Here is a 144,179-nt window from a genome sequence, read left to right as displayed (position 1 = left end):
ATCCAGCAGGCGTTTCCGGATGGACGGGAGTGTTGTGCTGGCGAACGATGCCTGTGTGCAGGAGAACTTCTGCGGTGGGAGTGGCTACGTCTTGAACATGACCTGGAACGACTTCTCCTGCGACTCCCTTTGTGGCCTGAGCGACTCCCTCCATGGCCTGAGTGGCTTCGTCTGCGACCAGAATGGCTCCTTCTGCGGGAGGACTCTCTGTACCTTGATCTAGAAGATCTTGAGGTCCTGCTGGGGGTAACCGTTTAGGTAGCTTTAGTGGTATCTTGCTCTCTTTTTCAATCTTCTTACTTACCTGTAAATCCTCCCCTCTTACCTATCAAGCTGACGGTGACCTGCTGGGGCAGTGATCTCCATGAATAGGGAATAGAGGAAGCCTAAGAGAGATAGGTAATATGAGAGTAAGCAGGAGAAGGAAAGAAGGGAATCACTTACCAAATGCAGGATGTAGCAGCTGAGACTGGGAATGGAGCGAAAAACGATTGGTCTGCTACAGTAGAAGGCAGTGGCAGGGAAAGAAGCAGCTCTCCCCTTTAAATTTGGCGCTGGGATCAAGTCCTGCTCGCGAATGCGCAGTAGCGCCCTGCGGCAGCCGGCCCCTTCTTGGAAGCTGAAAAAAAGAGAAAGCAATGCCCAAACTGCGTACTGCGCATGCGCGGAAGCGCAAGGACACTCGGAAAGCGGCAGCTAGAGCTATGGGACTACAGGGCCCAGATAAACTTCAAGCAAAAGAGAAAAGACACACAGGAAAACAGAAAAAAAGGCTAGAGAACACTGCAGGTAACCAAGCCTATTTAAGACTTATATGTTAGGGTACTGACATGCCTTTCAGCCTGTTTAAGGCTTACATATGCGGCTGCAGTAATAATGCTCAAGCCTGTTTAAGGCTTAAAGGCGCTGTAGAGAAAAAGTAATAATACCCCTGAGATCACCAGAGTGGGGTTCCTTCCATTTAGCTTCCTTTAGAGGCTGTACCGGCAAAGACTTCCACCCAGGAGAGGCTAGAACCTGGCTGGGGCGAAGCGGTAAGAGGATGATGATCCGTGCAGTCCAACAGGTGAGGAAAAGTTAGAGAATACTGGGGCGGAGGCCATATCGTCATCTTATAGCTATGTGGTCCTATCAGGTTGTGGGGGCGGAGTCACAACCCAGAGTGTATGCTGCCATGATGGGACAGGAAATAGGAGTAGATAGAGAGAAGAGGGTAGAAAAAAGGGGGGAAGGGAATGGGGAGGGGAGGTTTACAAGTGGTGATGTGATCCCAAATAAATAGAAGTTATAGTCAAGGCAAATATGGTAAAATTACCAAGGCAATAATAGTGTCTCATCAAAGTCTGGAGGTAAACAGTGCTTAACCCAAGGAAGCCAGAGTTCCTTAAATTGACCAATTCGATCTCTTTTGATTGCTTCCATTTTAGCATGAATAAGAACTTTATTAGGTCTGTGTATGGTTTCAGGTAGAATTAAATATTGAGTTTTCCATGTCTTAGCAATGGTTTATTTTGCGGCTGTTATGAGCTGTAAAAGAAGGCAAAATTGATTCTGTGTGATCCCATCAGGTTTCAAGTTTAATAGGGCTGTAGCAGGATTGGGCTGTATAGGTGTATCAAAGACTTTGGAGGCTAAGTCAAAAACTGCCTTCCAGAATTTTTGGGCAATCCCACCAAATATGAAGTTGAGTGCCAGACTCTGAACAGCCAAGAAAACAAGCTCCAGGGTAATTGGAAACATATTTCAATATTCTAGCAGGAACCAAGTACCAATGAGTTAGCACCTTAAAGTTAGTTTCCACAGCAACAACATTGGAAGAAGCAGAATTAGTGGCGGACCATATGCTAGACAATTCAGTATCATTAAATGAGCGCTTAAGGTATAGTTCCCATTTGGAGACCTAGTGAGATGTTAGTACTAGCTAAAATGTGCTTATAGAGAAAGGAAACAAGTCCTTTAGCATGAGGGTCAGAAATACATATGCGTTCAAAACGCAACATCTGGGATAGTTGGTAGTGGGAATTGAGATAAGGTTGGAAAAAATATTTGATTTGAAAATATCGGAACAGTTCCGATTGAGGAAGTCCAAATTTATCACACAAAGTAGGAAAAGAATGTATGGAGGAGGCAGATACCAAATTATATAAATGGGATAAATAAGCTGTATTCCAAGCTTTGAAAGAATTAGGAGCGATCCAGGCAGGGTAAAAAGAGAGAAAGAAAGGAGCAGTAAATGAGAAGATTGAAGGCCAAGGGAAGTTTGAATCTGTCCCAGATGGATAAAGAATGTTTTGTGATAGGACTGCGAATAAAAGTACGATCAGTTGGTCTTAACCATAACATGTTAGATACTGAAATAGGGTCACAGTCAATAGACTCAATTGTTACCCATAAAGGAATTTCTTTGATTGCATGGTATATTGGTAAATGTGCAAGGTGTGCAGCATAATAGTAAGCAGACATATTTGGGAGACCTCTGCAGCATTCTGGAAGACAGAGAGTGGATTTAAAGGTCACATAGTAGGTGAGGTTGAAAAAAGTCCAACCTAGGTGTTTGATTATATGTCAGTATTACCTTGTATATTCCTGTATGTTGTGGTCGTTCAGGTGCTTATCTAATAGTTTCTTTAAACTATCGATGCCCCCCCCCCCCCACTGAGACCACCGCCTGTGGAAGGGAATTCCACATCCTTGCCACTCTTACAGTAAAGAACCCTCTACGTAGTTTAAGGTTAAACCTCTTTCCTTCTAATTTTAATGAGTGGCCACGAGTCTTTTAAACTCCCTTCTGCGAAAAAGTTTTATTCCTATTGTGGGATCACCAGTACGGTATTTGTACATTGAAATCATATCCCCTCTCAAGCGTCTCTTCTCCAGAGAGAATAAGTTCAGTGCTCGCAACCTTTCCTCATATCTAGTATCCTCCAGACCCTTTATTAGCTTTGCTGCCCTTCTTTGTACTCGCTCCATTTCCAGTACATTCATCCTGAGGACTGGTCCCCAGAACTGGACAGCATACTCTAGGTGCGGCCGGACCAGAGTCTTGTAGAGCAGGAGAATTATCATTTTATCTCTGGAATTAATTCCCTTTTTAATGCATGCCAATATTCTGTTTGCTATGTTAGCAGCAGCTTGGATGCCATTGCTGAGCCTATCATCTACTAGGACCCCCAGGTCCTTTTCCATCCTAGATTCCCCCAGAGGTTCTCCCCCAGTGTATAGATTGCATTCATATTTTTGCCACCCAAGTGCATTAGTTTACATTTTTCTACACTGAACCTCATTTGTCATGTAGTTGCCCACCCCATTAATTTGTTCAGATATTTTTGCAAGGTTTTCACATCCTGCGGAGAAGTTATTGTCCTGCTTAGCTTAGTAGCGTCCGCAAATACAGAAATTGAACTGTTTACCCCATCCTTCAAGGTAATTTATGAACAAATTAAACAGGATTGGTCCCAGCACAGAACCCTGGGGGACCCCACTACCCACCCCTGACCATTCCGAGTACTCCCCATTTATCACCATCCTCTGAACGTGCCCTTGTAGCCAGTTTTCAATCCATGTACTCACCCTATGGTCCATACCAACAGACCTTATTTTGTACAATAAACGTTTATGAGGAACTGTGTCAAATGTTTTTGCCAAAATCCAGATACACCACGTCTATGGGCCTTCCATTATCTAGATGGCAATTCCCCTCCACATAAAAGGTTAATAGATTGGTTTGGCAAGAACGATTTTTCATGAAACCATGCTGATTACTGCTAATGATACCGTCTTCATTACTAAAATCTTGTATGTAGTCCATTATCATCCCCTCCAAGAGTTTACATACTATTGATGTTAGGCTAACTGATCTGTAATTCCCAGGGATGTATTTTGGGCCCTCTTTAAACATCAGTGCTACATTGGCTTTTCTCCAATCAGCTGGTACCATTCCAGTCAGTAGAAAAAATTAGGAACAATGGTCTGGCAATTACTTGACTGAGTTCCCTAAGTACTTTCGGGTGCTATTCATGCCATGCATGAATCTATCCATTATTCATATAGGGCGTGGCATGGAGAGAGGGGGTTGGCACCCGGGCCCCCTTAATGGTTGGGCTGCCACTGAGATTAGGTGCTGTGATATGGGGTGATTACATGAAGAGCAGGGGCAGATGTACAGGGGTCACAGGAGTCAGCGTTGTGCTGGCCCCCTGTATGCCTAGATAGGAGAACCAGCAAGGGTGGTTGAGACCAACACACTGATTACACCTAAAGTGAAAGCACAGAGTGTGCTGTGCTCTCTGCCTCCCCCTACAGTGCAGTACCCGGCAGGAAGAGATAAGGTAAAGGACTGCTGTTTTTTAAAAGGCTATCTATGTATGTATATGTGTTTTATTTGTACGTGTGTGTGCATAGATGTATGTGTGTGTGCATGTATGTATGGGTGCATGCATGTGTGTGCATGTGTTTATATGTGTGTGTATATGTGCATTTATATATGTGTGTATGTGTGTGTTTATATATGAGTGTGTGTGTGTGTGTGTGCATTTATATTATATGTGTGTGTGCATGTATATGTGTGTTTACATGTTATATATACAGTAAATGTGTGTGAGTATTATGTGTGTGTGTGTGTATATCCACTTCCCGACCAGCGCACGACGATGTACGTCGACAGAATGGCACGGGCAGGCATATTGGCGTACATGTACGTCCAATATTCGTTGCCGCCGTGCCATCGGGAGCGCGCCGCCGGCGGCGCGCTCCCGCGCTGGTCGGGACCCCCGTGAGTCCGGTCGCGGGACCCGCGGACTCAATCGCCGCGGGCATCCCCGCGATCGTCTCACGGAGCGGCCGAATGGAGGAAATGCTGTATAAACAACATTTTTCCATTCTGCCTAGCAACTAGTGACGCTGATCTCTGCTCCATGTGATTGGAGCAGAGATCAGTGTACACTAAATGAAAGCCCAACCCCCCCACAGTTAGTAACACACCCCTAGGAACACTTAACCCCTACACTGCCACCCACTGGTTAACCCTTTCACTGCCAGTGTCATTTACACAGGAATCACTGCATTTATATAGCAGTGATTACTGTATAAATGACAATGGTCCCAAAAATGTGTCAAAAATGTCCGATGGGTCCCCCACAATGTCGCAGTCACAATAAAAATCGCAGATCGCCGCCATTACTAGTAAAAAAAAAAATAATAAAAAATTATTAATAAAAATGCTATAAAACTATCCCTATTTTGTAAACGCTATAACTTTTGCGCAAACCAATCAATAATCGCTTATTGCGATTTTTTTTACCAAAAATATGTAGAAGAATACGTATCGGCCTAAACTGAGGGAAAAATTTTTTTTTTATATATTTTTGGGGGATATTTATTATTACAAAAAGTAAAAAATAATGCGTTTTTTTCAAAATTATCGCTCTATTTTTGTTTATAGCGCAAAAAATAAAAACCGCAGGGGTGATCAAATACCACCAAAAGAAAGCTCTATTTGTGGGAAAAAAAGGACGTTAATTTTGTTTGGGAGCCACGTCGCATGACCGCGCAATTGTCAGTTAAAGCGACGCAGTGCCGAATCGCAAAAAGTGGTCTGGTCTTTGACCAGCAAATTGGTCCGGTCTGAAAGTGGATATATATATATATATATATATATATATTAGTGTGTATTATGTGTGTTTACATGTATGTATGCACATTTTATGTATGAGCTTTTAATCCTGCCCACCTAATGTGTACAATTAGAACTGATTTTTGTTCCCCGCTTGTTCATACTACCAGCAAAAAAATGCTGTTCCTCTGAAAAGCGATTCATGCTCAGACTGCTTTTCATGGGCATTTGACGGTTGGTAAAAAGGCAATGGGGTAGATTTACTAAAACTGGTGCACTCAGAATCTGGTGCAGCTGTGCATGGTAGCCAATCTGCTTCTAACCTGAGCTTGTTCAATTAGGCTTTGAGTTGTTTGTGTATTATTCTCACGTTAACAGATGAAAATACAAAAGTGAAATGGGAACATTTTCGTTTTACATTTAGTTGCATAATAGGGAGGGAGAGAGAAAAAGAGAGATGCTGGGACCAGGGGCAGACTGACCATTTGGGCAGCACAGTGGTGTAGTGGTTAGCACTGTCACCTAGCAGCAATAGGGTTGCTGGTTCAAATCCCAACCACGACACTATCTGCCTGGAGTTTGCATGTTCTCCCTGTGCCTGCGTGGGTTTCCTCTGGGTACTCCAGTTTCTTCCCACACTCCAAAGACATGCTGGTAGGTTAATTAGACCCTGTCCAAAAAAATTGGCCATAATATGTGTATGTGTATGTCAATGTTGCAAGTGTGTTGGGACCCTACAGGTTAAAGGACCACATACAAAAAATAAAAAAGCTGCAGATGGACACCGGTGGCAAGAAAGCACCCTGAGGTGATTCAGTTTGCATAGGTAGCGCTATACAAGTCACTTGGGCACTGCCTGAGGGCCCCATGCCACCAAGGGGCCCTATCAGGTTTGCCTGCCTCAATAAAAGCAGGGACATTATGTAAAAATCTGTGTGTGTTTTTTTTTTAAATCCCAAGCCTCTCCAGTACCTTTTCAGTGTGTGTATATGTATTTTGTGTGTGTATAGTGTGTGTATACTTTATATATGTGTGTGTGTGTGTGTGTGTATACTGTGTGGCCCCATAATCTATTGCCTGGGGGCCCCATAATCTCCTATTACCCAGGGGTCCCATAATCTTCTCCTATTTCCCGGGGACCCCATAATCTCCTATTGCCCGGGGGCCCCATGAGTTGTCAGTCTGCCCCTGGCTGGGACATGCTCTAGATGGGGAGAGGGAGGGTTGGGTTGAAATTTGGGTAATGCCTGGATATTTTAAATGCATTTATAATAATTATAAATTAGGTCTTTGTTTGGTAACACATTTTTATAGGATTATTTTTAACTCCCCATTTATTACTCTGATCATTAAATGAGTTTACATTTTTCTTTTTAATTTAGGTTTTTTTAGGACAGTTGGAAGTTTTTAATATCTTAAACACAGAATAGTAATTTTTTTTTTTATCCTGGAAATGAGGTCCCTTGTTCATCTGGATTCATGAGATACGAAAGAGATGGTAATAAGAACTACTTTTACCTTACTGTTAGATAAAATTAAAGGAAGAAAATTACTGGAAAGAATGCTTTTTATGTGATTTCATTATTGGTTGCTTTCTCCTAATATTAGGTAGAAAAGAATTAGGTCTGAGTGATATGTGCTAAATATGCAGGGTGTTGAAGCATGTTCTATACAAGGAATATAAATGCTTATAAGTTACAAATACTAAAAATATTTTGTGTGCTATGGTCTGATTTTACAGAGTGCGGATCTGTTTCTACATTATTTGGAATATAAGTTACAAAAGTTGATACTATTTAAAAAAATACATACATATGATGACAGTGTACACAATAAATGTCAGTATCATCCAAACAGACATCCTGTTATACATCATCATTAAAAAGACTTACAAACATTTACATTTTTTCAGAAGAAAACGCTGACTAAAAATGCCCAGTGGTGATCCTGCATGGAATATTAAACTTCTCCAAAAATAACAAATTGTTGTCTAAACTGCTTTGTTTGCTGTGCTGCTGAAATTGGCTATTTAGTTTTTACAGTTGTTAGTTTTTGCCACTGGAATAAATGCCGATGCCCACCAATGTTATGCCCATCAAGAGAACCTCAGTTTTGTTAGTTGCTTATGAGGTTGAGAAAATATAAACCACCCACTGTACCATTTTCAGAAAGACCGAACAAACCCAAGAATATAACAAGCCAGCCAAAGGTTGAAGCCCAGCTACCTCAGTCCCTACAAATTTAGCAAAGGTGCTAAAAACACAAAAAATATAATTCTGTTTGGCCATTAATCCGATAAAACTTATATTGTCTTCCACAACACTTCCACATCAAAGTAGGTATGTACTGTGTATGTTATGGAACAAGTCAAATTGCAGGGATATCAAAGGGCAACACAATAATACCCCACCTTCTTCCTATAAAGGAATGGCCCACTGGCACCTTCTTTCTCACTATGATGGCCTGGCCGATATCATAAGTCCATACGATATATGATATGATATAACTATGATATAACGACTTAGTACTGTTGTGGGAAAATTAATGCTACCACTGTTTCTCATGCTCCTCTTTCTTGTTTTTTTTTTTACTTTCCCTTTATTATTATTATCATTATACAGGTTTTATAAAGCTCCAACAGTTTGCTCAGCGCTTTACAAAATGAGGGCAGACATTACAGTTACATTACAATTTGGTACAAGAGGAATCAGAGGGCCCTGCTTGTTAGAGCTTACAGTCTAAAATCATGTCAATCATCTAGAGCAGGGATCTCCAAACTACGGCACTCCATTTGTTCCAGATCTACACGTCCCATGAGGCATTGTAAAACTCTGACATTCACAGACATGACTAGGCATGGTGGGAATTGTAGTTCTTGAACAACTGGAGGCCCATAGTTTAGAGACCCCTGGTCTAGAGTGAAAGGATATAGAAAATGTATTAACTGGGACAAGAAGTCTAACCTGCCAATCTGCTTGTTCTGCCGGAGAGTGGGAAGCCATTGGTGTCTCAGAGACATAAGACTATCATCTGCTGTCTGTGGGTAGTTTTGGTGTCTGTGTACATGGGCTTTTGTTCACATCAGAAATGCTTTTCTCTCTATATAAGACAAAAGCTGCTAAAGCTGTTAAAGTGGTAGCAAAGTATTTTTTTTGTAACTTGTACCTACAGGTAAGCCTATAATATTGCTTACCTGTAGGTACAGTGAATATCTCCTAAACGTGCACTGTTTAGGAGATATTCACACTGCATGCAGCCAGTGATGTCACCGGAGTCTGCGCTCTGAATGGATGGCATACCCTTCAGTGCTTTGTGCCGCAGGCGTAAATGATGCCATCGCAGCTTAGCCAATCAGACGGGCAGAGCAGCCGAACCCGGAAAGAAGACTGGGTGAAGATGGAAGTGGTGACAGCGTACCACTGGGGAGCTTCGTTCTAAGGTAAGCATTTCATAAAGTGCTAGTATGCAACGCATACTAGCACAATATGCCATGGTCTTGCAGGTTTTTTTTTGTTTTTTTTTAAAGAAAAGGCTGCAGTAAACTACCACTTTAAATGTAGAAGGAGGTCAGATGTAGTCTAGAACAATATCAGAAGCACCTGTAAGGCATCTCAGGATGGTCTTAAAACTTTTCAAACTAATCTCAAATGAAAGCTAAATGCACCTGAAAGCATGCTACGTTTGACCGTTTACACAAGTAGTGTTTTTTCAGTGCTAAGGATCACACCTGCTCAAACATCTAGTTAGAGCAATTGGCTGGCAAGCATCTTAAGTGAACTGCATGAAGACATTTCTCTTGTTCCAAAAAAAAGCAAAACCCCCTATAGTTTATAATGTACCATAAATACCATTACTGTCGATACATGTTAGACCAGTTTTCAAAGGAAGCATAATCCAAAATTCGTATGGGTTTTCTCCTGCATACAGTCAATTCTTAGTATAAAGATTGGGAGCCTGATCCCCAACCAGGCTACCAAAAGAAAAGGGGACAGTTGGACTATTGCGGTACAATAAAAACAGTACAATGAATAATGTAACAAAAAATATAATTATAAAAGTTACAGATGATATTATTGATGCCAAAAAACAAATCATCATTTACATATTAAAAACATAATAGCGATACACATGTATGTCACCAGTGGGTAGTCACAATAAAGCAATTGATCACAGATGTCAGTTTCCTCGACTAGTTTTCGCGGACATTAACCGCTTCATCAGGAGGTTATCTGTGATTAGATCAAAAAAGCAAAATGATGATCTAAAGATAGAAAGATACAGAATGATTACCATACAGCATCAAGATTGGAGGAGTCTTTTAAAAATAAAAAACGGGGGAAGAGCGACACAGCTTGCCCATGCTCCAGCAGGCCTCAAGCCCATAGTGCTACCACTACCGCTACTGATAAATAGTCCCCCGTGGCAACTCGGGGGAGCTATATGGCGTGATGATTGGAGTCTAGATGGATAGGGTAAAGGAAATAAGTATAATATCAGCTTATCTGGGCAAAACTAGTGAAGTGAATGGAAATAATGGTCTCTAATCGTGTGCCCCTTTGTACCATGGACCTCATTCGAATTTATGGTTTGCATTGGCTTCATGGGATGTTTATCCAAATTACTAATATTAATCACATTGTACTTTTTGTTATATTTAATTGTGTTAAATACATCTCTATTAATCTTTATTGATAATTATCCCCCCTTTTTTACAGTCATTAATGAGCTTCCTGCTTTCCCTTTCTCCCCCCTCCATGATGGGCACTAGCTCGTTTTGCTCCATCTGTGTCCCCTCGCGGCAGCCCGGTGAGCTTCCCGGAGGTGTAGCCGATCCCGCCCATGGGGCGATCTCCTCCCCTTGCACTGGCACTGGAAGGGACCGTGTCCCTTTGGCCTTATTGCCAGTGTGCAGGCGTGTGCGCGATCACTTCGCGCATGCGCTATGTGGGAGCGCTGACGTTGTGGTGTCATGTGCGTGACGTCACGGGGCCGGTGCGCATACGTGTGTGCTATTATCTTGCGCGTGCGCTGTGCGGTTTCCTGGCCCTCTGGCGTCACGCACCGACGCCCGCCGGCAGTGTCTGAGCGTTGCTTGGTTGGGAGCTATATATAATAGACATTTGCCTGTGGTGTGTTGATTTGGACTGGAGTTCCTGGGTTTGTGTGCTCCAGCTAGTCCTTAGTAAGTGTCTCTCTCAAATTAATATATACTCTTACTATCTCCAGATAGTACCCTGTATTCTTAGGTACTAGTACTGGTTTGATAATTTAATTATGTTACCGTTCATTTTCTCTACATGAGACTCAGGCATGGGTGGATAAGCTATACTATGCTTCCACTCTGGGCATGTGGTCTCTATGGCCATATACTGGGGTTACACACTGGCATTATCTCCCCTAGTGGGTTTGCCCCTCCCAGGATCCTTTTATCTTTTAATAACAACATTTTCAGGTATATCCTGCTTCTCCTTATTCACTTTTTTTCCACACTTCATTCACTCATTCCCCTTTGTGCACCTTCATATTTATTTTTACTTCAGTTTCAACAGTTCCCATTCCTGCTTTCCCCCGTTCCTACCTCCCCCCTTCCCCCCTTTCACTCACGTTCCTTTCCCACCTTCCTCTTCCCTCTCCTCTTTCCCATCCCTCATTCTTCCCTTCTCTCTCCCAATTTCCTGTTCTCTCCTCCCTTCTATTCCTCCCTTCTCTTTGTCCCGCCCCATTTTTTCCTTCTATTCCTTCCCCATTCGTATTTTCCTCCCCCCTTGAACCCCACATTTGCTTCACATAGTGATTTCTTATTGTCACTTTTATTTTATTTTATTTATTTTATTTATTTTATTTGCTTCACCACCCATTCGTTTCCTCGTTTCAAATTTCTATAAATCTTCACCATGTCACCTTCACTTTACCCATTGTCCTCCCCTTTCCATAATTCCAGTGCAATATGCAATTTTTCCCCCCCTCCCCTCCTCCTCTCTATTAGCTTCACTTATGCGCTTCCCACCATTATTTCCGTTCACTTCACTAGTTTTGCCCAGATAAGCTGATATTATACTTTTACCCTATCCATCTAGACTCCAATCATCACGCCATATAGCTCCCCCGAGTTGCTGCGGGGGACTATTTATCAGTAGCGGTAGTGGTAGCGCTATGGGCTTGAGGCCTGCTGGAGAATGGGTAAGCTGTGTCGTTCTTCCCCCATTTTTTATTTTTAAAATACTCCTTCAATCTTGATGCTGTATGGTAGTCATTCTGTATCTTTCTATCTTTCGATCATCATTTTGCTTTTTGATCTAATCACAGATAACCTCCCGGTTAATGTCCGCAAAACTAGTCGAGGAAACTGACATCTGTGATCAATTGCTTTATTGTGACTACCCACTGGTGACATACATGTGTATCGCTATTATGTTTTTAATATGTAAATGATGATTTGTTTTTTGGCATCAATAATATCATCTGTAACTTTTATAATTATATTTTTTTGTTACATTATTCATTGTACTGTTTTTATTGTACCGCAATAGTCCAACTGCCCCCTTTTCTTTTGGTAGCCTGGTTGGGGATCAGGCTCCCAATCTTTATACTACTTGATTTCTGGATGATGGTACAAACTCCTATATCTTTATTACTGCTTTTCATTACAAGAGGTCACATTTAATCTCTCTATACAGTCAATTCTGCTCAAGTCGATACACTGTATGACGCCAAGGCATTCAATATTAACAATTTTTCTTGTGTGTCCCTTGAGAGGAAAATAATAAGGCATGTCATTGACAAACATCAGATATAATAACAAATCAAAGGTTCTTGCCTTAAGATCTGCTGCATTTTAAACATCCATGTAACAATTTCTGTACCTGTATACATATTCTTACTCAGTTTTAAAATGTTAAAAGTAAATATTCTGCCAAAAAGTAGACACCACGCTATGCCAGTTATTACCCAGAAAAGCTTCACCTGTGCCCCTCTGATTTATTTTTACTTTGTTACTGGGGCCTGTCTTTCTTTGACTTTATGGTTAAAGGGGGTGTAAATTAAGTGAAACTCCACACCACACTATAAAAGGCTGATAAACAATTAAAAATAAATATAACTGCTGCTCCCCTGAAAGAGTGGTGTGCTCCTATGGACATGTGAAAAAGTGAGTATAGGGGGCGCTGTGATTAATGATATTAATAATTGAATTCATAATCCCATACCAAACAATAAATTGAGAAATCATATAAAAATTCACATAAAAAAGTGTTGATTCAGATTGACAAAAAATATGTGAGTAAATGAAGTCCCAACAAAGTGACAAATCGAACATAAAACCACATCAGTGGTAAAAAATCATCATACAGGTCCACAAAAGAAACATAAAAAAAATAATCAATCTTTCAAATATAATGATGTCTTTCAACAAAGATTATGTGATCCTTCACCAAACTTAGGAAAATTGGACACCCAGAAGTGAATGGATAGGTATCTGCTTACCAGACCAATTTGACTTCTTTCGAAAGATAGTCAAACAGCACTTTTGCAAGATAGTGCTTGCTCATGTGTGATGGAATTGAGATTGCAGGAACCTTCCTCCTCATGGGTAAAGGCAGGATATACAAAAAAAGCAAAAAACATCCATAGCGTAATACCATTTTAATGATAAAATCAAGTGATAAAAATTTAGCCAAATGGCTCCTTAGATTTAAAAGTGCCTATCCTGGCACTGGGGCTGCTGGCTTGTCAGAAAGAGTGATGTGTGGCGTCATCTCTGTGGCGGTACCTGGTCACGTTTTTGACCGGTCCGGTTGGTTGTCAGTGTGAGCCCGTGAAACCCATGCCATCCACGGAGGTGGGCGCAGAGGTGACTCCACACATCACTCCTTCTGACAAACCAGCAGTGATTTGTGCAGGGGTTGTGTAAAATTCAAGACTCGATGGACAGAAATGCAAATCCTCATTTTCTTATTTTAATAATTATGCCATTGAAACCATTTTTGAAGTGGGTCAAAGTGAATTCTGATATACATAGCTTACATATTAATCGTTAGAAATACCAACTAGCAGCTTATGCTGATGCCATTTTTATTTATATTCAACAGGCATCCATTTATATTCCAAATCTTCTAAAAGAGTTAGAATCCTATTGCAAACACATTTTTTTTTAAATGTATGTACTCCCAATTATTTTTCTATATCAGTTGCTAACTATACAAATTCCTCTTTCCTGTTACTTGTTTTTTTCAAACAATAAATAACATCCCTCGGCAATTTATTTGGAATACAAAATGTCCTCGAATCTCCCACACAATATTAATCTGACTAGATAATATCATATTGCTTCCCTGTTGATAAGACCTATAGATTGGCTGATAAAACAAAACAAAAAAACAAAAAAAAAACAAACGGCTCACAATGGAGAAATATCTAAGTGGAATAGACCTCTCAGAATACTTTTAGTTTTTTTTTTAATAGAAAACTATCCCCCAATCCCTTTCCAGTTACACTTCAGGGGAATCCCCTCCGTAAGTGATTCTTTATTTTCTTTTCAAGAATATTAGTAGGTTTTTGTAATGAAATACAAAGAGGTAAAGCAATATCGTCATGTATAGAATGGCACAACATTTCCAAAATTATCTTATTTCTAGGAATAATAAACAAAACTGTTAACTCTGTGTGACATTAAACTTGTTTCAGTATCACCCATAGCTGGGCGGGTAGACTAACTATTAGTCCATTCGTATAGAACAAAAGAGTCTAATGAGTGTTACATATGTTGTCTGACATCTGTTTCTACAGATGAATTGATAGAGCTCTTGTGCAATTGCATCTTAGGGTATTGGTGTCAAAGTATCAAATTAAGCAGCTGTAATTAGGTCAAGGTTATCTATAGGGAAATATGTAACCTTACAGCTGTATGATGAGTGAATAGAAAGAGTCGAAGGGAAGGTATGGGAATGGGGAAACTGCAAAGAAGAGATTCAAATGAAATTACATATAGAGTGCCCCCTCATGTTGGGACTTTTAAGGCACTGGGTCAAAAGTAGGCGAAGGTTTTAAAAATGTACAAGTTCTTTATGGTTACACAAAAATACAAAAAATTAACAATAGTTTGTAAAAAAAATTAATTGGGTACTGGGACTAGATACAATATGTTATAGCAAAATGTCACCAGACAAGAAATGATGATAAAAGACACCCAACGCATGTTCGAAAATGGGGTGTGCATAAACAAACATAAGCAAAAGAGCGCAGTTTGATTCCTTTTGGGGTGGTGAATGAATCTAGAGAAAATAACCAAAGTCTTAAAATAGATTGCAAATTGTTCTCTGAGTGTCACTAGGGGGCGCCAGGAGTCGGTGATCCAAGGGGTTGGGTGGTTTCAATAAAAAGTAAATATTGTATGTGCAAAATCTGGAGTGTCAATGCGGAGCCCGCAGTACTTGGGGAAGGCTTCAATTACAGGGTCACCAAAAGATCATGAAAAAAATTTTGTATTGTATAACATTTGGATTTCTTGCATTATCTGTCTGCAGTTTCCATATAGTTAGAAGTCATGCAGTAATCTTGATATATTTGTCCATAAAGATATAAGTCCACATTTATAGGTAGACAGGTCAATGGAGCGGGATCTGTCCCAGGGTCATTTCTCCAAGGACTGGAATCTTGAATTGCATCCATGTATGTGGCTGTATGTGCAGGGGGCAGCTGGTAAATAAAAAGAAATTAGAGTTCACCACTAATGCATATTACTGGGCAAAGTATGTTTTTCTCCATAACTAAAGGATTGTCCTTTTTGAAAGATGGATTTGGGACCCCACACTACATTTACATCCCTTTTTAATAGTGGTTCTAAATCCTGTAGAGGTTCTCTTAGTAGTTCCTGAACATCCTGATCAAGCTCAAGAGACACCAAGGTTTCCCTTTTCCTGGTTATTTGGAAAATGGGGAAGGGATTTAGGCACTACTTTAACTAATTAAACAAAATCAAGATCTTAGTGTTATGTCATACTTTTTCTATAAGTGAAAAATTCGAGAGGTTAAATTGTAAAGTGTCTGCACGTTTGAACCTATTGAGCATGGCATCCATTTCCACAGCTTATTCAACCAAGTGTTGGAGAGGATACAATATAGAAGGGGCCATTGTACACACAGTATGAGGTGGTTCTGTCCATTTATTCAAACATATTGGTCCATAGGTCCATTTATATGAGAGGTTATTATAGGCTCTAACCTCTCATATAAAGATTACTGGAAAAGCTTAATCCCGTACTTATTCATTTCTTAACCACTTGCCGTCCTGCTCACGCAGATATACTGCAGCAGGTCGGCTCTCCTGCGCGAACTGACGTATCTGTATGTCAGTCGTTACAAGGAGGATAGCGATTGCCTTGTACATAGGCAGAATGGGGAACTGGCATTTCACCATTCTGCCCAGTGACATGACAGAGCTCTTCTGTTGCCAATGATCGGGAACAGTGATCTCTGTCACGTCCCTGGCAGCCCATCCCCCCTACAGTAAGAACACGCTAGGGGAACACACTTAGCCCCTTGATCACCCCTAGTGTTAACCCCTTACCTGCCAGTGTAATTTTTACATTGATCAGTGCATTTTTATAGCACTGATCAATGTAATAATGTCACTGGTCCCCAAAAAGTGTCATTTGGGGTCCGATTTTCCACCGCAATTTCGCAGTCCCAATAAAAACCACAGATCGCTGCCATTACCAGTAAAAACAATAAAACATTTTTAAAAAAAGTCTATCCCATAGCTTGTAGACGTGATAACTTTTGTGCAAATCAATCAATATACACCTATTGCGATTTTTTTTTTTTACCAAAAATATGTAGAAGAATATATATCGGCCTAAACTGATGAATACATTAGTTTTTTTATATTTTTGTTTATGAATATGTATTATATCAAAAAGTAAAAAAACTTTTTTTTTTTCAAAATTGCTGGTCTTCTATTGTTTATAGCTCAAAAAATAAAAATCGCAGAGGTGATCAAATACCACCAAAGAAAGCTCTATTAGTGGGCAAAAAGGACATAAATGTTGTTTGGGTACAGCGTTGCAGGACTGCGCAATTGTCAGTTAACGCGGTACAGTGCCGTATCGCAAAATGGGGCCTGGTCATTAAGGGGGCAAATCCTTCTGAGGCTGAAGTGGCTAAAGAACAATGTGTCTTTACATTGGATGTCATTGTTAGTCCCGATTATGTCATATTTCCTTTATAAACAAACCAGATCTATAACCTCACTGTATTCCATAATGCTATAAAACCACACCATCAAAAATATATCGATAATATTGGTGAACAAAATGCAATTCATTCCCATATCCCAACCAGTGTGTGCATACCTTATAAACAACATATTCCATCAAACGTATAATAAGTCCATAAACCACTGGGAAAAACCTTCAAAGTCCATCATCCATGTGACAAATCGGCTATCTTTCTTACAGGACATGAACATTCAAAAGGCTCTCCAGTTATATATGACCTGTTATTTTTAAGTGGGTCATAAATTGCAAGATAAGTAAACCAAGGCACATCCAGATCCTCTCTTCTATCCCGCTTCTCCTTCAATTAAGTGTCAGTGCTGTAGCTTCCCTCTCCACTCATCACCATATGCCATGCAGTTAAAAACAGACAATCTCCATAGTGCAGTAATGCTTAAAAGTGATTTAATTTATTTCAAAATGCGCACGCACGTAAAAACTCCTAATAAATGCTCCTGTACCCGACAAGTGTTCTCCTATATACAAATCTCTGGGGTCCCGTAGCATTTGATGTCACGTCACGTCACCCTCAACATGTTTTGTCACTTCCTCAGGATATACTTATATGATCAATGTTATAGAATTATGGAATAGCAGGGAGGGTATATGTAGCACTGATTTATTTGTAAAGATTTTTTTGTAATATCCAGGGTGATAAATATTCTTCTAGCTGCTTGGATAGAGGGGAGGGAAAAATGTAGAAAAAATGTAATGACCTCCGTCTCTTTTTTATTTTTTTATTTATTTTTTATATTGTCTTAATATATCAATATGTTCTCTGCTTAAAGTTTCTGTGTAATTTTAAAATGGCAGAACTACAGTATAATGTTAGGATTTCTGATGGAAACAGATAATGATTTTCTTTTTTTTTTTTGGTGATTATTTTGTTGATCTGGGAAATGTTCTCTTCTATTAAAAATTTAATTAAAAATAAGGAGAAATACAAATCTGTTAGCAGGATAAACAGCTTTTCATTTATGTATATTTAGCTTCAGTAAAGCCCCATACACACTATCGGTTTTTCTGCCGATTTTTTCCTTCAGGTTTACCAAAACCATTTAGTGCAAGAGCCTGCCTGATTGCATGCAAATTAACACTCCTAAGGTTTGACCTCATATTATATGGTTTTGGTAAATCTGAAGGAAAAACATGTTTTTTTCTCTCCACTTCCACGGACGAAAGAAGCAATGTGATAGTTCAGTGAACATGTTGCTTTGTCCAGCATGAGCAAAGCACAAAGCTCTTTAATATAGACAACAGCATATGCATCCTTTTCACTCTCCCACTCTTTCTTTAGCTGTAAGGAGAAAATGGAACTTTCTATGTAAGCTTGCAATCCAAGTATTTCCTTTTTTTTTTTTTTGGGGGGGGGGGTTGTTTTGTTTTTTAGTGTTTTTTTTTCTGATAACTTTGTATTCTGACTATAGATCTATGTTTATCCCAAGCATGTTTGAAGTCATTTTCTATTGAGCCATCTTTGTTCCTGACTTTGCTGCCCCCTAAAGGGCCAGGCAAAACCATAATAAATACTGCATAAACAAGGAACAGAGAGTGCACCAATCTACCTTTGTGATCGCTTTATTAACTGCTTGCCGCCCAGCCATCGCAGTTATACTGCGGCAGAATGCCACGGGCAGGCGAATCGCCATCATGTTACATCGATCCTTAAGGCGGCCGCTAGGTGCGCACACCGCCGAAGGTGTGAGTGCACCCGCAGTTTGCCTCTGGAGTCGATGAGCATCAGTCTCCCGTGAATGCTCGTAACACGGCGAGAACCGGGATCTCTGTGTTTAAACACAGACATCCTGCTTCTCTGAGGGGAGACGTGGCAAATCGTCTGTCCATACAGAGTATGAACAGCAATCTGTCATCTCCCCTAGTCAGTCCTCTCCCCCCTTAAGTTAGAACACACACTAGGGAACACAATTAACCCCTTGATCGCCCCCTAGTGTTAACCCCTTCCCTTCCAGTGACATTTTTACAGTAATCACATCATTTTTATAGCATTGATCGCTGTATTAATGCCAATGGTCCCAAAAATGTGTCAAAATTGTCGCAGTCCCCATAAAAATTGCAGATCGTTGCCATTACTAGTAAGAAAATAATAATAAAAATGCTATAAATCTATCCCCTATTTTGTAGATGCTATAACCTTTATGCAAACCAATCAATATACGCCTATTGAAATTTTTATTACTAAAAATATAGAATACATATCGGCCTAAACTGAGAAAAAATTTGCCTTTTTAAAAAAAAAGGGGGGATATTTAATATAGCAAAAAGTACAAAATATTTAGTTTTTTTCCAAATTGTCACTCTTTTTTTTTTGTTTGTTTATAACGCAAAAAATAAAAACTGCAAAGATGATCAAATACCACCAAAAGAAAGCTCTATCTGTGGGAAAAAAGGGACGTCAATTTTGTTTGGGTACAACGTCGCATGACCGCGTAATTGTCAGTTAAATCAACGCAGTGCCGAATCACAAAAAGTGCTCTGGTCAGGAAGGGGTAAAATCTTCCAGGGGGTTAGGTGGTTAATGTAAAAAGAGGAGATGTATACTCACAAACAACATCAGCAATAAGGCACATCAAAGTCCACAATGTACTTAAAATGGCCTGGTCACCTAGACAAGTCCCAAATGCGAGAAGCCTTTCCAAAAGGCTGACGTGTTTCGAGTGGAGATCAACTCTTCCTCAGAGCCGATTTTGGATGTGTCCCATGATTCCCCAAATTGGCTCCTTCCATCCGTGGGTGGGTATAAAAAACATGAATCTGACCACAAAATGTAATAATACTTTTAAAACAAGTAGAAACATAAATGTTATATCTTTCAACCTATATAATTTGCAACAGGTGTAAGTATAAATATTATCTTAATAGCACCAGCTATCACTGAGTATGATAAAAACTAGGACATGTAAAATACCTATAATACCTATACCTATTTACACATAGAGTACCCATCCTGGATTTGTTGTTTTTTTTGTCTGTCCAGTACCCAGTGTTGACCAGCGCGGTTTTATCTTTATAATTATGTAAAATACCTAGAATGTAAAAAATATATATGTGTGTGACCATAACATATCAATAAAGTTCAAAGTGTTGGGGCATGGCAAAGCAGGGCTGTCACATACACATATGTAAAAAGCAGAAAATCACTGATAGATGCAAATCTGCCCCATTTTCTGGCCATGAAGAGAGTCCAAAATGGATAACATTGCTTTGGAACATACGCCAGCTGAGAACCAGCAGTGTGGCTCAGCTGTGCATTCCAGCCGCTGCTTCCGGTAATTCATAAACATCACTTCCAGTATCTCAGGCTGCACATCATTTATGGTATTGCTGGGTGATCGAAGACACCCAGAAGCAGCCACTACACTGGGACGCTAGAATATCGCAGATGATATTCAGCTCAATTTTTACTGACGGTGCAATAGCAGGCACCTGGTATCCACCCAGATGCCTGGACCAGTAGCTGGATCAGCCTCTCAGCGAGCTTCTGAGAACCGGAGCCAGCAGCTCCCGCCCCTCCACAGCCCGGCGCTCCAGTGAGCCCTGGAGGGGCAGAGCAGAGAGCCAGTGACTGATAGTCACTGACTTTCTGATCACCGAAGACTAATGCTGCGTACACACGAGCGGATTGTATGGCGTACTTAGTCCGTCATACAATCCGACGGACAGTCCGTCGTACTTTCCACTGAACGGACTTGACCACACACGGATACACAAACAGTCCGTCGAAAGCTTGCGCAAAGACGTGTACAGCACATACGAAGGGACTAGAAATAGGAAGTCCAAGACACAGCAAAGCACCCTTCCGCCGTGTAAATCCTTTCTGGGCATGCGCCATTCTTAGTTCGTCGAACTAGCATACTGACGACCGTATTGTCCGCTGAAACCAAAGTACGATGGACAGAATTTCGGAAAAACCGAAATACTTAGTACTCCAGACTGCACACTGAAAAAGTCAGCTGAAGCCCACACACGAGCGGATTGTCCGCTGAAATGTTTTTCGACGGATTAAGTACGCCATACAATCCGCTCGTGTGTACGCGGCATAAGAGTTCAGCAGTCTTTGAATGCTCAGTTCTTGGTCTTAGAAGCTGCGGGGGACAGATGCAGACTTGGATCAATGCTGCAGCCACCTAGGTGAATATAAAGGATTTTTTTTTCTGAAACCCACTTCTCTTTTAATAGGAGTAAGCTAGAAATAATTCATATTCAACGTCAAAGTGATTAAAAGATTCAACATGTTGTCCATAGATACACTTTAAGTTTAAGAAGACAAGAGTTTAAGATAGGGTTAAATGGATATTGGAAAAAAAACATCACCAGCTATTTTGTTGTCAAATTCTCAGGGCTGCTCTTTTTTATTCAGTGCATGAGCCCTTTGCTCTATTTTCCATAATTGGTGGTTACTTTTTTATACCTTGTATAAAAATATGATAATAATTACCATGCAAAGTGTACAAAATACAAATACAAAAAAAAGTAGAATATAAGGATAACAACACTGATTGGATTCCAAGTAGGTAACATGTACCAATTGTCTGTGCACTGATACGTATCCATGTAATTCAAGTAGTGAAAAGGATAGATAATGAGTTATTGACTTAAAATGTGATTTTGTATAAGACTCACAATAAAGTAATGTTTCTTTTTTATCAGGAGCTTTCACCATTATCCTTTCTCTATACAGAGGACAAAAGTACAAAAGAAATACAGCTAATTCTAAGGTAAAAGAATATTAAAATGCACAGAACACACAGAAGACCCCAAGCATGATGCAGAAAATAGGGGGTATTGAACTTTTGTTTAAATTCACATTATTATTTTAACTCATTTGACTAATGAATTGCTCATAGCTTAATTACCTAGAAAGCCGGTGTCTTCACTTATAGGTTTTAACAGATTAATTAGTATTAACTGCATGCATTAGGTATATTGTAATTGAAGTCTTCATTTACATAATACTACACAAATGTTACACGCAACGTCTGTATGTGAAATTTAACCTCACACTGCCCAGTATTTTAACATGAATTTGTTTTGAGAACAGCCCATGGAGTGTGAATATTCAGCGTCACATTATAATAATTGTACAGTCTTACTAATAAAGATTGTATATTTGGCCACTTTCTAGCTTTATATAATTTAGCTCTGAATTTGAAAGTGGAATTTCCGACAGAAAAAGTCTAAGTTTTTCATCGTATATTCTGATCGTGTGTATGCCCCATTGGATTTTTTACATCGAAAATTCTGACGGACCTAGAAATAGAACATGTTCTAAATTTTTTGATGGAACCAATTCCTGTCGGGAAAACCACTCGTCTGTATGCTGTTCCGACGTACCAAAAACGGCACATGCTCTGAAGCAAGTACGAGACAGAAGCTATTGGCTACTGGCTATTGAACTTCCTTTTTCTAGTCCCCATCGTACGTGTCACTGCGTTCTTGACGGTCGGACTTTGGTGTGATCGTGTATACGCAAGACAGATTCAGCGGAATTACCTTGGAAAAATCTTCAGACTTTATTCCGATGGGAAAACCGGTCGTGTTTACACGGCAGAAGACATGAAATATGCACTAAGCATATCCCTCTATAAGGTGTACTTGTCTCAGTTAAGAGCACCAAGTGTCATTATCTCTGCTGCCCCTTTCCTCTGCTATCAGTATGAATGTCTTCTGACAAGTTTTCCTGACTCCTAGAAAAAAAGGTGACAGGGGAGGGAGTTCCAGCTGATTGACAGCCTCAGGTCTGTTCCTGTGTCCGGTGTGAAGGGTTGTGTGTCCATTCCCTCCAAACATTTTTCGGAGCTCTCCTCACTGAGCTTTGCAGAGTGTAACTTCAGCTCTACACCCCTGACAGCTAAGACACACTTTATAAATTCTGCAATTAGAACTGATGTAGAGGAGAGAATACTGCAGATAAACAGGTATAGGTCAATTGCTTCACTGTGTATTTGTAATAGTTTACAATCAGCTCACGTCCCTGGCCCTGTCACCTGCCTGAACTCCAATTGTTTCCTGAATTTTATGGGTATACGTTGTGCCAGTCCCAAGCACACTTACATAATTACTTATGCCAGCCAGACCACAGTGATCCCTGCTTTTATGCTGTGCAAGTGCTCAGTAATCCATGAGAGTTCCATGCTTGGGCATGGCTTAGCAATCACACATAAGTTTACATTTCCAGGCTACAACTTAACTGTACTCCAGACCACCCCTTTCAAGCATGCAAATACACCATATGCTGAACTGTACCCACACAGGGACACACTACTCAAATGAACTGGACTTTGGAGGTTAAATGTGCCTGGGGAATGGTAAATACCCGAGACGTCATTGACCAAATATGGTCATTTCCATTTATGGTAATGTTGTCATCCTGCCATTCAGTGACAGGCAAGTGAACGTGCCAGATGTGTCTCAGCAGAGGTGTTTTTCGTGGGAACTTTTTTTTTTCCTTTTAAAGAACTTGTCAAAAACTGTATGTATTTTTTTTACTGTTTACATTTTTTTTGTGAATGAGTAGGGATGAAGTCATTGACATGGGAAGGGGATGATGTCTAGGTGCCCCCTTATTACTAAAATGAGCTTCCAGATTGCAAAAAGCCCTCTTCCCACAGACCCCCACAACTACTTGGCCAAGATTGTGGGGAAGAGGCCCTTGTCCAATCAACATGAGGACAATGTGCTTTGCCAGGGTGGTCATGGATCTTTCATGGAAATGTATACTCATTTTCTCATTTTTAATTGCTACATTAAAATGTCACTCTGTATAATTACATGTTATTGTGATGTGTTTAATTAGTGAGTGAAGTGAGATTTTTCTTTTCTGGAATAGGGCCATTATCTTTTGTAAAATGGATGATATAGGAAGTCAAATGCCAAATTAGAAACAGAAATCTGTATCAACTAACGTAAATAGGTAATTAATTTTTCTTACTAGTGAGGGATTTAACCACTTTCTGACGACTATCATTAGCTGAACATTGATAGCAGTTGTGGCAAATGATGTGGCTGCCAACAACTAGAGATTAAAATCACCCATGTAGCACTAACCTTGAAATACATTTCTGGATACAGCTGCAAAAAAAAAATTTCTTGCATACAACTGTAGCAAAGGCTGAAGTCTGTAGCTAATACAGATGAGTCTGTGTGATGGTTCTCCCATTTTATAGCAGTGTCTCTATTTTAATTTTAAGTTATGTAAATGTTCAAAGATAGAAACCATTGGGATCCACTTAATTTATTAATGCATATCTTTGCTGAATTAAATTGTCTATTTCAAAAGTAACTGACCTCTTAGTATAGTTGATATGTAAAAAATGGTATTTACACATTGTAGACATAGTAGTAGTAGCACATACAGTAAAATAAATAATAACATTTATAGGAAACTTTCCTTCTACTTTTTAATTTGGGGCTAATAAATAATTTAAAAAAATCATATAACTCTGTTATAGATGATTCAAAGATGTGAGTGAAATGATAATATTAGCCAACTGTAAATAGATCATATGCACACAGACACAAGAACAGCATTAAAGAGAGCAAAAAAATGAGGAACCATAAGAACAAGACAAGACTAATATGTTTAGTAGATATGACGAACAAGGAAAAAAATGTAAAGTTCCAACAGAGGAGCTAACAGTTTTTGATGTTGGGAACATAATAAGCTGTAAGGGTACTCCGATTAATACAAAAGAAGCAAAGGATAACAAAAAAGTCATCATCAAAGTAATTATGTATCTGGAGATTTCGTGTCACAAGAATTAATCAAGTATACCATTTATGATAGAATTGTCCAAGCACTCCCCTTTTCATTCCTGTTATTCATGTCCCTCTCTCCTAAAACAAAACTCTCAAATTTAGTTGTCTTGTTCGTATCACCGAAATGGCAATCCCCTCTTATATCATAAACGCACTTTAGAGGAACATAGATTGTAATTGTTGATAACCTTATTGTTCACAGTTTTCGCCCCATTGGTCAGCTATTGAAATGGAACTATTGGCAAAATAAAAAATGGCATACAGTATATGATGCTGTCTGACAATAGCATTAATATGACAGTTTGTTTGTTTTACCTGTTGATGCTCCAAGAAATCTGTTACTTTTCATTTTTAACAGACCAAGTTGCCCAGCAAAAACCATTTAGCACTGACAAGGGGTGCTAACAATTGATAGATTTTGTTCATTTAGTTAAACTTTATCCCTAAAGGAAATAATAATTTCTCTAATTGCTTAAAAGAGATGTTTGGGATTTTCTTTTTTTTTTGAGAATCATACTTACCTAGGTGGATGCAAAATCGGTCCAATGCTGCATCTGTCCCCCACTGTTTCTAAGCCTGAGAACCAAGTGATCTAAGACCACTGATTGCTCGGTTCTCAGCGCTCCATGAACAGAAATCTGGTGACTGTCAGTCACAGCCTCTTGCCCCCCCAGTTATCACTGGAGCTGTGGAGGGATGGGAAGGGCTGGTTCAGGCTTTCAGAGGCTCACTGAGAGGCTGAGCTATGGTGCCAGGCCAGGCTCCTGAGACATCCTCCCCAGAAAGCAACTCCCGTGGCCTGTTCAGGCCATGCTCCGGCGCAATCTGTCACCCGTTGTGTTCTCTGAATGAACACAGCGGATGACTGATCAGTGTACCAATAACTGTGACCATGAAATTGATTGCTATAAGCATAGTATATATTTTTTTAAAAATCCCGATCAGCTCCCCAGAGTTGTACAGTGTTAATATGATCACAGTGTATTGTTCTGGTCACAGTGTGTAAAAAAAAAATTCTTACATTTGTCACCAGTCAGTGTCACTGATCACTGCCACACCAGTTATATGATGACGCTGTACTGCACTGGTGGCAGTATGTAAAAACAAAAAAAATTTGAAAAAACTTTTTTTTTTCCTTTATTTTCCAAAAAATTGTGACCAAAAATTAGAACTTCAAAAAACGCTCCATGCCTCTTACTAAATACCGTAGACTGTTTAATTTCCAAAAAGGTCGTTTGGGGGGGGGGGGGGGGGGGGTGTGGTATTTGTACTGTCGTTTTCTGGTCTCAAGAAATGAGACAGGCTGTCAGTACATCAGGATTGATTTTCAGATATATATACCATAGTTTGTGGATTCTTTCCTACAGACTAAATAATATACAGTACACTGATTTGGATTATTCTCACCAAAGAAATGTAGCAGAATACATTTTGGCCTAAACTTATGAATAAAGATTAATTGTTTGCAAAATTTTATAACATAAACGTAGAAAAACTTTTTTTCAGCGACAGCGATGAAAACTGAAACTGAAAAAAACCTGAAAATTGGCCTGAATGAATGAATTCGTATTCGTATTCGCATAGCGCACAACGCGAACTGAATCGCCTCAAGGCGCTGTGATGAGCTTTGTTGTCCAGCTTCTAGAAGAGGAAGGTCTTGAGTTTTTTCCTGAAGACCTGGTGGTTTTCATCCAAGCGGATGTTGGTTGGTAGAGCGTTCCATAGCTGTGGTCCTTGGACAGCGAATCTCCATTCCCCCTTGGATTTGTATCGGGATTTTGGAACGAGGAGGAGGTTTTGGTTAGATGATCGAAGACTGCAGTTGGGTGTGTAGTGTTTTATTTTCACGAGTAGGTATTGAGGAGTGTCTCCATGCATGCATTTGTGGGTAAGGGTGAGGGTCTTGAATGTGATCCGATTCATTACGGTTAGCCAATGTAGGCTCCTCAGGGAAGGGAAGATTGATTCCCAGGGTTTTTTTCCTGTTGTCAGCCTTGCCGCCATGTTTTGAATAAGTTGTAAGTGTGCAAGTTGATATTGGGGTAGTCCTATGTAAAGGGAGTTTGCGTAGTCAAGTTGTGAATTAATGACTGTTCCAACTAACACTGCTTTGTCCTTCTTTGGGATGAAAGGGATGAGTCTGCATAGCAGGCGGAGCAGATGGTGAGAACCACTGACTACTGCTCCTATTTGAGCATCCATTGACATTTGCGAGTCAAAAGTGACCCCGAGACTCTTGGCCTTGGTCTTTGGGGAGATGGTCTGCCCAAAGATGGTGGGTGGTGTCCAGGAATTATGATTTGCGTGTAGGATAAGAAACTCTGTTTTTGATTCGTTGAGTTTGAGGGAGTTAGTGGTTATCCAGTCTTCTATCAAAGTGAGGCAATTTTCTAGTTGCTGATGATGGTCTCTTTGTCCAGTGATATGGAAGTTAAATATGCGTGTCGTCAGCGTACGAGTGGAAGCAGAGGTCTGATAATCTGATGATTTTGAGGAGTGGGCGGATGTATATGTTGAAGAGCACTGGCAACAAGGGCGATCCTTGAGGGACTCCTCAAGAGACTGCCCGGGTTTCAGAGGTGAATTCTCCTAGTTTCACTGTCTGTGAACGATTTCCTAGGAAGGATGCAAACCATTGAAGATCTGAGCCTGTGACTCCTGCTACTTCTGTGAGGCGGATGAATAGAGTATTGTAAATTCACTGTATCAAACGCTGCACTGAGGTCCAACAGTACCAGGAGACGTGATTCTCCGTAATCTGCTGCTTCAAGGGCATCGTCCCATATCTTGAGGAGTGCTGTTTCTGTTCCATGGCCCGGGCGGAAGCCTGATTGCCGCGGGTCCAGGAGTTTGTGTGTATCCAGGTTGGTGTTGTATCTGTTGTACTACTGCTTTCTCCGTGATTTTGGAGATGGTGTTGAGGCTTGTTATCGGCCTACGGTTGCTTGGGTCCTGAGGGTCGAGATTAGGTTTCTTTAGCAGGGGTTTGACAATGCCTTGTTTGAGGGCGCCCGGCACAATCCCTTCTTTAAACGACTGATTTATGAGGCGCGTTATAGTGGGAGCCACAATGTCGGAACATTCTTTCAGGAGTTTTGAGGGGATGATGTCAATTGGTGATGTACTGTCTCAAAGTTTTTTGATGATGTTTTTAGTGGTGTCCGCGGTAATTGGGGTCAGAGAAAACTTTGGCGGTTTTAGGGTGTTGGTGTAGATATCATCTTTTTGCTTTTGTTGACTGAGGTTGGCTGTTTTTTTTTTTGATGAATTGTTTTCCTGTTGGTTTCGATTTTGTTGATGAAAAAATCTGATAACTCATTGCAGAAATCTTGGGTTTCGTTTGCTGGGGGCTCTAAGCATACCAGGTTCATCGATTGAGCGACTATTTTAAAAAGTTCCCGAGGGTGGTTTAAGGCCGTTGAGATCGTATTTGAGAAATGATCCTTTTTAGCTTTTAAGATTGCTTTGTGATAATTCCTCATGAGTCCTTTTTAGTTTGTGGGGTTTTCCTCGGTAGGATTTCTTCTCCATGTTCTTTCAGCTCTTCTGCGTTCTTGCTTTAGTAGAGAGAGGGAGCCATTAAACCATCCCGAGTTTTTTCTCCTGATGAGTGTCCTGCATTTTGGAGCTACTGAGTCTGCTGATTGTAGTAATACCTTGTTAAGGGAGCTGAGTGTTTGCTCCGATTAATTACTTAAATTCAGCGTTGCTATTTTGTTGGATAAAATGGTTTTGAAGGTTTCGGAGTGTAGTTTCTTCTGTAATCTGGTCCAATGCGTTGTTGTTGCAGGTTTCTGTTTTTGGTGGGCGGTATTGGTGAAGATTTTGAATTTGATGGCGTGGTAGTCCGTCCACGGTAATGTTATGTTGTCGAGTATGTCGATGTCAATATTTTGTTTGAAGATGAGGTCCAGGGTGTGTCCTGAACCATGTGTGGGAGTCTTTATCAGTTGCTGGAGACCCAGTTCTTCTAGTTGGTTGATTCAGGCAGTCGCAATAGGGTCTTGGGGATCGTTTGCCCAGAGGTTAAAATCCCCAAGTGCCAGGAAGTTTTTGGATTTCAGGGTGTGTATTGTAATGAATTCCGTGAGGGGTGTAAGAAGATTAGTCTTTGGTCCAGGTGGTCTATAGCATAGTAGAATGTAAGTGGTGTCATGGGGTGTTGATTAAAGATGTAACGTCAGTGTCTCCATAAAAGGCACTGGGTTCTGTAAGGTTGGTTTGGTGAACACCAGGTGAGATTTAAAGATCACTACTAGGCCTTCTCCTTTTTATCCTTTCCAATGCTCAATTAGGATCCTGTAGTTCTTCAGCACCAATTTGGTGAGGATGGTGTTGCAGTCAGGAGTTAGCCAGCTTTCAGTGATGAAGAGGAAATCTATGTTGTTTCCGGTGATAAAGTCGTGTACTTCCAGTCTGTGTTTGACTGCAGACCTGGTGTTAATCAAGGCGCATACTAATTGTTGTGGTTGAGTAGATATCTTACTGTGTTTGATGGTTGATTGTAGGCCAGTCTTTAGTAGTTGTTCTTTGTGTAGGATCTTTTGTATGGAGGGTGGCAATGTCGAGGTGGTATTCCTTAGTCTGTGGAGAACTTCTGCTAAGTATTTGAACTGGCATATGGCGCGAGGATGAGGTTGATGGTACTAGGGGGACTAAGATGATGATCCTGATCAGGGTTTTATCCTGTTGTCAGTCTAGTTATCAGCCTTGTCGCCGTGTTAAGGCTATTTGTAAGCACACAGGTTGATCTTGGGTCACCTATGTGGAAGGAGTTTTTATATTAGGGTCGTGAATTGCTGGCTGTTCCAGCTACCTTTGCTTGAAGCGAAGACCAGAAGAATACCGCTGGTGAAAGCTAAATGGTTGTGCTAAAGAAGGTTTAAAATAATACTGGTGGGGGTAAGGGATTGGGGCCTGCTAATCTACCACCCTCCCGTTGATCCAGAGGAAGGCGAAAAACCCCTAGCTGTGCCAGCCAATTGCACCAGTAGGGGAAAAAATTCAATCCGGACCCCTGAAGACCGTCGGACCACAAGACCCTGGATCAACCGCTGGGGGGGGGGGTGGGAGGGGAGGTCCCGCGAGCTTACCTGATTGTGGTGTCTCTGGCTTGCTGTGAGGTGGTCCTGTTGTGGTGGTCCTGGCTTGCTGTGTCACCTGACGCCTCTGCGGAGCGGTCCGGTTGCTACAGGCAGCGGTGTTCTGGGTCTGGAAAGGCCCGCTGGCCTGCTGGGAGGAGGGAGGTAGGGTAAGCTGGGAGGTGGGCTCACTTGGGCTGGGGCTCAGCCGCAGCCACGGTCTGCCTTGTCTAGCTATCTAGAGCATTGGAGGCGACCAATGGTGGCTGTGGGTGTTGCCCACCCTGATGGCTGGTAAGAAAGGGACCAGGTCCTGTTAGAACCTGCTGGGGGGGGGGGGGGTCCGGGGGCCTAGGCGAGAAGGGGGTAAAAGTGCTCAGTATTGAGTAGTTAAAAAGTGTTAGCTCGAGTTAGGCATTTATTTGTTAGCTACTTATGTAAAATCCATCTAAATTTATTTATAACACTATCCACTCCACAGATTGACAATTCTGTTGTCCAAGGGTGTCTGTTTTGCTCTTCCATAGATACAATGTTACCTGCCAGATCACCAGGTGAAAATAAAAAAAAGTATTGAAATAGAAAACTACTGCAACCAACATATCCAAAGATCTAAGCTGCAATATATTGAAATTGTGTATTTGGGTTAAGATAAACTTTAAGCTGTAATCTAAGGGGAATGAATGTGGTCACAGGCAGAAAAACTAAGATTACATTGCAGTTATGCATTACACAGAGCAGGGATTGTTTTTTTTTCTGTCCTTATGTATTGGTGGATTGAAGTCAGTATACCAGCACTGAAAGTGCATGTCAGGAAGCTGAGGAAACGCTTTGTGTCAGAGAAATGCTAAAAAACCTCTGTGAGGGATGACTTAAGTGAGTGGCTGTGTCCATAGAGCTCTGTTGTTTGAGTTGGTTCCTACAGGCCACACGTTATGTTCAGTATATGTTAGGCTACAGAATACTATCAGAGACTGCGGGCTTACTAGAGGAAATGGTCAGAGGTCTGGGACATGCTACAAAAGACCATCAGAGACTGGGGACCTGCTACACTAGACCAAAAGAAAGCTTTGCCATTAGAGCCTCTTTACAAATCAGTGTTCCAGTATCTGCCTTCATTAGAGCTGTGATTTAATCAATGTAAAAAATTCTGATGCAAGATATTCAGTTAGAGGTTTGTCTTGGTTGTCTAGGATAGGATTTCCTTATTAAACTTTTTTTTTTTCACAATAAAGGTTTATTGTATAATTGAATACAAACAAATTAATCTGTGAGCATTATAATCATATGCAGGTTTCCAGCACATCTCAGCAGGAACCTACCCTTTCTATTCAAGAATGTGTTAAGATATGACTTTTTTTTAAACTAAGATTTAATTAATTTTATATTCTGGAACTTCCTTGGAGTAGGGAGTGATGCAGGTATTTTCTACCTGAAAGGCAATTTGACAGGAGTAATGGCGCGTACACACAATCGGAATTCCGGACAGAAAAAGATCGATGAGAGCTTTTCATCGGAAAATGCAACTGTGTATATGCTCCATTGGAATTTAGCTGTCCGAATTTTTCTCAATTTTCCCGACGGAAAAACTTTCTATCGGTAATTCCGATCGTGTGTATGCAATTCCAACATGCCAAAAATCACGCATGCTCAGATTCAACTACAAGACAGAAGCTATTGGCTACTGGCTATTGAACTTCCCTTTTCTAGTCCCGTCGTACGTGTTGTACGTCACCGCGTTATAAACGATCGGAATTTGATGTGACCGTGTGTAGGCAAGACAGCTTGAGCCAAAATCCGTCGGGAAAACCATCAGAGCTTTTTACGATGAGAATTCCGATCGTGTGTATGCGGCATAAGACTTACTTTGAACACAAGCTTTGTAAAGTTTGATATAGGCTTTTAGATTTTTTTTTAAAGGGTGCCCAGAATATTTGTGAAAATAGTTTGTGGGTATTGGTGATGCAGGGTCTCTTATTCTTTGGAACTTATGCAACTACTTAGGGACCTGTATAATAAATACAACAACGTTACTTATTTTTATAAGGAAGATACCACAGGAAATATTTTAAAGTATAATTATTAATAATTAAAAAATATTTAGGCTATATAAATGATAAACCTTGCTTGAATTTAATACACATATACTTGACCAAATGTTGGCATCCTCCAGCGTTACATTTATATTTAGTTGATTTAATCTGTATTTATATAGATAAATATCAATCTGCAAAGAATTGAGTTATGAAGATTTAACCACTTCAGCCCCAGAGGATTTGGCTGCTCAATGACTAGAGCACTTTTTACAATTTGGCACTGCACTGTTTAACCGGTAATTGCGTGGTCATACAATGCTGTACCCAAACAAAATTTCCGTCCTTTTTTCCCACAAACAGAGCTTTCTTTTGATGGTATTTGATTGTCTCTGCGATTTTTATTTTTTGCAATATAAACGGAAAGAGACTGAAAATTATGAAAAAAAATTATATTTTCTACTTTGTGTTATAAACAATTTTCAATTAACTAAATTTTAGTCATACAATTTAGGAAAAAATGTATTCAGCCACATGTCTTTGGTAAAAAAAAATTCAATAAGCGTATATTTATTGGTTTGCGCAAAAAGTTATAGTGTCTACAAACTAGGGTATATTTTCTGGAATTTACACAACTTTTAGTTTATGACTGCCTATCTAATTTCTTGAGATGCTAAAATGGCAGGGCAGTACAAACCCCCCTCCAAATGACCCCATTTTGGAAAGTAGACATCCCAAGGAAATTGCTGAGAGGCATGTTGAGCCCATTGAATATTTTCTTTTTTTGTCACAAGTGATTGAAAAATGACAAAAAAAAAAACACACAAAGTTGTCACTAAATGATATATTGCTCACACATGCCATGGTTATATGTGGAATTACACCCCAAAATACATTGTGCTGCTTATCCTTTGTATGGGGATACCTCATGTGTGAGACTTTTTGGGAGCCTAGCCACGTACGGGGCCCGAAAACCAATTACCGCCTTCAGGCTTTCTAAGGACGTAAAATGGTGATTTCACTTCCTCACTACCTATCACAGTTTCAGAGACTATGAAATGACAGGATAGTACAAACCCCCCAAATTACCCCATTTTGGAAAGTAGACACCCCAAGCTATTTGAGGAGAGGCATGTTGAGTCCATGGAATATTTTATATTTTGCCACAAGTTGCAGGAAAATTACAATTTTTTTTCCACAAAGTTGTTACTAAATGATATTTTATATTTTGCCACAAGTTTTGAGAATATTTTTTTTTTTTTTTTTTTTTTTTTTACACAAAGCTGTCTACAAATGATATATTGCTCAAACATGGCGTGATTATATGTGGAATTACATCCTGAAATACATTCTGCTGCTTCTCCTGAGTATGGGGATACCACATGTGTGGGACTTTTTGGCAGTCTAACTGCGTACAGGACCTCGAAAACCAACCACCGCCTTCAGGCTTTCTAAGGGCATACATTTTTATTTTAAAGCATTTTGATTTCACTCCTCACTGCCTATCACAGTTTCGGAGGCCATGAAATGCCCAGATAGAACACACCCCCCCCCCCCAAATGACCACATTTTGGAAAGTAGACACCCCAAGCTATTTTTTGAGAGGCATGTTGATTATTTTGCAGATCTCGCTTTTTGTCACAAAGTTTTGAAAATTTAAAAAAGAAAATTTTTATTTTTTTTTCTTCATTTTCAAAAATAAATGAGATCTGCAAAATACTCACAATGCCTCTTAGCCTATACCTTGGGGTGTCTACTTTCCAAAATGGGGTCATTTGGGGGGTTTGTGCTATCTGGACATTCCAGGGCCTCCGTAACTGTGATATGTATCGAGGAGTAAAATCACAATTTTACGCCTTTAGAAAGCCTGAAGGCGGTGCTTGGATTTTGGGGTCTTCTTTACCAAATGGGGTCATTTGTGGGGGTTTTGTGCTCTCTTGACATTTCAGGGCCTCCGAAACTGTGGCAGGTAGTGAGGAAGTGAAATCACCATTTTACACCCTTAGAAAGCCTGAAGGCGGTGATTGGTTTTCGGGGTCCTGTACACGGCTAGGCTCCCAAAAAGTCTCACACATGTGATATCCCCATACTCAGGAGAAGCAGCAGAATGTATTTTGGGGTGTGATTTCCCATATAACCATGCCATGTTTGAACAATATATAATTTAGTGACAACTTTGTGCAAAAAAAAAAGTATAATTTTCCCACAACTTGTGCCAAAATATAAAATATTCCATTGACTCAACATGCCTATCAGCAAATAGCTTGGGGTGTCTACTTTCCAAAAAGGGTTCATTTTGGGGGGGAGGGGTTTAACTGTCCTGGCATTTTATGCACAGCATTTAGAAGCTTATGTTACACATCACCCACTCTTCTAACGACTTGTAGACAAAGCCCTTTCTGACACTTTTCATTTACATGAAAAAATATGTTTTTTTGCAAGAAAATTACTTTGAACCCCCAAACATTATATATTTTTTTTAAAACAAAGGCCCTACAGATTATTTTAGTGGGTGTTGCAATTTTTTTTCACACAGTATTTGTGCAGCAATTTTTGAAACGCAAAAAAAGCACACTTTTTTCAATTTGAATGCACTAAAACACACTAGATTGCCCAAATGTTTGATGAAATAAAAAAGATGATCTTATGCTGAGTAAATGGATACCAAGCAATGACATGCTTTAAAATTGCACACAAACATGCAGCAGCAACAGAGTACATACATTTTTAAAAGCCTTTAAAAGCCTTTACAGGTTACCACTTTAGATTTACAGAGGAGGGCTACTGCTAAAATTATGGCCCTCAATCTGACCTTTGCAGTGATACCTCAAATGCATGGTGCAATTGCTGTTTACATACGACACCAGACCGACGCTTGCGTTCCCCTTTGCGGGGGGACAGGGATGCTTTTTTTAAATTATTATTTATTTTGCTTTTATTTTTTATTTTTAAACTGTTCCTTTCATTTTAATCATTTTTATTGTTATCTCAGGGGATGTAAATATCCCCTATGATAGCAATAGGTAGTGACAGGTACTCTTTTTTTGAAAAAAATTGGGGTCTATTAGACCCTAGATCTCTCCTCTGCCCTCAAAGCATCTGACCACACCAAGATCGGTGTGATAAAATGCTTTCCCAATTTCCCAATGGCGCTGTTTGTATCTGGCGAAACCTAAGTCATTAAAAGCTTGTAACTTCCGGTTTCTTAGGCCATAGAGATGATTGGAGCCATTGTGGTCTCTGATCAGCTTTATGGTCAGCTGGCATAACCACTGGCTGCTTTCTCGGGTACCGACAGGACAGGAGAGGAGAGCCGAGAGCCCGACAGGAGAGCCTTAGAAAACCATGGAAGATGATGGGGGGGGGTCATTCCCTCCCACTGCTTGTAAAATCAGTCTAGAGGCTAATTAGCTGCTAGGATTGCTTTTACATGAAAGCCGACCACTGGTTGAAAAGAATAATACTAAGATGATACCTAAACCTGCAGGCATCATTCTGGTATAACCGCTCAAAGTTCAGCAACATACCATGTTCTTTTTTTCATGCAGCCTGGGGGCTGAACGAAAAAAAGAGATTGAGCATTGATCATTAGAATACCGCCCTTCATCCACCCACTTTTAATGATGGGCATACATTCAACATTTTTTTTTTAACTGTGGTGATGAAATCACCTCCTACAGCGTTGGAGTTGCTGATTTACGTATCATGGACGCAAACGCTGTTGCTGTAATGATAAAAAAATCATTGCTGTAGCTGAATGGTGTACCTGCTAAGCAAATTATGGTTAACAATAAAACAAAGTAACATTACAGTATAATAGTAAGATATACCAATTTAATTTAATTTAACATTTTTAACGCAATCGGTGCCGAAGCATGGGGGCAATCCGACCAAAATGTTAGGGGCAAATCACCCCTCCACCCCGGCCCCCATGCTTCGGTATATATGTTTTTTTTTTTTTTTTTTTTTAACTGTGATGCTGAAATCACCTTCTACAGCGCCGGAGGCGCTAATTTACGTATTGTGTGAGCAAACAATGTTGCTGTCAAGATAAATAAATCAGTGCTGCAGCTGAATGGCATACCTGAAAACAAAAAAATGGTTAACAATAAAACACAGTAAACAGTAAAGTATAAAAGAATGACATAATACCTGAAAAGCAAACATGATAAAACATAGTAACAATAAAACATTGCATTGTAGAATACAGTAAAAAAGAGCGAAAATAGAGAGAGAGAGAACAATAAAACGACAACTATTTTTGTTTATTTTATTATATATATATATATATATATATATATATATATATATATATATATATATATATATATATTTTTTTTTTTTTACACTTTTATTTGGAACTGTAAAGGTTGTAGTGGTTGTAACAGTTCGGTTCCAGGTTCAGGTCTCTCAAAATGCAATGGCATCTTCGGAGAACCTGTGAAAGTGTGTGCAGTGCAATCTGTACAGTGCTATACCCTATGCTGATACTCCACTAGTTTGCGGTAGCTGTCAAAATATTCACCAATGCAAAGACCATCAGGACAGAAGGGACAATAATAGTGGGTGTATCCACGCTTTCTACAGAGACAACATTTTCTTTGGGGAGCTCGTTGGGTAGGGGTACCAGGGAGGACATACGGAAAATGCCTCTCATGCAGCTGGCTTACTGCATTTGGATTGGGAAGTTGGGCCACAGCACCTTCTGGAAGCACAAGGGTTGTGATGATCTCTTCCTAGAATTTAAGGAAGGATCCAGTTCATCCTGAAGCTTTGTATAGCACATAAGCATTCAGCAGAGCCAATTGGAATACGTGTACAGACATTTTTTTGTATCAGTGTCTGGCCTTACGGGCAACTAGGTACGGCGCCAACAACTGGTGATTGAGGTCCACCCCTCCCATATTAAGGTTATATTTGTGGACACAGAGGGGTTTCTCCACAAAACCAGTTGCCGTAGGAATTTGGACTGTCGTGTCTGTGTGAAAAGAGGGAGGGACGTACATTCTTATTATCCCTCCACTTTTTTGCAAATTACACTTCAAGCAGGCTCTCTCCCCCAGCCTAAGATGGGTATCTACAAGCCGCTGGGGTAAGCCCCAATGATTAGATCGCACAGTGCCACATGTGCCAATTCCATGATCAAACAAGTGACTAAAAAGTGGCACGCTCATGTAATAATTGTCCACATACAGGTGGTACCCCTTTCCGAATAAGGGTGACACCAAGTCCCACACAATCTTACCAGCGCTCCCTATGTAGTTTGGGCAGTTCTCTGACTCTATGTAACTATCTCTTCCCTCATAAACCATAAAACTATATGTATAGCCTGTGGCCCTGTCAGAGCTTATACATCTTGCCCCCATTTCTGGCAAGCTTGCTGGGAAAATAATGTCATCAAAGCAGACAACTTGATCAGGGGCAAACAAGGCTGCAAACTGTTGGTTGAAGTGGTTTATGAGGGCCCGAATTTTGTAGAGCCGATCATATCCGGGGTTACCTCGAGGACGACAGAGTTCATTATCATTAAAGTGAAGGAACCATAAGATCTGCTCGTATCGTGCCCTGGCCATGAAGGCAAAGAACAAGGACATATGGTGACTCGGGTCAGTGGACCAATATGACCGCAACTCACTCTTTTTAGTTATGCCAATGAGGAGGGATAGGCGCAGAAAGGTCTTAAATTTTGAAACCGTAATAGGTTTCCATTCTCTGGCAAAGGTCAAATGGGGATTAGCAGCGATGAATTGACCAGCATACAAATTGCTTTGGTCCACAATAGATCAATAGAGATTTTCTGTGAAAAACAGCAAATAAAAACAATGTAAAATCTTTTGTTTCCACCTGAATTCTGGGTTGGCCAGTGAATGGGGGAAGTACGGGTTCTGCAGAAGTGGTGGTCTCCCAATTAGGATTGGCAAATGCAGTAGGAAGGGCACTATAAGCTCAACTGGCCTGTCTGTCTTCTTGTTGGCTGCGGGACACTAGTTGTGCTAGCCACCTCACCAGCTTGAACTGCACTTATGGGACTCACCACGTCACCACGTGATATTGCAGTGCTGGTTTGACTATGACTAGGGTTTACTAGACCATTGGTGCTTGCCAGTTCACCAGAAGGATGAGTGGCACTAGTACCGGCTCTCTGCTCCATATGAGAGCCCTGCGGTTCTTGCACCTCAACAACAGCAGAAGAATGGGGTTGGGTACACCTGACCTTGGCAGGGACCACAACTCCATCGTTAGAGCTATCTGTCAGGGTGCTGATGCTGTCTACAGGATCATGTTCTGAGCCTGAATCTGACAGATGAGTCACTTCCTTTTCACTATCTGTCATGCTCAGAAACATGTAGGCCTCTTCGCTAGTGTACCTTTGATTTGACATTTTGGTCTCTAAATTTACTGGTACACTAGTGAGACTCACAGGAAAAAGAGCTCTAAACGCTACCAAAAAAAAACTGTTAGCGTTCGCAGGGATCAGACAAGGGTACCTATGTGTACTTGTGTTAGTGTAGTGTTGTGCAACTCATGGTTAGATGCTCTCTCTCCTTTCACGGGAATCGAAAGGACTCCACGAGGAGAGATGACATTGCTTCCCCTGTCTGTGTTTACACTTACACAGGCAGAGGAAGGATTTCATTCTTCAGGACCGATCAGCAGGTCCAGGCTTTGAATCATTGGCCTGGACCTGAGGATTGATCGGTTCTCTAATGAATCTGACCGCTGCAGGCCAGGGGGAGCGTGATCGCGCCCTCCACCCACGGGGAGGAAGGGACGTACAGGGACGCCCATTTGCCCACCCGTGCCATTCTGCCGACGTATATCGGCGTGCAGCGGTCAGCAAGTGCTTAAATAAACTAAAACACAGGCAATACTAAGGACTTATTCTAGAACCTGAAAGAATCAGACAGATTTGTGGATCCAGGATGAGACATTTGCCATGTGTGAGCTACATTTTTCAAAAGGATGAAAACAATTAATGAGACATATTCGCAACCTTCCTTTAGGAACAAAAGAAAAAGAAACAAAGAAATACAAATTTTAGACAATGAAGCTGAACCCAGTGAAAAACTTCCTGCATCTTCAAAGGATCCTTGCAGTACAAGGCATAATGTGATTTATGGTGTGTGTGCACCTACAGTATATACACTATGTTGTCATATGTTTTGGGACACCTGCCTTTACACGCACATGCACTTTAATGGCATCCCAGTGTTAGTCTTTAGGGTTCAATATTGAGTTGGCCCACCTTTTGCAGTTATAACGGCTTCAACTTTTCTGTGAAGGCTGTTCACAAGGTTTAGGAGTGTGTCTAAAGGAGTGTTTGACTATTCTTCCAGAAGCGCATTTGTGAGGACAAGAAGGCCTGGCTTGCAGTCTCTACTCGAATTCATCCCAATGGTGTCCTATTGGGTTGAGGTCAGGACTCTGTGCAGGCCAGTCAAGTTCCTCCATCCCAAATTCGCTCATCCATGTCTTTAAGGACCTTGCTTTGTGCACTGGTCCAAATCATTTGGTGGAGGAGGCATTATGGTGTGGGGTTGTTTTTCAGTGAAACTAACTCTTATGCCGTGTACACACGACCGGACTTTTCGACAGACTAGGTCCGACCGTCTTCCCGATGGACTTTTGGCGGAGGTCCGATGGACTTTCTGAATGATTGGACTTGGCCACATACAAGCATACCAAAGTCCGACGGATTCGAATGGGATGACATATGACCGGACTAGAATAAGGACGTTCATAGCCAGTAGCCAATAGCTGCCCTAGCGTCGGTTTTCATCTGTCTGACTAGCATACAGACAAACAGATTTTTCGACCGGACTCGAGTCCGTTGGAAAGATTTAAAACAAGTTTTATTTCTAGGTCTGTCTGACTTTTGGGGGAAAAAAGTCTGCTGGAGCCAACACACGATCGAATTGTCCAACGGATTCTGGTCTGCCGGACCTAGTCTGCCGGAAAGTCCGATCGTGTGTATGCGGCATTAATTCCAGTGAAGGGAACTCTTAAGGCGTCAGCATACCAAGACATTTTGGACAATTTCATGCTCCCAACTTTGTGGGAACAGTTGGGAGAAGGCCCCTTCCTGTTCCAACATGACTGCGCACCAGTGCACAAACAAGGTCCATGAAGACATGGATGAGAACACATTTGGGATGTATAAGAATGGATACTGCGAGTATCGCATAGTCCTTTTTGGCTCTGAAGAAAGGGGGTCACTCCCAAAACGCGTTAGCCATTTCCGTAGAGGTACTCATCAAATTCCTCGGACATCAGGTCTGGAGTCGCCAAACGTTTGGTGCGATGGACTTATTTGTATTGATTTTGCCTGTGATCAATACTCGTTTGTGAGTAGCCATTTTGCTATTTGATTCAATTTTAAATAAAGCTGTTTTATGGTAATGCACTAGGTCAGTGCGCCTTCCCCTTCTTTGTATTCCCTACAGACCCATAGACACACTCCTAAACCTTGTGGACAGCCTTCACAGAAGAGCTGAAACTGTTAAAGCTGCAAAGAGTGGGCCAACGCAATATTGAACTCTACGGACTAAGACTGTGATGACATTACATATGTGTGTAAAGGCAGGTGTCCCAATACTTTTGACAATATAATGTAAGTGGTAATACAATACAGTGATGGGGGCAAATAGATAAGTTACTTCATGTGCTCAAATTCTTTGCATTTGGGATGTGCAGGTTTGCAGTATATAGCATGCTGTGATCACTGCATAATGTAGTAAAATTATTTATTTATATAGGAGCAACAAAATATATATTACTTTATAGAGCACATAGAACCAGGATTGTTTAGATTGTGAAATCTTGTGAACTGTGCCAAAAAACTCTCTGTGTATACAGTGCCTAAAAAAGGTTTATGCTTGAAGTGGAACTCCTACTTATTTTATTTTGTATAAAGTAAGGGAGGGCTAGAACAACTGTCATGTATTTATTGCGGTTTGTGCCACTATTAAGGAAAGTTCCCATTGCTTTCTGTACTAGTGACAATGATTTTTAGTAAAGGAGGAGGATATTTTGGTAGATGTAGATCATATGTGAGATTTGTATTACTGTCCATGTATCCAGCAAGATCTGGCTACACATCCTGTCTCTTAGAAATCCACTCAATGAAGACCAGAAAGAATTTTAAACCATATTCAGAACTAAAATAAGATGGTTTAAGTTGGTGTTCAACTTCAATATAATTTAAGTACAGAATTTTTGATTGAAACTTTTCTTGGTCTTCCAAATCTTGTATGGAAATCAGCAATTCCCCTTCTATTTCTTGACGTTCCAGGTAACTGAAAGCATGGAGTATTTGGAATTCTTTATATAGCCTCTCCACATTTTAGTCATTAAGTTAATTTTCAGATCTTCAAGTAGCTGCATAGAGAAACCTACCGTTGTTCAGGTATGATCAACATTTTTAGAGATCACAAAGGTCAGACAATATTTTACTAGCTCTGAAATAATCTCTGGTTGACTTGGATTGAAACTTAGTAAATCTCCTAATGTCTGAGACTTTACAAAAAAATAACACCAATTAATTCACTGGAAGAGTATCCAAACGGTTCAATGTCCCATATTTTATTTCTTTTTATTTATTTATTCTATTCAACAAATATGTGGAAATTCTGGATTAGAATTTTAAGAAACATGCCATGCTTATGTGTGTTCCCTGTTGAGGTTTCGTTAAAGCAAACTTGTAACAATGATATGTAAAGCATACTAATGAAAAAAGCCAACTTCTTCTGTTATCAGTTTACCTTTACAATACCTACATCTCCTCACTCCCAACAAGCCTCTACAGCCCTCTATTATAAAACAATCTGTAGAGTATGAGTAAACCATGCTGATTTCTTCCACCATCCTGCAGTGCAGTGCTTGTTGCCTGAGCAACCTATCCTCTTTCAAACATTTTTATTGAGAATAATACAGTACAAGGTATTAGTCAAGAACATTTGTAAGAAAATAAGGTGAACAGGTTTAGATAGCAAGGCTTCTCTAAGCAAATGGCATATGTTATCTTTTTGTCAGAAACAATGGTTAAGACTGAGACAGAAGTGCAGTTAAATCACACTTGTTTAATAATAATAAAAAAGGTAAACAGAGTAAATGAAGTCAAAACATAGTCAGAGTTCAGGAACCGGTGTTCTGCCTAATAGAGTCCGGCCATCAATATGTGTCCGCTCCGTACTGCGCATGCGCAGTACGGAGCAGACGAAGCTTCGGAAAATCTCCGAAGCTGAACGGCGCCTGCGCCGTGAGTGGGGGTGGTAGGCCCACCATCCAAGCGGACATAGGGTTGTGAATTTTAGAGGGCCCCTCGCGGGCGAGCTTCGCTCGCCACGCTTCGGGCTCGGCCTCGCTGCGCTCGGCTCTTTTTTATTCTAACTCTATGTCCACTTGGATAGTGGGGATAGAACCTGGACTCACGGCGCAGGCGCCGTTCATCCTCGGCAATTTTCGGAATCTGTGTTCCTGTGTACTGCGCATGCGCAGTACGCAGGGGACAGCATCTGATGGAGGACCCTATTTGACAAGACACCGGAACAGCTAGTCAGACAAGCCAAAATGTCAGGGAGCCAGAGAACAGCGTAGTAGAACAGCAGTCAGGATCTGGAGCCAGAAGGAATGTCAGCCAAGCAAGTCTTTAAAAGGAACACAGGAGGGCATCTCTAGAGATGTGACCAAGGCGAAGGCAGAGATCATCTGGACTGGATGGCTTAAGTAGGCAGGACCGATGAGCAGGATCAACAAGCAAGTCACTGTGGAGAGATAGGAGCTGGCAATTAGCCGACAGCTGAGTGGCCAGCTCAGAGAAGGAAGAGCTGGGCCCAGCCCTGACACTTTTCATCTAGTTATACAGTACAGTGTGTAGCCTAAGGCATACGTTTCTGACTTTGGTAGTCATAAATTGCAAACAGAGAAGAGTTAAAACTAAAACCGTCTTAAAACAATCTTAAAAACATGGGTCTGGAGGGGACAAGGTATCCTGTGGGTTGAGCAACCTATCCTCATGCCAATGCACTGTCACATGCGATAACCTGGAGATTATTCAAATGGGTTTTCTTTGTCATTTTCTGAATAATATTGTTTTGTGAGGTCGTTAGTCTCTTTTCGTTAGTGCACTATAAAGTTATTTAGATCCAAAATACACAAGCTGCTAAAAGGTTGCAGTGTAAAACATTACATTAAAATTTGTTATTTAAATATTTTAATGACTGCTAAGCAAGACATCTGCTGATATGGATATAAATGGAAATGCCTTAGTGGAAATGCCACTTGGTGGATTATTTCAATCACTTTTCATCAAACAATCTATTTCCATAGAAAAAAACGCACATGGAAAATGTTCTTTGAGAATGTGTGGAATCTAATTGAAATACTCTAAGATGATACAACTTTACACACGTCACACAGTGTAAGATGCAGAAGTTATTCCAGGAAGTGTGTAGGACTTGAAGTAGAATCTACCTGCAGACTTAAAGCATCATCAATTCTATTATTGTACATTGTTTGAGATTGCAAGAAGAACACATAACTTCCATGTCATAGCATGATCAACACCTTCAGCCAGAGCCCTCCAATGTATCCGACACAACAAGGGTCTCCCCTCTCTATCGTTAAACTCACTTTATGGATTTTTGCTGTTTGTGTTCTTGGACAGATTATTGGGACCTGTGTTTTTGGTGTATATTTTCATACAAAACTAGATAAGGTAAGCCAGATGGGATAAAAGCTCTGAACATTTTATTTTTTTATTTTTCATTTTAAAGCAGTGTGAAATGTTATATTCTGTACATTCAGAAAAAAAAAATTGTTCTTGTAAAATATTTAATTCATAGAAGTGAAAATTTAAATTCTGTATGACCTAAGGAAAGTGCTCGAGTTGAAAAAGTTCACATCATTAATTAAATCAAAGGAAACATTTCAAACGTTTGAACATTACAAATGATAGTCACACTAAAAATCACATGCAAGGCATGTTAAAGAATTTTGAAATGCAGTTAAATGTTGGGAGTACCGTGCCAGGTTTTACAATAACTTAAAATTTGAAGTTAAATGTAAAAAGAAAGTTACGATTAACATATGTACAACTCTTTTTCTTAGACTATGTTTGAGAAAGATTTTATTTTAATATAGCAACAAATATATATTTGTATTATATTATACTGGATATATTATATACTGGATATATTATACTATTATATTATACTGGCTAGTATAATATATTATACTGTATAGTTACTCAAAATTTTACACGCAAAGGCTTAAAAAAAAAAGGCTGAGTCTGGATCTGGGTCAAGGTTAATAGTAGAATAAAAGATGACGCTTTTCATTAGTATACATTATTTGTTCAATGATTTGTTTACCATTAATTAGAATTTTAGAAAAAAAATACTTTTTAGGCTTCTATTTTTGGCAGCTTATTAAGTGCATATGAAACTTGTTTTGAACAAATTCGTTTCAAGCTCTTTAAATGATAGATGACAGGTAATGCCTTTGGATGAAGCTGGATAAGTTTTTTTTTTTTTATGTTTTAATTGTTTTACATGAATGCAATCAATAGGATGTCTTTTAGCACATTTATTTTTCAGTTTATTTGCCGTCAGTTGATCAGATAGAGATTTATATGAGCTCCCTAGTAAAAGAAATGCATACATTTCATGTGCATTAACAATGATTAACCACAAATTTTCGAAGTAACCTTGAGGCTGGGTTCACACTATTGTAAATTGGATGCAGGTTTTCCGCATCCAATTCACATGACAAATTCAGTCAAAAAATCAGACCTAATTCGGACCTGAAACGGTGGATGGAGATGCATCGGACTCCCTGCTGCGAGCCGCGCCTCACACAGTGTGAATCCAGCCTCAATGATATTAATGCATTTAATAAAAGGCAGATCTTCTAGAACAGTGGTCATCAACCCTGTCCTCGGGGCCCACTAACAGGCCAGGTTTTATGTATTTCCTTGGGGAGATGCAGACTAGAATACTGCAATCACTGAGCAGCAAATGAGATCACCTGTGATCTATTTCAGTTATCTTGAAAACCTGGCCTGTTAGTGGGCCCTGAGGACAGGTTTGATGACCACTGCTCTAGAACACATCTTGGTGAAACTCATCTAAAAAAAGCATGTATTTAGTATTCTACAGATGGATGTTTGGCCTGTGTCCGGATTATTAGAGCTGTGTGCACAATCCCAATGCGGAAATCAGAAATGGTTACAGAATGCAGTGACTTCATTATTCATATGCTATGAACTGTGTTTAACTTCCATTATATTTGTCTACCTCCAGAATAAAGAGTCATTAATTTAAAAGGCCATAAAAAGAGCTAGTGTACATTGGTGTTAGCCCTTGTACACACGGTCGGAGATTCCGACAACCAAATCCGTCGGAGTAATTCCGACGGATTAATTCCGGAAGAGGTCCGGAAGTGATGTTGCATACACACGGTCGGACTAAGTTGTCAGAAAATCCGATTATACATAACGTGATGACGTTATTTCGTTACTACGGGACTACGTTCAGGCTAGTAGCCAATAGCTTTGGTCTAGGAATTTGATCTGAGCATGCGTGGCACTTTGTCCGTCGGAGTAGGCTACACATGATCGGAGTATGTCCGATAGGAACATTTTGTCAGAAAATTTTACCGGCAAGTTGGAAAACTTGGTCCATCGGATATTTTCCGAAAGAAACAGTCCGATGCAGACCACACACAGTCGGAACATCCGACAAAACGGTCTGATAGGACACATTCCGTCGGAATCTCCGACCGTGTGTACAAGGGCTGAGAGATCAGTTTGTGATGTGTTTGAGATATGTTTGCATTACCTTTGCTGTGTAGTCACAGTAAGTGAGATTTACTAAACCTGGAAAACACAGAATCTGGTGCAGCTGTGCATAGTAATCAATCAGCTTCTAACTTCAGTTTGTTCAATTAAACTAGAATCTGAAAGCTGATTGGTTACTATGCAGAGCTGCACCATTCTGTGTGCTCCAGTTTTAGTAAATCTCCTCCACTGTGACGACATGGCAAAGGTGATCAGCTTCCAGGTTTCAGCATTTTTGCAGTAGCATTTTTTCAAAGTTTTTTTTATCTTTTAACAAAATGATACCCCCACAAAAGTTAATGGCTCGAAAACGCTGATAAATGCCGAATAACCAATATTTTTCAGCGTTTTTTTTTTGTGTGTGTGTGTGTGTGTGTTTTAAGCTTTTTTCAGAGTTAGAGCATTTTTCCAGCTGTAAAACTGGTCTCAAAACTCACTAGTTATGGGGTTGTTTTCCAGCTAGAAAACACCCCTGCCAAAAACAGCTGATAACAGCCTATGTGTGCGCGGACACATAGGATATCACGCTGGAGAGTTTATTAACTGCAGGAAAAAACTTCTGAAGCCACAAACAGCAGCTGTAAAAACGTCCAGTGTCAACGTTTAATTGAACAAGCTAAAGTTAGAATTTTTAGTAAATCTCCCTAACTTATTTTTATAAAGGAATAAAACCAAACCAACAAACTCTTCTCATTATGACCTTGGCTCATCTCAAAAGCCTGATAAAACTGGCCCACAGATACATTCTAACACATTTGATAGTCTTACTACTAAGTGGACTGTGTAAAGGAAAGCTTGGAGGCTGCCACTGATGACTTCCAATTCTGGAAATGCCAGTTATCTGGCTGTAATGCTGACCCTCTGGAGGATGGAGTCACCTCTGGTTTTACTGATTTTTTATGATCTCCATGCTTGCTCCTGGTTAGTGATTCAGAAAGGATTCATGTCAGTGGGTCAGCCTAAGAGACAGAAAACTATTAAAACCCTTATATTTCTCTTGACAAAGGTTTACTTTAAAAGAGCAATCATGTGTTTCTTATGCAGAAGATGTTATAATGGCTATAGGTTGTCCTAATCTGTATTGATTGATAGCCTGCTGCAACGAATGGGCAAGGATCAGGCTATAGGATTTCACTGGCCAACAATGTGTGCTGCATATTCTAAATGACCAATTCACAAGCCAGGATATGCTGGTTCCACAGGGTTTGGGGACAGGCAGATCTTTCATTGCTCAATGTTGTAGATGAGACATCTTCCTGTCTGTTATCAGCCTCAGATCAATATGATTAGGCTAAATTAAATCTGGCTGTTATTGGATGTATTAGCTGTCATACTACTGCTCTTCGTACCATGTTGATGAATAAAGCAGAACAGGTTGTTCCTTTTTTAACCTAAACCTAAATCTTTATTCTTGGCAGGGCAGGGTCTATTTTTATTTTTTTGCAAAATTGGCTTTTAGATCAATTAGTCTGTAGTAATATTCATTAACTACATGGATTTCGGGAGGGAAGGCATTGGTTTAGCCTCTTACTTGATGGAATGCCAACAGATGGTTTACTGTGCTTGTATGAAAATCTAGCCTTGATAAATATTTTTCTGATTATAAATGTTCCAATAATTTAGACATTTGGACTACTGGCCAAATTTCACACTATTTAAAACGATAAAAATCATGCCAGATTGATAATTATCACATTAAACTAAATTAAACATTATTTGATTTGTTGAAAAGGCGTATATATTTGGCTACAAATACTAGACTGTAGTTTATGTTCAGTATTCTTTCAGCCCTGCAAATACACTATATTGGATATTATGTCCTTTGGACACACGGTCTAAACCAGTTGAAGGGGTGGCTGATTGAGAACAAGAGGGATGGTAAGGTGCAGAACTCTAACTCCTTACACCCATCAAAGTTAACTGATCAGGAAACCTTTGTAAATTATACAGGACCACATTTGATGATGCCTAGAGGAACAATAAAAGCTAACAATCTAGAAGGGAGGGTCAAGTGGAACTAAATAACTTTATAAATTGTGTTTACTATATGTGTGCCAAATATTTAGAGAGGCATATGATTTACATAGGATCTATGACCAACTAATTACTTGAGATGAGGTACAAATCTGATATATTCATTTTTTACTATATATATAATAATTTATTGTTTTTGTATTTTTATTTAAGCCTTTTAAAAGTACATTATTGGAAAGAAATGAATTAGATTTTTGAACAAATGAAATTATTCTCCATTGATCAAACTTTTCAATCAAATCTAAAGAAAAAAAAAAAAGCAGACCTGACCGTTTTCCATTGCTTAAGTCATAGGCTTCATCTGGTAGCTCTGCTTTAAAGTGCTCAGTAGACACATAGGGCCTGATTTACTAACTAATGAAAAGAGGTGAAAATTGAATATACAGTAATGTTACGGGCAATTGGAAAAAAAAATCTTCTGTACTTGATTGGATATGCACTTCATTTTACACTCTATTAAATCAGAGGATGCTGTATGTGAACAGCCATAGATATATGAAGGCAGCTGAAGACAAAGCCCACTTACAATGATGTTAAATATTTTTCACTGGGCATGATAAATACCGTATTTATCGCCGTATAACATGCACCCCAATTTTAGGAGGGAAGTTTAATGAAAAAAACGTACATTTTAAAAAAAGAACTTTGAAGCAAAATTAGGGTCACAGCTCATGAATGCACCCTGCTCAGTGCCCATCTGCAGCCTCTAAATTGCCCATCGGTGCACCCTTCTCAGTGCCCATCTGCAGCCATTAAATTGCCCAATGATGCAGCCTGTTCAGTGCTCATCTGCAGCCTATAAATTGACCAACAATGTAGCCTGTTCAGAATTCATCTGCAGCCTCATCTTTCCCATCATTGCAGCCTCGCCAGTGTTGGATTATCCCTGCTGTCATTGAGAGAAGAGGAGGAGCGAGTGCCACTGAATTACACAGAGAAGCGATCCCCTGTGTACCCGGCGCTCCGTCACTCCCAGCCACGCCTCCTGGCCCTGCTCATATGATAGACAGAGCAGTGGCCCAATGTAGGACCAGGAGGCGTGGCTGTGAGTGACGGAGCGCCGGTTACACAGGAGATTGTGGCTCTACATAATTCAGTGGCTCTCACTCCACTTCCCTCAGAGATAGCAGGGATCGGTGTATAACACGCACCCACAATTTTCCCCTGATTTTAAGGGGAAAAAAGTGCATGTTATACGCCGATAAATACGGTACCTAAAAAGCTTAGTCTAACATGAAGGGAAAAGATGTGTAAACAAATATAATTTATGAAGATTATTATCTCAGTGTCCTCCCTTATATTTACAATGTATTTCCCCTTTTCCAGACAAATTTGAGAAAGCTCCACTATATTAGTGTTATGTGTTTTTATTTTGTATATATACACACAGTATCTCACAAAAGTGAGTACACCCTTCACATTTTTTGTAAATATCTTATTATAACTTTTCATGTGACAACACTGAAGAAATTACACTTTGCTACAATGTAAATTAGTGCGTGTACAGCTTGTATAACAGTGTAAATTTTCTGTCCCCTCAAAATAACTCAACACACAGCCATTAATGTCTAAACCGCTGGCAACAAAAGGGAGTACACCCCTAAGTGAAAATGTCCAAATTGGGCTAAAAGTGTCAATATTTTGTGTGGCCACCATTATTTTCCAGCACTGCCTTAACCCTCTTGGGCATGGAGTTCACCAGAGCTTCACAGGTTGCCACTGGAGTCCTCTTCCACTCTTTCAGGATGGCATCACAGAGCTGGTGGATGTTAGAGACCTTGCGCTCCTCCAACTGCCAATTAAGGATGCCCCACAGATGCTCAATAGGGTTTAGGTGTGGAGACATTTTTGGCCAGTCCATCGCCTTTACCCTCAGCTTCTTTAGCAAAGCAGTGGTCATCTTGGAAGTGTGTTTGGGGTCGTTATCACGCTGGACTACTGCCCTGCAGCCCAGTCTCCAAAGGGAGGGGATCATGCTCTGCTTTAGTATATCACAGTACATGTTGGCATTCATGGTTCCCTCAATGAACTGTAGCTCCCAGGTGCCAACAGCACTCATGCAGCCCCAGACCAAGTCACGCCCCACCACCATGCTTGACTGTAGGCAAGACACACTTGTCTTTGTACTCCTTACAAGATTTGGTATTTGATACCATCTGAACCAAATAAGTTTATCTTGCTCTCATCAGACCACAGGACATGGTCCAGTAAGACTAAGACTAGATCCATGTCCTTAGTCTGCTTGTCTGCAGCAGACTGTTTACAGGCTTTCTTGTGCATCATCTTTAGAAGATGCTTCCCTCTGGGACAACAGCTATGCAGACCAATTTGATGCAGTGTGCAGTGTAAGGTCTGAGCACTGACAGGCTGACCCCCCACCCCTTCAACCTCTGCAGCAATGCTGGCAGCATGCATATGTCTATTTCCCAAAGACAACCTCTGGATATGATGCTGAGCACATGCACTTAACTTCTTTGGTTGACCATTACAAGGCCTGTTCTGGAACCTGCCCTGTTAAACTGCTGTATGGTCTTGGCCACCATGCTGCAGCTCAGTTTCAGGGTCTTGGCAATCTTCGTATAGCCTAGGCCATCTTTATGTAGAACAACAATTCTTTTTTTCAGATCCTCAGAGAGTTCTTTGCCAAGAGCTGCCATGTTGATTTTCCAGTGACCAGTATGAGAAAGTGAGAATGATAACAACAAATTTAACACACCTGCTCCCCATTCACACCTGAGACCTTGTAACACTAACAAGTCTCATTACACTAGGGAGGGAAAATGACTAACTGGGCCCAATTTGGACATTTAGGGATGTTCTCACTTTTGTTGCCAGCGGTTTAGACATTAATGGCTGCGCATTGAGTTATCTTGAGGGGAAAGTAAATTTACACTGTTATACAAGTTGTACACTCACTACTTTACATTGTAGCAAAGTGTAATTTCTTCAGAGTTGTCACATGAAAAGATAATAAAATACATATACAAAAATGTGAGGGGTGCACTCACTTTTGTGAAATACTGTGAAATACTCTCATTAACATGCAAGAAGCCAAGCTACCTTTAACCCTTTGTTAGGACAGAATGATAATGAAGACCTGCCTGCACAGTACAGACAGGCTAATTATGGCAAACACAGCTACACAGCCTCCTTATGAAGAAAGAGGACTATATAGGATTTGATTTTACAATGCTGGGTGTTCCGGAATATAGCATCTAAAAACAGGAAGCTGAAAATTTTAACTTAATTTATGAGAGGTGAATAAGAACATTCATCCAAATTTGGTTGCAAAAGTATAAATACACTTTAATGGATTTTTTTAATAATTTCAAGGTAAAATATTAAATAAAAATATTTAGCATTTTTATATTAATCCAGCAGTTGGCGCTTTCTGCTTCTTCATGTTTTTCAACGTCTTCTTACCTCCTTTGTATAAAAATCTGTTGCTTGAGCTACTTATGAAGTTAAGTAGCTCAAGCAGGTTTTAACTTTGGGAGAGAGAGAAGAAACCCCTTCTACTGTTCACTTTTTTGCTAATGCATAGTGCTGCAAGTATTAATAGTCATAGATGTACTCTGTTTTAAATATTTATTTGTAGAATAAATTAGATATATACTTAAAACACAAAAAAACTGTCAAAATTGTACCTAAAACCATTTGATCTCCTTTAAAGTGGTTCTAAAGGAAGAGGGATTTTTGATCCTAATGCATTCTATGCATTAAAATCAAAAAATATTCTGTGTGCAGGAGGATCTGAGCTGCTCTGTGCATAACCACTGCATAGAGTAGGTAAGTATGACATGTTTGTTATTTTTTAACAAAGAAAAACAAGACATTAATATCACCTTAAATCATTTGTCAGTTGGATGCAGACGCACTGTAATCTAAGACTAGCACCCACATTGGAATCTTGGCTAATTTATTTGCAGGTAGCTAACATGAACTGGTATCCTGTCACTGAACAGCTATGCTGTAGAGTGAGCCCCATCATTTCTATTTCTTTGTACACCTGGATATATATAGTTGCATATAACGTGATCCCTAATCAATAAATATAAAATAAATGTTATTATTTGCACATCTAGCATTTTTTTTTTTTTTTTATAATCCCAAAACATAACAGCCTCATTTAATGAATACGTGCTTTTCAAATTGATGAAATTGAAATGTAGCATAGCATGCATGCAATTACATTGTATCACAGATTAGTTAGTTAACACTAATTAAATTGCAGCTTATAAGAGAGATTCTGGGCATTTGTCATAAGGTCAGTTATAGGACAGAAGATGGTATTTAATGAGAATACATAATCTTATCCACTGCACAACAACCGATATCATTATCAATTTAGGATGATACTGGTTTCATTAGCTGCCACATTTTTCTGGGTCTGTTTGAATGACACTAATTGGAAATGTAGACATACAGGCATTTTGTTGTGAAAATGTATTTGGATCAAAGAACGTAATAATAAATATGTAAAAATCACACCACTTTTTCAAAGTGGTATTTTTGCTTGATTTGTCGCTGCCTATTTGTAAATTTCACTATAGGCAAATAGGTTTTGCAAAAAAATGTTCACCTTAGTCCAGGGGTGCTTAAAAGAGAAGTATGGTTTTTTTTTGTTTTTTTTTACAGATTTATACTTACCTAGGTGGATGCAACATCCAGTCTCTAACACTGAGAACCGAGCGATCTAACACCGCAGATGACTCTGTTTTTGCAGCTCCCCAAGCAGAGAGATGATGACTGTCAATCCCTGCTCTCTGCTCTCCCCCTCCTCATTGGAGCACTGTGCTGTTGAGGGGGTGGGAGCGGCCAGCTCAGGCTCTTATTGGTTTGCTGAGAGGCTGAGCCAAATACTGATCCAGGGATGTGGGCGGATCCCGACCCCAGTGTCACGATCTTGCCCGAGTCTTGACCAGCTCTGTGACATCATCAGACAACGGACAGAGAATGGGTCACAGGAGTGCAGAACGCACTACTTTGGTCCACAGGAGAAGTACAGCCTAACCAGCTTTGGCTATATATCTCCTTTAAGTGGTGGCCAGTGGAGCCCTCTGATGTGGCCTGGGCTTCACACTCTTATGCTTTGGGACAATGGTTTGGTAACAACGCGATCTGGGCTTGAGTTTCAGAGTTGATAGAGCTGGCAACAGAGGAAGCAAGCAGGGAGCATGATCCGCATAAGTCATTGATTTCTCTGTAGCACCTGCTCCTGTCCCAGTGCATTCGGTATCACTCTGCCTGGGACAGGATTCTGCCAGTAATGGCAGCAGAAGCTGAAAAACAAAAAGTTCAGTTTATTAAATACAGTTCTGCAGATGGGCATTTTAACACTATTAAAGAAAAGGGTTAGAATGCTTCTTTCACACTGATCCACAGGTGCAGTGCAGTGCACCTGCACCTTTCCTGTGGGTTAGCTGCACTGAACTATAGACTTCTAGTATATCCTGTGGATTTGATGCACTTTTTGAAAGCGCACTAATAATCCTGTTGGTGCGCTTTCAGAAAGTGCAACCTACCTGCTAAAAGTAAAAGTTTATGGCAAAGCGCAGCTAACCTGCAGAAAGCTGCAGGAGAACTTAGTAAACCACAGTGCATGAGTGAGAAGGCAGCCTTATAGGGTGGCTCAGGGCAGTAAGGGTTTACTTACATTTTCAATCTTCTCCATTTTCCTCCTGCAACTACTGAAAGCCATGTTCTCCTCCTCTCGCTTCCAACAGCATTCAGCGGCTGCAGGAGGAAAATGTTCATTATGCTATTCAATATAAAGATTTTGAAATTCTGAACCATTTTATTTCATTGTATCCCACTACTGATTACCAATTCACTTAAAGGTTAAGTTCACCTTTAAAAAAAATAAATAAATAAATGTACATTTTTATGCAGGTAAAAAAATGTGCATTTGTTATTTGTTTTTTAGGAGCCTGGAAATCATTGTAGCAGTAATCAGCAGATCGCTGGTGCCATGCAGGACTCCTGCATACTGTCAGTCTAAGCTGTCTGCCCGTACATGGTATGGGCAGGCAGTTTCACACTGATAGGAAGAACCAATTAACTACCAAGTGCTCAACAGTGCTGTGGCAGTTCATTGAGAACTAATAGCCACCCGCAAGGGCTGTTGTTACTGGTAACTGATTCATTCACAGAATTCTGTGAATGAATAATGAAGCTATGTGGGTAGAGCCCCACACAGCCACACTCTTTTCAAAAAGTAACAGCTGGCACAAGGAACTTCTCCCCGTACTGCTGTCACACAAAGGGCTCAGATTGCCGATCCACTGCAGGAGCGGGAACATGTTATGATCCACCTTAGGACTCATGCACACAGGACATTTTTACAGTTGTTAGGGGCATTTGATGTTTTTTTTTTTGACTGCCTCTAAAAGCCCCTCCATGTTAGCCTATGTGTCCATGCACACAAACTGTCAGCCAGCCTGTGCTTCAATGAGCAGTAAAAACAAGTCTAAACGCGTCAAGCCACGTTTAGCTGTGTTTGACAGTTTTAGGTGTTTTTACATTCTAGAGAGTATTTTCAATAAAAAACGCTAACGCAGGAAAAACGCGCACAAACACTAATGTAATAACGTGGCTAAACTGGAAAAACTGGCATTTTTAGCGTTGCTGTAGCACTGGCGTTTTTAAAACGTCCTGTGTGTATGAGCCCTCACTCTTCAAAAGGTTGGACATCCCTGGTTTAGTCAATGAGATAAAGCTCTCCCAACTTTCACCACCCAATGATATGCAAGTAAACATAGTGTTTTTTTTTATTATCCTTCCATTCGACTAGCTATTACTTGCAAAGTGAATTTTTTACACATTCACTAAACTAAGGGAATTTTCCATTGTAAAGTGAACAACCTTTTTGCCTTTAGTAAATCAACCCCAAAGTCTCATGTCTGTGGGCCTGATTATTGCTTTTGTCACTCGCAATAGATAAATGTTAATACATACCACCATAGTAAATCATTACAAAAATATTATGGCTTTGAAACCTAATAAGTAAAAATCATTATGTCTATTTAGCGCTGCAAGGTCAATGTGCCTATTGAAGGTTTGTTTTTCTGTAATTCTTAAGCCTAACAACCCTGACAAACGTGATTTAAAGGGGTTGTAAGCCCTCATGTTTTTTCACCTTAATGCATCCTATGAAAAAACTTCTGACATTGACCAGCCCCGCAGCCCCTCCGCTTTACTCGCCTGAGCCCGTTCGTTCCCTCGGCGGGCGGAGACGCGCTCACCTTCTTTTCCTGGGGTTCTCAACTTTTGATTGGATAGATTGATAGCAGTGCAGCAATTGGCTCCCGCTGCTGTCAATCAAATTCAATGATGCGGGCACCGGGGGCAGGGCCTAGTCCGGCATTCTGTGTCTATGCATGCAAATGCTGGACTCGGGAGCACGCCCGCAAGGTAACCCCCAGGGAGAGAGCAATTATCCCAGGGGGTTTACTAAGCCGTGAGCGCCACCAGGGGACCCCAGAAGACGAGGATCGGGGCCACACTGTGCCAAACGAACTGCACAGTGGAGGTAAGTATGGTATGTTTTGTTATTTTACAAAAACAGAAAAAAACAAAGGTTTACAAACATTTAATGTGTATATTCATCTCTGCTTGTCTGTCTGTGCTAGGGACCTTAGGGTCTTTAACCACTTCAGCCCAGACCATTTGGCTGGCCAAAGACCAGAGCACTTTTTGCGTTTCGACACTGCGTTGCTTTAATTGACAATTGTGCGGCCCTGCGAAGTGGCTCCCAAACAAAATTGACGTCCTTTTTTTCCCACAAATAGAGCTTTCTCTTGGTGGTATTTCATCACCTCTGCGAATTTTATTTTTTACGCTATAAACAAAAAAAGAGTGGCAATTTTTTTAAAAACACATTACTTTTTAATTTTTGCTATAATAAATATCCTCAAAAAATATATTAAACATTTTTTTTCCTCAGTTTAGGCCGATACGTATTCTACTACATATTTTTGTATCACAATAAGCAACTATTGATTGGTTTGCGCAAAAGTTATAGCGTCTACAAATAGGGGATAGTCTTATTTTGATTTTTATCGTGAATGTGACATTATGGCAGACACATCAGACAATTTTGACACATTTTGGGACCATTCACATTAAAATTATTAAAAATGCATTGCTTACTGTGTAAATGTGATTGGCACTAAAGGGGTTAACACTAGGTGGCACTAAAGGGGTTAAGTGTGTCCTAGGGAGTGATTCTAACTGTGGGAGGAGGGGCTACATGTGACACATCACTGATCACCGCTCCCAATTACAGGGAGCTGTGATCAGTGACAGTGTCACTAGGCAGAACAGGGAAATGCTTGTTTATATTAGCATTTTCCTGTTCTTCCTCTCCGTGAGAGGATCACAGGTATCCCCGCGGACATCGAGTCTGCAGGACCCGCGATCCTACTCACGGAGCTTGCGGTGGGGGTGTACGCGTGCGCTGCCGGTGGCGCGCACGCGATGGCACGGCGGCAAATTCAAAGGGACGTACAGGTACGCCCATTTGCCCAGCTGTGCCATTCTGTCAACATATATCTACATGCGGTGGTCGAGAACCGGTTAAGCTGGGACTTTCAGGTAGTTTAAAAAAAGAAAGGAATGTATTTAAGTGGCTGATATATGTAATAAAAACACTTTCCTTAGATGTGTTTACAGATCCCTTGATACCTATACACTTCCAGCTCCTTATGTAATTGCAGAACAAAATGGAAGACTGTGCTTGTTACTATGGATCCAGCTATTTAGCGCGTTATTATATTGGTTATTATATTGGTAATATTGGTGAACAAAAAAAATATATATTTTTTTTATTTCTAAATCCTAGATTGAGGACATCATGGCAATAAACAATGATTACTTGTTCCTGAGAAGAATACAGAAATGTCTGAAGAAAGAAAAAGTGGATCCCACATTACTGAGCTGCAAGAAAGTGATAGATGAGTTCCGCAGCCTAATCTCTGAGGTATACTTTGTGTTGGCGTGTAGAACGACTGCCGGTGGTGTAGTTCTGTGATGTGTGTTTAGTATGATTTGTCTTTTTTTGATCTTTCCATTTGTAAGATAGAATAAATGTTTCAACTCTCACTTGAAAGGTTGTTATATCTAAACATAACTCTGAGACTACTGTTTCTCACAGTTAGCATTTCATTTGAATATTTGCAGACTCAGTTATTACCAGGCAATGGAACTAGCAGGTGGAAAGTAGATAAATTGATTGCACGGTGTCCAGTAGGGTGAACAGATGTTTTAACCAAGTTTTCCATTTTGGCAGATGTTAGGCAGATAAAGAATATATAGAATACTTATTAAGGATTCCTGCCCACTGTCATGGGTTGGGGGGCCCCTAATAGTAACATTGCGTGTTACATGCTACACCCTAATTAGGGGTTGTGTAGCCAAAGGGAACTACTAACCAATTTCTATCTGCTTGTCAAAGTGGTTCTATTATTGTTTGATTGGAAAAAAACATGTCATGCTAAAACTACTTAATAAAAAGCTTTTTATTCAAACTAAAATTAATCAAATTGGGATGCTGCTGTATGTAAGCAAAACAACAAGAAAACATCAATTCTACAGCCAAATATGTGCAGCCAGTGTATGTTGTTCTTGAGACTGCCCAAGACAACTGTAGTGTTCCATAATGCCAGGTACAGCTTTAGGGCATCCCCCAAGCATGTTAATAAAAAGGAATTGTTTATTTTCAATGTTGTCTTATGCCATGTACACACGACTGGATTTTCCGGCAGAAAAGGCAGAAAAGGCCCGACGGTCTTCCGGATGGACTTTCGAACAAACACACGAACAAACTAAAGTCCATTCGAAAGTCCATTTGTTTTGAACATGATGATGTACGACGGAACTAGAACTAGAAAAGGAAGTTCAATAGCCAGTAGCCAATAGCTGCCCTTGCATCATATTTGGTCCATCAGACCAGCATACAGACGAACGGTTTTCCCGATAGGAGTTGAGTCCGTCGGACAGATTTGAAGCATGTTCTATTTCTAGGTCTGTCGGAAATGTTTAAAAGAAAAACGATCGGATTATCCCACACACGATCAGACTATCCGATGGAATGATCTATTCTGCTGGAAAGTCCGGTCGTGTGTACGCGGCATTAGAAGCAGCATGAAAAGACCCTCATCCCCAAGTCAGGGCCTGGCTTACCATGCACCTTCCCACGTACCATCTGGTTGGCATTAAACATGAAGATCGAAGACCAGCTGCCCTCTGGATTAAAGAAAGGAATGGACACCATCTTGTATGCTGAGAAGGAAGACACCACGAGGCAGAGGAGAAGACCAGGCCTGGGGAGAGCTGTTGCCTCCCGGGTTGGTGTACTATTCCTGCCAGGCATCCACGGCTGGTTGGGGGACATCCTGCCTGAGAGGGGGGATCCCGGGTGCATATCCAAGTGCACCTGCACTGACAGCGCGAGGTGTCCAGTTGTGAGGTAGCCGGTGGGACTACCTGAAGAGCCTGCCTGTTTTAGGACATTTCGTTTGGGCCTTGATCAGGATTGGTGAGCGGCCTCTTGCCCATTTGCAGGAAACAAAGACACTGCATGCAGACAGCATTGTTCACTTTGCCCACACTTGCCAGAACCTGGCTTACATGGATGCCCTGTTAAGCAATCACAGTGTTAGTCCTGTTATCCCAACACTGCCAGCATGCTGCCTTTACACTATACCCAATAGGAGTTCAAAGTGCATCAAAGTGGCTAGCCAAAGACTCAAGGCCTTTTCTTCAAAGGGACTGAAGTTAATGTGGCCATTCTGACATGCACACATACTTAGGGCTCAGTACATGTGATGCATGACCAGGGTAGTCTGTCTTGGGAGTTAAGCCATTCACCACTGAACCAGGTGCAGTGTTAAGAATTTGTGGGCCTGTGGTGTCAGGGGACAGGAGAAATAGGTCTGACATAAGTGAAGGTCATTCCTCTGCTCTCACCCTGCCTGGACTCATAGAGCCAAATCCAAGTAAAGAGGTGACCAATCCATTATAGAGTTTGCCATTTGTGATCTGTTGTTATTAAAGTTTTTGCCTCTGCTCTTGGGGTTATTCACTGTTGAGGAATCCCCTGAAAGCAGCCTGACAATGCCATTGAGTATATTGCTCTTGATTTCCAGTCATTATTCTAATGGCTCCTGTGTGCAACTGCAAAAGAGAACGCTTTGTTGTGTGGTGCGGAAAAACGCACACTACCGCACGGCATCTGGTGTGGAAAAGCCCTAAAATTTAGTTTTAAGGCAGGGTTAAGTAGGTTGTAAATCCCCCCCCCCCCCAATCCCCTCAGCTAACACAAAATTCTTCCTTCAAACCCCCCCTCATAGCACAACCCCCCCTCCATAGTGCCCCCCTGCAAAATTCAATCTCTAGCACAATTCCTCCGCTCCTCCTAACCCTACCTTTACTTGTTACTTTTGCCTTTATCACAGCAAACTTACAGAAAGCCGTGAGCAGTTTGATGATTAAAGGTTTTGGGTGTTACCATCTGTGTATACAGAGCAGGGAGAGCACATCCCGTTACTCCTTTGGGTTCCCCCCCCCCTGCTGTTATCTATACTACTGCTGGTCAAACTTAAAGCTGTGTGCGCTGCCTGACCTCTCCTTAGCAACCGATGACGGCATTGGTTGGTAGGATGCCGGTGGCCAGCTTGTACAGCTTTTGGTTTTGCCGACAGTATTATAGATAGCAGCAGGGAGGGGGAGAGAGCCCGGAGGAAGAATGGGATGTGCTCTCCCTACTCTGTATACACAGAATTAACACACAAAATCTTTAATCATCGGACTGTATCGGGGATTTCTGTCATTTTGCCATAGGACCCCTGGGGACTCTTTGCGAAACCCTGGTTGAAAAACCCTGCTTTACACTAAATCAGAGAGGAGCACATAAGAGGCTTCTCTGGCTAACATAGATAAATTGTAACTATGGACAAAATACAAAATGACATATATGATGCAATCTGTCAGTAGCATTATCAGCAATTTGTATTTTTCAACAATTCATAAAATGGTGTTACTGGGGGACTACAGTAACTACATTGTTAATGCTACTGACAAACTGTACAATATATGCAATCTTGTTTTGTCCATAGCTCCACTTTAAAAGCAGACATCTTGTGATGCCTGCTCCTAGAAAGGATGTTGATTTCTAAAAGTTTAAAATTATGACAAGATGCTCCACCCCCCATGCTCAGGAAGCTCACCACCCTTAAGGCCCATTGGGCTCCTCTGCATATTTCATAGCTTGGTAGGATCATGGCAATCAGAATGACCTTTCTACCAAAAATTCTGTACTTCTCCATGGTGCTACCAGTAGCGTTCCAGAATGCAATTTGCAGATATTGAAAAACCAAATACCATTACCAATAAGTCATCAATTTGAAGCACAGTACTATCACCAGTATTGATGTCGTTTGGAGTGGCACAGAGCACTTTATTATTAGTTGGACATTGAAGTTTATTATATTTGGGACTTTAGTACTCAGTTTGTCACATTATGGGACTTTTGCAGCAAAAGTAGCAATTTATATATTGTTTGCACTGTAATTAAGTTTTCAGGATATAATGCAGTGGTGTTACCCAACATTGTTGGAGGTGTTATACTTCTTTGTAGATATTGCAGAAACAAATTATACACTATGCCTGGGGCCCAATAAAGCCTAACCTAATCTAACCTAACCAAAGCAGCATTTTTACCCAAGGAGAAAGGAGGTCTTGGCCTGCCCCACATAGGGATGTACTAACAGGCCTCCCAATTTTCTCTTCTGACAAAATACAATGCTAACTGGGAAGTCTCTCTTTGAGTTGGCCCAGAGGCTGTATATTGTGATCTCCTTCTCTCTTGATAACTTATTTTGGCTACAGCCCATGGAGCATGCACAGATTTTAAATCCTATTTTGCTTTATAGCTTAAAACTGTGGGACCATATTAAGCAAATGTCTCTCCCTGCACTATGCTTTGCTATTCTTCATTCACCACCCTGCTTTCTACCCTGCGAATGCATCTCCAGACTATTATATGACCTAGTCGAAACTGAACCTTACTCACTTGTACCAACTAGTAGGCCCTATAGGGCTTCTGGTCTTTTCCACATTGCACAGGCAAAACAAGCCTCTGAAAACAGAGGTCTTCTGCTACTTATAGGTCAAACATTTTTGTGATTCAACTATACACACCCGTTCCTCTTGGGCCACCTTTTGTTGTTCAAATGCATGTGCGCCAATGACTTTCACTGTAGAGGACTCATTTCTAAACAATACATACACATGATATTTAACTTTATCCTTACTCCCCATATGTAAATAAGTGAATAGCAGACCTCAGCTTTACTCTTGACCCAAAATATCAGTCCAATATCTGGATGGCAACCAAATCCTGTGTTCAAAGTGTGGCGGCCCTAGAAACTGCTTCAAGGCTTTATAGTGATGGTATTTAGTTCCTGCCAGGATCAATACGTTTTATAAGTTTTATACCTACTTACTCACCACCCTGTTTTCGGGCTGCAAAGACATGGGTACACACCATCATATTTGATAGTTTTGACCCATAATTAGTAAATTCTGGTTGGAAATTTTCCAGATCCTTTAAATTCTGTTTGATAAGCCTCTTATTCCTGTCTCTACTGTAGCTCTCCTTAACAGGAAACCCCCAGAACTTACAAAGACACAATTTAAGTTGCTTCTTCACATAATAACCACTGCAAAGCAAACGGTGGTCAAGACCTGAAAGACCTTCAGGCTTTGCCTTAAGGAGACAAAACACAGGATCACCCAAGCCATGATCCATGGCAAAATCAAACCCATACTGCAGGATAGGGTAACACAAATACACCAAGGTATGGTGCCCCCGGATTACCCATTTTCTCCTCCCAAACTATAATACATCACATTTGGAACCATTAATATCTGAGACCTTGTCTTTCTTCCTAAATTTCACCCTTTTAAATTGACTGAGCACTGAATCGCCCTTTCTTCCCTTCCCCCTACATTAATTCTTTACTGTTTTATTCCAGTTTTGTAAATTCCTGCTTACCAACATGACTACTGTTGAGTCTAGTACCTTTATAGTAAACATGCTCAATCTCCATTGACCTATGCTGTTAAACATTGCTGTTGTTGTCATTAATGTTACCACTCCAGGCATTGTAGCCATACATCTCTGAGACAGATAATTGTATTTTTGCTATCCTAACGTGTAAATCCTTTTCCTGTCCTAAAAAACAATAAAAATATCTTAAATGACAAAAAGTTTAAAAATATGTAAGGTTCGCTTTACTGTATGTATGGAATATACACTGAGCAGACATAACTTTATGACCACTGACAGGTTAAGTAAATAACATTGATTATCTCATTACAATGGCATCTGAAAGATGGTGGGATATATTAGACAGGAAGTAGTTCCTGAAGCTGATGTTTTGAAAGCAAAAAAAAATAAAAAATGGTTATTGCAATTTGTTGTGTATGGTGAACCATGTCCACAACCAAAAGCACCTACAATGTGCATGTGAGCATCATAAATGGATCATAGAGCAATGCAAGAAGGTGGACTGGTCCGATGAATTAGGTTTCTTTAACATCATGTGGATGGCTGCGTTGTTTACCTAGGGAAAAAATGGCACCAGGATGCAGTATGGGAAAAAGTCAAGCCTGAGGAGGCAGCGTGATGCTGAGAAGCCTTGGATTCTGCCATTTGTGTGGATGTCACTTTGACACGTACCACCTACATAAACATTGTTGCTGACCAAGTACACCCTTTCATGGAAATGGTATTCCCTGGTGGCAGTGGCCTCTTTCAGCAGGATAATGCACCCTGCCACACTTCAAAAATGGTTCAAGAATCGTTTAAGGAACACAACGAGCTTGAGGTGTTTACTTGGTCTCCGAATTCGCCAGGTCTCAATCAAATTAAGCATCTGTGGTATGTGTTGAAGAAATAAGTTCAGGAACGTCATACCTTGCAACTTACAGGACTTGAAGAATCTGCTACTTGATACCAGATACCCCAGCATACCTTCAGAGGTTCAGTGCCATCCTTGCATCAATGGGTCGGGGCTGTTTTGTCAGCAAAAGGGAACCTATAGGTGGTTTGTCGTAAAGTTATGGCTGATCGATGTATACACCTGTGGCTGTCACATTAAGCCAAAAAAGGTTTTAATTGTCCTTTTATGTAATAGTGAGAGTTACAGTTGTAAATATATCTACTCTCAATCGTCGTCTCTGTCTTCAAACTGAAAGTGATTGTTCTATGGAAATTCAATAGGTTTGTGGTTTAAATATAAAATCACATACTGTGGTTTGCTTTGTGCTTGTTTTATGCAAAGAATTTAACTTCCCAGAAGCAATCTTCAAAGGTTATATATAAGCCATAATGTGTTGCCGCTCTGTGTGTAGATGATGTGTTGCAACCCATAATTAAGCCTATGTACCGTTATGAAAAAGGATGGGTTTCTGAGAGAAGTGTAGTGGGTACAGATATATTTGACAGAAAGTATTTACAGAAAGCTTATGACAATGCAGAAGAACCACTTGGCCTAAGCTATATCTCTAGGTCACACAAGTTATAATAAGACATACAACATTCCACAATTTAGTTTATTATTCCTCTAAGGGCCAGTTCACACTATAGAAAGCAGTCCATATTCCTTCCAGATGCTTTTCTGCATGCTACGTTTTTGACACATTTTGACGCATTCCAGCGCATTTTTGATGCAGTCCAGTGCATTCCCCCCCCTCTTTTTTTTGTTAACCCTAAGAAAGGACATGTGTGTTTTCAAGCGCTGGTGTGAACTGTGCCACTGAAAACCATATAACCTACTTTCCATTAATTTTTGATGCAGAAAAAAAACCACACTGGACCGCATGTGGTGTGAACTGGCCCTAAGAGACTACTAAGTTGGCTGAATTGTGTTAGTTGGGTGCCTTGTTCTAGTTCGAGAAAAAAACATGCTGCATTTTCCCTGCACTGGACTGTACTGGAACGCTGCAAAATTAATAAAAAATGCAGTGGACATGTGTTTTCCAGTGCATTTTTGATGCTTTTAGGTGCGTTCAGGTGCATTCCAGTGCGTTTGTGGTGCATTTAGATGTGTTCCAGTGCAGGAAAAATGTAGCATGTTCTACTATTTGTTTCTGGAATGCACTAGAACTGCAAGCACTGGTGTGAACTATGCTACTGAAAACCATATAACCTACTTTCCATGCGTTTTTGATACAGAAACAAAAACCGCACTGGCCCGCATGTGGTGTGAACTGGCTCTAAATCAAATTTCAGCTGGGCAAGTTGATTTCACTGTACACACAATTCAAGGTCAAAGATGACCCATTGTGCCTCTTCATCTAATATGGTTGAAGGATAATGCTTACCCATTGGGATTTATGCTATACTTACTTATAATTAGTTGGCGATAAGTGAAAGCCCATACCCACTTAAACATCAAACTTTGACCATGAATCTGTACCCTTCTCAGTGAAGTATGTTGCATATCTCCTCCTCAAGCATCTTGTGTTCTGCTTCTTCAGAGTACCAGATTCATGTTTTTAGTCATGTTATTTCCTGCCCTGGGGACCTGCAAGATTCCTCTGCTTCTTAGTTCAGAAGCAACCAGTCCCCTCACTGCTCCCATCCTCTATAGCTTTTCAGTTCCATCTACCTACAGTGGCACAGCAGCATGGGATATAGTGTGCCCACCTTTCCTGTTTCATCGCTGCCTCTCCCCATCTCCTCCTGTCTCTCCCCACCTAGTTAGGCAGGCATTCTGCTTGGTTTGGAACTGTCCAAGGAATGGCCAAAAACAACTCACTAGGGAATTCACCTAAAATGTAGTCATGGTAAATGTAGTTTGCTATGTATGGAGAATAAGTCAGCAGTGATGTGAGCCAGTACATAGAATCCTCCTACCAGTGCTGAAGGATATGAGATAATTAGGCGCATTATGATGATGTCACAAGAATACCAGCATATCTCAGACAGTAAGTGTGCAAACGGAAAGCTAATGCAGCTGTTTTAATGGAGATGTAACCTTCAGGCTGCCTGTAAGAGGTTAGACCAATACCAAGCCAAACATTTTTGTAGATAACGTGAGGAAGGATTAGAACTCCTGTAAGGATTTTTACTGCTATCCAGACAGGAAGTGAGAGAAAATTTACTATAGAGACACTTACAGACAAACTTCACAGGGGTCCTTCCTCTACTCTACCAAAAAAATATATATCTATTTTTATCTTTGTTGCAGTTGGAGAGTCCCCCCCCCCCCCCCACACACACACACACACACTTCCTATCTGGTTCAACATTAGTGTATAACATGCTCTAGGGGAACAGGATCTGTTTTTTTTTTTCTGAGTTAACAAACACCTTAAGTTTTTAAGGTATACCAACACACATGCTAATGAGGTCCATATTTGGAGTTAATAAATACATGTTCTAAGGAATAGAATAGTGCCTCAACCTATTTTAGCCTGGAAACAGGTACACTGTGGTGACCCACAGCACAACTGCAGTAGCTTAATGATGACCGCAGGATGATTTCTGACCTAATAATTATGGTAATTAAATCGAGTAATTCATTTAAATTAATAGAAAATGGTAACAAAAAAAACAAACATTTAAAACACTGGTTGTATTGTACACTGGATAAATAAGCAATGTGTGTGTTTTTTTTTTTTTTAGATAACCCAGTATGACCAACCTAGTGAAAGCCATGAAAAATTAACAGGTATGTTGATAATGTATACCTTTTATAAGCTTGATTTTTTACCAATCATGAGCCAGCTATGATCAGACTGCTATGTCAAGCAGTATCACATATATAAACACATTTACTTATTTAAAGTAAAATACTTGTTATGAAACCTCTGATAGAAATAGCCATTCTATGGCCCACAGTGACTTACCACTCAGCCCCAAACAATTGTGTGTCCCATGAATTGTGGAAATGGCTGTCTCCATCCGATGAGTCTCTGACATGTTTATGTGTTTGGTGAGAAAATTTTGCAAGTACAAGTGTAAACTGCAACAGCTGTAAACTATAACATAACTGACAGAGTGTCATATTAGAGAGCTTCAAAATTAATTTTCTGAAATTTCACCTTCAGGTCCACAGGAATAAGTGTACAGTTTGGATAGGGAGATCCAATGATCTAGGTTTATGACTAGCTATCCTTAGCTAAATCAAGAAGAGTACCATATGAGCTATAGAAAGTACAGGCCGGCCTTCATACCTCACAAGGGCTGCTTCCTTTATATACACTTGTTTTTAATGTCATATTTTTATGCTTTTGATGAAGGCTTAAGGCTGAAATGCGTCAGTTTTTGGATGATGTTATTGCTGTAATGCTCACATAAATATTTTCTATGGAGAAGCTGTCGAGTTGCCGGCCTGTACTTTCTATGGATCTTTTGTGAGCTTAATTACCCAGAGCACTGACTACTCTACACACCAACTATACTATATAGCGGTAGAGCTTGGGTGAGTTTTTTTCTTGCTACTTTACCATATGAGCTCTTTCTCGTTGTAGATTGTAGCTCTATCAATATATATTTTAAAGGATAACAGTCCTTGTAAAAATTTGTAGAGTCCAGAGTTTAAGTGGGGAAATCCACTATCCAGAAGAAAATGGAAATTAAGACCAATACAATTTCTAATCATTATATTTGTATTTTAGACCATACAAAATTCATATTAGCTGGCAGACTTGTACTCCAGTAGTTGGAAAAAAATTCTTACAGCAAACTACCATAATTTTTTAAGCTTTTTTTAAAAGAATGAAACTGAATCAATTGTTAGGGGGTCCCCTTCTGATGCAAGTATGAGATATACAAACATTTAGGAGAAAGAAAAAGACAGGAGAGAAAACAGAAAGTAAAAAAATATTGATTTTAGTTTTATTAGGATATACAATATAAAATGAAGTGGTCAATTCTTAAGAATTGTACTTTATTTTTGCTATCATCTCTTTCTTTTTTACATTTTTCAATTTTCATACTTGCTTTATGAGGAGAAATTCTAATAATTAACATTTGTGATTTTTTTCTTAATACATTGAATACAATTTTGATATTGTTTACATTACAATTACTTTTAGATAAATGTTACACTATGAATACATGTGACCTTATTCATGAACTTTAGTGTCTATTTAAAAGCTATTTTTTTTTCTTCTTACAAAAAATCTACCATGAACTAAAAAAATAGGGTCATTGGTCAAACACTTTAAAACTCTACCCACACCATTGGGTTTAGTAGGGAAATTGTAATTGATTCACATTATTAAAGATACTTTTTAACATCATGAATAACTGAAAATTGTAATAATTGAGTAGCAGTAACTTAGCAAGTGAGACACTTAAAACAGTAATATATATGATTTTTTTTATCAAAGCTGAAAGAGAAAATTCAGTTCCTGAACCTCGAATTGAAGAAGAACCCAGAACTTCAAAGAAAGGTATTACATATACATATAAGTGAGAAATAAAGTTTAATAGTCTGCTGTAATTCCCTTCTTCAAAAGCTTTTGAATGATTATAAAGATAATACACAGAAAATGTTAGATACAGTTCTACAAAATCCATGAGTTTTAAAAATCAGGGGTTTCACCGTCCCCCCTGTCCCCCCACATCCATTGGTCAGCTTAAGATATGCAGTTTGAAAATGACAGTATGAAACTGATATGAATATGCTGATATGGAGTAACACAGATCATTCTTATTATTTACAATTTGATTTGAAAGGCCTACCCTAAAAAAATGTGTGTGTATAGGCAAAACTTTAATAGATTTGAATACAGTAGGGTAGGACTAGGACCCCCGTCATGTTCTATTATTCAAAATCCTTTCCTGCAGTCCCCTACAGTCTGTATAAAAGGGTGCACAGTCACAGGGTAAATATCTCAAGGTAATTAAACAGAAACTTCACCAACAGCAGCTTGTGGAAACATGGAGAATCTTTCATCCTAAGGGGAGGGACTTTACATATTATTCTCAGGTACATTTTTCCTAATTGAGAATCGATTATGTTTTCTTAGACCATCAGCTTCTAGAGGGGCTATTAAAGGTAGAGGTGAAATCCTTCACCCTCTCGGATATAGCTAGCTTGGATTTAAAGAATATACATGATCATGGTATGGTGGAGGATCTGGAAAGGGACTTGAATCTAATTTTAAAGCGAACAGTGAAGAAAATATTGCGCCAACTGTACTGTGGGAAACACAAAGCATTTATGAGAGGGAGATTGATAGCAGAAGGAGTTAAGAGGGAAAAAAAAGGACAGCACAAAAACAATTGCTTCTACAAGAAATCCAGGAACTAAAGCAGTTACATAAAAATTTAAATGATAATAAAGTAAAGGTGGAATTAATAAGAAAACGCGCTTAAGTAAATTAGAAAAAGATATTTCCAGGGAAGAAATTGAGCAGGCAATTAGGAAAAGTAAGGTTGGTAAAAGTTATACATCCCTATATTTTAAAACGTTTTCAGGTACCCCGACTCCTTTTTTCCATTTATATATGAATTTTATCGGGAAGGTCTGAAGATCCGTGAAGAAGCCTTGGGGGCCTATATATCACTCTTAGGGAAAGAAGGGAAGGACCCAACAATGTGCTCTAGCTTTAGGCCGATCAATGAGGATGTTAAAATATATGCAAGGATTTTGGCTGAAAGATTAAGACCATTTATGATCGTATTGAGAAAGATCAAGCAGGATTTGTCCCCGGGAGGGAGGCAAGAGATAACATATTAAGAACAACTTTATTGATGCTTGTAGCAAAAAAGGGAAAGAAACCTGTTCTTTTTCTATCAATAGATGTCGAAAAGGCTTTTGATAGGTTAGATTGGGACTTTATGCAGCGGACACTATATAAATTTGGTATGGGCCCACGAATGCTGAGGTGGATAGAGGCCTTATATTCCAACCCTATGGCTAAAATTCAAGTAAATGGAACTCAGTCCAAGACCCTTCAGCTATATAATGATACACGCCAGGAGTTTCCCCTCTCTCCCCTACTTTTTGTGTTTTCCCTGGAATCCTTTTTAGCCTCTATAAGAGCTAATTATAAAATGAAAGGTATAGAGGTCGCGGGACAAGAACATAAGACATTCGCGTTCGCAGATGATGTTATGCTATATATAACGAATCCTACATAAACTCTCCCAGAGATTTTATCTGAACTAAGTGACTATGGGGCTGTATTGAATCTCAAGAATAATATAGAGAAAACTGAGATATTAGATATCTCAGTCTCCTCAGATGAAGGAAGGGATCTCAGATTTCTGTATCCCTTTAAGTGGATGAAGAAAGGACTGAAATATCTGGGAGTGTTTCTGTCAACTTCAACAATGGACCTATATCAGGATAATTATTTGCCCTTTTTGAATAAAATGAAACAAGATTTGAGAGGATACCCTGTCCAAAGACTATCTTGGTTTGGCAGGATAAGTGTCATCAAAATGATGACTCTTCCGAAAGCCTTGTATATCTTTCAGACTCTTCCCATAAACATTCTTGTGGCTTATTTTAAAACTTTTAGATTGATACTGCAAAAGTTTACATGGAATAATAGGGGCAATCGTATTTCCTATAAATTTTTTAGTAGACCAAAGGAAAGGGGAGGACTATTCCTTCCAGACATTGGAAAATACCACGCAGCGGCAGTACTGCGGAGAGTTATGGACTCGGTGCATGGTTCTCTGTATATAAAATGGGTGTCATTAGAGGCAGAGCTGAGTAAATCGGCTTTGAGCCAGATTATTTGGATACCTAGGCAATACAGAGGTTCCTCTAGAGCAGTGATGGCGAACCTTGGCACCCCAGATGTTTTGGAACTACATTTCCCATGATGCTCAACTACACTGTAGAGTGCATGAGCATCATGGGAAATGTAGTTCCAAAACATCTGGGGTGCCAAGGTTCGCCATCACTGCTCTAGAGAAATGGCTCCAATTACCATAGAAACATTGAGAGTATGGGATAAACTTTTCAAAAATACACTTTGGCAATATAATAGTCCTTTGATGCCGCTGACAGGCAACAAATATTTCCCTCCAGGTAAGGATAATAAATTGTATTTAAAATGGACTTCCTTGGATTTTCTGAGGTTAAAGGACGTCCTGAAGGGAAATGTCCTTTGTTCATTATTAGAACTGCAAGAAAAATATGGGGTAACGCCATGGGATACATGGAGGTATAGACAACTTCAACATTTTGTAGAATCTCTTCCGAAACCCCACTGTTCAGTTAGTGAGCTAAATGCATGGGAACGATTAGTCAATCAAGGGGGAATAAATAGACAGGGGATTTCCAATGTATACAGGATGTTGATGATGCCCACATATGTGAAATCACTGTGTCCTTTGGAGGGATGGGAAGTGGAATTGAATCAGCTATTGTCTGAAACAAAGAGAAGTAACTTTTTTGACTATGTTCACTTGTCTTCAATAGACATGGATGTCTCCATAAAGATGAAGGAAATTAATTATAAATTATTAATTAAGTGGTATTACGTCCCAGTAAAATTGCATAAAATCAGTCCTGACCTGTCCCCTTTATGTTGGAGGGGATGTGGGGAGAACGGAACGCATGCACATATTTGGTGGCAGTGTCTCCTAATTCAACCTTACTGGAGGGAAATACTGGATTGGATAAAGAAGATCAACGGGAATGAAATTAGTCTTGACCCTTGGCGATGCTTGTTCCATGCAATGGGGATGCCAAGGAAGAAATATAGAGCAATAATTATCCCATTCCTACTGAATACAGCAAAGGCATTTATTCCGAAACAATGGAAGTTAAATATAATCCTGAGGATAAAGGATTGGTTTAGGGAGGTAGACACAATTAGGTTAATGGAAGAATTAATACTCATGCAAAATAACTCGGAAACAAAATTTGTTAGTATTTGTAAGTAACTAGATATTCTGCCATTCCCCGCCTATGACCCCCTCCCTCCTTCTCTTTTTTTTCCCCCTTCTCTTTTTTTTTCTTTGTTGTTGTTCTGTTATTGGTATACAATAATTAGGTACACTCTATTGGAGAAATTTTCCATGGAAATAATAAAAAAAAAAATCGAGAATTTCTCCTCCTTATAAATTAATAAAAAAGGGTTTGGAAAATTCACAGTTTATCTAAGAAAGAATTCACTGAGAAAATTTAACAAGATAATAATAGAAGATGGGTGAGGATATTATTCAGGTTTTTTTTTTCCTCTCCCTTTCCATTCACAAAAATAGGCACTTTTAAGAAGGAATCTCCAATAGGTGGTGAAAAGTTGAGAATTTTTCCTCTTCATAAATTAATAGAAAGGGATGTTTTATGTAAATAAAGGGCGTCACTAAGAGAATGTTTTGTTATAGGTGGGGAACTAGGGCACTATTCACAATTTAACAAGGATAAAAATATAACACTGCTGTGCGGTAGTGTTTTTTTTTCCTTCTCTTTCTTTGAGGGGGGAGGGGTAATAGATGGCAGGAGACGTTGAAATAACTCTAACATAATGGAGTATATTAGGAGATAGGTCCATGTTAGTGTTGTGTTGATTGTATTTTATGTTTTGTTTATTATAAATGTTATGTATATCCCTATATATATTTGTATGGTTTTGAAACGAATTGAAATGGAATGTTTTTATGTGTACAATAATTTAATAAAAATAATTGAACAAAAGGGTGCACAGTCAATGATGGCTCTAGATAAATTCTAATTCATGAAAAAGCCAGCACTCCTTAAACACTATGGGGTTGATTTACTAAATGTTTACTTGTGTTTACAAGAGAATTTTCTTAACTCAGTGAAGGTCATGAAAATTAACTATGCAAAGAATATCCAATCATGTGCAAGGAAGAAAATATAAAAACTGTGTTTTTACCTGAACATGTTAGGATGACAAAAATCAACAGAGTTTCACTTTATTAATAAAGCATTGTGAAGAAAAAATTCAAAAAACAAACATGATATTCTTACCTGCTCTGTGCAATGGTTTTGCACAGAGCAGCCCTGATGCTCCTTTTCTTGGGTTGTGATTGCCAGCAGCAGGAGCCACCTTAAAGAGGAACATTAGAAGCCCAGTACAGCACAAAGGCAACTGAAGGCTTCCAGTTTGTATCCCTTTTTAGGCCTTGTTCACACAGACATACTTAGGCATACAACTGTGTGAGGGCTGTATTTTGCCTGCATGGGTGGTACAGGTGTTCTATGCATCCTCATACAGGCAGTCCCCTTCATGTCAATCGGAACACGGGGCTACATGGACACAGCTGCTGCCCCCAATTGGATATCACTGTGAGTGCGGATGTGAGCTTGAAAACCCCTGGCTAAAGTTGGAGGGCGGCGGGAAGGTATAGCTATGTATAGCATTGTATAGCACAGTGAGAACATCTCTCCCTACACAGAAGTGTCAGCTTTCCCTGTTCATCTCTAAAGTGCACTGACAATATGGCTGCCAAACCCATAATATTAAGGGGGCTAGTCATTTTACTAGGTATCTGTTATTATATTTTCATAGCAAAGTATGAACACTTTTCTGTAACAAACATGCTTGACTCATTTTAATACCGAAAATTAAATGTGTCAAAACTAAACATCCTGTTTGCAACTAATTGCAAGCAGACAGATAGATGGAAACTTAAAAAAGACTATGGCTGCAGAAATAATTTGTGCAAATATAATAAACCTGTCATTTGCATTTTGTAAAACATAAAAAAATTTAAAGTACTATAATGCCCTTATCAATGTAGGTATCGTTTATAATTAAACTCCTAACTCCTTCATTTGTGAAAACAAAAGTGGATGATTCAGGGTGACTCAGTTGGTGGAAAAGGACATGGTTATACATCATCTTTAAAGTATCAATTTCTCTTATAAAAGAAGTCGCAACATTTTTTTAGCTTGTTAATTACATCTAAAAGCTACTCCAGCTGCCTGATTTATTATTATAATGCAGGGGTCCTAAAACGTTTTAATAAAAAGGGCTAGTTTACTGATTTCAGGCCTAATGGGTAGAAAATGTCAGAGTAAACAAATTCCCAAGATTGATGAGCTGTGAAACCTGACCTAGTGTTTGTGGTTAGTGGGAGAAGGAATAATGCCCCATTATTGGGCAGTGGAAGGAATAGCCCATCGCTGGTCTTTGGATTAATTTATAAAATGATATTATCGGTTATCAAAAAAGAAGTGCAGTGTTTGTATAAAGGGTAGTAATCTACATCAGCCAAATATGATGGACTCTTGTTGCCATGATTTATCACATAAGTTTGAAAAGAGCGCATGTGTGTCACAAAAAGTTATGTAAGTAAATCGCTTATCCTCTTTATGTTTATGAAAAGTTAAATTGCAACATCACTTAGTTATGTCAAAGCTCGGTGCCACCTGGAGATCGGGCATTAGCGGCACTAAATGAAAATGAGGCACAAGTCACTGAGGATAAGGGGCAATATCATTGAATAGTGGCATCCTAAACTGTTGACAACTTTTAGTTTAAGATTCATTGTTAGATGGTATTATTATAAAACACTATGCACACAGTATTCATCAGGATATCCCACAAATAATCATTTGAAAGTAATCTCAATGTACAGCTTAACCTGTTATTTGTATTAGAAATGCAAAATGCACAATTGGCTAGTATAGTATGATGTTTAATTTTGAAGTGTAAGTGAAGTAATATACTGTATCAATGGATTGCGAGTGCAATGTCAGGCTCCTGCAGACAAGTCCTACAGCTTTCTCCTCATACCTCTATATAGGGTGTCAGTTTGAAAGCTACAGGGACTGTGAATGAACTACGAGGGGGCTAATCAGCACCCTTACAGTTTATTGAGAACTACAAGCTGTCTGCCATAGTGGCAGACTGGACTTACAGTACAATTTTCTCATTCACAGATTGCTGTGAATGAATAACATGACTGTGTGGGTTTCATGTCTTAGTATGCGATGCATACTAACACATTATGACATTAATTTGCAGTGAGAACATTTATTTTTTATTTTTTTACTACCACTTTAAATACGAAAGTGAACATTTCCTTTAAATATACATCTGTATCTGCTTTAACTAAATGTGCATATACAGTACATTGTTTGTAATATTTTCAATAAACAGAAAATTACATTTTTTTTTTATATACTTGAAAGCAATTTCAAAATTCTTGTGATTTGTAATTGCTGAGAAATAGACCCATCATCGAAAGTTGGTAGAGTCTGGACATTTCCAGTTGGATGGATCTGAAGTATTACATTTTTATTGTTCATAATTGTTGCCAAATAAGGTAATAATGCAAAATTAGAACAGAAATAGGTTCCTAGTCCAAAACTCTGTCCTGACTTGCTAATGTGATTTATATTATCTTTTATATATTACCTTTTCATATCACTTGAAATATCTGTGTGCAGTTAAATGTTAAATGTCTGAATATAATTTATTGCAGTACCAGTTGCCGCTATACACGTAGTGGGAGACAAAAACAACAGCAGCGATGAAGGTAAACAGATACGATGTTTCTTAGTTCAAATATTTGTTTACAGCCAATTGCCTTTTTCTTTTAAATGTCTGGAACTTTATAATTGGAAAATGGACTGTCTGAAATACATAGTTTCTGTGGGGAGGGGGCAGTACACAGAGAAGGAAAAGTCTCTCTTAGCCCAGGTACACACGGTCGGACATTCCGGCGGAAAATGTCCGATCGGACCGTGTTGTCAGATAATCCGACTGTGTTTGGGCTACATCAGACTTTTTCATTCGGAATGTCAGACCAACAAAGTTTGAGAGCTGGATGTAAAATTTTCCGACAACATGATCCGATCGGACTTTGTCCGATCGTTTGTAGAGAACTCCGATCGGACAAAGTGCCATGCATGCTTAGATCAAATTACGAGACCAAAGCTATTGGCTACTAGCCTGAACGTAGTCCCGTCGTAACGAACGAACATCATCACATTCCGAACGATCGGAATTTCCAACAACTTTGTCCGACCATGTGTATGCAACACCAGTTTCGGACAAAATCCGTCTGAAAAAATCAGACGGATTTTGTGGTCAGAATATCCGACCGTGTGTACAAGGGCTTAAAGTGTATCTCTACCTAGAATATTTTTACATTTTGGAGAGATGTCCCTTTACTTCTTGTCCTGAAGACAAAACAGGAAGTGTGAGAAAACTTTTCTAAAGTAAGAGGAAATCTCCATGTAGACAGTTGTCACCAAAGATATTCCCTGTATCCCTTTTTTCAGTGACAACTGTATAATTTTGGATTTCCCATCACTGTCTGTCTCAGTAACAATGGTAACCAGGGCACTGACAAGAGTTTTAACTTTTCCCCACCAAAACTTAAAAAAAAAAGTTTGAGTATGTAATCCATTTTATCCACTAGCATCCATTATCCACTCAGCAACTGAAAAGTATATTAGATGCAAGTAATGTATTTGTAATTAATGAACCATTTCAAAAAGCATTAAAAACAGCTTGTATGCTATATTTTTAATGATCATCTAGTGTGATACCAATGGTATAAATTTCTAGATAAACATTATATTTAGCAAATATTTAATTATTGTGATGGTTATATGTATTAAAGTGTTTCTAAAGGCGTATGTTTTTTTTAAACTAAATGCATTATATGCATTAAGGTAAAAAACCTTCTGGGTGCAGCTCACCTCCCCAGGCCCGTCTTATACTTACCTGAGCCCCATCTTGATACAGCTATGTGCATGAGAGCAGCGGCTCTCCGGGGTCTCTCTTTCCTCATTGGCTCACACAGCAGCGGGAGCCATTGGCTCATGCTGCTGCCAATCACAGAGGTTTGCTATTGAGGACACTCAGCAGGAGGAGGAACCAAGACTGCCAGCGTGGGACCCAGAAAAAAGAGGATCGGGCTGCTCTGTCCAAAACCATTGCACAGAGCTGGTAAGTATAACATGTTTGGTCATTTTTTCTTTAAATTTTTCTTTAGAATCCCTTTAAGGATTTAATGAGACCAGAATATGATATTATGCTGAATTATTTTAACTTTTTATGTTTAAAAAGATAAATGAAATCTAAAAAAAATAGGGATTTGAACATCCTCCTAATTGGAAGTCAACAGCCCAGTGTGGATTGAAGGGTGATGCTATGATTATCTTGTTGGTGATATCAGGAAAACTTGAATTTCCTAGCAATTGCACCCCATGAGCAGCTGACATTTTGAAAGACAAACACCCATAACCTATTTAAACCTTAAACATCTGCCATTTATTGCCAGCATAGCAGATGTTCTGGAAATTTACAGGGGTGGGTGATGAGTGGTCCAGATTTATGTATGGTGTAGATTTATGTTTGTTTTATATTCCAGTTTAGGAGATTTTCCTAAACACGGCTTGTGGATTTATTTAATAAGGCACTGCAAAGCATATTAAAATGGCAGTACCTCAACAAATTAGAAAATATTTCTTAAAAGCGATGTGAGTTTTTTTTTTCTTTAATTCATACTTACTTAGGTGGATGCAGTATCTGCCCCCCAGCACCGCTAACACTGAGAAACGAGCCATCGAACACCACTGAATGCTCGAATATCACAGCTCTTTGCTCTACCCCCCTCCCCCCAGGCTCACCGGAGTGCTGGGCTGTGCAGGGGGTGGGAGTGGCCGGCTTAGCCTCTCAGCCGCTTGCTGAGAGGCTGAGCCGGATGGCTCTGTGTCGTCAGCCAAAAGGGGGCTTTAGCCTGCTGTCTGCCGAAAACGGGTCACAGGAGCGTAAAACGAACTGGAGAGCTTTGACTGTACTACTCTTTTAAGATTCTGCACTTAACAGCACTTATTTATTTAATCATGTTCACATGCTTTTATGATCATATTTGTGCGCATACAAAATTTGTCTGAAAGAAAAAAAAGTCTGTAATGTCTAACCTCCACTTTGATTTCCTTTTATCAGCTCCTGTATTGTATTACATTAGAGTACCATGTAGCATTTTGCAAAGGACATTGAACCACCTCCATCAATCAATGCCATAGAGGAGATTACATTCTAGCATCACTTCCATATTTACATTAGTACCTTCAATTTAGGGCTAAAATAATTAGAAAACAGTTATTTATATATATTATTTTTTGGATTTTGAGTGGAAACCCAGACAATCATTAGAAACTCTTTAAAGGATGGGGAGGACAAAACTAAACAATTGCCAGGTGGGACTGGATTTCTTACAGATTTTTTCAACCAAATTTTCAGTGGGTGAGGCTTTTTATGTAGATAAATAAACATACATTTGCATACACATAAGCTACACAAAACTACTTTCTTGGCTTAAAATATAAAAGTTTCCGCTATTGTATATTATTACCACACAATGGTCAACCCACACCTCAAAATCAAAGGTTAGGTTTTTCTTTTTCAAACTCTACATTTTTTCAAGATACATCAGTGGGTGGTCTTCTCGTACGCATACTTCAAAGCAATACCATTGTGGTTTAGTCAGTTTCTCTTTTGTTTCATCAAACCAAAATGTAATACCAGTGCAAGAGGCTGATAAAAAGAAACATTCTTTGTCCAACTTTAATTATTCAGCTTGTTTTATGGTCTTTTTGGATTTAGATGACCACTCAGATGGACAAAAAAAAAATTAAAGCTGAAATCTAGGCAGATATCAGCACATCAATTAATGCACCAAGTATTCCCTAAAATGATTTAATTATTAATGCTATTAGTTTAAGTTCCTGAAATTCTTCTGGATATCAGCGGAACCCTTGTTACATGGTCTGATGTCACAGTGTCCAAGTACAAGGAACACATGGGAAAGGTCACCATGCTCTGTGCCAACACAAAGAAACTTCTGTGTGGCTCTTCTCTGGACTATGAGAGCTGTCAGGTGTATAGACTTTTCAGGATGACAGGAATGGGACCTATTGATGCCCCCAGCATTCAAGGCAGTTTGTAGATGGAGTGAGGCATTGTGTGTCCATCTAGACAGTATAAAAGATTAGTATGAACAGAAAAAAACTTTATTGGGGTTCAGTATATAAGACAAACGTGTATGTGGTTCAATTAATGTCCATCTCTTGGTATTCCTAAAGGCCCATACACACGAACAGAAAATTGTATGAAAAATACCGCTTTAGAAGAGATCTACGATAATCTGATCTGAGCCGATCATGACAGTTCATCCAATATTATCTGATCAGACAAGCATGAAAATTTTTCTCGTATGATACCAGATCATACGATTTTCATTTAATTAGTACAGTTGCCATTCGGAAATACAATAAAAATACACTACAACAAATTACATCACTTTTAAATTTTTATTCTATCATACAATAATTTTCATAACTTTAGTAAACTCTTCATTTTCAATATGAGATTAGCATTAAAAAAAAAAAAAGGACAATCATTTGTCCAATAATCTCATCGTGTGTACAAAGCATAACAATTTCTCCCCATTAAATTACTGTATATTAGTAGCAACTTTCTTGATCTACCTTTCAGATAAAAGTAAGAATTTCAGATGGTGGAAACAAAGTGGAAGGGGAGGTGTCATTAGCTATGCTGCCGATTGTAATCATTTAGTAGCATTAGGTTAACTTCTCCACAACCTTTTCCTCATTTGCAACATGGTGATTTCAATATACTTCAAAAGTGATAACTGTAAACAAATGATTCTTTTTTTATTTCAATAATTTTTTTATTGAAATTATGTAAAATAATCATAAGAAGTGAAAGAAAAGAAAATATAAACAGAAAGCGGTAGCTACAAAAAAATGCAAAGACTACAAAAACAAGTATGTTGCATACCGTAATGTACAGTGTTAAATATTTTAACAGGTTATTTGTTTTACCAAGTAAGCCATGGTTGCCATGCTTTTTCAAATGAAGACAGTGAGTTTGCTTTTAGTGCCGGTAGTCTTTCATAGGAGTAGTGAGTCTAAGTTGCCCATATGGCCACAACTTGTCCAACACAAAGAAGAATAAGAGGAAGTGGAAGAAAATTGGGCTATCCGATAGGGTGTGAGATACCATCTGGTGACAATGTTTTGTGCAAGTTCGCAATAATTGACACAATGGAAAATGGCATATGAGTAACAAAGGGTAGAAAGACATTGGGAGCCTGCATAGGACTGTGGAGGTCTCTCTCCCAGACAAGTATGGGGGGAGTTTTCATAAAAGGTTAATTTACCCTGGAGTAAATTATAATGAAGCGAGGTGTCTGACTTTTTTGTGATTTAGGTGGTAGAACAGTCACACTTTATGATGGAGATATATTCTGGGTGCAGGGAAGTTAGTCAAAAGGAGTCTTACACTAAACAATTTTAATCGATCGGCTATGGTGAGCCTATACTGAATCTGTATAGCTTCCGTGCTTTTAAGTTTATCCCCTGTGTAGAGATGGTCTACCTATTTCAGGTCATAGTGGGACCAGGTGGTCGGATTAAGATGTGGTGACAGAAGTGTAGCCATAAGAATAAGCTGACCCTCTTTTTGGTAGGAGGTGGAGGCAATCATTGATCTCCAAGCTAGCAATGAGGCTCTAGTCATAGGAGTTTAACTAAAGCGGTTTTTAAGGCATCTTCTAATAGAAAGAGGTGCAAGTCGTGCATGTGAAAATGATTAATTTCTTGATAATTATTAAACTAAAATATAAGGTGAAGTTGAGCCACTAAAAGGGGATCTAAAGTTCACTGGTACTGTTCTGAGAGAAGGTTATAAGAGAGGGTTCTCCGACAAAGGTGATTTTAGGTGTATGTCTCATAACAACCCCTTCAACTATTTCACAAATATCTTTTGACATAAGTCATCTGAAAAACACACATATTCTGAAAAGTTCTTATAGCTGTCTTCTTTTCTGCGGTGTATAGAAATGTTTAGAACAGGAAGTCAATTTTGTATGTGGTGAATACCTCAAACAATTCTGTTAGATATAGACATTAAAGAAATATAAATCTGTAGATTAACAGACTGGCAACAAATGAAAAAAATATATAAGATGATAACTCATACACATGATGATAAACAACTGATTGATCATAGATTTGTCCCAGTTGATTTTTTAGTTTAGGCAGATCATTTGTCAAACGATAGAACAGTTTGATAAATTTTTGATCAAATCATGATACAATCATATTGTTGAGGCTTTTTATCAAACTATTGTATTTTTTCCACATGTAGTCAGTATTTAACAATATAGTAGAATGTCCAGAATGAGTATTTCTGTCATATGTAGCCTGTAAGTTAGACATACAAGTGTACTTTTGTTTAAAGTGACTCTGCCAGTAATTAAAACATATTTAGAAAGGTGTTCCTGTTAAACAAGGTAGTCGTCACTCTCCTGTGACCTATGAACTAACATGTGTCCCCTGCTGCATTCAATGATTATTCCCACCGATCTTCATGTCACAGGTCACAGTAGTGACATGAAGGTTGAAGAGAGAAACCATTGAGAACAGCTGGTGGCACATGACAAGTGTTGGTATATCAGAAATGTTCAACAGCACTTTCAGGCCACATTCCCACTACTTTGTTGAGATAACACATACAAAAAATTGCATGGCTCTCTGCGTGTCATGTTGCAGTTCCCCCCTTTTTGCATGGCACCCCAGTAATCATACAATACACACCACATCACATATACATTTTAGGGCACAACAATGTACAGGTTTGAACTATTCATATATTGTGCTGTGCTGGTTTCCCAGACATATGTAGACTGAGGACTCAATGGGGGTTATTTACGAAAAGGCAAATCCACTTTGCACTACAAGAAATTGCACTGAAAGTTCACTTGGAAGTGCAGTCACTGTAGATCCGAGGGGGACATGCAAGGAAAATAAAAAACAGGAAAATGTTATCACCCAATCATGTGTAAGCTAAAATACTGTTTTTTATTTTCCTTGGATGTCCCCCTCGGATTTACAGCGACTGCACTTCCAAGTGTACTTGTAGTACAAAGTGGATTTGCCTTTAGTAAATCATCCCCTGAGTCACTTTAAAAAAAAAAAGACATGACTTTCAATGTCATATTTATTAACTCAGCACAGTTTCGTCTTTCGTATTTAGTAGGAATTTTAGGATATGTTGTGTTTGTGTGTGTAAATGACAAGTCTAGTATATTTTTTTATCATAAATGTTATGCTAAAAAAATGCCACAAACTGTATAAGACAAGTACAATTAAAGCAGAACTAGAGTCTGCTTTGCTTGCCTCTTCTTCAGCGATCTTTTTCCATGTTTGCAGTCCTAGGCCAACTTCATTGGCCATGCCACGATGACAGGGCTGTATTGGCACAGGTGGCAATTCATTTTGGTACCAAAGCATACATAGATTGCACCCTAAGCTGCATGGGTGTGCCTCAATGTAGATTTAGGAAAAACTTTGCAGACAGGCAGAAGAGGAGCTTTTCTGCTTACCTTTAGCAATGTTTCATTGCAAGACTATAGATTTTCTTTAACAATACTGTTTTTGAAATCTTTAAATCCTCTTTAAAAAAATAATAAAATAAATATAAATGGTTGAGAAAGGGGGCGTTTTAAGCAAACCTTCATGTGGCGATGAAAAGAATGGAAACGTTTAGTTAGATGACAGGTACAAAACAGGAGGTGGCCCAGGCAAGTTCAAAATGGAAGGAAAGAAAAATATTCTGATCAAAATGTTTTCATAGTTAAAAAACTAGCAGATAAAAATGATACAGAAAGAGAAAAGCAAATTAAAATGACAATTGGAAAGATTTATAAGTAGGTCACTGTGTCTCATCATGACTCAGATGCAAATATGAATGCTGTGGTCACATATCACTCGATCACTTGATCATTTATTCCACCCTATTCTATAAGTTAGTTGCTTGGGAATGATTTACGTGTCACAACACTGCAGCTGGCTTGTTAATTATATGTCCATGATAGCCAAGGATTTCAAATTCAAACAACAAAGCACACTGCAAATACAGCTCTGACCAATAAAATATACTGAGTCATAAATTAAAAGGTAAATCCACACAAATCTTCTTTCTCATTTCTAATCAATGGGCGGTTTATTGGTAATTCAATATCCAGTTCCCAACTTTTTTCATGTCAATTTGACTTCAGTGATAACATCTAAAAGGCTGGAGCCCTATGTTCATGTCTTATGGAGGTTTTATCTACTAACAAAGCCATTTTTAAAAAGCCCCCCTCACTGGTACCCAGTGGGTTTCCAAAGCCCAGTCATATCACCATTATATTTGGTTGCTGTCTATTTCCATTATTATTGAATATTTACTCTACCAGTGAATGGAGGTGTCATTGCTCAGGCAGAGTAATCAAGCCATTTTAAGTGGCAAATCTGCATGTGGACAAAGATGACATATCATAAGCCCTAACGAAAATGTCTGCTGCTCAAAGAGGTGGAGCTGGTTCCTAACCCCTGTATCAACTTTGTATCCCCTTCCAGGTTGCTGAGGTTGAATCCATTGTTGATGGAGTAAAAAAGTCCTCTATTCACTGTCACAAAAGAATTAAAAAAAGGGGTGTGGGTGCCTATATGTGGCTCAATAATTGTGGGTAATGAAGCAGATTCAAGGCAAAGAGTCCTACTGCATTGTAACCAGACAATCTGCAGACCTTGTAGGAGCTAGGAGTAGTTTTGGAAAGTCAGAAATCTGGGCATCCATTTGATCTTGGGGAGATATGAGCCTGTCCTTGGGCAATTTTAACTTAGATTCACACTTGGCGTATCTGGAATTGTGGGCAAAATCGTGCAATCCTGAAAACGATTCCAGATCATGCTTAAATTACAGCAAAATGCACAATGCAGGTTTGGATGGCATCATTTTTAATGACACCCCAAATACAGTGTGATTTTGCCATGATTGTCAAGTAACAAAAACATATGGAAATCGCAAAACGCATGTTGCTAAAATGCGCCTGACTTTTTTAGAAATTTCATACATGATTGGTGTGTTTGTTGCACAGAGTACAGTCCATTTAAGTGATTGGGATGCTTTATGCATGACTTGCAGAAAACCATGCAAAATGTACACAACAAAATTTGAGTGGGAAAACGCGTTCCTGATAGTGCGGAAGGTCCCATAGCTATAGTTATGGATATTGTTGCATAGGTGAGCTTTGGAACTCCAGAATGGAGATGTTTCCACCAGAGTTTAACAAGGAAATAAGTACTGGGCTTGCGCTTCAACACTCCAGTGACAATCTGAAAATGCATTATCCATTCTGAAAGTGTAATGCCGCGTACACACGACTGGACTTTTCGACGGACTTGGTCCGGTAGACTGAATCCGCTGGACAATTCAATCGTGTGTGGGCACCAGTGGACTTTTTCTTCCCAAAAGTTTTTCTTCCCAAAAGTCCGGTGGACCTAGAAATAAAACTTGCTTCTAATCTTTCCGACAGACTCGAGTCCGGTCGAAAAAAACGGTTGTCTGTGTGCTAGTCCAACGGACTAAAACCGACGCTAGGGCAGCTATTGGCTACTGGCTACGAACTTCCTTATTCTACGTCATCATATTCGAATCCGTTGGACTTTGGGAGTGATCGTGTGTGGCCAAGTCTATTTGTTTGAAAGTCCGGTGGACCTCAGCTGCAAAGTCCGTCAGATTGTCTGCCAGACCAAGTCCGTTGAAAAGTCCGGTCGGTGTATGCGGCATTATAGGTTATGCACATGAAGGAAAGAAAAAGTTCTTGGTTTCCAAAACTCTTTTCTCTAGCAGGTTAGCCTTAGCTGGTAATAAGAAAGAAAGCAAATGCTCAGCTCAGATTATATATAGATGGCAAATGTTATGTGAGATTGTATTCCTTTTGTGGGGGGGGTCACATCTCATTGTGGTTGAAGACAAAAAATATTGGTGTTAACATGTTGTTCTTTGTCTCCCCAGGTCTTTGGTGGCGCAAAAGAAGTTACTTTTCAATGCAAAATGAAATTACTTCCACAAACAACAAACTTAAAATTGAAACACCTGGAGTTTATTATATTTACTCTCAAGTCAGTTATTGTGCTAATTTAGCAAAACCTCAAACTGCACCATTTGTACAGTCCATCCATCTGAAGCGATCAAGTGAACCTGAAAAAATTTTACTAAAAGGAGTGAACACAGTTGTCTCACCAAGAGAAGACTGTGCACTGCACTCAACCCAAATCGGGGCTGTGTTTACTTTTAAAGAAAATGACCTGTTATTTGTCAAGGTTACAGATCCAGCCTGTGTCAACTACAGCCCCGAATATACGTACTTCGGTACATTTAAGGTGGGAGACACATCCTGATCTATGGACCACAGCTAGAAGCAATGTAAATATATTTTATGATGCAAACACATTCATTGCTATTTTTAAATGTGCTACCAGGGATGAATGGGTTGGTATACAGAACAAATGCAATTATTGTAGGGATCTAATAGCTCCATTTGCTATGAATCAATCCACAAAATCTGAATGAGTAAAACAAAAAAAGCAATTTAAACATATGCAGTGAGGTTTGGTCAGTTCGTTATGAAAGCAAGATATTTTAAAATGTCTCTGAAATGTAAATGTATGTTCCAATTATTATCCAAACTAGAGTTCTAAATAGCTTAGTGCAGGTTCAAAATTGTTTGAAAAGATAAGCTTATCAATGTTAATTATTATGATACATGCATAAAAATTCTACCAATTGATTTCTGTACAACCAGCCTGTTGGGTTTTTCCAGCTTGATCGGTGCCACCAGTGCCGATCAGTGTATTCTGACATTGGAGAAGTCTCCACACTGACAGAATACAAAGGGGGTTATTTACTAAAGCTGGAGAAAGCAAAATCTGGTGCAGCTCTGCATAGAAACCAATTAGCTTCAAGGTTTTGTTGCCAAAGCTTAATTGAACAAGTTGAGGTCATAAGCTGATTGGCTACCATGCACAGCTGCACCTGTCTTTGAGTGCACCAGCTTTAGTAAACCAACCCCAAAGGCTCAGAGGGGATGATTCCCTTATCTGCATCAAGTATGTGGATGAGAGAATCAAGTCATTTTTATTTGTTCAACCCGCTGGTTGAACAGAAAAAAAAGAAAAAACTTTTCCATGGACTGCTTAAGTAAACATATCTCTATTGAATTAGATTTTTTTTGTAAAGGTTCTCAATAATCCAGGTCATGGTATAGCTAAGTAGTAGTTAATAATATTCAATGAGCTTGTTCTGTAATGTAAGACATTTCACCTTTCAGTCATGTAGTTTCCTCAGTTTAACCGCTTCAGCCCCGGAAGATTTTACCCCCTTCCTGACCAGAGCACTTTTTGTGATTCGGCCTGTGTCAGTTTAACTGACAATTGCGCGCCCCTTTGATGTCCTGTTTTCCCATAAATTATAAGTTAAAAACATTTACAGGAAGGTAATTCAAATAAGCTCATCCACTCAGTGTATTTCAGGTGGGACTCCTGCTGGGGCTTTCTGGTGGGGCTCCTGCTGGGGCTTTCTGGTGGGGCTCCTGCTGCTATCATTCCACATTCAAGTGCCATCCAGCAGCTCAAGGGTAAATGGATTAGGGTCACCGCCCCCTTCCGGATGTAACTTTTTTCTGTGTGTTCCACACACACGGCATGCGTTCCACCGCGGTCCTGGAAGAGCGGCAGCCACCTTACCTGGCTAATCCATCCACCCTTGAGCTGCTGGACACAATGGACAGCACTGGGATGTGGAATGATAGCAGTAGGAGCCCTGCCAGGGTTCCAGGGATTTGATAAACCTATTTTAATCACCTTTCTCTAAATGTTTTTAACACTGTGTGCAAAAATAAATTGCTGGCAGATTGCACTTAGAGGCGCTTTCTCTGTCCTTTCTAATTTTCTAATTTGTAACTTTAGTTCTACTTTAACAAAAACGTACAGTTTCTTCAAGTGCTTCATCTCACTGCTGTGCAGTAAGCATAGAAATCTTGTGAGAATATTTCAGCATAGAAATACAGATGCTCTAAAGAAGGGATATGCAATTAGTGGACCTCCAGCTGTTGCAGGACTACAAGTCCCATGAGGCATAGCAAGACTAACAGCCACAAGCATGACACCCAGAGGCAGAGGCATGATGGGACTTGTAGTTTGGCCACAGCTGGAGGTCCACTAATTGCATATTCCTGCTCTAAGGAGATACACAGGCATCTACAATAAACAAAGAACATACATTTTTATGAACAAAAGCCTATAAATACCCATATCTTCTGCATAGAGAGACAGGTACTAATTAAGGAATCCACTGTCCAAAAAAGTTAATTTTTATTGAAAATTGATGAATACAGTTGCTTGGTGCTTTGATTGTCCACATTTTGTGAGTCTATGACTGCCCCAAAAATAAGCAAAAACAATGAATAGAAGTGTTCCTTAGAAGCTGGCACTTGATGTCACGCATGCATTTTGTTTATTCCCAAATAAGCAATAGATTTGTTCCAAATTTGAATGAGTAAATGTATTTTTTTATTGACAGTAAACCTGTATCAATCTGACCATTTGCAGATATGGCTTTTAAGATTACATCATATTGCGTTGTGTTTTTAGTGGCAAACAGAAGTAAATGTGTCGGTCGTAATCTGAGTTCCAAAACCTTCACATTATAACTTACACAATCATCTCCCTTGTTCAGTGTAAGAAATATTCCTAAATTATCACCAATTGATCTTCCATCATAGCAGTAGTAGAGTCTTGTTCTGTTTTAGCCATTGATTAATGTGAAAAGTTTGGAATTTAATACAATATTTGTATTCTTTGAATCTTGGTCTCGTTTGCGTATTTCTACCAGATCTACACAGTATTTCAGCAATAAAATATTGGTGTTGATTTACTAAAGGCGCATAGGCTGTTCCCTTTGCAGAGGAATGTTCACATAGATTAGTGAATGTAGTGAAAATCCAATCATGAGCAAGCAGAGAAAAACATATTTGTTTGCTTGTACATGATTGGATAATGAAAACTAGCAGAGCTTCATCACATTCACTAAGCGTATGGTAAATTCCCTTGCAAAGTGCAATGTCCTTTCTGAAGTGAACAGCCTATTAGTCTTTACTAATTCAACCCTTTTGTTTCTGTGCAGGAACTCTGTAATAAAGACCAGTCACTGCTTCTCTTTCTACTTGTCTCCTTGAGTAGGGTGATTGGTTTTTCATAAGCTCCTCCATGTAGTTACCTGCAGGCAGCCTATAGTGGGCTATGTACAACACATTGATGACGTCACAGCTACTTTTACAATTTAATGTCTGTGTTTTCAATTAGATTTGATGCACACAAAGTAGACTTATATGCTTTGCGGCTATTGAGAAAAATATTTAAATCAAAGTGTTGCGCCTGGAGTTTAGATTTAAGTAATACCCTTCATTTGCTAACAAGTTAATAAAAGACAATCTTTCAGAACCCTTGCTCTGTCTTTTACACAATCCAGTAGAGAAGCACTGAAATACAACCATTAATGAAATATAACTATTTTTTTTCTAGAGACCTAAGTGGTTGTGAAAGCTTGCATCTTTAATAATATAAGTTAACCAATAAGGGGTATCACCTAAACTCCAGACTTTCTGCACAAATACGTAACATTAAAAAGCATTTAATTTCCTTGCACATGAAAGAATGTGTTTTACATATGAGATTCATGGTATTAAGATAGTATCGTAATAGTATCTGTGACTCATCAATGTAAATTTATTGATATTGATACTTTGTGTTCTTAAAAAATATCTGTGTACCCCACTTTCTCTAATTTTTTTATTTGCACATCTATATTTTTTATATGAATGATGGTTATACCACAGCTCGAATGGTTCATATCAAAATCTTTATAAAAAAAAATTATTTCAGACATATGTAAACTTACAGGCAGTTATTTGATTAAAATACATTTCAGACACTTTCTTTCTTTCTAGGTAAATGGCCTGATGGGCATAATTAAGTTGATTTACTAAAGGCAAATAGAGTGTTCACTTTGCAAGACCTTGGAGCTTAGTGCAAGAGGTGCTGCTGACTTACATCATCTAATCATGTTCCAGGAATAATGTTTTTTTTTCCCTGCCACATAATTGGGTTATGTTCACAAATTGTGGGGGTAATTCCCATGCAAAGTACAACTTCACCTGTAAAGTGAATAGCTATTTGCCTTTAGTAAATCAACCTCAATGTGGAAACGTGTATAGAAAAATTGTCTAATTGTAAAGATACTATAGCCACAAATTAAGCAACTGTTCACTAATCCAGCATTTTTTTTTTTTTTTTACTTATTAACTAATCTTAGGAATCTTGTAGAATTCACCCAGAAGCAACTGCATAGACTGTCAACTAAAGTTCAGCCATTTGACTCATCCTATAAAGTTTACTTCTCATTTATTTTACCTTATTTAAAGTTTCTCAAAATTGCACAACTTCTTTCAGAGAGAGAAAGTCAGACAAGTAACCCTTAGGCTGCTTTCACAATGAAAACTCCGGCTGTTAGCAGTAAAGCACCACTGTTTAAGCGGGGCTTTTGTGACGCTTTTCGGACACTTTTAACCCCAAAAAAAGAGGTTAAAAACTCGTGTGTTCTTCAAAAGAGGTGCCCATTCATTGCAATGGGCAGGGGCGTTTTGGGAGCGATGTATACAGTGCTCCCAAACTGCCCTAAAGATGCTGCTTGCAGGGCTTTTGCCGAATGTCCTGCAAGCGCACCGCCCGGGTGTGAAAGCACGCATTGTAATGGATCGGAGGCAGATTTCAGGCACATTACACGCACTATTTCTAGCGCTAAAATGCCTGAAAACTGCCTCAGTGTGAAAGGAGTTTTAGTGTGCAATGTAGCATGGTATGAATCAGAAAATAAGAAAATGGAAGGCCCACATAAGGTAGTAAGTATCACTATAACTATCTAACTAACTATAAAAGATATAAAAGATAAATACCTGAAAGACTATTGGAGCCAAATTCCCTATTCGGATCATGTCCCTGGAGTAATCTTAAAGACAAAATGTTAGTGTTTGCCACAAGTGGTACTTACCCACTGCCAGAAGCTAGGACCTTCAGTGATATAAGGATGATTAGGGGGAATGCATTTAGTATTTAGTATACAGGGTTACAAAAGATGGCCTCAGGAAAGACCATACCTTCATCATTTCCAACTGGTTCCAACATGCTGGTGAAAAATTAATCTCAGTGCCACAACCTATATGAAAATTATGATATGTGTGATAAAATGGGTGTATGCATGGTCAGTCTTAATAAAGTGATGTCTGTGTTAGTTGTATACTTGGGTACTGCATCTTTCCACAAAGGGCCCTGTGTACATTTCACTCTTCCTAGAACTAACAGATCACTTAGTCACTTCTAAAAAGTTTTCATTTCTTTTAATATCAGTACCTTTGATAAGTCTTTAAATGTATCATCACTTTTTTTTTCACACACTTAGACCTCCCAACATAAAAACTTGCTACGGATATGAATTGACTCAGCCTTTTCCTTACCACGTGATTTATCTGTCACATTTGTAGAAGCACTTTTTTTTTTCTAAAAGGATGTCAAGCTTAACATACTCCTATATGTTACAATAGCATTCTGAGTAACCTATATACAGAAAATCTTCAAAAAGTCAGCTGTTTCTGTTTGGCAATAGGCTGAGAAAAGGCTTACCATAGGAAGTCAGCTCTGTGGAAAAAAAAACATGGGACTAAAGCTTAACTTCTTTGTACTTTGTTTTTTCAACCAGAAATTACTATAGTGCATCAATCCACCCCGCTCCCTATTGTTGGCAGTCAGGTGGTCTTTGAACCCAGCTAGTGACAATAGAATAACACACAATTGCATTTTTTGCTAGGTAGAGTTAATACTTACAGATAAGCTTCTCTTATAGCCTGGAATTATTATTTATTTACAGCACTACAATTACTAGATATTAGATAGACTATATTAACTTTGCCCTGGCTGTCTCCTAGGGAACTTTGATTCACTTTGGAAAGATTTCCTCTTGCGTCTCTGGGACAGGAAGGGATGTGAAATCTTCCCAATGAAACAGATAAACAGGAACTTCACCCCCACTGTAATTTTTGTTTTTAAACTCCTCTTACCTTTTATGCAGCGTTGTCCATGATTCATATTCTCACGTACCTAGTAGTTCCAGTTTTGTCCCACTGTGTTCTGCTACTGAGGCATCACAACCTAGGTCCACCATCCTGGTCTTTCTTGGCCAGAGGCAGCTGGCCCACGATAACAGTGTTCTGTGTCCTACTCCTCCTCCTTTTTTATGCTTTGTTTACTTTCTTTTGCTGGGCCCTACCCTTTGTAATTATTGTTGCCTAGGCAAAAACTGTCATATCCCCAATCCCTTAACCTCCTGGGATACTATGTCACACATCCCAAGAGGTTGAGGGTTCGGGGACAAGTCACGCTCGCCTAGACAAGAATGGTGACAATTAGTGGGGGCCAGCAAAAAGAAATTAAACAAAGCATTAAAAAACATTACTAGTTTCTAGTGTGCTGGAGGGGGGGGGGGGGGCTGGTAGTGCAGGGAGAAATAGTGAGGTCAACTTAAAGTGATACTAAACCCTCTGCTTTTTTATCCTACTCCTGCTCCTTTAAGATAGTGTAGTGTGTTTTTACTTTCCTTAATTTTCGTTTTGAAATAATTTTTTTTTGGGGAGTCCGTTTTCTTTTCACTTCCTGTCTTTCTTCCAGATGGGTGCCCCGTTCTGCAGAGCCGTTCTAAAGAAGGTGTCCCATGCATGCATGCTCCCACCACTGGGACTACTACCCTGTGGGAAGACGCTGTCTGCGCTCACAGGCACGGGAGCTGTGATTGGCATGGGAATCGGGCGCTCATCACCGCAGTCTGGCCTTTCCCCCACCTGTGTCTTTTAGAAGTGACCGTTATTCAGCAGAATATGGGCATGCTGGGGAGGCGGGAATGGGCGCGGCTGCTGGGAGGTGTCTGTGTACAGAAGGCTGTACTAGATATCGAGAACAAGGATCGTTCTTGTTCGGACAGGGAAAAAGCGGCAATGCCGATAAGCAGTAGGGAGTTGTAGTTAAAAATCACATATGACGCAGTGGCAGGGAGCACGCTCAAAGACCCGGAAGTGGTGGCAATCCAAAGAGACTATAAACTAGGAAGTGGAGAAAATAAGTATGTAGAAAATAGGGAAAATAAAAATTTTGATGGAAAAAATATATAGATGCCAGATGTTTGCAGCAGATATATGATAAAAAAATGTATCTTTACAACCCCTTTAAATCTAAAAATAAATAGCTTTGGCCACTCTTACAGTTTAGTTTAGCAGCTGGTTTGGTGTAGCTCTTGGGACTCCAGTAGAAAGATTCTCCCATTGTAGGTCCAAACGGAGCATATCTTGCCATCTCATTCCTCCTGCACCTTTCCACTCTTCATATTGCATCATCGATAATATAAAAAATCCAAGTGGCTTGACACAGAAAGTGTGCGATAAAAGCAACTAGAGTTCACAAAAGAATTCACTTGAGAGTCAGTCACCAAACTATGAAAAATATGATCTTGCCATCCAGCAGCTAACAAAACTAACATCATTTTTGGGTGAAATAGGGCCTAGCAAATGGAACAAATTAAATTTTTGTGGTTAAATATTAAAATAAAACATGTAAATACTTGTGTACTGTATATATCTATATATATATATGTATGTATTTATAAAGAAAAATGTTTTAGTATTTTTATATGCAAAAATAATCTGTACAGTATTTAAGTTATTAAAATGTATATACATAATGTTTATCGTGTCTACGTTTTTATTATTTGATTTTCAAGCAACATCGTTTTTATTTATTTTTTATTAAAATGAAAGGCTACAGACCAGAAATAGCATCAGGTTATAGGTTTATATATTGCAAACAGGTAGAAAAATAGTTAAGCTTAAGCGCTTTCTGGTGAATCAAATAACATAATGCAAATGCTGGTAATGGAAGCAATGGGGGGGGGGGGGGTATTTACTAAAATTGAAAAATCTGGTGCAGCTCTGAAACCAATCAGCTTCCAGTTTTTTTTTATTTTTATTTTTTTATAATTTTTATTCAGTTTTTTTAATAACAAACAATATTAGCCCACACAAGGGCCAAACATCAACCCACGCAGGGGCCACTTCCTACCACGGGAACCGCAGCAGGACAGAACACTGAATATAAACCAACTTACTTAAACTACAACCACAGTATGGGGAGAGGATAATTTCAGGGCGAATCATGCTCAACATAATAACAGAAGGAAGTTGCATCCTGAAAACACGTTAGGGTCAATGTTTTACCAGATTAGTAAGAATCCGTTAAAAACTAGTTAGTGGCTACTGCATCACCTGCTGTAATAGCATCCTCTAACCAACAGGTCCATATCTTCTCTAATTTCTGTGGGCATGAATTCACGTTACAAAGTAGACCTGTCGAAGCGATTCGCAGCTCCAGAAGCTCTCCGTTGCTGGCTGCAGGAGGCGACAGTGTGGAGAGTGATTCAGAGCATCACGTTTTGTTTTATACAAACTAGGCTACATTGCAGTGTGAATTGGATACATAAGAAACAAATGTTTTTTTTTGTGTGTGTCCTTGCAGGGATAGGCATTTTGCAATGCATGAAAAAGACCTGTCAACACAGTATGTGGAAAATCACCCCTATTGTCAAAGCCTAATTGAACAAGATGATCTTAGAAGCTAATTGGATACCATGTACACCTGCACCAAATTCTTAGTGCTCCAGCTTTAGTTACTAACCCCCAATGATTACACAGAAACAAGGGGTTGACATAAAAGAGATAACTAAAAGGCTTCAGCTTGTATAATAGTGTGAACAGCATTCATTGACAAAGCATTTAATGAGCTTTCAGCAAGCTTTTAGGCTCCATGTAAACTATAAGCTAAACAAATGGCATAAAAACGCTGGATAAAAATACGCTCATAATAGTGTTTCTGCGCCAGCTTTTAGCAGCATTTTAGCAACAGTTGGGAGCGTTCAGTGTTTTTTTTTTTGTTGGCAAACTATTCCAAAAAATAGAAAAAAAAAGGGGGGGGGGTGTTTCTGCTCCTAGAAGCTGAAGCTTAAAAAACATTTCTATACTAAAAGTAGGGTGCATGGACACATAGGACAACACTATTTGCTTTTAGAAGCAGAAAAAAAAATGCTTGAAAGCGTTATTTTTAAAATATGGTGCATGGAGCCTGAAAGTACAGTTCAACTCCAGTTTGTAAATGCTGAACACAGAACCTAATGGGAGTGTCGCTTGCCACTTTAAGCAAGCTGTTAGTAGGCTTCAACAGGCTTTCAACAACTTCAATAAATTCTGAAGCCTGCTAGCAGCGTGTTTAACCGATTCAGCTTCGGAAGGTTTACCCCCCTTCATGACCAGGCCATTTTTTGCAATACGGCACTGCCTTACTTTGACAATTGCGCGGTTGTGCGACACTGTACCCCAAATAAAAAGATGTCTGTTTTTTCCCACAAATAGAGCTTTCTTTTGGTGGTATTTGATCACCTCTGTAGTTTTTATTTTTTGTGCTATAAATAAAAGAGACCGTCTATTTTGAAAAAAAATGTTACTTTCTGCTATAAAACACACAAGATCTAATTTCTTCATTAGTTTAGGCCAATATGCATTCTTCTATATGTTTTTGGTAAAGAGAAATCCCAATATGGGTATATTGATTGGTTTGTGCAAACATTATTGTGTCTACAAACTATGAGATATTTTTATGGAATTTTTATTTTTTTACTAGCATTGGAGGCGATCAGCAACTTATAGTGGGACTGCAAAATTGCGGCGGACAAATCAGACACAAAGTGACACTTTTTGGGGACCAGTGACAGTGCTAAAAAATATGCTCTGTCACTGAACTAATGAGAGGCAGGGAAAGTCTTAACATCGGGGCGATCAATGGGTTAAATGTGTCCCTAGGGAGTGGTTTCTAACTGTGTGGGAGGTGCTTGCACTGTGGGAAGACAGAGATCCGTGTTCCTGCTTAGCATCTGCCTTGTTTACATAGGCAGGCCTCCATTCTGCCTCTGTCGGGAACGATCAGTGTGTCCAATCACAGCGGGAGCTGGTCGTTGGTGGTGTGCCGCAAACCCAAAAGTAAACATAACGTACAGGTACGTGATTTTGCCTGTAGGAGCCACCGCCCCGTGGTCAGCAAGAGGTTAAAGTGGCAATCAACACTGCCATTAGGATACGTGTTCAACAATTACAAACTGGAATTGAATGATTTAAAAGCTTCAATAAAGCTTGATGAAAGCTCTGCAAATGTTTTTGCAAAGCTTGCTGTTCACACTGCTCTTATGCAAGCTGAAGCCTTTGTGAAACTACTGAACCTACTGGCTCCTTATTTTCTCCATGTCACAAATCTTGTTATAAAAGCTCATTCAATGTTGAAGATCACTATTTTCATTCATTACTTTTTTCACTTTTAGAGGTTTTTTTTAGCTATTTTTCTGTGTTTCATGGAATTTCACATTTATAGATATGTCAAGTTTGATTTGTGGTAATGCGGACGCCATCTTAACAAAAAAAGAATGAACTGCTCATTCCTCATTTGTAGTGTGTGGAGCTATGCATATTACAATTTACATGGTTCTACCCACTATCCTAAAAAAGGGGGAGATAGCATAAAAAGCAAGGCTCTATAACAGCAGCAAATGCAACAGCAAAAAATAAAAATAGGATTTTTAAAACAGCTTACCTGTAAAATCCTTTTCTTTGAAGTACATCACGGGACACAGAGCCATAGTAGTTACTATGTGTGTTATCGGCCACCTTCAGGTGATGGACACTGGCACGCCTTAAGACAAAAAGTGCACTCCCTATATAACCCATCCCCCTACTGGGAGTACCTCAGTTTTGTAGCCAAACAATATACGTGTACACCAAGAAGGGAGGGACCTCTGTGTCCCATGAACAAAGAAAAGGATTTTTACAGGTAAGCCGTTTTAAAAATCGTATTTTCTTATCGTACATCACGGGACACAGAGCCATAGTAGTTACTATATGGGATGTCCCATAGCAATGCCAACTGAAGGGAGGGAGACACAACAAAAGTAGGGCAATAAGAGACTAGAGGATTTATACTGCAGCCTGCAGTACACTGCACCCAAATGTGATATCCTCATGATCTTTTACATCTATTTGATAGAATCTGGTAAATGTATAGACTGAAGACTAAGTTGCAGCCTTGCACATTTGAACGATGGAGGCTTGGTGATGCACTGCCCAGGAAGCACTAACAGCCCTACAGGAGTGCGTTTTGATTTGAGAGGGTAGACTCCACCTTTTAAACCATAAGCTTGAACGATTACTTGTTGAACCTATTTAGAATATTAGATTCCGATGCTGCCTGTCCTCTTTTAGGATCTTCAGGCATCAAACAAAAAGCATCAGTTTTCCAAATTGGAGCAATCGTCTTTAAGTAGACATTTGGTAATGGAGTAGAGGGTGCTAGTGACGAAAAGGTTTTCCTAACCATAGTGTCTCTAGACATTTTAAACTTTTTCATAATAGTAATCCAACACTTCTAACCTTTTTATAGCATAGACAGAATCTCCAGGCATTAGAGGGGCAGACACATGAAGAGAGCTATATCACAAAACGAAACCCATTGGCTGTATCAATTGCACACTATGCAACCTTTTGGGATGAACATCGAATTCATTTCTTTTTGTCAAATGATTGATCGCTTTGTATGTCTGCATTCCCTGTACATGGTTCCCTCTCTCTACTTTCACCACTAGTTAGGAAGTGGTTCATCCAATTTTCTTATTTTTTTGGGGGGATATTTGTCTAATTTGATCATGAGTAATGCAAGTGTTTATTATTGTAACTGTATGCAATAAAAAAATAATGGGCATGTATGTTAACTGACACTGTGGCTGCATAGCTTAAACCCTTTGCGTGTTCAATTTCACTAAACACATTTTTAAATTGAATACATTTCCTGTTTTATCATTCAAGATATTCCAATCTACTTGATGCTTCTGGTAAAATGAAATCTTTTCTGCCATAAAGACTGAATAAATTCAGCACACATAAATGTCTTTTACAGTGCCTTGCGGAAGTATTCGGCCCCCCTTGAACTTTTCAACCTTTTGCCACATTTCAGGCTTCAAACATAAAGATATAAAATTTTTAATTTTTGTGAAGAATCACCAACAAGTGGGACACAATTGTGAAGTGGAACGAAATCTATTGGATTTTTGAAACTTTTTTAACTAATAAAAAAATTAAAAGTGGGGCGTGCAAAATTATTCGGCCCCCTTGCGTAATACTTTGTAGAGCCACTTTTTGCTGCGATTACAGCTGCAAGTCGCTTGGGGTATGTCTCTATCAGACTATCTATTGCAAAACAGCTCGAGCTCAGTGAGGTTGGATGGAGAGCGTTTGTGAACAGCAGTTTTCAGCTCTTTCCACAGATTCTCGATTGGATTCAGGTCTGGACTTTGACTTGGCCATTCTAACACCTGGATACGTTTTTATTTGTGAACCATTCCTTTGTAGATTTTGCTGTATGTTTGGGATCATTGTCTTGTTGGAAGATAAATCTCCGTCCTAGTTTCAGGTCTTTTGCAGACTCCAACAGGTTTTCATCCAGAATGGTCCTGTATTTGGCTGCATCCATCTTCCCCTCAATTTTAACCATCTTCCCTGTTCCTGCTGAAGAAAAGCAGGCCCAAACCATGATGCTGCCACCACCATGTTTGACAGTGGGGATGGTGTGTTGAGGGTGATGAGCTGTGTTGCTTTTACGCCGAACACATCGTTTTGCATTGTGGGCAAAAAGTTCGATTTTGGTTTCATCTGACCAGAACACCTTCTTCCACATGTTTGGTGTGTCTCCCAGGTGGCTTGTGGCAAACTTTAGATGAGAGTTTTTATGGATATCTTTGAGAAATGGCTTTCTTCTTGCCACTCTTCCATAAAGGCCAGATTTGTGCAGTGTACGACTGATTGTTGTCCTATGGACAGACTCTCCCACCTCAGCTGTAGTTCTCTGCAGTTCATCCAGAGTGATCATGGGCCTCTTGGCTGCATCTCTGATCAGTCTTCTCCTTGTCTGAGCTGAAAGTTTAGAGGGACGGCCAGGTCTTGGTAGATTTGCAGTGGTCTGATACTCCTTCCATTTCAAAATGATCGCTTGCACAGTGCTCCTTGGGATGTTTAAAGCTTGGGAAATCTTTTTGTATCCAAATCCGGCTTTAAACTTCTCCACAACAGTATTACGGACCTGCCTGGTGTGTTCCTTGGTCTTCATGATGCTCTCTGCGCTTTCAACAGAACCCTGAGACTATCACAGAGCAGGTGCATTTATACAGAGACTTGATTACACACAGGTGGATTCTATTTCTCACCATCAGTCATTTAGGACAACATTGGATCATTCAGAGATCCTCGCTGAACTTCTGGAGTGAGTTTGCTGCACTGAAAGTAAAGGGGCTGAATAATTTTGCACGCACCACTTTTCAGTATTTTATTTGCTAAAAAAGTTTAAAATATCCAATAGATTTCGTTCACTTCACAATTGTGTCCCACTTGTTGGTGATTCTTCACAAAAAAAAAAAATTTTCTATCTTTATATTTGAAGCCTGAAATGTGGCAAAAGGTTGAAAAGTTCAAGGGGGCCGAATACTTTCGCAAGGCACTGTATACATTGCTGCCTCATAAAACTATCTTCCGTTGTGTGTCAATTAGTACGCCCGTTAGCCCGCCACTTTTTACTACACAGGACATGTCTCCTAGTGACCAAGGTATGCTTCCTGTAGACGTTACTACGAAACGTACGTCAGAGCGGTACCTAGTCACGTTACCCTACATCACATCTGGCTTCCTGGTTGTCTGTTAACGACGGGTGGAATGCACGCCGATCATGGAGGTGGTTTACGGCATCCATACACAGTACCCACACCGATGAGCCAGCAGCCCCAGTGCCAGGTAGGCACCAGCCAATGTAAGCAGCCATTTGACTATTTCTTATGTTTTTAAAGTTTTGAAATAAACGTTATTGCGCTATGGGCATTTCTATTGTTTTTTATATACCCCATGTTTACTCACCCGGGGAGAAAGCTTTTTCCAATTTTATCTTCAGTCTCCTTCTGTGAGCAGGCACAATCCTGCATAAGGGTTTTATGACTTTCCTTTTAATTAACCACTTAAGGACCAGGCCTCTTTTTCAGACTTGGTGTTTACATGTTTAAAACAGTTTTTTTTGCTAGAAAATTACTTAGAACCCCCAAACATTTTATATTGTTTTTTTTCTAACACCCTAGAGAATAAAATGGCGGTCATTGAAATACTTTTTTTCACACCGTATTTGCGCAGCGGTCTTACAATCGCACTTTTTTTGGAAAAAATTCACTTTTTTGAATAAAAAATATGACAACAGTAAAATTAGCCCAATTTTTTTTTATGTTGTGAAAGATAATCATACACCGAGTAAATTGATACCCAACATGTCAGCATTCAAAATTGCGCCCGCTCGTGGAATGGCGCCAAACTTTTAGCCTCAAAAATCTCCATAAGCGACATTTAATAAATTCTACAGGTTGCATTTTTTGCGTTACAGAGGAGGTCTAAGGCTAGAATTATTGCTCTCGCTCTACCGATCGCGGCGATACCTCACATGTGTGCTTTGACCACCGTTTTCATATGCGGGCGCTACTCACGTATATGCTCGCTTCTGTGCGCAAGCTCGTCGTGACGGGGTGTTTTTAAAAAAAAAAAAAATTTCTTATTTATTTTAATTGATTTTATTTATTTTTACACTGTTTAAAAAAAAAAAAAAATGGATCACTTTTATTCCTATTACAAGGAATGTAAACATCCCTTGTAATAGAAAAAAGCATGACAGGTCCTCTTAAATTTGAGATCTGGGGTCAAAAAGTCCTCAGATCTCATATTTGGGCTAAAATGCAAAAAAAAAAAAAAAAAAAAAAAAAAGAAAATCTGACATTTAAAAAAAATATACCTTTAAGAGTCAAAACGTCACTTCCGCCCTCCTATGGTATAGAGACGAGTGGGGGCCATCTTAGCCTCACTTGTCTCTATGCCCAGCTAGGAAGAGGACCCGATCACCTCCGCCGCTACCGACGGCTCCGGTAAGCGGCGGAAGGTGCGGGAGGGCGGCGGGAGGGGGGGTGTTACCTCTCCCGCCGCCAATAGCGGTGATCTCGCGGCGAATCCGCCGCGGAGACCACCGTTATCGTACAGCCGACCGCCGCCTGAAGAGATGGATATCTCGGTTGTGGCGGCAGCTGCTGCCGTTACCAAGATATCCCTCTTCAAAAATAGGACGTACATCGTCGTGCGGCGGTCGGCAAGTGGTTAAAGAAGTCATCTGCCTCTGGTAAGCAGATTTTATATCCAGCACTGTGGGGTGTCTTTCTCCTGGTGAAGGAATTCTCAATACTTCCATAGAAGATTTTTCCATATCTAGAAGATCTTTTCTGCTCACACAGAATTGTTTCCTTTTTCAGTTGGGACTATTTCTTATTGTTATCACATGTTTTTTATTGCCAATTGTGATTGTGTGATTCTTGTGCACGTTTATATATATTTTTTCAGTAATTTTATACAATCAGATCATTTTTGGTGTCTTTTTCACTTTTAGCTATTTATGGTAACTATTATATTACTAATCGTCACTAGCACCCTCTACTTATTATGTAGTTATATTTGTCACAGGTTTATTGTAGTTGGCGTGGAGTTTTATTCACAACACATTCTAAGTCGACATTGACTGCTCTCACCACATCAAAAAAAATGTAGTAATTTTTCTTCCAAAGAACAGGGTTCTGGAAAAAAAGATGATAGAACAATATCCTGGTTTAGATAAAAACCTGATACTACCTTTGGTAAAAAGTTAGGATGAGGACGCAATACTACCTTATCCTTGTGAACAATAAAAATATGGCTCTTTACAAGAAAGAACAGCCAATACCGATACCCTTCTTGCAGCAGATGTGGTTACCAGAAAAAAATAGTTTCCTTGTCAAACATGGACCAAGGGAATATGTTGTATCGGCCCAAAAAAAAAGACTGTTTTGTAATGCCGACAAACTAAATTCAAGTCCCAAGGGTTCAGGGGTTACTTAACCGTAGATTAAGTCGTGTTACCCCCTGAATACATTTCTGGACCAAAGAATGCAGAGCAAGTGGTCATTGAAATAATACCGATAAGGCCGAGACCTGTCCTTAGAAAGAACTCAAGGCCAGCTTAATTTCTCAACCCATTTGCAGAAAAGTAAAGGACTCTATCTTGACTTATTTCCTGGGGTGCAGCTCCTGGTTTCACACCAGGAGACATATGTTTCCCATACTCCATAATATATAACCATGGAGGCTGGCTCTGCATTAACCAAGGTAGAAAACTACCAAACCTGACAGCCCACGCTTCTTCAGAGTGTAGTCCTCAATAGCCAAACCCTTAAATTTAGCGTTTGTAAAGTAGGATGGAACTACCGGATCTTGGGAGAGAAGGTCTGGCCGAGAAGGTAGGGTCTATGGGTTGCCTACTGCCATCACTACAATCTCTGCTGGGGGTCACAAGAATCAACGACTTACCTTCCTGCTTGATTGAAGAAGCCTGTGAAGAAGTCATGGGTGTAGGCAGAATAGGAGGGAATGCACAAATCAGTGAGAACCAAATCCACGGGAATAGCAAGGCATCCGTTCTGCATGCTAGCGGATCCTTTGTTCTTGACACAAAGTTGTCGATCTTTTTTGTTGATCCTGGATGCAAACAGATCTATGTCTGGGATCCCCAATCCTTCACATATTGACAGAAAGATATCAGGGTAAAGGAACCATTCTCCCAAAAACAGCTGATGGCAACTCAAGTAGTCTGCCTGCCAATTTTCTATTTCTAGAATGAAAACTGCAGATATGCAAAGTACACTGTTTTCTGCCCAAGATAGGATAAGATTCACCTTTCTCTGGGCCGCACAACTTCTTGTGCCCCTTGGTGATTAATATAGCCATTGCTGTGGCATAAACAGATTGAATCCTAGCAAGACAATATTTTAAACTGAATGTCAGGCCCTCAGGACCAAGTGTTCTTCCTGAATTTCTAAAATGTTAATGGGCAAAGCCATTTCTGATATATGCCACTTCTCCTGGACAGCTGCCTCTGCCAGGACTGTCTCCCAACCTACAAAAAAAAAGCTTGGCATATGTTGTTACCATTTCCCAGGTAACTGAAGGAAGGATTTTCCCTTTTGCCGATTTTGGATGTTAACCATAAACTGAGGCTCCGGTGCACCCAGCCCTACAGCACCTCGTAATTACAGGTGGTCTTTCATCCGGGTACTAACCAGGCGCGACCCTGCTTAGCCCCCAAGATCAGATGAGATTGAGCGCTATCAGGATGATGTTTCTGTAGGCTTTGGAGTCAGACACATTGGGAATGTAGACCTTGAACTTTTTGCCTATAGGATACTGTTTTGCAGCAGTCTAGAATGAGACTGAGCATAAGGAACAGCCTCGAATGAAGCCACCATCTTTCCCGAAGACCTCATGCAAAGTTGAATAGGAGAACATCATCTAGCTTTGACTACTTAAATCAGTTCCTTTATGGCGCTGATCTTAGCCTGGGGTATGAAAACCCTTTTCTGGGTGTATCTATGATCAGACCCAAGTATTTTCTTCATGTTTAATAGAATATTCATCCTAGGTTGAGAATCCGAATGTAGTCGAATGTGGTGACCATTCTTTGGTCTAAGCGGGCTACCGACTAACAAGAACAGATCGACTAGGTAAACCATAATTGTTAAACCTTGGGCCCTCAATCTGGCTAGAAAAGGAGAAGGAACCTTGTATTCGAGGTGCAGCAGTTAGATCGGAAAGCAGAGCTACACACTGAAAATGAAGATTTTCCACTTCCAAATATTACTAGTGAGCGAGGAAATAGACATATGGAGATATGCATCTTTGACGTCGATTGACGCCAGACGTTCTCCTCCTTGTAGGATAAAGATAGATTGGATTGACTTTATGCCAAAAAAAGAGAGATTATATTCAGGAATAGAATTTTAGATCTTTGAGATCCAGAATGTCCATTCGGTTTTAACTAAACCCCAACCTCTGCTCTTATATGGGGGCCACCATGAACGCTTTTTGCTAAAAGATGGTTCAATGCTGGAGAGAAACATTTCTTATTTTTGTAACCTTAGGAATGTGAACATTTTTTGTAACCTTAGGAACGTTTGATCTGAGAAAACAAGACGCCATTCGTCTTGACACTCCTTCTGCCAGATCCAAGAGAACTGCAGAAGAATGCCCTATTGAGCAAGCGGGGGCACCTCCTCATTAGGAGGCTACAGTATCTTGTAGGCTTCTTCCCAAGACCTCTTTTGTCTCTGGGGTTAATCCTGAGGATTACCCTTTGAACCTGATGGTGGAAGCCATTGTGACAGCATGGCACAGAAGAAGGAGCTTTGAAAAATACATTTACTCCTTCACTTAAATGGAAAAAGGGGGATCTTTCTTTTACTAGAAATTCTTTGGATATATTTATCCAAAATATCCCCAAATAGCAGTTTCACCACAAAAAGGAAAACTAGCCAGAAGATTCTTGCATGATGCTTAGTGAAGGACGCAAGGCCTAAAGGATAGAGCGGTCATAGAAAATACTGCAAACGTAAAGCTGCCCCCTGGACCTGCTGAGCAGGATAACCTTAAACACCTGTTTAAACTGGTTTCTCAATGATTGTCCAATTACTGTCAGCGTAAGCTGAGACACTCAACTTGCCAGAGGAAAAAAGTGTTTGAGGATTGTCTACCAGCCAAGTCAAACTCATAAAGGATATAGTAGCGCTAATTGCTGGTATACCCCACTTGTGAATTTTCACTACCATAAGATAAAGTGTGACAACTTTTTAGAAAGGAAAATAATGCTTACCTGGGTGAATCTCCCAATACAACACTTTTCCAACAAAGAATGGACAGGAAAAAAGCATGCACAGCTTTAGGAGGCTTTATCAAACCCAAACATTCAGTTAAGGCAATGTTTCTCAACTCCAGTCCTCAAGGCGCCCCAACAGGCCATTTTTTCAGGATTTCCATTATTTTTCACAGGCGATTTGATCAGTTTCACTACCTTAGTAATTACCACAGCTGTTTCATCTGAGGGAAATCCTGAAAACCTGACCTGTTGGGGTGACTGGAGTTGAGAAACACTGAGTTAAGGGTACAAACATGTGGAGCGGATCATTCAGCAAGAAATTGTACCATCAATCTTACAGATTGTGAACGCCGACTCTTCTGCATTTGACACCTGAGAAGAGGATTCATCAGCCTCACCACGGTCCCCTAAGGGAATCCTCTTCTCCTGCCCCTACTTCCTTAGTGAGGGTCCTAGGAAAATGGAAGAGAAGCGGTCGCATCTTGACCACACTGGGATGCAATTAAAGTTGCTAAACTTTTTTTTTTTTTTAAACCTACCATTCCTGCAAAAAAAGAGTAAAATGAACAGGGGCTGCAGTGTTGAAAACAGTTGTAAACATTTTATGGCCCCGATGCTCACTGTGACCAGCCATCCCCTCTCAGGAGAGGATGCCATTTGTAGAGTAGGATTTCCAGAGCTTGAGGGAGACCTTTTTAGCTCCTTTTTTGGGAGCATTTCAATCTCCCCTTCTGAACATAGCCTGATGCACAAAGCAGAGGTAATACCAGAGGAAATCGCATCCCTTTGCTTGAGCAATAGTCAGCCACCGCAGGGTTTTTTGTGATAAAAACCAACAGACCCAATCTTCACCCTTCACGGTGGGTTCCGTTAAACCTTCAGGAGCCAGGGATCCTCAGGGAAAACCACAATCCTGGACCTGTAATAACACCACCGGCAGTAAAACTTTATGGCCTTGATACCAAAATAACTGGATCCCGGGGTCCAGCTCTCTAAAAAGAGAAGAGTTTACAGGCAAAACCTTTCTTCTTTGGACACAAGGCCCGGATACCATTCATTTCTGTCTAAAAGACACTTTGAATGGATCTGGCCGCATAGCTAGCCCCAGCAAGGATTGCTTCAGTGGAGCCGAGTACAGCACATCTTCACTCGTGACCAACACCTTAGACACTGGTGAAAAACCTGAGGTACTTCCAGTAGTGGGAGGTGTTCTATAGGGAGTGCACTTTTTCTCTTAGGGCGTGCCAGTGTCCATCACCTGAAGGTGGCCTATAACCCACATGGTAACTACTATGGATCTGTATCCCGTGATGTACAATAATAAAACTGGTAAATCAAAGCCATGTTCTTGATAAAATGTTACCAATTTTGCATCCCTCTTCACGTTAGGACCTCTGTGATACCTATTCAGAGTTGGATGCCGGGTTTCAAGTTTTAATAGTGAGACGTTCTTCACATACTACGTCAATGTTTGAAAAGATGTTAACTTGTGTTCCCAAATTATTCAATTGTTTCATTGCTCACAGTCATACAGCTAAGGGATAAAGGTGATGTTTATAGTCTGATACACACTGCCTCAAAGAATTTCAGATGTACTTTTCTTCTTACTTCTTAGATAATGCACATTCCCGGTACAGATGGACTGATGAGCACTTTACATCTCTCTGGATTGTTCTGATTTACTGTTACATTTTTCTTAGCAAAATTTAAAATAATTTATAAAAAAAAGTTACCAATTTTGTAAAATGTTACAGGGTTTCCAAAAATTCTGTATCTGTCTGCAATTTCAGCATGTTTCCACAACTTTCACAAACCTTGTTACCATTTTTCTATTTTGGACAAAATGTGAATTTGTTTCAGTTTTGAATGTCTTTATAAATAGACACTAATGGTGACCATACACAAAGACCTGATTGAACGATTCTTCAGAGGTTTGGAGATTGGCTCTACAAATAATTTTAATCAAAAACTATTCTGACTTGTCTGGATGGAAAATAAGATTTTTAGGAAAGTAAAAAATTCAACATGACTATCAAGTGTACATCTAAGTGTAATCTTTTTGATTGTAATTCCGATCAGCTAGAAATTTGTCAAATATTTGATCATATATAAAAATACTTCTGCGTATGGCAACTATTAGACTGTTCTGAGTCTCCAGCATTTTAATATGCTCACATTGGTAGCTATGTGTTAATAAAAATGCTTGAAAATTTCCATTCCACCTATAGAAAACTATAGAAATGAAATTATCCCATAACTGTTAAAGAGCTGAACAAATCCAGGTTTGGCTCGATACAAGTTCGGCAAAGGTCACTGCCAGTCCTGAATCTAAATCCTATTGAATTCAATCAGAGCTGAATCATAGAAACCACTAATGGTAATTTTCTGGGATAATAGGCAAGGGATTGTCAAAGGGTATTGGGGGAGTTGGGCAACAACCTGGGGGATGTACTGACCGATGAAAAAAAAAATGTGTTGTTCAGCAGGGAGAGTTTCTTTTCAGTGTATTTCCAATTTTGCAGTTGAATTTGACCCCACTATAGGTTTTGTTATGTGCTCTTTGTTTTTAAACTTTGCTTTACTTTTAGATGTTTAGCAGGATAAGGTGTCTTGGCTACCTAAAAGATTTTTTGAGTCTCTCCAAAAGTCTGTTCTCATAAACATACAATGCAGGAAGGTAGGTTCTACTTTTTTAACTCTTTGTTTGACAGTTCAAAACTAGTTACAACTGATAATAAAGGTCTGCCTGCCCAGTACAAACAGGGTTAATTATGGCAAAAACACAGCTGCCCAACCCCCTCACAAAGATAAATACTTTGTATTTTTCCTTGCTGGAGGGTCCATAATAGAATATTTAAAAAAGATAAGCTGCATTTAAAAAAAAAAAAAAAAAAAAAAAGGTATACTATGTGAATGGGGACATGCCACAAATATAAAATAACTGTTATCCCAATTTGGCTACAAAGTGGAATTATGCTTTAGAGGGCAACATTGAAAATACAAAAAAACTGCAATGTACTCCACTATACTGTATGGCATTTATTTTTATCGTATAGTACGAACACAGGAGTTGATTCTTAGACCAAAGGAAGTCTACATCACTATTCAGATAGGAAGGGGGTTATTTACTAAAACTTGAGAGTGCAAAGTCTGGTGCAGCTCGGCATTGAAACCAATCAGCTTCCAGATTTTATTACCAAAAATAATTGAACAAGCTAAAGTTAGAAGCTGATTGGCTACCATGCATAACTGCACCAGATTCTAAGTCTTGTCTTGATTCAGAGACTAAAAATGGAAATGTTTACAATTTAGCACCACAGCTAACGTTTTTGGACAGGCCTCCATTTCTTAGGAACTGAGCAGGTATATTGCATATGGGAAAAAAATTGTTTCAAGTAATTAAAAAAAATGCACAAATTTGCGGCATACCTTTGAAACCTTTATTGGATAGGGTTTTGTTTGTTAGAGGAGGGAAAAAATAAAATTTAGCACTACAACTATTAAGACTTTTTGTTAATCTAAAAAGTGCAGTGCTATATGACTTTAAACATACAAGTATCAGCCCTGTAATCAAAGATTTAGACCCCTTTCACACTGAGGCAGTTTTCAGGTGTTTTAGCGCTAGAGACAACGCCTGTAAAAGCGCCTGAAAACTCCCATTCATTACAATTGGTGCCTTCACAAATCGGGCAGTGTGCTTGCCTGGATGTTTGGAAACGTCATGCAAGCAGCATCTTTGGGGCAGGTTGGGAGCGCTGTATACAGCGCTCCCAAAACCTCCATCTATTACAATGAATGGGCAGTGCCTTAAAAGAGCTTTGGAGGCGCCGCACCACCGGAGTTTTTAACTAGGGGCCAAAAAGCGCTGCTTAAATAGTGGCAAAGAGCTGCTAAAACAATCAGCGCTTTACCGCTAACGGCCCATGCTTTCAGTGTGAAAGCAGCCTTAAAAAGCTGATACCCAAGTGAATGGTCTTCTTGACTGCACACACTGAAGTGTCAAATAGGAGGAGATGTTTGGAGAAGCATACAGTGTGTGATGGAGGAAAAAGTAAGTGAACCCAGGCATGACGTCATCATGCACACTGGCCGCCAACCAGAAGACGGAGATTGATTTTATTGTGCTTCATCTACATGTGACATGACGGTACCTTAACATTTTAATGCGAGTGCATTACTTACAGTTTCATACATTGTTTTAATTACCTTACTACATTAGGTTTGGTCTCTGTTTATCTTTTTGTCTAATGACTGGTGTTTATTAAGAAGTCAGGTACAAAATCCTTTGAAGTATTGGGATATTTCCACAAGTGATTTTGGCCACTCATTAAGATTTAGCAATGTGTATTACCTGTTTTAAGTCCTCAGTGGTAGAGTTATAACTTTTGATAAATAACGATTACATGGCTGATACTTGTATGTTTAAAGAGTGCAAAGTCTGGTGCAGCTCAGCATCGAAACCAATAGCACTGTACTTATCGGATTAACATTTTGTAAACGTTTTGGGATCACAAACTTTCTGCTGGCTGTTGAATTGTGACCACTTGTTTTATCATGCGGGTCCATTCATAACGTAATGTGACTCAAAGCCAGCTATGAAGCTGCTGGGAGCCAGAGCCAGCTTTCCACATCCAAGATGGCGACACTGGGGACCCAAAAACTGGCAAAGAACTGCCCCCCATGGTGAGGACAGTATTTGTAGCTGCTGACTTTAATTTTTTTTTTAACTGACTGAAGAACCTCTTTAACCACTTGCTTACTGGGCACTTAAACCCCCCTCAGTCCCAGACCAATTTTCAGCTTTCAGCGCTGATGCACTTTGAATGACAATTGCGCGGGCATACAACACTGTACCCAAATGAAATTTTTATCATTTTTTCCCCACAAATAGAGCTTTCTTTTGGTGGTATTTAGTTACAGCTCGGAGTTTTATTTTTTGCTAAACAAACAAAAAAAAAAAAAAAAAAAAAAAAAATCATGTTTTAATAGTTTGTTATAAAATTTTGCAAACGGGTCATTTTTCTCCTTCATTGAAGTGCGCTGATTAGGCGGCACTGATAGGCTGCATTGGTGGGCACTGATGGGCTGCATTGGTGGGCACTGATGGGCTGCATTGGTGGGCACTGATAGGCTGCACTGGTGGGCACTGATAGGCTGCACTGGTGGGCACTGATAGGCATAGTTAAGGCGGCACTAATAGGCACAGATAAGGCGGCACCGATGGGCACAGATAAGGCGGCACTGATGGGCAAAGATGGGCACAGATAAGATGGCACGGATGGGTGGCACGGATAAGTGGCACGGATGGGTGGCACGGATGGGCACTGATAGGTACCACAGATAGATGGGACTGATGGGCACTGATAGGTGGCACTGATAGGTGGCTCTGATAGGTGGCACTGCTGGGCACTGATGGGCGGCACTGCTGGGCACTGATGGGCGGCACTGCTGGGCACTGATGGGCGGCACTGGGGTGCAGCACCTTTGAGGCAGATTTTGGGTGGCACTGTGGGTGGCACTGCGGGTGGCACTGTGGGCACTGCTGGGTGGCACTGTGGGCACTGCTGGGTGGCACTGTGGGCACTATGGGCACTGCTGGGTGGCACTGACAGGGGGGCACTTACTTTATTTCAGGATGGCACTGCGGGTGGCAGGTGGGCACTGGCAGGGGGCAGGTGTCCGCTGGATATGCTGGCCGTGATCGGGACTGATGTCCCGAACACGGCCGCTGGCGATCGGCTTTTTTTTTTTCTCCTCGCGCTGTCAGCGCGAGGAGGAATACTAGCCGATTACCGGCTCCGTTTTATCACATGATCAGCTGTCATTGGCTGACAGCTGATCACGTGATAAGGGGTCGGGATCGACCCCTTACACGGATCGGTGATCAGGCGAGTCTCACGGACTCGCCGATCACAGAGCGCGCCGCGCGCGCCCCTCAGGGGGCGCGCAGGCCGCTCGTAACCAGGACTACGTCAATAGACGTAGTCCCGGAAATGTGGGTCCGCGCTATTGCCGTCATTTTGCAATAGCGCGGTACCCAAGTGGTTAAGGACTAAGCAAGCAGATTGCATGTACAATTAAAAAATAGCATCTAGTTTGATAGACGGAAGATGTTCTTTGTGTGTTTAATTGAAAATATTGTAAAACATTAAACAAAACTACCCCACACCACACTTTTCAAGCTTTCTTTGGAATAAGTTGCAATTTCTGAGGGAGAGAGTAATCATATTGCACTTGCAAGTAATAAATTGGTCAGCTTTTTTCACAGACTGAATAAAGAAAAATTTTACAGATTCACTGGTCAGCTGGAAGCAACCAGTCTGATTTTTCTGTGTGAGAGAAGTGCATTGCACCTAGAAATAAGGCCTTTTTTTATTTACAAGAATCAATGTGGTATAGGTTATCAACTTAGCACTATAGCAGAAACAATATAAATAAAAATTGCAGCACAGTGTTTTACTCTTTTGGACAGGCCAATAGTGTTGCAATGGAGAGCAGAGATTACATCTGGAAAATAAATGTATTCTATTTTTATTTGACATTTAACACAGAAAAATGTAAGCGATTTCAAATACATGCCGTATTTATCGGCGTATAACACACTTTTTTCCCCTGAAAATAGGGGCAAAATCGCGGGTGCGTGTTATATGCCGACAGCGTATCTCAGAGGGGAAGGTGGGGGATGAGTGCCACCGTAAATCACCAAGCCGTCTTCTCCTCTGCACTCAGCTTGCGCGCACACACACAGTCCCGCCTCCGCTGCTGGCATTGGACCAGTGTTCTTTCTATCACAGAAGCTCGTCCAATGCTGATGGTGGAGGCGGGACTGTGTGTCACTGCAGACTGAGAGCCGAGGAAACAGATGGCTCTGTGATTTCATATGAGATGGTGAGCTGCATTGATGGGGAAGATGGGCACAAAACAGGCTGCAGATAGGCACAGAAGAGGCTGCACTGAAGCTGAAGATGACACAGATCAGGCTGCATAGATTCTCACTGACCATTATTTTGCTTCAAAGTGGCTTATTTTTAAAAAAGTTATATGGCGGTGCGTGTTATACGCCGATAAATACGGCAATTTAGGCCTTTTTGGATAAACCACTATTTCTGAGTGACAGAGCAGGCAGATTTCAGCAATATACAATTGAACATAATTTTTGCATACACCTAATATAAATATTGCACATATTTGCTTTCTTTTTTAATGGGAGAATAATTCTGAGACAGAGATTAAGGCTATTTCAGACAGAAATGCTACCTGAAACTGTATTTTTTCAATCACAGGTTTTACAAATTGCACATTTACAGAATCTTATCCTTTTTGAAGACAGGGTTGTTCATCAGCCAGAAATATGAACAAATTTTCTATAAAGGCACTATGAAAATCATATGGATTAGCTAAAAAGAATCTCATCCATTTTATTAGGAGGTAATCTTGGAGACAGAGATTAGTGCCATTTTGGAATGCAACATGAAATGAAAGGGTATTTTTAAGACACCATAATTTGTATGGATCTGCTTAACAGATACTTACCCTTTTCTATGTGAGACAATTTTGCATATTTCAGCCACAAAAAAATACTGTATTGTTTGCAAAAGTGATTCATAGACTAAATTGAATTCCCTTGCTGAATCACATTCTTTAGGATATCATGTGGTTTTGGAAGAAAAGAATAGGCATATTTCACCCTGAAACATTAAAAGTATGGGGTTTGAAAGAAACAAACCTCTCACCTAGGTGGATGCCCCATCTGTTGATCAGGCATCTGGGTGGATTCCAGCATTAAAATCAGGATCTTTCCATAGTCTAAACCAATTGAATGATGTCAGCTGACAGTGGAATTTAGCCCATTGTTGACTTAATACAGGTCACAGGAGCACAGAACGCAGTGCAAGTCTTATGCCCTACAGGAGAAATATGGGCCAAGAGTTTTGTCCCTACTTATCTTTTAAGTAAAACTTAATTTTTCTATAGAAACTGTATAATCGTACACATCTGAGGCACAGAATCTCAGTAAGGCAGGGAGTAGGCATTTATTAGGCAGAAATGTAATATGAAATTAACATTTTGTTCCCAAAACATTATATAAACATTGGATAAACTTTATGGATGGAATTACATTGTTTTTAATCCAAGAAAATTTTAGAAGCAGGGAGAAATACACATAGAAGGCACTATATTATAATGGTACTAATGCACTGCACTGAATCTTTTTTAATAGAGAGGACATTCCTAATACAGTCATAACAATAAAATTACAGTAATTTATTTTTAGAGACGGGTTAAAAATTGTCACTCTGCCTTAAAAAAGGTATCTTGTGAGGTCCTGGAACATCAGCCTGTGATGCCTGTTACTTTTTGGACAACTTTTCACCTGGAATACATCGAAGGATGATGATGGCTTGGTTAGCTACACAACTACCTTCACTGCATGATGGATGTAAAGCATGCCCACTATGGAAAAACAGGTCTATCCGTGCCTTCCCCTTTAAGGGGTTTTCTGCATCTCCCAGGCCTCCGAACTGTGCCTTATTCTTCTCAGAGTCCTCAAACCAGCTGTGACAATCTACCTCTTTCCAGTAGAAGACTCCAGTAGATGACTCCAGAAGACTCAAAGAAATAAAACCATCATCATGCTTACTGCTGAAAAAAAAAAAAACTCTTTATTTAAAATAATAAATATACCCCCACCTGGGACAGTGCACAGTTATCTGGTGCATCACAGTACAAAGCACATAAACATTTATGCTGCTTCCATAAAGATTTTTCAGATTGAAAGCTTGGTGTAAAAAGTATTGCCTCCACTTCCGGGTGTACATAATGGTGTCATGAGCTCCATCCACATGCATTTTCCTCTTTATTGTGCAATTTATCCATTTATATTCATGTTTGGCCAAACACACATCTCACTCAAAGCCCCAAATCCCCCCCCCCCTTTTTCTAGACTTTGGCTAATGACACATGTTTATAATGCATTATGTGATGTTCAATGAAGCAATTCCTGCTGAATGTTGTAAAGTTAAATTACTTAAATCAAATGATTGATTTAAGAATGTATCAAACTCTTAGTTACATTCTATGTAGAATGGAGCAACATCCATCCCCCCTCCTTCAATTCTACTATTCATATTAAAGTGCATTACATAAAACTGCTCTTTGTAGGCTACAGATAAAAGGGAACCAAAATCACACACAGGACGCCGACTCACTATACCACAATTAAACTAGGCAATGTAAGATGGCTTCAGCTCTGCTCCCCGCCAACAGGAGAGGTTCCTCAGATGCATTTCGCCCCCTAGTTGGCTTAGGCTGGGTTCACACTATGTGTGGCGTGGGACAGAACAGGGGGTCCAGCCGTCCCCATTCCCCGTTTCAGGTCTGAAAAAGGGTCAACATTTTTGCCTGAATTTGGACCTGAAACGTAGCTAAAGACACACAGGATTGTTCTGCTGTGCACTCTGTAGCCGCCCCAGAGATGCGTGAACGCCAGTCTACCTCTCCTGTTATGCGATTCCCCGCATCCAATTCGTAATAGTGTGACCCCAGCCTCAATCATTGAGGCAAAGCCTGCCACAATGGTTAATCCCACTAGGAGGGACCTCTCCTGCAGGTGGAGATCAGAGCAGAAGCCATCTTACATTACAAGGTTTAAGTTTGGTCAAAGTGAGTTGGTGTCCTGTGTGTGAGCGGTTGCCATTTTTCTGTAGCTTATTGTAGCCTGACAAACTGTTTTATATGATCAATCTGTACCAGTTCATTACATGTCATGTTGGCTGGTATCAGCGATAGGAACATTTTTTGTTTGTCTACATGCTTATATATAAGCTAAAATATTCCAACTTGTTTTTACATTACTATTTTAGATTTTGTATAACTTTAATTATAGAAGTAGTAATCACTTGCTATTTGTCATTAAACACATTTTTTGGATTTTTACGCAACAGTACTTTCATTTTTGAGTGCTTCTCTTATTTATTCAAGTTTATGAAGAATTAAAAAAAAAAAAATCATTTAACAGTAAGCAAAAGATTTCACGCATAAGACAAATTAAAAAAAAAAAATATTTATTGAAAAGGTCAAGTAGCAATAAAAAAGTAACAGAAAACAACACAGAAAGAGCAACACATTATATAAGGTAAAACTGCCAGTACTTTTTTAGCACAACAGAAACATATACTTTGTACATTGTATGTTAATAGCACTACAGCAAAACATAAAATATCCCCATTACCCCCATGGCTTACTTTCCTCTTTATAACATTATCTTTGGATTCTAATGCTTGCATAATTGTTTATGTGGGAAAGCCACTGGGTGACTTTCTAACACAATCTTTAAGGACCACATTTCCACTGTAGTCTTCATACATAATTTAAAGGACAGTTATGCCTAAAAAAAATAATCTAGGCTTAAATTATTTAAAATCATACATAGAATTAGCTGGCACATTTGTCCTTTTTATTTTACTTCTAATATCTGTTTACGTTTACTTTCTTTTTAACTTTAATAGAGCTACCTGCAGCAACGATTTTGTACTTCCAAATGCACTTTTATTACATTGCCTGAAAAAAGCAGCAACAGTTGATAACAAAAAAAACATAATTAATAAATCATAAGAATAATTTCTGCATTCTGCATAATACTTCAGTAAAAGCTGATTGATTTGCTTTCAGTGATGCGATTCCCACTTGGAGAAAATACTTGGGGAGCTTTCATTTTGTTTTTAATAATGGATGAAACCTGTAGATTGAAACTGGCAACCCTTCCTGCACTCACAGTTAGAAAGATCAACAGCACGAGTCATTGTGCTCAGACCCTCACCAAATAGTTACATTTTCTAATTAAGAAAAACCAGTACAGAAAAAGGCAGAAAATCGATGGGTTCCCTAGAACTTCATCAAAATGAAAAACGGTAGAACAGCTAAAAGTACTACATTACTTATTACCATTGTTGCTGACACTGGAAAAAAGTCTCTCATTCATACTGTTTAAGTTGAATTTTAGGCAGAGATAAAAAGACAAATATAGCTCTGTAGCCTTTCGTTAATCATTAAAAGTATTTTTTTTTTAAATGCAAGTAGTGTAACTGCTTTAATTTGACTTGGTATCAGCATCCTGCAGTCTACAGTACAGTCTATACAGCAGAGCTCAGACAGAGGGAGGGATTAGCAGCAAAATTAGCCATTTTTGTGTGCTCCAGTGCAAGCAGCACTTTAATAGGGGGAGAGACAGATGAGCTCATTAGTGTGCTGCTCCTTTCACTGTCAAGTCACAGGGTGATGAGGGCACCTGCCAATGAAAGTAAAATGGCAGCAGAGAAGTATAAGGTCCCCTCCTCTAATGGAAAAGGCTTTGTACGGAGCAGAGCTGTGCAAATTTTAGGACTGGATGGAGAGAAATACAAATCTTTTGGTAGGGTAAACAGCCCTTACATATGCATTTCATCTGTGTATTTAGTTGTTTGCCTGGAGTTTAGTTTTAATTTGTTCGCTTGTAGCAGTTACCTCTCAAGGCATAGCTGATTGGAGAAAATTGAAATTGCACCACACTTCTCAGATAGGAGTAAGTGTAGGTATGTGTGCATAGGAGTGCTTCTCTCTATTTTAAGGCCACTTATACACTCTGGATGATTAGATGTGCAGGCAATTTAAGTGCCCTCAGGTAAAGAAAACAGCAGCCCCCTGCCAAAACTTGCAAGCACAAGGAAAGCGGCCAGAAAAAAGGAGCTGTGGAATGCCAGTTTATCTGTTAGGAAACAATAGCAACTAGGTTTCTAATCTGTTTCCCCCTGAAGAATCAGGGCCATCATAGGACAGACATGAGATGGTTGCTCAATCCAACCATTCTCGGCCAGCTCAGGCGATACTCCACAAGGAAGCAACCGATAGCAATGTCCATTGAAAGGCTTGAAAATGGGGAACCTGCCCCAAAACATGTTACCACGTCCCCTTTTACATGCCACATCATCCTGGCCAGCCACATGGCCACTGGTCACCTCCTTGTAGCCCAGTGTCTGCCCCATTTATCCAAGTCATCTAGCCACTAAAGGTGCTCTCACCAGTACTTTTCACTTGAATAGTACTGCCTATTGGGACCAAAGGAGTTTGCCACCTCCTGGTACTTTTTTTATTACTGCAGTCTTCCATTTGATTATACTGTATGTGAGTGCATTATTGACTTATACATGATGATTTAATAAATGCTACACAGAGTGGTGTGCTTTCTTTTTTTCTGTGCTTATTTTCCCCAATCCATGTTCTTTGGTGAGAGCGCCCCTTGCTGTATACCCTGCAAATTATCTTGTATATGCCATGTCCATTTGATCCCATTTGAGTAAAATACTTAATATTTTGCCCATGTGCTATCAGCCATGTTACACTTCGACATTGGCACTTCTTCTCTCCCTTCCTTTTTTCCTTTATTTTATATTCCCAGGACATGTTGCCATGGCAACAGTAGTATCCTCCACACTCTTGGATAAGATAGTAACATCAAATGGCTGCTGGTTTTCAGCACCCTGGCCCTGCAAATGTTAAAGTACACAGTAAACGGTCATGTGACTGCTTTAAAACCACATAAAAAATTTATTGCAAGTGTAAAACGGGTTGACATTATCCAATGTCTAAAGTTCACCTTCTTAGATTCGGAAAACTGGGCACAAGTACTTTATGCCAAAATTTTGCCAAAACTCAAACACAGTTAATTTTGAAACCTAATAAATGAACAGTGGATTTTGATGGAATCATCAGGTGAAGGTCTGGAAAATAATGAACAGTTCAATAGTTCCCACTTCCCTGACCTTACCCCTCAAAAAAAGAAATGTTAATATTACTATACAATAAACACAAAACAAAATACCAAACTACTGAGTTTAGTTACACGTGATCAAGATTTTGATTACACATATACTTCATAATTAAATGTAATAAAAAGAGCTGCATCACAGTTTTTCATTGCATGTTGAATATATGCATATATTAAACAGCAACTACATGATGCCAATCCTGGAAAATTAAACTTGAAGACTTAAAAAGTTTTATAGCTGAAATAAATTTTTCAGCTTTAGGAGGATGCATGTCAATCCACTCGCTGTGGTTGTTGGACAAGATGGTCCTCTCCAAGACAAACAATACAAGATGTACTCCATCGCTTGTCTCAGAATAAATCAAACATTTAAAATGAAAATGTGTGCCACATACTTGCTATTGCCTTTATTAGTCATAATCATGTTTTATTTCCTCCTAGAGACTTAATGTCCTGACTTTTAGGCTAAGCCTGGCCTACATTATTCACATCCTGTCCAAAATGAGTGTTTACTGTCTAAGTATTTGCATAACATATCTCCAATCTTTAAGTAATCACATACCTTTCAATGTTAAGCAGGTTGGAATACCCTATCACAATCTTTTATGCAGAAAAGTTTACTACATCCTAAATGGTATTTAGTCATAGCTGATTAAGGCCATTTAGGCAGAAATGTGTACGCTATTGTTATGTAAGCAATATTCATAGATTTGTTTCCTTCTCCCTGAAGATGGGAGATTCATGGAATCATCGACTTACCTCCTGATGCAGACCCCTGGTTCCCTGTTCTTTCTGCATCTATCCTTGGTAAGGGGGTGTGTACTTTGTGAAGCTGAGGCACTGTTAAGATGCTCAGGCAGAGGCAACCAATTGGTGTCTTCAGTCTGACACAAATTATGCCCCTTGCCACAGCCACATTGGACTCAAAGGAAATGACACTAAGCTAAAGCAGTCTGTCAAACAAAAATTGTGGGCAAAATAGTAATTACAGAAAGCTAATCTAGGAAGTCTATTGACCTGAGTTTTGCAAAGTAACAGAAATGATGGCAACACATCAGTGGAAATGACCCATGTTTGCATAAACGTGTATAGCTTTCAAAGCAGTAAAAAAAACATCAGATATGATCTTTGTGAATGCCGATAACCCAAAGTAAGCACTTTTCCTGAAACTCTTGCATTTTTTCACCTTTTCAAACGTTCTAGTATGCTTGTGTTTAGAGAATTAGCTATTCACACTATGTGTAACGTTTCAATACTGACTGTGCAGAACTAAGGCTATGAATTACAGAAGGCCATTCATGTTTGCCTGTTTTCCTGCATGAATATTACTACAAAATAAGCATTTATTGCATAAATAATATTTATTACTATGTGGTTAGTTTACATCTATGTGATGCAGCTCTGTGTAATTTTAAAAACTTTAATGCCATTTAAGCAGGCCCATTAAAATCACTGGTAAAGCACAAAAATACAAGCATTGTGCATTTTTAAACATCTGTACAATGAACATCTTTATTCTTTTACCCCTTCCCCTCACTTTGTAAAACACATGAACAAAACTGCATGTAAAGCTGCATTTTCAATACACAAAAAAAATTATTGCATAGCTATCTAAAATGTGCAGGAACGTGCATCATAAGTGTGTGTTGCTGCATAAGTCTACATGTGATAGGGCCTGAAATGTTTAAGCCATGCTTATGTTTCTTTTAACCCTACACTGCATCTGCTCCCTCCCACCTGAAGGTCCTAAAAAGGTATGCCTTTTATCATACCACCAACAATCCGTCTCACATTCGCTTACTTCCCTCAGAACAACAAAACAGATTTAGACATTAGTTGGGTGATACCACAGTAAACTCTGCAAGCCCTAAGCGTTGTGCTGATTTTACACTGGCAGATCTAGGTTCTCAGCATAGTACATATACCACAAACAGTGCTTAAAAGGCAGTCCCATACCGATAAGCAGTTTGCCCCTGGTATATTAAAGGCATCCATAAAAACGGAAGAGCGCTGAGGAGCCATGAGAAAAGACTTAAATTCTCAGTGTTCTGGTAAATAGCCAAATCAGGAAGAATCTGTTAAAAGGCAAAACTCTAAGCAGACAACACCACTGTGTTAAATTCCTTTTTTTTTTTTTTTTATAGAAACAAACAGCATATTTACAGCAATGTAATTAAACATTCAAAGTATCGCAGGAAAGCAAAAAAAGATATTCCATTTATTTCGCAATACATTTAAGGCAAGTAGTTTTAAAAAATAATAAGTTATGAAATCTGTATAAACTAGAGAGAGGCCCAGAATACTGTTTTTTTAAATTCTGAAATGTAACTGCTTCTGCCCAAGCTTAAGTTTCAGGCTCAGTTCACACTGGAATTGGCTGCGCATAGCGCAGGAGCGCTGTGTGTCCCTGTTCTCCGTTTCAGGGACAAATCAGGGCCAAATCTATGCCTGAATTCGGCCCAGAAATGGAGCCAAAGATGTGCAGTGCGCTCCGCAACCGCAATGGAGATATGTGAACCGGTTCCATAGGGAGCCAGTCACATTCTCCTGCTATGCGAATTGAATGCCGGAAAACCCACATTACATTTTGCATAGGTGTGAGCCTGGCCTCAGTCTTTTACCGCCTTTATTGTTGTCCAGTGCAGAATCTCCAATAATAGTACATATAGCGTACTGATAGAATCACCCACTGTCAATCTATGTATATGAGAGGAAAAAACAGAAGGCGTACACCATTAACACTTCCATCATATAGATGTTGACTGCACAGGAAAACACAGGTGTTTGGAGATGCATTCAAGATTACCTACCTCCCATTGTTTCTGGCTAAGAGTTACTTTGGGGCCCTTGGACATCTAGTCGTGATCTCTGTAGTTGTAAAATAGCGGCAGACCTTACAATACTAAATTATCATAACTTGCTACAACCAAGAGCACATAAGGAATTATTACATAGTAAACAAAGGGCAATGTATACTTATAATTTGATCTGGTAGACAGCAGCACATGCTTTTCTGCTAAGTGCTGAATTAACAGGGAAAGTAAAAACATCTGCAAAGATTGCTTGCATGTGGCTGCAGCTGACCAGATTGGACTTTCTGTAACACATTGCACTAAGATAAAAGAATAGGGGCTCCATAAAACAATGAAAATCTTTACAATAAAAATGTACCTGAATCTTACATTTGCTGAGCTCTATTAAAATCTGTCTGCTGTACTTAAAAGGTCACTTTGTTGTAGGTCCAGCCTATCAATCAAAGGCTGCAAATGTGAAATGCCAGAACATTGCAAGGAATTGGGTTTATGTCTGAGAAGCAAAACTCACCCATCCTCTATTTTCATATCACAGGGGTATTCTTGGAACGTACCATTCACATGAAAAGTTATATAGGACAGCAGAAAATATTGCACTTATTACTTAAAATAAAATTGGGTTTTCTTTATAACTGCATACATCAGAGTGCAGCATACAAGTACAAACCAGCCATATAAATAGTATATAGATAAGCTCCGCCTGCCCAAACTAGTAACCGTTAAGAAGAGTCTTCATTTACAAAATTGTAATTGACCTCTAGAATTCCATAACCAACACTTCAAGGCAGAGTTGACCTAAATTCAGAGGTGGCTCAGAAAATTGTAAATAACATATGCAAACTTATATGTACAATTTAGGATGGACAGATATTTGACATTGTATACACATTTGCAATATAGGCAAAGCAATTTGATATTTACCAAGCTTGATATAGGCAGACTGTTGTGCTTTTTGTATTACTGGAATAGGAAGTCAGCTGTGTAGAAAATACTTTTCACAGCTTAAAATAGCTTCAAATAATTTTTTTTTGATGCAAGTCAGCTTGCCTTTTAGTTCCTTTAAGGGCTTAGGCAAACAAGGAACCATAATACCATAAAAGACTTTCTATTTTATTATCATGTATGGTACAGTATTAAATGGCCTTTTTGCCCATGGCCTGTGGTATTCCCAAGAGAAATGATGGCATGTTGGAACGATGCTCACTCCATGAAATTAAAAAAGGATACAATTATTCCTGTTTATCTAAACTTTCATAACAGTTTTTATGGAAGAGCAACCAATTACTACAAGTTTCTTCAAAAGAAGAAATGATAACCTTTTAGCAAAGTATTTGTAATAGAACTTCAGCCAAAACTTTTTTTGCCAGCTTTGGATAGAGTGGGGAGGGTAAAACCCTTTGTTGGGTTTTTATTGCTGTCCTCATATTTAGTTTGAACTTTCACAGCATTAAATGCAGATTTTTGTAGACCACGGAAAGGTCAGAATATCTACCATATTTTACACTATACTTTGTCAGTTGGGGAGATTTTTTCCTTTGCTTCTTGCATGGACACCAGAACCAGAAGGTAGGGGAAATCTCCCTAACGGGGACACAGATAGCTTTAGAACTGGAGAAACCATATATCCTTTCCTTACTCATTCTAAAACAAAAATGATTTTGTCTGCAATTCCAATTTTTGTGGCCTTTATGGAATTAAAAAACCTCTAGCTATAAACATTTCTGTTAAAACACTTACCCAAAAATAATTTCTGCTTTTGGAGAAAATTGAATACACTTCCCATGACTCATTTCCCAAAGCTTGTCTATTTGTACTTAGTAATCCAGTGAAGTCATATCCATGGTATATCATGTACAGTTAAAAACTGCAGTAAAACAGGTAGGGAGGTATGGATTGTTTCCTATTATCAAAACAGATCTATAATATGTGCTTTAATTCCTCAGAGGCAGACATATTTGCCATATCAAAAAATACTGAGGGTGCTTGACCCAACCCCCCCCCCCCCCCCCCCGTTACCAAATGTTATAATGTTCTGATACAGATGTGTGATCCAAAGGTCCAAAGTCCTGTACATGTGGTCTTTATGACATATGTCTGTGATACCTGTCTTGAAACTTCAAGATTAAATGTAGACTAATGATCGTCACGTGCAGTCTCGCTGGTTTGCTTTAAAATCTTCCGAACCAACTTTTCTAACTCCTTTCTAGACTTTTGCTCTTCATCCAAACTCTGCTTCATTCTTTTGTTCTCCTGTGGTATAAAATAGAATATATAATTCTAGAACAATATAAAAGACCACAGAAGGTGACCATAGCATCTCAGGAAGCAAAGATACAGAACTGTCAATCTATTGGTGAGGTTGGTCAAAGGGAACCTTAAACATAAATGTGAAGCCATACATTGATTTATTAAAAAAAGAAGGTATGCCATATCTACCATTTCAATCCATTTTAAAATAATTATGTAACAAAAGAAACAAAAAAGCTGCCCACTAATCCTTCTCCATGATTGTTCTGTATCTTTGTTACCCAACACATAGATTACAATATAAAGGCTGTTGAGTTAGCTGCAAAGCAAAACCTTCTGTAGATGTTCTTACCTGTTTTAGTTCCTTGACCTCGTCTCGCAATGCATAAACTGTGTCTACAAGACTCCTGTAACAAAGGCAAGAAAATTATTGAGTAAGTCGTATTTGAAAAACATTTAGAAATGTAACCACAGGAATTGTATAATAGTGATCACAGCTCTGAAAATTATATCTCCCCATTTTAATGTATCAAATCAACGTTTTTTTGTTAAGGGAGAGAGACAGGTTCCTTAATTGATTTTCCCTTTACAATTTTCTCCCCACACATTTTGAATTACACCAATTTACTTTTAGAATATTTCCATCAGAACATGCCCCTTTCATTAAAGGACCTGACCTGACATTCTAAGGTAATAATACTGTTAAAGTTCAGGCATCTTGTGGCGCTTGCAAGTACCTGCGTCAGTCTTGGAATCAGTGTTTTCTTTCTATTGTGCACCTTGCTACCGAAAGGCCAGCTCATGGGGCCTCAATTTCTGCCCAAGTTCAGATTACGTTTTTTATGACACAAAATCCACCCCCCTGTAAATCAGATGGCAAATGCAGAGCTTTAACTGGTCAATGAAGTTTACAGTTAACTAGCAGGGGAAAGGGCATTGCTCCAGGGAGGGCAGGGTGTATTCTTGACAAAGGCATATTTCCCAATACAGCTTGGACCTAGGATCCAAGGGCCTCTGTGGGTAAACAGGGCTATGTCTGAAGACTAACGAGGGAACTTCTGTGCTGTTACTCTAGAAATATTAAAAGCTTAATAACGTTTATTTGAAGAAAGAGAAAAAAAATAACTTTTCAATCAAAAGTGTTTAAAGTAAAAGTGTTCTTGCTTTTCAGGGAAACCAATCAGGTCTCTACTTTCACTGTAATATGCAAGAATGAAAGACAGAATTGAAATGGCGAAATAGTATGAGATAAAGTCTAATCATTTTACAGGTCTTTTAACTACCTTAATTTATGATAAATGTAGCAAGTTTTTAATGACCTCTAGGTCTGGGACAATAGTGGGATTCCATGCATGCATTTCAGATGCTAAAGGCTCTACTTTAATAGATTTCTGGATTTTGTACGGTGTCATTGTTGAGGTCAAATTCAGAAGAAGAATTTCAAGGCAGAACTTGAAATGCCCAATACAGGAGATAAGACACACCTCTAGTTAGAAGCCCTACTGTGCTACCTCAAGCTAGTAGCTCCTTTGTATTCAGTTTTAGGAAGTGGGTTTATGTAGATTATACATTACCATGGTTGTTCTACCCAGTTAGAGAAACAGGACACAACTGAGGGCCCACAAAGCAAGAAAGGACACCCCTCTCTCCCACTGCAGCACCTAACTATGTGGTCTATAGCTAATCAAAAGCAGAAGTGACCACATCTACCGATGACTGTGTGCATATGGTGTAAACCTGATCAGTGCATTGCACAACAACATCTTACTTTTCTTCTGGTGCAGTTTGACCATTGCTCCTCATATCATCAATAATGAGACTTTCTTCCTCAAGGAGCAAGACCTGTGGAACAGAATCCTTCCGGGAACCTGAATCAAAAAAGCAGAGTAAAAAAATAAAAACATACTTGAGAAAAGTATAAATATAATAAAATAGATTTTCCCTTTTTGCATACATCAAAATAAATAAATAAATTTTGATTTACTATAAAATCCCCCTTTTGGAGAACAATATGGGACACAGGAGAACTAATAAAGTGGAGTTCCACCACAAAAAAAAAAAGAAAAATATTAAAACGTGCTTAAAAAAAAAAAAAATGGAGAAAAAAATGTATTTTTTACTCACCTCTAAATGCCTGTTGCTAGGGGGTCCCTCGTAGTCTGCCTCCTTCGGCGCCTGGGCTCCTGACATCACTTCCCTCGGCACAGGAAGGGAGATCGCCTCTCCCCCCCTCCCTCTTGTCAATCAACTGGGACACATGACAGGTGATTGTGCGGCCAGTCACGGCGTGCGGTGTGGCTCACGCATGTGCAGTGGGTGCCCTGCTGTGAAGCCACAGCCGATGCCCACAGTTAAAATGCCGGTGCCACCGAGCGGAGGGGGAGATGAGTGGGGCTTCGATCCCCCGCATTGCTGGACCCTGGGACAGGTAAACGTCCAATTATTAAAAGTCAGCAGCTGCAGTATTTGTACCTGCTGACTTTTAATTTGTTTTTATTTGTTTTTAAGTGGAACACCGCTTTAAGGAACACTGGATTATGCTTCTGTCTTCAAGAGATTGGGCATTGGCAAACAAAATCATTAAGGACAGCCCACTATAACCCCTCCCACTTAGTGGATCATATGAACAGAGGGGAGGGGGACCTGTATCTTGTAATGTACTCCAAAAAAGGAGTAGATTAGAATGATACATTATGGGACACAGGAGAAGTATTCAGGAACATTGGCAAGGCCAAAAGCTGTCCAGTTGAGGAGTGAGCAACCAAGAAAATGAAAGGCCAACAGGCCCACAAAACCAACAGATTTACAGAGGTGGTAAACAGATTCGACGGACCCAGCAGAAGGCAGGATAAACTGAAACCTGAATGCCCACCTGGTAAGTATTAACGAACATGTGAACAGAAGACCAGGTAGCAGTCTTATAAATTTGGGAAACAGATGCCTGGTGTTGAAAAAAGCACTAACTGTTCTAGTGGAGTGAGCATTGACAGAAAAGGGGGAACCTTGCCCTTGAGGTCATAAGCGTGAATGATAAACTGACAGATCCTCCTGGTGGTAGTGGAATGAAAAGCAAACTATCCCCTGCAGGGACCTTTGGGGAACAATAATCAGAGAATCAGACTGTCAAAGGGGACCAATAGCTGATAAAATGATTATTTTTATACATGATTTACATAGCCCCAATAATTTACGCAGCACTTTACAATGTAGAAGGGAGATGGCCCAATTATACTACAGTTCAATACAGAAGGGAAAGGAGGGCCCTGCTCGTAGAGCTTACATTCTAAAAAGGGAGGGAGTGGTGGTATAGAAGGTAATAGATGCGGGGAATGATTTGATGGGGGTGGCCCAGGGACAGTTGTTAGGTGGTAGTAGGATAGGCTTTCCTGAATAAGTGAGTTTTCAGGAATCTCCCAAAGGTGGACAGGTAAGGGGCTAATTGGATAAATCTGGGCAGGGAGTTCCAGAGGATGGGAGAGGCTCTGAAGAAGTCCTGAATGTGAGCATGAGAGGAGGTAACAAGTGAGTCAGAGAGCAGGAGGTCCTGGGAGGAGCAGAGGGGACAATTTGGGCAGATGAAGTTGGTGATGTAGCTGGGGGCCGATGTTGTGGATGGCCTTGTATGTTGTGATTATGTCAGAAACCATGAATCAGACCGAGACAGAAGTACAATTAAATCACACTTGTTTATTAAATAAAAAGGCAACTTGAGTAAGCATAGTCAAAGCATAGCCAGAGTTCAATAACCAGATCGGGTAATCAGCCAGGCCAGAAGTCAGGGATCCAAGTGGAGCAACAGCAAGCAGGATAAGGAGCCAGAAGGGATGTCAGCAAACCAGTCTTTAAACAGAACCGCAGGAGATGGTTTATTGTGATGTGACAAAGGCGAAGGTAGAGATGAAGTGAGCTGTTTGTGACATTGGGTACCGTCTTAAAAGTCCCGGGGGTGGGTTACCTTCCAGTCCCCTATTTGTTTCTTCCCTATGTCTTTAAATAAAGATAGAATAGGTGCAACAGAGAACTTCCTGGGATTGAACTTCCTTGCCTTGTACCAGGAAAAACATGCTGTTTAAATGCAATGGTTTTGCAGAAAGCCAATGTCCTAGCCTTTAAAAGCTAGGGATGGACAAATCTGGACTTAGACTTCAACTACCAGTCCATCAAAGTCAACAACTGAAAAGCAGGATTGTAAATCGTCTCTTGGGACAGAAGATTTAAACGATCTGGAAAGGCCCTCAGGGAGATTGTCAGGAGTCTGAAGTAGTTCAAGCACCACATCCTCCTGGGCCTGTTTGTTGCCATGGGAATCATGGGGATGCTTTCAATCTTGAAAGCAAGATTGAACAAGCAAGGAAGAAGCCATAATGGGTGAAAGTCTTAGATCAACTTGGACTGATCCCACAGAGATGCCAGAGCATCCACTGCAAAGGCTGCTCAATTTGTTCTAGAACCTGGAGGCTAGGAGATTCATGTGTGGTGTTCCCCACCTGCAAAAGAGGTCTTGAAACACCTTGGGGTGAAGGCACCACTCGGAGTCCAGACAGTGATGACTGAGGATGTCCGTCAGCCTATTTTCCACACCTGAGATGTACACAGCGGTCAATGCTGGAACAAAGTTCCACCCAAGCCAGTAGCTCCACCTTTCTTTGAGTCATACTGTTGATTGCTTCAAGATTGTTCAGGTAAGCCCCTGCCTAGTGTTGCTCGACATCCTGGTCAGATGACCTCACACATGAGAGGTCCAGGGATAGGGGGTGAATCAAATAATTTTTAGCTCCAGTATTTTGGTCAGGACACCTGTATTCTCTGACGACAACGTCCCTTGTAACGAGAGGACTCCCAAAAAGCCTCTTAAGCCCCCCCCCCCCCCCCCATCTGCTGGTATTCATCCTGAGCACTTTCTAAACCACTGAGAGGAAGGATTTTCCTGATTCCAACACTGAATGGGTGACTCACCATGCCAGGACAAACCGGGTCCTGCTGCTCAGGCATATAGAACCATGCAGAGACTGCACCCTCATGTCCTACAATGCCAGAATGTTGAGTTGCTACAGTCTGGAGTGGAATTGATCTAGAGACAAGAGTTTGTCTTGAGGAAGCCAAAACTAGGACATAACTGTTTCCAGGATCAGACTGAAATGCTTCAAGCAATGAGATGGTGCTAGTTTTGATTTCTAGAGATTTAGGATCCAAGCAAATCTCTGTAGAGTCTACACAGTCTGTTTGGCATTGACTGACAGAGCCAGAGTCAACTGTTCCTTCAAAAGAATGTCAACCATGCAACCCACTATTGGGATGCCATGAGAACATAGGAAAGCTAGCACAGGGGCTTGAGTAAAATCTGAGGTGCAGTTGCCAGACCAAAGTGAAAGGCGATGAGTGAGCATTGATGTGCTGAGAAGAAGAGGAGGATATGTAGGTAAGCAATTTTGTTGTCCACAGAGGAACGAAAAAGGTGTTGAGAATCTTTGGATTCAGAATGGGGTAGATGATTACTTTGCCTTGGAGACTGTACAAGGTTGAATAGAAATCCTGGAGCATCTCTTCCTTGGTGGAATTGTGGCTCTAATAACACAGGGCCATGGGCAGGAACTCTTGTAAGAACGAAGATCATTCAGGATGAGACCAGTCACTATACAAGATCAGCTATAACAGTGAGTGTGCAGGCCAATGCATTTTTAGAGATCCCTGGCTAGTGACTTTTGGCACAGCAAGCTGCTCTAAATCAAGGCATGTGCACACTGCTTCAATAAGGATTGAAACAGTATCCTTAAGTTTTGGAAATGTCACAGAAACTCTCTGTGTATCCTCAGAACTGGAAAAGGTACAATTTACATCTTCCTCATCAGAATACACAGATGCAACTAAAGGAAAATCAGAGATGGACTCTGGAGGAGAGGATGTGGGGGCTTACTTGCATTTTTTTTTTTTGTGGTTTGAAGCCGCCAGCAAAGCTGAAAGCTTCCCCATAAACTCAATCATCATAGCAGAAATGTCCTCTCTTGATAACAACTTTAGTAGTTGTGCTGCAAACAAAGTCGTTAGCTGCCAAATCTGGAGGTAACACATTAGGGGAGACAGTCCAACACCGTTAAGCTCCCAGATAGGGCTGCAGCCCTGGTGGTCTGACAACTTACCCACCAGGTAGAAAGGCAGGGTTCTAGGAGACATGCCGCATCCTACAGTCTTCACCTTCCTATTAGGCATACCCAGTAAGGGGTATAGAGGAAAAGAGCTCCTTGGATAGGTGGTCCACAGCCCTGGCCCTTTAGCGCACTCGCAGCTAACTCAACATGTTGAGGCCTAGGTGAGTGCCTGATGCAAAGTCCAGTGCCCACAGGGCAACATTACAGCTGGCCGTACTTCTTACTGGCAGGGTTCAGGTACAGCCCCCCAGGACAAAGCTGAGTAGTACCAATTTGGAAAAATATCATGGACTTTATAGGCACTACAATACGCTTCTTTTTTAAAGTAGAAAAACACAATCCTTAAAAGTAAATCACAATAAGAATATTGCCTAATACACATAAATCACACCATTAATTACAATGTATCCTGTATGGTCGTGAAAGCGTTTCAGATGTAGATTCAGATTCCCGATACGGGTCTGTGTATTTGTATGAAAAACTATCTGGTTCGCTTTATATTGCTTTTTTGTGTGAAATCCCTGGTGTTCCCTCTGCTTTTCTGTTAAAAACGGATCACACAAAGCAGAACAACACACCGTGGTCCATTCTCCAATTATGCTGGGAACTCGGTCTGCTCTCCTCCAATGATCAGACTTGTCCTGGCATGCTTCCCCTGCACAGTCATTCACTGGGAAAATCAGTTTTCTGTTGCTTCTCCTCCCCCCAAGCTCTTATACAGCTGAAAATAGAGGGAATCGGATCACTTATAAAAAAAAAAAAATGGAAAAAAAAATATTTATAATCCAATGTTTATACATAGGACTTCCCACACAGGAGGTTCTTCTCCAACAAATGAGAAAATTCCAATCTACCTGGCTCCTAGGCTTACTTTGCCTTGACTTGTAGAACCGGCCTACTCCTGGCCTCAACAGGATTCTCCAGCTCCATGGGATTACTCAATGTCCCCAAGACATTAGAACTTCCTTCAGTCCCCTTTGGCTCGCTAGCCCCCTCGGCTCTCCCAGCCTCCCAGACCCTCCTCTGGTCTCTCAGGCCCTTGTAGCCACCCCGACGTTCCCGGTACTTCAGACAAGTTCGCCCCCTCCCCCACCAGAGATGTAGTCTCAAACAGGGCAGACAGCTTTCTCGACACAAATCTGTCTTTAAACAGCAGCAAGCTGCTCACACTCCACCTTCCTCCACTTACTGCTCTCACCAGTCCCTTGTTATATGGGCTGTGCACCTGGGCACACAACCTGCTGGCTATCCACAAGGCTCAGACACAGGGTTGGATCTCCCGTCCCACCCAAGACTCTTAGGGATCTCCAAACTACAGAGTCCCACCTGGAAATAGCAAATCTGGAGAAAGCTGCCAAAGCAGTTTTCTCAGTTTCAAAGCTCTGTAGCTCTGCAGTCCGCCCATATGCAGACTTTGTGTCCATTTTAATCCCATTTCCATAGGGACAGAGCCTCATTCTGTCAGCCCATATACAAATGTTTTATCTACCTATTTTAAACGGAATGAGTTTTTTACAAGACAATCGTTTACAATCACTTTAAGAAAGATACATTTGCAAGATACAAATTAGGTGATGCATGTTTAGTTCATATTATATTAAAGTGTATTTCCACTTTGCAGCTAAATTTGGATAGTACATTCTTTATATTTGTTACCATTAACATAGCAGAACTTAAAAATAAAATATTCATAATTTTGCCTGTTACATTTTTTTTAAGCACTTTTCATGCTCTCCCTGCTTTGTATGTTTAGGCAGGGGTTAGGTATGCTATAAATATAGTGAGAATACACTTTAGGGCTTTAACTATTTAAACATGCTTCTATTAGGGGACCAATTCAGAAAAGCATATGTATCATACATAGTGACCATATTTCTTCTGTCACTCTTTTCTTTATACTAGAAGCATCCGAATGGTTTCTATAAAAGAGCCATATATCACTTGAACCTGGCATATTGATTTCTGACGCAATGGGTATAAAAATAGCAGGGTAGCAAAAAGGTAGAATTAGAAAATGATCTGAGACACAGAAGACTTGCCAGCATGGAATAAAAATGTAGTCTTTAATACCTTTCTAGTCAGTAGGTCCACAGATGCCTGAGATTTTTTTGGGGCATGAATATGTGTAAGATTTGATAATCAGCAAACCATACTGTATCATAAAGGTTTATAAAAACAGCACATATAAAACCAAGGTTTAAAAAACTTGGTGAAAAATACTACAAGTGTTACTTTTTTCTTCCACTTTTAATAAATTTGTACTGTAGTAATTTTGTTCTATAATTGCAGGTGCATCTGTAAAGAATGCACCTCATTGTTTAAACAAGTATTTCTGTACCCGCAGCTCTACGGCTTCAGAGAGACTTTTGTTTTGTAACAGACACAGGAAATAGGAAGATAAAATCTATCTTAGTTTTGCAAACTTGGAAACCTTCATTTATTTAACCCTTCCTTGTACAGCACCATAGATGCATCGGCAAACACACATCTGTTATATTTGTAAATACAACAGATATGGAAAGAGTGCATAAAAAGTACACAGAAGAAATCATTACAATTACAGATTGTTAAGGAAATTGGTAAATCATTGTACCATATCCTGATGTTTACAAATGGCAAGCATATTGAGAAAAGTGTCAATGACAATTCTGTGTCCCAGGGGTCAAAGTTAAACTCCTGGCAAACATCTAAACATAACCGAAGTGCATACAAAAAGTTTGGTATTGCACCTGACAAACAATTTGGAACCCTGTTCAGCCAGTTTTGAGATCAATACAAATCTGGTGAACAGTACAGCCGTATTGCTGATATTGCACTGTAGTTACAAGAGAAGTATAGCCAAACCTTTTTTTGGCCATACTTCTCTTGTGGGTCACAGGAGTACCCTTATGTTTGTTCTCCTGTGACCCAAAATCAGACTATAGAGGGCTATTGCCAGCTATAAGCTGACAGAGCTTGTTGTCTGAATCCGCCCTGCTGCCTTACTGAATCTGTCTCTGCCTTTCAACACATGGTGGATCCAACTGCGAAGGGGCCCCCCCAGGTGCTCCAGGGCATGCTGGATGTGTAGAGGGGAGAGCAGTGACTGACAGTCATTGCTCTCCATTCTGAGCAGCCAGAGAGATGAGCGATCATATGAACACTAAGTTCTCAGTTTCAGAGCTGACAAGGGCCAGCTGAACCATCATACCAATCTGCAGCATAGGAGGTGAGTATGTGTGTTTGTATTGGCACACAATATTAGAAGTTTAAACAAAAGAACTTAAAATGTAACTAAAGGCTAAACTATTTTTCAGTTTTGGAGTAGAGTGCAGAGGGATTAGACTACCTGTTAAGTATTTAGTGCGGTCTATGCCCCAATTAGGGACATTCACCATCTATATTTGTCCTGTTTAACATCATCATTGAAAGAGAAAGTGAAAGAAAATCCCAATATTTGGGTTGTCCTCAGAAAAGTAATAGAGGCGAACACCTCCAATGGGAAAACTAGTTCTGGTGACCTGGAGGGCCCCAAGGGATTCAGTTAATTTGTAGGGAGTTCCTCTCACTTCTTGTTTTGACTATGGCAGAGGAAGTGAATGTAAATCTAACCAATGGGACATAGATGGCAAAAAAAACTGACAGGGGTTATAACTCTCCCTTACTTGTCCAAAATGAAAAAAACAAAGGTTTTTGCCTATAGTTCTACTTCAAGACACTATACTAGAAGCCCAATAATGCAAATGTAGTGAGATTCCAAATTTAAAGAAAACGAACAGATTAACTATTGGTGAACAAAGTTTTTCTGCTCCGAAAGTGGTTGAGAAAAAACTTCAACTGTAACGTGCAACAGAACAAGTGAAAAGGGTGGAAATGTTGTCTCAAACATACTAGAAAAATATAAAAAGAGTTAACCATTTGTGTTGATCCTGATATCAAAGGGATTCTCTGTGGAACTCAAGAGCACAAGTGTGCCTTATTCGCAGATGATGTCCTGTTAGTTTTGTTTCCTCACACCACACTTCTTTCCCTTACAGTGTTGCAAGATTTTTCAAGAGTTTCAAGAGGTTTGACAGTAAATAGAATAAATCTCTTGCTATGGCTATCAATCTGCCCGTGTCCCTTAGCTCCTTGATCAAAGCTAATTTTGACTTCCAGTGGATCTCTAAATCACTACCATATTTAGAAGTTTATCTCATACCAATAATGGACTCTCTTTATAAAGAAAACAACCCCCTCCCCCTTTTCAGATAACTAATTACCGATTTCCAAAAATTTTTGACTATGTCTTTATCATGGTTAGCAAGGATACACTCTGAAAAGGACCCTCCTCCCCCGAATCTTATAATATTTTAGAAGGTTGCCTTTGGCAAGTCCTAGCAGAGTTCTTACATTACTAAAATCTAAAATTAAATTTGGCTTAATAAAATACCCAGACTGAACAAATCTACTTGATACACACCCAAGACTCATGGAGGATTGGGTGTTCCTAAGCTTTCAACCTACTTATGAGCTACGCGAATAGCTCCTCTGGTTCCAATCAGATCTGGCAAATATACACCACACATGGGTAGATTTGGAGGCATTGAGTTCCTCTTCAATCATTGGTATGGCTCCCTAGCATGTTGCAACCTCCTATTTTGCCCCCATCTCACTCCTACACATTTGCGGTCTAGGACAGATTTACATATACCAAAGGTCTACATTTTCTTCATACACCTCTTGCTCCTATTAGGACAGGAGACTGCCTACACTGCACCAAACCCTATTCTCTTGATTATTTTCAGAATAGCTTGCATAAGCCCATCACTGAAATTTTTCTCTACCATCAAATCATATCTTTCATAGAGGCCAAAGTGAAAAAAATTAAGTGTAATGCTACGTACACACGGTCGGATTTTGCAAAGGGAAATGTTGGACGTGAGCTTGTTGGCTGAATGTCCAACCGTGTATATGCTCCATCTAACATTTGCTGTTGGACTTTCCACCAACAAACGTTTGCTAGCAGGTTCTCAAATTTTCTTTCAACAAAACTGTTGTTGGAAAGTCAGATCCGCGCACAAAAGTTCACGCATGCTCGGAATCTAGTACGAGCCGGAAGCACTCTGTCTTGTAAAACTAGCATTCGTAATGAAGATATCACATTAGTCACGTGGCAAATGATGAAATCTCTCAATGCAGCACATTCTCTTCTTCTTTACGGTGCAAGTGCTCAAGTTCTCATCAGTGAGATCACGGTGTGAAATTGGGATTTAGAAAAGCTAAAGCAAAACATCAATGATGTTCAAAAAAGACTGAGCAACATCATTGATGTTTTATGCAAAATCTAAACACAAAAAAAGAAAATGTTATCCTTATTGTTGTAGGTTAAAAAATTTTAATTGCAAAGCTAAAATTTGAAGATGCACACAGTGCGTCAACATGTGCCATCTGCCATCATGGGATATCAATATATGCGTTTTGTGAGTGTAGCCCCTTCCTCAAAAATAAAGTAGGTGAGAGGAAGGGGTTGCCCCCCCCCCCCCCCCCAAAACACATCCATTGATCCCCCATGATGGGAGCTAGGACATGTTGACATACTGTGGCTTATTTCAAAAAAGAAAAAACCTTTTGCACTACAAGTGCAATGCAGGTGTACTTGTAGGGCAAAGTGGATTGTCCTTTCTGAAATAACGCCCAGTTTGACAACATGTGCTAGCTCCCATTATGGGGGTTCAATGGATGTGTTTTGGGGGTGCAACCCCTTCCTCTTACCTACTTTAGTTTTGAAGAAGGGGTTGAACCCACAAAACACGTACATTGATATCCCATGATGACAGATAGCACATGTTGACACACTGTGTGTTTTGTGGCTTTAGAAAAATAGATGTAGGGAAAACGCACACATTTTAGGCATGGGATCATGAGGGAAATCCACATTTTGAGTCCCAGTTTGTATGCATCTTAAAAATTTGTGTCAGAAACCATGAATCAGATTGAGACAGAAGTACAATTAAATCACACTTGTTTATTAATAAATAAAAAGGTAAATAGAAAAAGCATAATCAAAGCATAGCCAGAGTCCAGTAACCGGATAGGGTAGTCAGCCAGGCCAGAGTTCAATAACCAGATCGGGTAGTCAACCAGGCCAGAAGTCAGGGATCCAAGTAGAGCAACAGCAAGCAGGATAAGGAGCCAGAAGGGATGTCAACAAGCCAGTCTTAAAACAGAACTGCAGGAGATGGTTTCTTGTGATGTGACCAAGGTGAAGGCAGAGGTGAAGTGAGCTGGAAGGCTTTAAGTAGGCAGGTCAGACGAGCATGATCAGGAACAGCTGGCAACTGTGGAGAGAGATGAGACCTGGCAATTAGCCAACAGCTGAGTAGCCAGCCCAGAGAAGGAAGGGCTAAGCCAGCCCTGACAATTTGGCTTTTACAGATCACCCCATCTGATGGAGATCACCCCATCTGATGAAGGCAAAATCAACACAGTTTTGACATACTAATGTCTCATATGGCCTTCACTTTATCAAAGTTGAACTTTGTAAGTTCCTGAGTTGGGGATGTGTATGTTATGGTTTTAAAGATGCCTGTTTAGCCACAAAAAAGGCTATATACTGTCAAACATACATGTTATACACAATAGATGTTGGTTTGTTAAAAAAAAACCTTTTATAAACGCACATGTGAATGTGCTTGGAGTAAAATGTTTTATACTCAACAATGTGTGGCTTCTTTCAATGCTCAATACAAGTTTTTTTTTATTAAGTTGGTGTAGTTACAGTGACAGCGGGGGTTATTTACAAGGCAAATCCACTTTCCACTACAAGTGCACTTGTGTACTTTCAAGTGCACTTGCAGTGCAATTGTAGTGCAAAGTGGATTTGCCTTCAGTAAATAACCCCCTCTGTGCTCTAAAATTTGCCCCAGGCCATTTTAGGGACTCCAAGCAATTAATTCATGGAGTTGAAAAGAATGATTATTTTTATCATTAATGTATTACATACATTAACAACAAAAACATTGTGTGTGTAGCAGAACCACAGCACAACATAACAGTTAGCTAAAGAAGAGATTGTCACCTCATGTTTCAAATAAGTTATGTTTGCACTATTGAAGGAAATGGCCAAAAATAAAAGGCCATTGGAGAACCTAGGAGACAGATAAGAAACACAAGCAGTAAATCAAATGAAATTTGAGTTTAGTTTTTCACAACACATTTATTTGAAAGAGCTTAAAGACACTCTGACATATCAATTGCCCCCTACCCACGAAGAACTCCACATAGCTTTGCCGTACTTCATGGGCACTTTGGGGGGAGAAAGCCAGTTTCAAGCATTGTCGTAACTGAGGCCAGATATTTGGCTGCATTCTTAACGCAGAAAATTATGTAGAATGCAGCAGCTTAACATTATGTGGTTCAGTTTGTATTCGGCCATGTTTATGGCCATTTGGAATAGCCGGAACTGGCTGGCCATTATGCCGAAGGCATTCTCGACCACTCTTTTGGCTCTGACCAGCCGGTAGTTAAAAACTCTTCGCTCTGGGGTGAGGGTCCTCATGGGGAACGGTTTTATCAGATGGTTCCCCAGCACAAATGCCTGATCTGTCACAAAAACAAACTGGAAGCCCGCCACATTATCTGCTGGAGGTGGCAAGCCCAAACTGCCATTCTGGAAACGCCTGTAAAAATCGGTCTGTGCGATGACTCCACCATCTGACATATGGCCATTCTTCCCCACGTTCACATAGAGGAACTCTTAAAACGCTGACACCACCGCCAACATCACTATACTACTGTACCCCTTGTAGTTGTAGTAGTATGACCCCGAGTAGGGGGGTGGGACAATCTGGACGTGCTTTTCATCTGTCGCACCACCGCAGTTGGGAAAGTCCAATTGCCGGGCGAATTGGGAGGCCACAGTCTGCCATTCCTGTGGGTTGGAAGGAAACTGGAGTCAAACAAGAAACAAATTAGTACTTTTGCACATAACATTGCAAGCAGATTAGACACAAACATTCTTGGCCAACATAAGTATAACATTTATTGAAATTAGTATTTAAAGACAAAAGTATAAGGTCAACTTATAAGATTCCTCACCCCCTCTGATGGCCCATTGCAAAAATTTTAGGGTGGGGGGGGGGGTAGATGTATTGGACAGGTAACCCTCTCAACTTCATTGAGAGCTGAATGCATAAATAATGTGTGTTACTTTGGCCAGCCCCTCCTTACACTATTGGCAGCCCACTGCACAGGTAAGAAGTGTCATAATCCAAAAATATGAATACACACTGTCCAAATTGAAGCACATTTTTACATTCTGCAATAACCTATCAAGATAATAGGAGAACAAAACTTTAAACAGTACCATTTGAAAGTATTCAGGCAGGCCCTTGCAATACATGCTTTGGTGAATTCATCCATAAATCTGAACACAAAAGAGGTAGGTATAGTGTGTATGGGTTTGGCAAAGTCAGCAGATAGAATATTGGTATCGGTTGACTTAGCAGTTGGGGGGGGGGGGGGTTGCAAATGAGCTTGGGCCCCAAAAAACTCTTGTACTCTGCCTGAATTTAAGGACAATAACGTTTGGACACATTTTAGGGGGTGTTTAGGGTAAGCACTACAATGGAGCTGACAAAATACATTAAGTCACTAGGCTAGGCGTGTATGGGCCCAGAATAGCATGCTGGGGAGGTTAGCAAAGGCAAATGCTTGATGGACAAAAAAAGGAGCATTAAAAGCTTACAGCACACATTAGGACAAAGAGGACATTCACAGCATATTACAATCATGGTAATTAGGGAATGATGAAATAAATATAATACATTAGCAAACATTAAATACATAGAATGTGATGTTAAAGGATAAAACTTACCTTAATATAGTCCTTCTGCAGGGCCTGAATGATGGCAGAACAGGTCTCTGGAATGATTCCCAGAGCCTGGGGGGGGGGATCCCAGTCGTGAACTTGATATTCTGGAGACTTCTCCCCATTACCAAATACTGCAAGGTGGCAACGAGCCTTTGCTCGGGAGTGATGGCTTGCCGCATGCAGGTGTCCTGCTTGGTAATATAGGGGGACAGCAAAGCCAACAGACGGTGATAGACGGGGTCCGTAATCTGGAGATAGTTCCTAAAATAGTCAGGATTATTCTCCTGGAGCTCCCGCAGCAAAGGCACACGAGAGAATTGGTCATGATTAAGTAACCAATTGAACTTCCTTTTTATTGGCTCGTCGTACGTTTTTTATGTCACCGCGTTCTCACATTCAAAATTGTTGGCCAACATTTGTGTGACTGTGTGTATGCAAGACAAGTTTGAGCCAACAACCTTCAAACAAAAATCCACGGTTTTGTTGCCGGAAAGTCCAATCGTGTGTACGCGGCATTACTCTCACAACTTTTGAGTATTCCTGCAAGCCTATCAGGCATGTAAAAGGTTGAATATTTATCCTGTATGGGATCCTCATGATCTCAAAATGCAAACTTTGTTATATGACCCAATGGGAAAAGTACCTCTTAATACCGTCCTAGTGGAGTCTAGGTCAGAGTAGCCAATATATATCCACAGGCCTCGCAACCAGGAACTATGTTCCATATATGGTGGCAATGCCCCAAACTCACAAGGTTTTAGATCCAAAAACTTCACCCCAATATGCATGATAAGAGAGGTTAATGCCTCCAGGACCCCTGAAATAGCCCTGTTAAAAAAACTTGATATAGACACATCTAAATATAAATGAAAATTGATCATTTACATGATTCTGACAGCCAGAATTGCTAAATGTTGTAATGAATCAACAATATCCTTTGAATACATTAAAGGGATTTTAAAGGGTGAGTTTTGTTTCTTTGAAAATAACAAACTTATATACTTACATGCACAGAGAAGCCCCGATCCTTCTCTTCTTGGGTGCCCCTCTGTTCCTCCTGGCCCCTCCCTCCTGCCAAATGCCCCTATAGCAAGCAGCTCCTGCTGCTGTCTCAGCCAATGAGGAGACAAAGACCCCGGAAAGCCGCTGCTCTTGTGTACATCGCTGGATTGTGATGGGGCTCAGGTAAGTATTAGGGCAGAAATAATAAAAAGGAGCTGCGCTAACAAGTAATGGAAAAAATGTTGTGTTAAAACCAAAAGTTTATAGCCATTAAAATTCAAATAAAGTGCATAAATCTTGAAATAATATTCAACACCACATGTATTACAAAAGGTAATAATGTTAATTAGTCCATATGTCCTAGTCACATGTGTAGAATCTTGGTATAACTAGTGACAACACCAAAAAACTTGTGCACCTCCACCATATAAAATGCATGCTTACCAGAGGCAAACTAACATGGGCTTGCGGCTGTTAATCTCACCAAGGCCTTGATCCAGGGGAAATAGAAAGGCGACTCCCAAATATTTGATATGATGGGGCAGAAACACACAGCAAAAAGCCAGGGAGATTAAATTATTATATTATTATACGGTCACGATGAGGACCAGGAGATAACCCAGAAAAGAGGCGCTCACCATAGTGTAAATCATATAAAGAACATTTGTTAAAGTTTAAAAGTTGCACTTACATGTAGTAAGAAAATATAATAGCAAAAATTTTAGAAACCGGCTGGCAAGTGAACACCCGTCCACTAAGGTACACAGCGAGATGACGTCAGCATGCCAATCTTCAATTAGCGTTGTATTTTTTCCATCTTCCAAGTATTAGGGCAGGCTGGGAGGTAGCTGCACACAGAAGTTTTTTTTTTACATTGATGCATAGAATTCATTAAGTAAAAGACCTTGAGCCAGGGAGGAGTGGCGTGCTGACGTCATTGCGCTGTGTACCTTAGTGGATGGGTGTTCACTTGCCGGTCAAGAGGGGGTTGCAGTGAATAGATCTGGCGCTATACCTACATATTGTCAGAGAATATGTCACTGGGGACTCATTTGTCCGAAGTGTTCAGTATAATAGCAGGTGGTAATAAGAAATGGGATTAGTTATATTAGTGTACCAATAAATTAAAAGTGTTAAACCAGCCCAATTATATAAAGAATTAAAGTGTACAACATCCTACCACTTGGTGTAGCACTAGTGAAATATACAAAATATATATTACGAAAACTCAAAAAATTTAAAAAATATTTTTCAAAAACAGTAAATATTTTCCAGCGTGCTGGCTATATAAGTGAAAAAACAAAGAAATAATGGAAACTAATAATCCTCAAAAGGGTTGTGACAAATTGCTGGTACAAATAAATATATAAAGTGCTAGTGCTATTGCATTGCTGATAAATTAGTGACAATAAGTATAAAACCAAGACAGACTGTGCTGTTTTCAAAACTGTTAGTGCACTGATGTGACGGTGAAGTTTATACAAAAATTCATGCAACAAGTAGAATAATACAATAAATAAGTGGTAAATATCAATGCTTCAAGTGAAACGTGCAAAAAAAATGAAAACCGCTACTAATCCTACTCACAATTGTAAGTAGTTTTAATCTTTGTCAATAAAACTGTTTCTCATACGGTATCACACTATGGATGGTCCTCTTTTTTAACATATATACTGTGGCACACTCCACCTGGAAATAACGAGGGATCCCCAATACTTTACCAGAAGCAAGCCAGAGAGCGACACAATAGCTAATATTGTGAAGGCTGATCCACCCCGGATGGGGTCTTTTTTCCGGTGAGAGTACAACCTAGAAGTGACCACAATGCATGGAGAATAAGATCTGAATTTATTACACCCCCTCTCCCCATTTCACGGGACAATCCCATCAATCCTATTTCACCAGAGACTTTTTTTTATGTTTCCATTTTTTCATTTTTTTTGCACGTTTCACTTGAAGCATTGATATTTACCACTTATTTATTGTATTATTCTACTTGTTGCATGAATTTTTGTATAAACTTCACCGTCACATCAGTGCACTAACAGTTTTGAAAACAGCACAGTCTGTCTTGGTTTTATACTTATTGTCACTAATTTATCAGCAATGCAATAGCACTAGCACTTTATATATTTATTTGTACCAGCAATTTGTCACAACCCTTTTGAGGATTATTAGTTTCCATTATTTCTTTGTTTTTTCACTTATATAGCCAGCACGCTGGAAAATATTTACTGTTTTTGAAAAATATTTTTTTTAATTTTTTGAGTTTTCGTAATATATATTTTTTATATTTCACTAGTGCTACACCAAGTGGTAGGATGTTGTACACTTTAATTCTTTATATAATTGGGCTGGTTTAACACTTTTAATTTATTGGTACACTAATATAACTAATCCCATTTCTTATTACCACCTGCTATTATACTGAACACTTCGGACAAATGAGTCCCCAGTGACATATTCTCTGACAATATATAGGTATAGCGCCAGATCTATTCACTGCAACCCCCTCTTAACGTTCTCCACCCCACCAGGTGGATATTAATAGAGGCTGCTCTTACCTATCTCGACATACCACTTCTTTGTACTTATATATAGGCCCCATAGCGTAACCTACCACCCCTTTTCTTTCACTTGCCGGTCGGCATAAATTTTTGCAATCATATTTTCTTACTACATGTAAGTGCAACTTTTAAACTTTAATAAATGTTCGTTATACGATTTACACTACGATGAGCTCCTCTTTTCTGGGTTATCTCCTGGGCCTCATCATGACCATTGAATAATCGAATATCAAATCTCCCTGACTATTTGTTTTGTGTTCCTGCCCCATCATATCAAGTGTTTGGGAGTTGCCTATTTGCCCTGGATAAAGGCCTTGGCGAGGTTAACAGCCGCAAGCCCATGTTAGTTTGCCTCTGGTAAGCAGGCATTTTATATGGTGGAGGTGCACAAGTTTTTTTGCTGTCGTCAGTGGTTATACCAAGATTCTACACATGTGATTATGAGATATGGACCAATTCACATTATTACTTTTGTGGTGCTGAATGTCATTTCAAGATTTATGCACATTATTTGAATTTTAATGGTTATAAACTTATGGTTTTAACACATTTTTTCCATTACTGTTACTGGAGCTCCCTTTTTATTATTTCTATTTGTATCTCATATTGAGCTGCTGCTGTTCTTTATCTTATTTGTATTGTTCACTTAGCGCTGTATTTTTTCAATTTTTCAATTATTAGGGTGAGTTGGGAGGGAGCTGCACACAGGTTTTTTTTTACATTGATGCATAGAATTCATTAACCACTTAAAGTGGAGGGCCACCCTGAAAAAAAAAAAATGTATATAAAAAATTACAAAAAAATCTAAAAAAAAAAAAAAATGAAAAAAAATTTTTTTTTTACTTACCAGAAGTGCCTGTTGCTAGGCACATAATCCTAATCTTCCTCTTCCTCCTCTGCGGAGATCTTCTTTCTTCTCTACTCCGTGCGGCGTCTTCTGGGTAATGGGTCGCACCGTGTTCTGGGAACTGTGTGTTCCAGAACACAGCGCATCCCATTCACAAAGTGCTGCGTGACTCGCGCATGCGCAGTAGGAAACGGGCAGTGAAGCCGTAAGGCTCCACTGCCGGTTTCCCTTACAAGGAATGGCGGCGCCGGGACCCGAGAGCGAGGGACGGGTCGGCCTCGGGCGGCCGACATAGCGGGCGCCCTGGACAGGCAAGTGGGCTGATTATTTTTTTTTTTTTAAACGGCCCTCCGCTTTAAGCCCCGGACCAATTTGCAGCCAAAGGACTAAGCCCCTTTTTGCGATTCGGCACTGCGTTGCTTTAACTGACAATTGCGCGGTCGTGCGACGTGGCTCCCAAACAAAATTGGCGTCCTTTTTTTCCCCCACAAATAGAGCCTTCTTTTGGTGATATTTCACCTCTGCGTTTTTTTTATTTTTTGCGCTATAAACAAAAATAGAGCAGCAATTTTGAAAAAAATTCAATATTTTTTATTTTTTGCTATAATAAACATCCCCAAAAAATATATAGAAAAGTTTTTCCCTCAGTTTTGGCCAATACGTATTCTTCTACATATTTTTGGTAAAAAAATAAATAAAAATAGCAATTAGAGATTATTGATTGGTTTGCGCAAAAGTTATAGCGTTTACAAAATAGGGGATAGTTTTATAACATTTTTATTAATATTTTTTTTTTTTTACTAGTAATGGCGGCAATCAGCGATTTTTATTGTGACTGCGACATTATAGCAGACACATCGGACATTTTTGACACTTTTTGGGACCATTGTCATTTATACAGCAATCAGTGCTATTTAAGTGCATGGATTCCTGTGTAAAGTCCCATACACACTATCAGATTTTCTGCTGAGTTTTTCCTTCAGATTTACCAAAACCATATAATATGAGGACAAACCTCAGGAGTTGTGTATGCAATCAGGCAGGCCCTTCTACTACATGGTTTTGGTAAATCTGAAGGAAAAACTCAGCAGATAATCTGATAGTGTGTATGGGGCTTAAATGACACTGGCAGTGAAGGACTTAACCACTAGGGGGCAGTGTAGGCGTTATGTTTGACGTTATGTTTTTTTTTATTTCATTGTAGGGGGCGTGGCCTGGCATGTGACGTCACTGATCGTCTTTCCCTATATCAGGGAACAGACGATCGGTGACAGCCACAGTAGGAAGCACGGGGAAACGTTTGTTTACACAGACCTCTCCTCGTTCTTCAGCTCTGTGACCCAATCGCGGGACACAGATTGCGGTCCTTAAGTGGTTAAGGTAAAAAACTTTGAGCCTTTACAACCACTTTAGTTTATGCTTAAACTAGAAAATGATCAACAATAAATCATCGTCTATTCTAACCAATACTCAATCGAAAATTGATAAAACGTGGCAGCCGTGAATTCACTATCTTGATAGGGTGTTTGCTCCAGGGATCCCCTCAATGACACTTCACTTCTTTTCTCTTTCCCTTCTTTCTGGCCACAATTTTTCTCCCATTATTTGTAATTTCTTGTAGTCACTTGGTACGCGTTTGTACTTTTAATTCATTATTACTTGATCCAATAGGTCATCTTACGGCTTAACTGCCTATCGATTCTTAGGTATATACTCCTAGAGGGTTTCCACACAAGACTTTTTCACATTGATGTAATGTGTCTTAACCGTTCTCAAAATAGTGCCCATTCTGTTATCTTGTTATACTTTCCCTTGACAAGGGAGCCTGTTTGTTACTTGAAACTTTAATAAAAATGCTGGAAAATAAAAAGAGTAAATCATGCACTCAGAAGAGTATAACTAAAACTGAGCTCATCATCAATCTGGCATGATGTTGGAATAATTCACTTTGCTTGTAACAATATTGGTTTGCATGCAGAACTTTTTTCATGAATTATTATCTTATGGTTTATCTTTTTTTTTTTTTTGCATCCTCTTTAGCCCGTTTTCAGTGTTCACATTTAGCTTTTTATTATTACCTATAGAGTTTTATTTATTTTGATTTCTTTGTTCCTTGTGATTTATTATGTTTGTTTAGCATGTACTGCATTATATTTATAGTATGTAATTTGTTTCTCTTAATGTCAACTCTGCATGTATTTCAGCATCCCAGCTCTAACTTTTTCTCCCCTGTGGTTATAATATCACTCATGTAATTTTGCTTCAATATTTATAGCTGGCCCCTGCACACACTTCCACTGGTTTGAGAAAGGAGTAGCACTTCTGCAACACGTTGTCAAGGATACAGGCACCCAGAAGTAGACACTTTCCTGCTCTGTAAGGTCCATACCTGGCAACAAAAATGCCATCTGTAACATTAGGAAGCGGGTCCTCTGCTGCTCATTCCCAGTGGCTGCAATTCATCCCCACCACTGACCATGAAAAGGGGGAGGACTTTAAAAATCACACAGGGCCAAGTGTTAGGCTGGATTCACACCTATGCATTTTTAGTGCTTTTTGCATTTTGCAGATTTGCACTACAGAACGTGTTCCATAGGAAACCATGTTAAATGGACTGCAGTGCAAATCTGCAAAATGCACTAAAAATGCATAGGTGTGAATCCAGCCTTATGCAGCACTTTTATGGACATCTTTGAGTGCATTTTATGCTTCTACTTTTAAAGTGTTAGGTTTTATAATGCACTAAGCGGGTGCACTCTGCTGGTGTATTACTCCAGGATTCCCCCAATTGTATAAATTCGGCTGATTTGTTGGAGTTCCTGTGCCGATTTTCAGTTCTGGAAGGAGAACCTGGAGACCATTATTCTCAGAAGCAAGGTGGATTATTGCTACCATGATGCCAGATGCATGATTTCATGAATCCTCTTGTAAGTGCACAATTGACTCTTTTTTTAACATATATCTGAGACAACACTCAAAGTCATTGCACCCTTTTTTAATTTTTTTTTTCTTTGCAGTTAAAGACAGCCCCAGAAACTGCTCCACCCTGTGATTGCTCAAAGAAGTACTGGTGGTGTCATCCCTGTGCTTTTCCCCCCAGTAAGCATGCCTGTGCAAAGAAATATAGTTCTGATTGGTTTCCCCTATACATTTCTATTGTACAGAGGATTATAAAATGGGGATATCAAAGCAAAACCCTTTTTTTTTTTTTACTTGCCTGTAGTTCAATAGTAAAGAACATGTAGCCCTGTACACGTATACCTCCCTTGACAACAATGATACATAGTCTAGGATAAAAAAGCGGGAAATTATAAAAACGTGAGGGATGGTCAAAATTGGTGGTGGGATTTTGTGCTCTATGGGTATATCAGAATTTCTGTGGGTCTGAAATTCCAGAAAAAACTAAGAAAATCAGAGGTTTAGTTTTAGTTATTTTGATTTTCTTTTAGACACTAGGAATCCATTCAGGGTTCCTGCTGACTCTCTTCCTATAGACCAGTGATTCTCAACCAGGGTTCCGTGGAACTCTAGGGTTCCTCCGGGGGTTGCTAGGGGTTCCTTCAACATTGGGCAATTTCTGCCTCTCAGATAAGTTCCCACTGATACCATTGACCTTTTTAACCATCTGTAAGAAGGTAATTCTTCCCAATGACCACAAGTGTAAGGACCATTCTTCCCACTGACCATCACAGTAATGTATCATGAGTTGTAGATTTCAGATTTTTAGCAGGGGTTCCCTGAGGCTGTAGAACTATTTCACGGGTTCCTCTGTGTTGAAAAGGTTGAGAAAGGCTGCTATAGACCCTGTTGAAAATTCCTAATGCAGACTTTCCAAAATTTGAGTAAGCCTCTGCTGTTCACACTTGATGTGCATAGACTACCAATTTGGAATTCCATAGTATAAGTAATCGAATTTAGGTTTTTCAACTGATAATTCATCAGGATCCATGCACTTTTTCATGTGTTCTTTCTATCGGCAGGTCTAGTTAGCTCTGCTACTGGACTACTCAGGTAGGCTTTTAAGCTGGATGTGTCAGGGGAATTTATAACCTATTATGATATAATTATGACACCGATCACTCTGCTTTCATTTGGCAGATTGAGCATACCTACGGAAAAAGCTGAGGTGTATTTTCCCTGGGCCTATCCCTCCCCCTTTGTAGGTGAATGTTTTTTAATTGATGCGGTAGTCTAGGACATAAGTTTATATCTACAGCATTAGTAAATATATACATACTGTTGCATTATCTATGTAATATGCTGTTAAAATGTCTAAACGTATTCCCATTTTTCCCTCCTTTTTTTCATTTTAGATAAGTTTTCTATTATAACCACTTACTACTGAACTTACTACTGAAGAAGAGAACAAACTCAAAATCCTAGAAATGCGTTGGGTTAAACTCGGTCTGTATGATCTACGCTGACAGTAAACTGTGGTTATTTTTATATACTTACCAACAAT

The 144,179-nt window shown here is 39.8% G+C and overlaps 2 protein-coding genes across 6 annotated transcripts in view; one reads left to right on the top strand and one right to left on the bottom strand.

Annotated features, from left to right (window-relative positions):
• The first annotated feature begins 43,289 nt into the window (after positions 1-43,289).
• CD40LG (CD40 ligand) lies at positions 43,290-90,039 on the top strand. The gene is made up of 6 exons (XM_077490421.1): positions 43,290-43,487; positions 56,485-56,622; positions 65,338-65,383; positions 67,050-67,112; positions 74,083-74,136; positions 83,484-90,039. Exons 1-6 carry the CDS (start codon positions 43,326-43,328, stop codon positions 83,867-83,869), a joined length of 849 nt encoding a protein of 282 aa, XP_077346547.1. The 5' UTR covers positions 43,290-43,325; the 3' UTR covers positions 83,870-90,039.
• Positions 90,040-120,076: 30,037 nt separating this feature from the next.
• Positions 120,077-144,179, bottom strand: part of ARHGEF6 (Rac/Cdc42 guanine nucleotide exchange factor 6) — a 174,645-nt gene continuing 150,542 nt past the window's right edge. For 2 of the 5 annotated variants that reach the window (XM_077490417.1, XM_077490419.1), the window contains 3 exons: positions 122,091-122,190; positions 120,675-120,729; positions 120,077-120,325 (listed from right to left, as the gene is read on the bottom strand). In XM_077490417.1, the coding sequence (XP_077346543.1) occupies positions 120,209-120,325; positions 120,675-120,729; positions 122,091-122,190 (272 nt within the window). In that variant the 3' untranslated portion in view covers positions 120,077-120,208. Of the gene's footprint in view, positions 120,326-120,674; positions 120,730-122,090; positions 122,191-132,434; positions 132,768-134,228; positions 134,378-144,179 lie in introns of those variants that run through there. The other 3 variants (XR_013277464.1, XR_013277465.1, XM_077490420.1) reach the window with 3 other exon arrangements.

The sequence above is a fragment of the Lithobates pipiens genome, unplaced genomic scaffold, assembly GCF_037356315.1.
Source record: "Lithobates pipiens isolate NorthernLeopardFrog02 unplaced genomic scaffold, aLitPip1_a1.2 Scaffold_1, whole genome shotgun sequence".
NCBI classification, from domain to species: domain Eukaryota; kingdom Metazoa; phylum Chordata; class Amphibia; order Anura; family Ranidae; genus Lithobates; species Lithobates pipiens.
Note: the sequence above shows the minus strand (reverse complement) of the source record. Positions and strands in the feature narration are given on the sequence as shown.

Bases quoted from the DNA above. Each gene is read 5' to 3' on its own strand.
- CD40LG (XM_077490421.1), top strand. From the start codon at position 43,326: ATGATCAACACCTTCAGCCAGAGCCCTCCAATGTATCCGACACAACAA. The intron at 43,488-56,484 runs GTAAGCCAGATG...TCTAAATCCTAG, and splicing joins TTCATACAAAACTAGATAAG to ATTGAGGACATCATGGCAAT. The intron at 67,113-74,082 runs GTATTACATATA...AATTTATTGCAG, and splicing joins ACCCAGAACTTCAAAGAAAG to TACCAGTTGCCGCTATACAC.